Source organism: Gymnogyps californianus, chromosome 6 (genome assembly GCF_018139145.2).
Source record: "Gymnogyps californianus isolate 813 chromosome 6, ASM1813914v2, whole genome shotgun sequence".
Taxonomy (NCBI): Eukaryota; Metazoa; Chordata; class Aves; order Accipitriformes; family Cathartidae; genus Gymnogyps; species Gymnogyps californianus.
Window position 1 is genome coordinate 6,770,088 of NC_059476.1, and position 115,582 is coordinate 6,885,669.

At 39.4% G+C, this 115,582-nt stretch overlaps 3 protein-coding genes across 3 annotated transcripts; 1 reads left to right on the plus strand and 2 right to left on the minus strand.

Moving 5' to 3' along the window:
- Positions 1–10,399: 10,399 nt before the first annotated feature.
- Positions 10,400–37,525, minus strand: SEC23IP (SEC23 interacting protein). Its single transcript, XM_050899181.1, is given in 22 exon segments — positions 10,400–11,466; positions 14,787–14,887; positions 17,943–18,105; positions 20,110–20,295; positions 21,664–21,766; positions 22,533–22,688; positions 23,345–23,551; positions 23,730–23,825; positions 24,211–24,381; positions 24,981–25,099; positions 25,766–25,974; positions 27,310–27,451; positions 28,061–28,150; positions 28,475–28,595; positions 29,882–29,971; positions 30,317–30,510; positions 31,023–31,218; positions 32,657–33,186; positions 37,011–37,185; positions 37,187–37,306; positions 37,309–37,426; positions 37,428–37,525. Coding segments are annotated over 21 exon segments (3,366 nt in total). The 3' UTR covers positions 10,400–11,466; positions 14,787–14,805.
- A 3,135-nt stretch (positions 37,526–40,660) lies between these two features.
- Positions 40,661–54,944, plus strand: MCMBP (minichromosome maintenance complex binding protein). The gene is made up of 12 exons (XM_050899089.1): positions 40,661–40,677; positions 42,683–42,801; positions 44,234–44,385; positions 45,177–45,277; positions 47,141–47,310; positions 49,494–49,575; positions 49,949–50,066; positions 50,739–50,904; positions 53,057–53,190; positions 53,850–54,014; positions 54,423–54,511; positions 54,818–54,944. Exons 1-12 carry the CDS (start codon positions 40,661–40,663, stop codon positions 54,942–54,944), a joined length of 1,440 nt encoding a protein of 479 aa, XP_050755046.1.
- Positions 54,945–57,302: 2,358 nt separating this feature from the next.
- On the minus strand, positions 57,303–104,726 carry INPP5F (inositol polyphosphate-5-phosphatase F). Its single transcript, XM_050899281.1, has 20 exons — positions 104,549–104,726; positions 88,778–88,858; positions 81,452–81,588; positions 79,894–80,022; positions 79,028–79,195; positions 78,665–78,721; positions 76,872–77,070; positions 74,277–74,456; positions 72,324–72,391; positions 71,752–71,876; positions 70,320–70,397; positions 69,472–69,592; positions 67,255–67,383; positions 65,579–65,696; positions 64,829–65,027; positions 63,737–63,808; positions 63,568–63,641; positions 62,143–62,271; positions 61,292–61,379; positions 57,303–60,006 (listed from the first exon to the last, which is right to left on the minus strand). Exons 1-20 carry the CDS (start codon positions 104,643–104,645, stop codon positions 58,866–58,868), a joined length of 3,390 nt encoding a protein of 1,129 aa, XP_050755238.1. The 5' UTR covers positions 104,646–104,726; the 3' UTR covers positions 57,303–58,865.
- Positions 104,727–115,582: the final 10,856 nt, after the last annotated feature.

Below are 115,582 nucleotides of genomic sequence, written 5' to 3' on the forward strand. Positions count from 1 at the left end.
CTTCTGCCATTAAGGAAATCTGAACAGAATAGGCACACATTTTCCAAAACACACCCCCAAAACCCACCCCACTTTCTGTTGCAAAGCCAAAACAACGTGATTTGCACGTGGCTCTGAAAGCCACCGTGTCCCTTTGCCAGGTTCTCAGGAGAGAAGACACAGGAGCACCTGAAGGGAGACATGACAGGTCTGTAAACTGGATCCCAGTTAGGTTGTCCCCATTTTCATGTAGGAAAAAATATATCCCTGTCTGCTAAGATGGACTGAGACAATTGACCATTCCAAGCACTGCCTTCCCCTCCTTCCAAGCGGCCCAGGCTGACGCATGCTCACCCAGCACTTTTCTTTGCAAGGAGGCAGTAGCCACAAGCCACGTCCCATCTGGTCCATCCAGATGCGTGTCCCTCTGTCACAGTTACTCGGCAAGTAAGTCTGCTGAGCACAGCAGTGAGCCGTGGGAACGAATACCTACGAAACAGCTCTAACAGCATCTGCTGCAGAGTGAGACAGACATTTCAGCTGCACAGCAAAGTTCGCTGTATCTTGGGCAAGGATACAGCTTGTCCAGCCTGGGACTGGATATACCTGAAGCATTTAAAGTACGTGTTCGGGATAAAAGAGCTAGGAACGTACAGGGGGTGATTATTTGCTCCTGCTTAAGGGCAAACAGCCTCGTGGTGCTGCGGAGGCAGGCGTGGGGAGCTCTGCTGTGCCTTCAAACGGGACATGAGTCTGGAAGAGCCTGTCGTGCCCTGGCGAGGAGGGGTGCGAGGCGGTTCCCCCTCCTCACCATCAGTCTGGGGTTTTGGGGTGGGTGGTGCTGGAAAGCAGCAGCTGGTTCACAGCGCAGGGGGAGCAGCCTGCCATTTCACAGACGAAACGTTCAGTGATGGTTACCAGTGCCCCTACGCGCTATTCCCAGTCTGCCAATGCAGTTCCTGTATGTTTTCAGCGTTGAATGTACACGAACAGATATGGCTTGTTTTGATAAATACAGGAGGATAGAATGGATATTTTGCAAAGTGTGGACAAATTTATCCAGGGATTTAGGACTATCCATTGTTGCCAGATAAACCTCCCAAGGAACATCTTGGCAAGCACTTTCTTTTGGCAGTGTTGCTGGCGTAAGTACCCCATCGCCATGCTGTCTCCTGTTATGGCTGAGAAGTTGTTTGGTTCGCCAGAACCAGGAGCTGAACCAGATGAAAAAGGTTGTTTTTTTTTCTTCTGGGCTACATTGAACCCAAGTGCAGTTCACCAAGTGGCCTCACAAACAGCTACACAGGCACATCCAGGCAGGCAGCTGAGTGGTCAAAATAGGGGAAGAGGCTCATAAGGGTGATGTTACCACTTAAAATCTGTCAAAACACCATCTGAGTGGTTGCAGAATTAATTAATAGTCCACTGAGTTAAGTAGAATTCACACTAGAGTAAAACCAGCCCTGACACAAGCCCTTTGAACATAGCACAGATGTGTTTCCACCCCTACCTTGAATTATGCTGTGTAAGTGGTCTGCTGCAGCTGGCATTTTGAACTTAACGCCATTTAAAAGAAAGGCACCATGTCAAGGTTATATTAAAAATATTTGGGGGACATGTTAAAATAACTCAGTATATTTCAGTTCAATTTATCTTAAAGGGTTTATATCTTGTGTAAGTATAATTTCTCTTGGAGGAAAGGTTAGACTTGGGATCTATTATCAAAATAAAGGACAAAAGGCTGAAGAAGCAACCCACAGTCTGCACATGTATTTGGCACTTCATTTTTTCATCTTCCAGTTTTGAGTAATAAAACACCTGGGTGCACAGAGCAGTTTTGCACAGATGGTTGAGCTCAGGAGGACTTGAGAGCTAAAACAAACCAGTTTATTGCAGCTCCTACTTGGGCAGTCGCAGGTGCCTGGGCACTGAGGCTGCAGTGTGTTCCTGCTTCAAACGGTACGTGGCTTCCAGTGCAAAGAGAAGTTATCGGCAGTCAAAAATCAAGCATGGACGTTACAGGAGAGATGCCTCTTCTCTCCTCAAAACCCAGGACTTTTCAAACAGGTGCCTCAGTTTCATTCCATTCACCGCGCTCTTAGCTTAGAAACTGTTGAACAGGACATCACCTTAAAACTGTGAGACTCAGACCTGAGAAATCCGGGCAGGAAAGGTTTTACGTAGTCTCAAACTGGCAGTGAATACACGGTGTGTGTGCAAGCTAACACTGCTGTGGCAATGTCCGTTTACCTGACTCCTACTAGAGTCAACAGAGAAAATGCCTCTTGATTTCAGCGGCAGCTACTCTTAGTATGGAGGTAAAATTCGATGACCTTGAATTACCTGGTCGGTCCTGCGTTGTGCCAGCCAGGAGTTTCACAGAAGCTGCCTGTGATACCACTTTATAACCAGAAAGCTCTGCTCAGGTAGACGTTAGAACATAACCTCGTGTTGCTTGAGATTTAAAAAATAATGTTAAGCATTTGGAATTAGCAATAAGCACAACAGGTAAGGAATCGCACAGTTGTCTATGTCCACAGCTAAGGCTGCCAAGATCCAGTGTTAGTTTTTACCTCTGAAGAGTACCAGTTCACCTGACAGTGGCAATTTAACAGCCAGAAGGCAACAATATTTCAGCCTTTATTATCAGTAGCTAATAATACTTCAACCTTCATACAACTTCATTCTCCTTAGGAGCTTCAAGCCCCTTTTGCAGCCCAGGTGGCCCATAGGCTATCTTCGCACGTGCCTCTCATTTTTATAACCAGTCTTAGTTTTTGCCTCTTTGCTTGCGCAAGGTCTTCACCCTGAAATTTGCTTTTTCCCTGCTTGCTCCACTTTTAAGTGCTGCTGTGTTTTCCCATTCATCCCACTCCTTCCTCTGCAGGGACGCTTGTCCGACTGACCCCTGCCACCATACCCCTGTACAGCACACTCTGCTAAGAAAACAAGAGGGCTCTGCATCTGTAAAAGGAAACTGGCCGTTTCAGAGAGCTGTTTGCAGAGGCGGTGGGATGGCGGTGGGCGTTCAAGCCAGACGCACGCAGGCAGCCTTCCTCTCTCCTCCCATCCCTCTCCTCCTGCCACGGTGCACCTCATTCCCCGCACTTCACTCCCGCTTGGGGTGACAGGAGATGAGGTGAAGCTCTCACTCCAGTCATCAAGGAAGATGCTTCCCTAAGCTGTTCCATCAAGCAAGGGAGGGAGCTACGTGGGATCTATGTTCCTTCTGTAAGTGTTTTCCAGGAAATATGATTAAAACTTATCTGGCCTGATCTCACACTGTGAGCTGAATTTTCTTAAAGTTTTGATACCTGCAAAATCTGAATTGTTCTTCAATTTCATCCATGTTCTAAAAACAATATGATGAAGTGAGACTGGAAGCGATGAGAAACCATCCTGGAAGAGTTTAACACACAAAAATTTAGGTCAACTATAGCGATATAGGTAGAATATGTCTTTGAATTTTACAGTAGACTTCAGGTTGATTTTTTTATGAGTGGTTTACTTGTGCTTCTGTGCTTACCATCTAAGTACCACGAAGCTCTGCTGTATCTGGGGACTAGGTCTTTTGTGCATATAGTCTTCCAATCCACCAAAGCTCAATGAACACACGTTTAGGTAATTTCAAAGTAATTCAACGTTTTTCCACATCTTGGTTTATTAAGAAGATAGCAATAAAGAAAAAATATACTATGACTGCCTGATGTCTGCAGGAGCTAAAGCGCTATAGTATCTCTCATTCGCAATACCAAACACGTGGACCTAGGCTAATGAGTTTTTAGGGTTCAATTTGGAACTGTTTCCATTTTCTAAATTAATATATGCAGAATATATATATGTATGTGTGTGCATATATATATGTAATATGTACACGTACATCAATGTATATATGCATTTATACCTAACCATTAGTCCTATACAGTTACTATCTCAGTTCAGTTACTAGTTTCTGTTAATAGCTCTTTTTATACAATTGTCAGGCATCATTATTTTCTAAGTGGGTTATCTCCTGAGAGGATTTCACAAATCATCCAATACGAGATGTCATTACATTTCAATCAGCAAACTTGTACCGCGACCCTATTAGCGAAGGATCTTCCAGTGGCTAAAACCGCATATATTTGTACAAAGGATGGTCTGAAAAACAAACCTGATCTTGTTTATTGACAGAGCTCAGTCCTGAAATAATGGTCTCATCATTTTATCATAATCATTTAGCCAAGACATTTTGCAGAAACACTGCCACCTTCATGAAGGGGTTTTTGAGGTTATTTGTTTCTACTCCACGGCTGCGACTCCCATTTTTCACTCAGCAGCACTGTCATTGCTTTCTCCACACGTAGCTTCCACTGAGAAGCTAAGGGGAAAAAAACCAGAGAGAAAGTATTTGTCGTGACATAGCTGTGCTCCCCTTTCCCCGGGGCTGGCTACTTTATGTTGGCAGAAATCTGAGATCTGTTTCTCCCTCAGTTCCCTTCTATAGCTCCCCTCCCACGCCACTTAAGAGACCCTCCCTGGAGGCTGCGAGGGCTAGAGCTTATTATTTCAAAATTCAGAGCTGTATTTTCTTAGTCCTTCATGCAGATGGAAAAACTGGGGAAAGGACAATCATATCTGAACATCCTGCAACGCAGAGAACATCATGAATCCCCTGAGCTACAAACAGATGAATAACAATGTTTCACGATACCCATAACAAGCCTTGGCTTAGGAAAACTTTACTTCTGCCTACACTCAAGCGAGCTCCTTCTAGTTTCTGAATAAACCCTTTCCCTACCGATGCACTCAGAGCAGTCTCGAGCATAATTACTGCTTCGGTTGCATTCATGAGGCCATTTTAACAGGATTACATTAAAAGTTATTTGAACATTTTTTTGGCAGAAAGGGAGATACAAGGTCAACTGCTTGCCTTCTCCTCTCAGACCTTTGTTCTCTACTACCATCTCTTAAACGGACACACCTCACTTTTGATTGCCTGAATTTGTATGGATCTGAAGCTATTTTATTGACATACAAAAGATGTTTCTTCTTTTATAGCCTCCGTATGTAAAGGAAGCCTGGAGAGTCCTAGGTTTTGAAAGTCATCGGGCTGAAAGCACCATTCCTCATGCATATTGGAGAACTGCATTTTAACTTCATAGCAGGTGCATTATACAGGATTCTTGTACCCTCCAAGCAGCTCAGCTGAACGCTGCCGCCGTGAGCAAAACCTGTACTGATGATCACCTCTGTTCAGGTCACTGAAAATTTCCACTGCAGAAATAAGACAAATACTTAGGTCTCCAGGCTTTGCAACAAAGGAAATAGAAGTTTACGCTTTTCTGTCCATAGGTTGCTTTTGTAGTTAGGAATAAACTCTAAAAGGAAGCGCAGATGATGGGAGTACTGGTTGATGGTTGTGCTGCCAGTCAGAGGGACCTCAACAGGCTGGAGAAATGGGCAAAGAGGACTCTTGTGAAGTTCAGCAAAGGCAACTACAAAGCCCTGCACCTGAGGATGAACAACCCCGGGCACCTGCACAGGGTGGGGGCTGACCAGCAGGAAAGGTCCTGGGGTCCTGGTGACTGTGTGAATAACATCCACATTCTTGCTTTTTTTACCACTGGTTGCATCATGCAGCAAAAGAACGTAAGGTTCACGTACTGCCAGGGTCTCCAGTCAAAACCCCATGTGCAGGGTCAAGGATGCTCTAAATGACTCCCAGTTTTGACGCACCAGATCCCAGCTAACTGTAGCGATGCTCATCTTTTCCTCAGCCTCCTTCCCGACGCTGTCTGGGAGGCACCCAGGAGCTGTGTGGTACCCAGTGCTTCTGCTTTCCTTCACCTCCTTCCTATCACCACAGGAAAACGGTAATTCTTTAGAAGAGACCGCTAGTAATCTGCATCTAAAACAAATAAAAAACTCCTCCCTGACTCTGTGGAAATGCTGGGTCCCAGCAGGTCTGTTTGTAATAATATTTACACTGGAGTGGTTCCATTAGCCTCTGGGAAGCTAATCCTGATTTACAATTATGAAAATCAGATAGAAATCTAGAGCCAAGCTCATATTTTATTTTAAGAGTTGCTGTTACAAGAGTCTGAAAACAACCACCAGACTGCTCCTATTAAATCAAAGCAAGCTGTCAATGACTTACACCATTTCAGTTAAATACAGATACGCCAAGAGCACTGAAATGGGAACAGGCATTTGAAATAACATTTCCCATTATTAAGCAAGAATTCACGGGATTTTTTATTTCAGCATTGGGGAACACATCCTAATTCAAAGCGATGATTAAAAAAAAAGTCCAAGAATACTTAGCTCGGTCTGAGAAATGCAGCACTGCAAAGGGCTGCTCTCCAATGCCCACTCCTATTATATTTGAACATTTAGTCTCCACCAACTAGTAGCCTGGCACTGGCACCAACTGCTGATCATTTTTAAGGAAAAATGAAATGCTAGATTTTATTATTCATCACAAGAAAAAAACCCAACGTACAGGGAGGAATCAGGGAGAATATTATTACAGAAACAGCATTTTAGACAGTTTGTAACACATTTGTCATATTGCAGACACAAAGTTATGAATATTAATATAACATTCATTGGGAAAGGACCAGGTCAACTCTAGAAGCACAGTTACTGAAAATTTTCAATGTTATGCAAGACATCTCCTAGCACAAGGAAAAGTTATTTGACTATGCTTCTTTTACGAAGAGATGTGCGAGGAGGTATTCCCAGAGAATAGAAGCATTCGCTGCCGGCAAAGGCAATGGCTCCTGAAACAGTGGGAGAGGAGCAGTGGTCAGAAGGTTTTTCAAAATAAATAAGTTTTCAATGAAAGATTCAATTTCATTCAAATGAGAATCTTTTGGAGAGGTGCTAGATTTCTTAGACAGGCTCCAATTTTTTCCTTGGCATTAATTCATAAAAATTTCCACCTGAAAATTAATTTTCCACGAGGCCCCAATGCAAAACTGGACTGTGTCAGAGTCTGAATTAGTGTATGTAAGGAGTATCCAGAAAGGTGCGACCTTTCAGTGGAAAACGATTAGTTTTCCACTTTTCTGGGGTTTTTTTTCAATTTATTCTGCACACAGTGTACTTTTTCTGTCTGTGCCTTTCACTTCTTCTGTGGCTTTGGGGAACTCACCAACAACCTTTGGTTCCTGCACACGTTCTCTGTTGTAATGCTATGAGGATGAAGTGCTTGTGCAAAAGAAAAGTCAGTTCAGAGCACTTTCATCCTTCAATGAACTTATTTTCCAAAAAATGTGCAATTTAACAGACTTGTAGCTACAAGATCAACACAATGTTGCATATATGCTTATCTGGAAGCACTGCATGCCATTCAACACAGCAGTTTCCTCACAGAAGGAGAGTAAAGGCATTTGCTTTTCGACACTTTCACTAAACGAAGCGCCGTATCTTGTCAAAAGTCTTCAGATCTTCATAAATGTCTTCAGACACATATATTAGGGCACAGAGATAGCCTCCCATTATAAAAGTGAAAGTCAGGCTGCGTCAGAGCAGCGCAGGGAGCGAGCATGGAGTTCAGAAGATCCTCCGGAGAACGCTTAGCGTGAATGTGTTAACTGTAGGAAATATTGATCGAAGTAGCTCAGCCAGCCTCAGCTGCTGGAATGAGGGAGCCAGCCTCCCACCGGCAGGCTGGGACACAGGCTGCTTTAGTTACAGCATCTCATTCATGGCCCCAGGCGACCTGTTTTCTGCCACTGGAGCATTTCCTAGAGCAGCTTGTTGTTGCTTAAGACTCTGATGATGACTATCTGTTCTCAAATAATACTGCAGGTTTTCAGGAGTAGGAAGGGAGATAAAATGCCTTTAGGAAAGTCAGAGCTACACAGGGTGAGATGAATCTTCTACTCTGCACCCTATCGGGTGGCTCCTGTCAGCAAGAATTAGTCACAGATTTTCACCCTTCTGCTACGAGTGACTTGCAGCCTTTTGCCTTCGCATGAACTACTACGTGGTGATCTGCCTCAAGGATGTTTTAAGCACTGCAGAGTACAACTACCCCACAGGAGCTCTCTCTCCGGTTAGGCAGATGGTGCCAAGATCACTTTGCACCTCACACCACGCTCCTGCCAATATCTCTGAATACTCCCACGAGCCTACCAGCACAACTCCATTCAACAGAGGACTGCTCACGACTGCAGTCTGTATTTTCACATCAGGCCCATCGCCTGTGGCAGCTGTAGACACGTGATCAGGGCTGCAGCACACAACCAGTATTTACCCATCTCTCACGTGAAAATCTTGAATAAGTGAAAGCCCACAGCCAAATTGCTAAAAAGACACTAGGGGTAGGTGACAGAAGAGAATGGGTTATCTTTTTCTCCATTTACCCCAGCTTAAGGAAACTGTCTCAGCTTCCACTTTCACACTGAAGAGCTTACAGTTAACAGCAGAGGTGAACTACGTTTTCCAGGGGGATCCTAGAGCCCCCAGCCTAACAGTACTGATGTGAATACTGTAAGTACCAACACCACAGCAGAATCAAGAACTTCCCTCCCACCACCCGCCCCAGCTGTCTCTTCCCCACTTCTGCCTGCTCTTCAGCCTCCCTCTATTTTTCAATAAATTCATTTAGACAGTTTCACCTCAAACTTTCAATCCTATTTTCTCCTGTAGAGGCTCCAGGGCCAGGATGCAAGCCTGAAGCAGTACACTTTTTTTTTTTTTGGAGGACACTTTTGTATTGACATGGGCAGATGACAAGAAAAGCCAAGGCAGAATCAGAGTGGCAATGGGATGGTTATAATTCCCAGCACTATGGGGTAGGTGAACTAATATCCCCTCCTTTTCCTGTGCTATTATGCCCTGCTACATAGATATTTTGATTTAAAAAAAAAAAAATCTTTTTCTGGACTTTTTTTTTTTTTTTTTTTTTTAATGTTTATGATCACTTCAGCACAGATTAAACTATGGCAGGAAAAACTTGAAATTGTTGTATATGGATTACCTAATTAATGTTTAATTAGCATTGTCTATTTAATTATGGATTATAATACCTACTACTCCTATTTAGGAAAGTCAAAATAAATAAAAAACCAACAAACCTACAGCAGCATGTATCAGAAGCTGTGCTGTATATGGTCTGCCTAATAACCTGTTGCAGCATGCTAGGAAGATTTCTGCTGAGGAAGTAATACATACATCTGTAGCAGATGTAAATTCACTCTTTAAACTCCATTTGCTTTACAGTTTTTCTTTGTTTTATATAATCATTGGTTACGCTGCCATTTTTCCTTCCTTAATGTCTGAACTTCCGTTTGCTGTTAAGATGTAAGAATTGCTAGTTACTGTAGTTGCAGTCAAGTTTTTATTTATATAACTAGAAGTGATTTTAATGCTATGTTCCCAAAACAATTTCTCCGCTCCAGATGGTCCTTATTCACCTGCAATATCCTCCTGTGCATCCTTCCATTGCCAAGTTAGCTCCTTGCCAGCCAGGGTCCCCCATGCAACAACACTTCTCACACACTCATAAAAATGTTACTGTTCCTTGGTGCTGCTGTTCCCTCCCAGGGTGCTGTATCACAGCCCATCAGCTTTACAGTAAAAGAACAAAGTGAACAAGACACCGTCAGAGCTATTTAAGCACATTCATCAGATTATTCAGTGTTGCACAGAGTTGATAAATATAAGTGTATAACCCTCCACTCTATGATACTTTAGATGAAAATGAGGCCAGTGGTTGTGGTTTTTTGTTGGTTTGGTTTTTTTTTTTAATATATTATTTGTATTCTAGCTAACAAAGCAGATTGTAAAGCTTAGAAAACGTGGTCTTCAGAAGTTAATTTACAAAGATACAAATACGTTTGTTTTAGATAAAAAGTTTCCTGTGGCAAACTTGCTTCCCAGAACAAGATGGACTTTGATAAACTAAAGCAAGCCCAGTGGAAAGTCCCGAGATTACTACAGCAGCACATGGTCGCAGCACATGGCATGCAAGATGATGTCAAGGCAAGTGTTCAGTCTTGAGAAGCCAAACAGGAAAATCTTATTGTTGTCCTCAACTATCTAACGTGGGAGTACAAGAGAAGACAGAGACATTATTCTTGAAGATGCACAGAGAAAGAACAAGAGGCAATAGACTCAAGCTCCACCTGGGAAATTCCAATTGTATATTAGAAAAAAAATTTGCAATCATAGTCGTCAAACATTAGAATAGGCCCCAGAGAGGTAAAGAATCTCCATCCTTGAACAAAGCTCTAAGCCACTCCTGCCTTGAGCAGGGGAGTTATACTCAGTAACCTCTCCAGAGGTCCCTTCCAACCTATTTTCTGTGATGAAATACAAAACCTTGCTGTAAAGACCCACTGGAAGTAAGGTATTTTTAATTATAAAAACCAAAATATATACACAATAATGTGTACTTTATATATACCAAGGAAAAAAAAAACCATACTGCATTTCAAAATTCATTTACTGCAATAACAGAGGCAAATAGTAGTAAGGTTAAGTCACTAATATTAAGAAAAGCCACAATTTGCATGTAAGTTGAAGCCAGAGGAAAGCTACAGAAGCTCAGTATTCAGAGACATGAATTCAAAGGGTTTCATACTACCCAACTCATCTCAACTTCATTACATGAAAATGGAGTCTGGATTGCAGGTCTGGACCTAGATTATTATCTGGCACCCATAAGCTTCAGATTCCTCTATTTACATTAACTTTTGTTTTGAGATACTAAACTGCAAGGTCAAGGTAAATATTTTAGTTCTCACAACGGCAGCCTAGTTTCACTAAAATTACCTTAATTACCAGACCAAAATGTTATTTTAAATGGTTCTTCATTTCAGGAGATGTGAACACTGAACTAGCTGTAACAAACTTCTAACATTTTCAAAGTCAAAGGTTCATTTTTACTTAAAAAACCCCACAATAAAACTCTTAACAGAGGCTTAAAAAGGTCTTTATAAAATAATCTCCATCACACTTACAATAGTAAGAAAATGATTCTGGTTGCTAGTTTTTAGTAAATATGAACTGTTTTGTGTAATCTGTATTAGAGATGGTTATAACTACAGTTCACATTTTATTTTTAAAAGGTGGACCAACAAATATGTCAAGAAAAGCAGATTATTGCTGTTTCTCAACAAGTCCTTTTTAATAAGGACATGCTGCCTTGACAGGCAAAGCATGTTTGACAGCCAGCTGAGACAGGACAGCTGAAGGAGAGAAGTAACGATTTGCATGCCAAAAAAAACTTCTTCGGCGATCACTTTATACTTGGCAACTGTACAATTAAACTGATTTAAGATCAAAATTGTGTCATTCTATCCATCTCTTGAACGACAGTGCTGATCATCTCAAAATTTAAGTTTGCTTGAAGTGACACAAGAAGGTGGAATCTGAGCAAGTTCTGGACTGGCAGAAAAAAAGTCTGATGCTTATCCTGTCATCTGTAACTATGAAAATACTAGATGTTCTTCAAAGCGTTTTTCACCAGGTCTGTCGGAGCAACAGGTATGGCTGTGCAGAGAAAACAGAACATGTACATATGGGAAATGTGAAATATATCAAGTTTTCTATGCCTGTAGTAGTACCAATAAAATTAAATATGCCAACATTCAATTTCAAGAGGACTCAAAAAGATCTAAAAATCCATACACATTTTTTATCAATTTTTTAATACAATAAGCTCCTGAAATATACTTTTTGTGGACACAAATTGGCAATTACAATTACAAACAGAAAGAGTTCACAACAACTGCTCATACGATGTCATTCACTATACATTTTAATTAGCTACTAGATTCTTTAACTTATGGTAATAAATTATCCTACTCTAAATAGAGATAGAAATAAAGATGCAATAGTTTATACATCCAAGCTTTAATATGCTGGTGCATTCTCCTTCCTCACCAGGGCCCTCTAAAAAGAGCTGTAAAAATGAGAATAATATAGAGAGAGTGTATAGTGACTTAAACAAATCTTCTAACCAACACAGTGAAAGATACTCCCATGAATCTAATAAAAAGATTAAGATGCTAGTGGTGGCTGTGCTTTACTAAAGAAGGATGAAATTCTCATTTGCAAGAGTCGTTTAAAAACATTTTAGTGTTTTCAGTTTCCTTTCAACCAAGTTACCAAAATAGATACAGGAAATGAAATTTCCAATTTATGTGTTACAAGTTGTCCCAAGCACTTCTTTACATGAAACCCTGTATTGCTGTTTCACAAAGAACAGCTTCAAGATGATCTAGAAGAGCTAAATCAAGTCACTTATACAAAATAAAAGTAGAACTCAAGAGGTTTTAATACCATTTGTACTGTTTTAGCAGTGAGTAGAAGCAAACAGATATTGGTAGCTACTCAACAATTTTAAGTGCAACGAATTCTTCTCATATGTAATTTTGGCGAAGACAGTTAATGCTACTGACTTGACTCAGTTAAGAGTAAGTTACCAGAAGATGTCAAGAAAAACCTCCCAAGACAGAACACTACACAAACATGCTACGCAGGAGACGCTGTGCATCAATGACCCCCTTCTTTGCTTTCAAAATTCATCCTCCATATGATGAAGCACAGTGGCCACCTTAGTCCCTCTTCTGCTTTTAAGAACACTGTTTGGCCAACTCCCTCCATCTCTCCGAAAGAAAACAATCTGCTAATTCAGACCAGAGATAAAACTGAACATCCAGCTCCTCCCTTAGCTTGCCTCCGCTAAATTTTTATCTGCTCCAAAATTACCACAGTCCCCAATAAGTTAAAGGGATCTGCACTGGCCAACAGCACCATAAAGATCAACATTCCTGAGAAGAAGCAAGCGGGCTAGTAGATCCTGTCTCTTTCCCTCTGCTGACAGCAGACACCATGAAATTAAACTGGACAGCAAGAGGTAGCTCTGCGCATCAAAGCAGGGAAGTGGCCAGGTCTCAGCATTCAAACCAATTAAGATGAAAAGTATGAAGAGGGAGCCCAGAGCTACCTTTGGCATTTACTCTTTCCCTTGAGCGGCCCACAAATAGAGAGAGGCTGTTTCTTCAGATCATCCACTTCTAGATCGGTAAATGGATGTCACTGTCATAGGCACTGCTGGATAATCCATTACCTTCACACTGCCACCCTTCACATTTGAAGGTCTTAAAAGAAAAAAAGAAAAAAAAAACCCCACACGCCAACCCTACCTGACTACTGTCTGACACTGGGGGAGAATTTTCCTTTTCCCTACTGTGAGACTTAGGCGATAATATTTTACACAACGTATGTAGAGACATTTCTTCTCGTAAAAAAGATCCTGGTCTTGTAGTGTGCAGCCTTCCCAAGATACCACTTGTCATTAAGTGCATCCCAGTGGGTCCTAACTGCCCTCCCATTTAAGCCTCTGGGATCTGAATTCTAGTCTCAAATGCTGTTCAGTCAAGCAAGTGCTGAGAGAAGTTCTGAGCAATTCCTAATGATATTACAATCACACAGACTTCCTTGACTGTGCTTTGCTGCATGACATCCTGCTAAACCATCCTCCAACTGTGTAGTTCTCAATGAAAAATATAATTATCCCAGCGGCTGCTGAAGCTAAGCAACAAACCCACTTTTAGCTTTGTGGTGATAAATTATCACATCCCATTCCCCTCCCCAATGAGACTGATAGTTCCTTCTGTAGCAATAAGCTTCATATGATTTCACCCTAAGCGGTCATAAAGAAATAAAAGCAGAGAAAAAATTCTGCAACTATGACTTGAGACTCCGCATAAGCCATTGTGATAACTGATACACCACTGTCAGAGTTGTGCAGCCAAACGGTGCCTTTTCCCTATTATTTGGCCATGCTTTAAAAAAATGCATTTGATCAGCTATGACATTTCATTTTAAAAAAAGATGCTATCAACTGACCATCAGAAGCATTCTGTTACAAAAGACCACTAAAACTGTATGGTAGTAGTTAAAGATATCTGGAATATTCCTCTGCAATATCAAGTATTTCTCTTCATATTGGGTATTTATGTACTGACATTATCAGTTCTTCTGAAAAATGGAGAAATACATCAGAAACAATCTTGTACGATTCCAAAAAGGCAAGGTGTACATTTCTTCCTCCTTCCCTCTCAAAAGAGAATATAGTCATTTCTACAACATCCAGTGATGCAAACTGGCACAATACAGATCCTCAGCTAGGAAACACACATCTTAAAATAAAAATACCTGCAAGTATATTTCAAATCTAAGATAAATTATACTGTGTATTTAATTTCTTTTCAAAGTGAACCAACTTCCATGCTATATCGTTTCACTTGTTCTACTGAAATTCTTAAGCTACACAAAGATAATAAAATACTGGCATATATAGAGGTCTCATTCAGTAATTTATCAATATTTAACACCTTAGGAGACAAGCAACTTCTTCCCTGGCATACATGTGCACAATTGGTCAACCAATACAACAATATGGACATTACAACAGTGGAACACCGTTGGTGTTCTTCAATCTACTGCACTGTAAGTGAAGTTTCATCATATCCAATATCACCAAGTTTTCCTATACTTGAACATTCACTGAACAACTGAACTGGGGGAGAAACATGATAAAGAGAGATCACATTTTTTGACATATTTGTACTGGCAATTATTATCCCATACCAAAAACTGTAACATCAGATATCTTTTGGGAATGAAGGCGGGAAGAACTTGAAGACTTCCCCTGCATTTAAGTCTGGAAATTGTTTTTGCAGTCAAAATGACACTTTGTGGCTGCCCACTTCATAATTTAAACTTCAGAGGGAAAAGGGAAAGACATCTAAGTTGCAGCTGAATTTGATATGAGTACATAAGTTATGTTAAAACAAACTTACAAATTCATGTTTCTATACATCAATGCTGTGGCTGCTCAGGATTGATATTCATAGTCCTGTATATTTCTTTGAGAAACAGCAAGGCAGTGTCTTCAGATCCCCTATGAAGAACGTAACAAAGAAAAAAGGAAAAAAAAAAAAAAAAGCACTATTTTAGTATGGTCCATGTTCTAATTCTTATAAGCCACACTTCATCCCATTCCAGCTCTCTAAAAAGTTTGCACAACATATTGCCCTAGTACTTATCTTTCAGAAACGTGGCCTTACCTCTACCAACTTCCTTCAAGCTACAATTCTTCATCAGTTTTGCATTATTTCTGCTATCAGCCCTAGCCTATGTATTTACCTTTTTCTACTGCATTCTACCCCCACGCTGTCCTCCCTTACTATGCTGCGACTCAAAATCCCCTTCTCTATCCAATTCTGTGATGTTACTCATTTGGCTTAAGTCTCCTCAAATAATCTATCACTTTTTGTCTGTGATGGGGTCCTGAAAATATTCCACCAAGAATACATTCTGCTTGTCAAGACTTTCTTTCTTTACTTGCTCCACTGCATCTATTAGCCCAACGTCAAAACTCAGCCTTGCCAGTTCTATCAGCAATATTCTAATTCTTCTCTCCTAACTGGCTGGCACTTTCTTGCAAATAGGCTATATTAAATACCCATAGTCTTCCTCTCTTCCTTACCACTAAAATGTAAGGAAGTTCTCAAATAATTTAAAGATTAAAGTGCCATGTTTCCAAGTTGCCGTTTTCCCTCCTCTTCAAAATCAAAGCTTCAGGCTATCTGAATTTAAATTTAACATGGACAGACTTAATTTTCTTGTTCATCTATAAAATGTTATTTAAACACACATAAACAATACCAATACAAGAGAGTAACAACCACTGTAAAAAAACCAAAGTTAAACAGGCACATTTTAACAAAGTTCCAAAGCTGCACTTGTTGTTAGATAAGGGTAGCTTCCCGTGCTTTTTAAAAGAAATGACATGGGGAGACAGTAAAGGAGATTTAGACTGTCAGAACTGTGATCCTCCAAATGTGAGGAACATCATTTACAGAACACCAGTACGGAGTTAAACATGCAAGATAAGGGACTACAAATATTTTCCAAAATCGAGCATAGAGATAGTAACCACATGTCTTGATGGTCTCTGCTATTAAATGAGCGAGCAAACAAGGAAGCAGAAGGATTAACACAGAAGCTCCATTGTTGCTAACACACACAGCATTTCAATGAAGGCTTTCCCCACCACCCCCCTCCAAAAAAAACCCAAACCAAACAACAAACCACCCACACTCTCATATTTGGGTCATTAATCATCGTTCTTATCTTCCTTACTTGAATGACAAAAAAAAGCTACGGGTAGGAAGTTTTTGAAAACCTGGTAATGATCGGCTGCCGCCTTGTGGAAAAGAACTCCCCGTTCCTTCAACTCTACCTGCGAAACGGCACTGCCACCACTGGGTCACCGACTGCTCGGGCAGCCCTGCCAGAGCTCAGTGCTCAACAGTGCTGGCACACATCAGCACTGCAGCCTTGATAATCCCTTCTCTGGCAGCTACTGATCTTTAACAATGTAAGTGATACTGACTTTAATAAGATCCTTCAGGTAATGCTTTCAATTCCATATTTTAACCTCTGGAAAAATGCCTGCTTCTGAAAATTATTAGCTATTGACAATCAAAGCCTTCAAAAATAGTGTAGAGCACCGCTCATCCAGCACCTGCTAAACTCAGAAAAGAGACTCGTCACTCCTCCCTCACCAACAGCATTTTGCACAGCTCAGCAACTGACATCCAAGCTTGTCTATTACATACAAAGGTATGTTGTCATGTTGCCAGTTCACACATCCTTTGCTCTACCATTCCACATCTTGTGTATTTTCATGTGCGCTTAATTTTATGACAGTAATAAAATGTATACAATGACAACTCATAAGGGCAAATACAACAGGTCAAGTTACTGCTATTCCTATAAATGGAATCATATCTTTCTCCATTTGAAACATGTAAGCACTTAAAAAGTAAATCCAAATCCAGATAAGGCAATGGTGTACTGCAGCTCTGACTACGTGATGACACCAAACTCTGCTTCTTGTTCTATAAATTGTTCTGTGTACGAGCAACCACTGTACACAAGTGGTAAATCATAGCCATCCAAATTTACAGGAAGTTCCACTGTGCCTTTTTTCTTCCTTTTTTTTGTGAATCTTTGATAGCAGAGCATCAACATCCAGCAATTTCATTCCAACATGAAGAGGTAATAAAGTTTTACTACATACTGTAGTCTAATAAAATTCCTTCATGAATAGTTTTATTTGAAAAACTACAGTTGTCAAAATGCTCATAGAGCTCTCCTTGTTTTGAAAATGATCGTAGCTACAGGTGTGTCTTTTGAGTGTCAAAGTCCAAGAGAACAGTATGCAATGTCTTTATTGTAAACAGGATGATAGTTTTGTTTACTTTGTGCTAACACAGAATTTTATTTTGAAATGAGATTAGCTAATAGTGACATCTAGGTGCAACACCTCGAGACTGACATTCCTGGACAGTCATATACACTGTTTACCTTAATACTTGAATCATCTCAGTTATATAACACTTGAGCATCCAAAGTATAACAAATTTATCTTTACAGTATGCCTGTGTGGGAAGGCAACATCTTTCCACGAGAGGCCATTTCAGAATTAAGTGATGAGGACTTCGTATCCAACTCAGCAGTCACCTTTTCCAAATATTTCAAAGATTACAAAGACCCAGAAAACTCAGGTCTCCTAAGTCACATGCATACGCATCGACCGCTGGAGCAACTGCTATTCTGGTAGCTTTATAATTGGTTGGTGCTTTTGCAACGTTTAACTTCTCAAATCAGCAGTAGCCTGAAAAATAGATCTGTGTATATAAACCCAGTTATTTTTGTCAAAACGTACTTGAAGTGAAACACTAGGGCATGATTTTTGACAGAGATCACCCGAGTTTTCATTATGAGACAAGACAGGAAACATGCCTCTAGCTATTACCATATTGGTCACAGGTAAATAACAGACGATAGGAGTAAGATAAATGGTAGGCATGTCATTACCAGCATTTAAAGATATACAGTTATATCAGGAAAACAGTATTTATAGAATCGCAGATGTTTCCTCTTACCAGTAGCACAAATGACTCTGTAAAGCAAAAAGGTATTCGTTGAAGCTTTCTATTGGTTTTTCTTGTAGAACATAATCAATACGACGTCCTCCATTTAGCATTCCAACCTTCACTAAAAAATCTTCATCTTTTGGAGGGTCTGGACTTTCAGTGATCTTTTCAGCTATAATTAAAGAGTTTAAGATTTAAACTATTTTCGAGCACAGCCTGCTTGACTATAATCAAGAGATATCACTCATTTTCCCTGCTATAATTTCCAAGTACTTGCAATAAGACAGTAATAACAGCCTCAACTGACTAGCATGCCACTGCATAATTCAGAAAGGTTACTGGAACTATAGGCTTATTTCTTTCCTAACAGTTTAAACAGAGTTTGTTTCAAGAATAGCTCACATAAAGTAGTAGCTGAGCAATTTTAAAAACAAACCCCACTGTTTATACATAGACAGATCAGTCATTCCACAAGCGAGTAACCTGAAATAATATATTTTTTACATCCCCCTTGCATAGAGTCAATCACTATCCTCAATTTAAACTAGGAGGAATGTTTTGTCTTTGTAAGTATAGACAAAGCCAACATTACTAAACACTGACAGATAATTCACAGCTGGGAAGCCTGCCCTTGGTATCATTAGGCATAATATTTATATCTGACTTAAGTTCATTTTCTTCAACAGCATTTTTTTCTGTTAGAGCACATACTTAAATGCTTCTTAGCTCATCCCAAAACCTCAGCAGAACACTACTGAAGAGAGTAAATCTCACAAATACTTATTTGTATTAATTTGCCCTGAGAAGAAAGAAAACAACTGATTTAGAAACCTGCCCTTCCAACAGAAAGGTCAAAGGTTATACAAAATCAAGCCTAAAATATCCTTCAGTAAAAGCTGTTAACTTTTCCTTCCCGAGAAGACAAAAAAATACAGCAGTAGATGTTACATTTAACATTAATACTCCTGTATTGAGTTTGCGAGGCAAGGTTTTGGTAGCGAGGGGGCTACAGGGGTAGTTTCTGTGAGAAGCTGCCAGAAGCTTCCCCCATGTCTGACAGAGCCAATGCCAGCCGGCTCCAAGACGGACCCGCTGCTGGCCAAGGCCAAGCCCATCAGCGATGGTGGTAGTGCCTCTGGGATAACAGATTTAAGAAGGGGAAAAAGTTACTGCACAGCAGCAATTGCAGCTGGAGAGAGGAGTGAGAATATGTGAGAGGAACAGCTCTGCAGACACCAAGGTCAGTGGAGAAGGAGGGGGAGGAGGTGCTCCAGGCGCCGGAGCAGAGATTCCCCTGCAGCCCGTGGGGAAGACCATGGTGAGGCAGGCTGTCCCCCTGCAGCCCATGGAGGTCCACGGTGGAGCAGATATCCACCTGCAGCCCATGGAGGACCCCATGCCGGAGCAGGGGGATGCCCGAAGGACGCTGTGACCCCATGGGAAGCCCACGCTGGAGCAGGCTCCTGGCAGGACCTGCGGACCCGTGGAGAGAGGAGCCCAGGCTGGAGCAGGTTTGCTGGCAGGGCTTGTGACCCCGCGGGGGACCCACGCTGGAGCAGTCTGTTCCTGAAGGACTGCACCCCGTGGAAGGGACCCACGCTGGAGCAGTTTGTGAAGAACTGTCTCCCCGGGGACAGACCCCACGCTGGAGCAGGGGAAGAGTGTGAGGAGTCCTCCCCCTGAGGAGGAAGGAGCGGCAGAGACAACGTGTGATGAACTGACCCAAACCCCCATTCCCTGTCCCCCTGCGCCACTGGGGGGAGACGGTAGAGAAGGTAGAGAAAAATCGGGAGTAAACTTGAGCCCAGGAAGACTGGGGGGGTGGGGGGGAAGATGTTTTTAAGATTTGGTTTTTATTTCTCATTATCCTACTCTAGTTTGATTGGTAATAAATTAAACTAATTTTCCCAAGTTGAGTCTGTTTTGCCCGCGACGGTAATTGGCGAGTGATCTCTCCCTGTCCTTATCTTGACCCACAAGCCTTTCGTTATATTTTCTCTCCCCTGTCCAGCTGAGGAGGGGAGTGATAGAGCGGCTTTGGGGGCACCTGGCGTCTAGCACAGAGGTCTCCTTAATAGGGTCACGAAAATCAATGGCCAGCAATCACTAGGATACTCAAGTTTCTAGTAATTTGAGATCGATACGTTACAAGAAAAACAATAATGTGCCCACATACCTTCTACCACTTGCTTTTCTTCTTCCTCTTTAATTTGGTTAGCTACTTTCTCCAGTTCTGCTTGTAACTGCGTGGAAGATGTATGAGCACGTGCAAATTCATTAAGGGTCTGCCATGCACTCTTCAAAGAGCTAATAAAACCCTGTTTCAGATCAGATCCCATACGAGAGAGAGAGTCTTTCAACTCTAAGAAAAAGAAAAAAGAAAAAAAACAATAAAGAAAAAAAAAGACCACACTAGAAGGATTTAAAATTATAAACTGAAACCAGAATGATGAAACCCTGTTCAACAAAAATCTCGATTATTAGGAGAAATAGGCCTGCTATGTCATGAACGTGTGTTTCTTGCTTCTCTGTTCCATTCAAAAAGATTAGGTGAAATATAACTAATACACAATTGATTTTTCACTGAATGGGTCAATGAGTTAAAACCTACTAGCACAGGAAACAGTGCAACAGCCTCCAAATCCAGAAGGGTCCACAAAAATAGCTACACCAGCCAATTCCTCACCACCACCACCACCCACAATCACTCCTAACATCCTACGCTAAAGGAGAGGTATAGAGAGACTAGTTTCAAACTCCAGCCCAGCAGAAGAGACCAGAAGAGCTGCCAGTGTCTCTTGCAGTAGTAGTGAATTTGGAGAAGCACTCCCAGACAACTCTAGCCTGTAATTCTGCTACTGTCACCAGTAACCAAGCTGCCATTCAATACTGGTAGGAAACTCTGAATGAAAGAGCGCTCTTCACAATAACTGGTTAGAACCACATAGGTCTGTTAGATCCGGGCTCACGACTATTCCATGGAACGTTCACCCACATCAAAGAAAAACCAGTAAAGAACAACAGACCTTATTTTTCTCCTTTACTATAACACTTTGAGAGTTGTAACCTAAAACATTCCTTAACAAGTACCTTGTCTAGTCTAGGAAAGCAGACTCATTCTAATGTACCATTCTAAAGTATAGATGCTGCAGAATTTCTCCATCCAAGTGTCTGAAGACAGGCTTTCAGGAGGGCTCTGTGAACTTGTACAACAGTAATATTGTCAACTGTACAGCAAAACTGACTTTCCTTATTAGGTATGCAAAATTAAGTACAGCACCTTGATCTGATGTGTACTCGTGAGCAACAAAATCCAGTCCCTGCCCATCAATGGCTATGGAACCACCTTTTTCCTCAACACTTCCAATACTGAACAGACACTGGTTAAACACTTCATGGTGGTCATTAGGGACAAGGCAAAAGAAAGCAGTAAATTTAGTTTCTGTTTCACATCATCTTAGAAATTAAGGTGAACAAGCGATGTACAGCAATTTTGAAATGGAACTTCGGTAATTAGAAGCTCAAATCTGGAGGAATTATGATTATTACATCTGAATGCAATTGTGAATGCCCAACTTATGGGGCTGGGAGGAATCCCCTCTGATGCTTAGGAAAACATCGAGTCAGATATTCAGGAACATTGATTAGTCTCTTGACATTTTACAATATTCAAATGCATGAAATGAGCAAATTAGGAGTGAGATCCATATATGAAAAGTTTTCTTTTTACCCAGATGAAGTCTTTTTCTGCCTTTATGATGTGGAATGAGAACTGGTTTTAAATCCGTGTCTTCAATGATCATTGGTTCTAACCTGTAAGCTACGGGATCAAGCTGTTAAGAAACAACATATTGACATTTAGTTATCTTAGAAATTATTCTAATTATCACATTTCAGTGAAAAAAAAAAAATCCCTATTTATGATTAATAGAGAACCATTTTTGAATTCTGTTCTATTTCAGTTTACAGAAACTCAGTTCATGACCATTTAGTTTAATCGTAAGATTAAGCATGTTCATTAACTAATTAGGTCTTGTTCTACAGACAGAGATTCTAAAGAGGAAACACAACAGTGAAAAAGCAGAAAAATTTTCTTGCACTCTGATGATCTCTACCAACATGTCACTGTTTAATTGTTAAACAAGATGGGACAGAAGAGGACAAATGTACTGCATGCACTGCAAAGCCTCTAAGGATTTCTAAATTTCCCAGAATCTAAACTGGAAGCTCAGAAAAGTCCTGTAAACAGCTCACATACAAGCACTTTATAAAGATCTACAAGAGTGGCTTGAAATTAATGGGAGGGAAAAAAAAAAAAAAAGTTCTTCAAGTTCTGAAAATGAACAGGGCAAATATTATCAAGCCCACCCATACCTAGAATGCTAGGTATGGAACCTGTAGCCAGCTCAACTTCACTTTTGCAGTAAAGACTGCAAATATTTGGAATATATATTTCAGGTCATTTTTTTTTTTAAAAAGGTTGTTTTGGGAAATGTACGTAGGGGAACAGGAAGTGTAATGCTCAGAGGTTAAAACTTAGTATTCTGCATTGTCATCTGCATCAACTAAAATCAAATCTCAAAAGTACTGCTTACTCACTGGATGATAGATATTGAAGAATCCCTTGCAGGTAGGAAGCCTGTAGTTTTCATCAATCTTCTCCACACCTCTCACAGTAAGGAACACACCAATAGGAGAACCGAGAGCAAAGAAAATATCTGGTTCAAAGTCCAATGCATTGTAAACCACAGAAACCTACCAGACAGAAATCAGATATATAAGCTCTCGGAACTGCCAGCTAGTTAATATAATGCTTAGCTAGGAAGGAAAAACAAGTTGTGTATTAAATCAACCACATCCTCACAATACTTCCAGGAAGCTTCAGCTGCATTGCTCTCTTCCATACTAATACCACAGTACTAGTACCTATTAATACTATAATATTAAAATGGTTTTTTAAAGAAAAAATTCAAAAGTACAGAAAAAAATATATTTAAAGCAGGAAGTCTTCGAGGTTTGGGTTTTAAGTTGTTGGAGGTAAAACTTAAATATAACAGCACAAATGGATCAATTTAGGCTACCATGTTAACTGTAAAGCCACAGAACCATTCAATATTATGTCATTCACACAGTTCCGCTTCTGGAACAGAACCGTGTTTACAGCTCACTCACTGCTGAAAGGAAAAATGAATTGTAGTGGCATCCTTGTTATAATAAGTTTTGCTTTTCAGTAATCTAACCCATTGTCCCAGCCCTCCCTCCCACCAAGGGGTGAAGTTCTACGTAAACATACCTTTTGTACAACAATCAAGGGAAGTAGCACAAAGTCATCAACAGTAAAAAAAAAAACCAAAACCACGCAAAAGGACAGCATTGTTCCAAATGAATCATCTAAATCTATGTAGTCTCACCTGACCAGTTCCAACTTCAAAATACTCATAGTCAATGTTCACAGAAGAAACGGATGCACCAACTGCAAGCTTCCTCTTTGAGTGCAGCTGACCAGACTCTGAAGGGGAGACAGAAGTAATGGTCTCTTTTCCTTTCTGGGCATCTTCTTGAGTTTGGAGTGTGGCAGCCAGCACTGCTTTCTTTTCTGCTACTGTTTTCTTTTGTTCCTTTTGAGAAAAGTTTCAAAATCAGGAAAAAAAAAAGTTTATTTCACAGTTGTCAAAATTCCTTTAATCTATCCATGATGTTAACATGTGTGTTAAAGAACAGAAGTTACTCCACAGCAAGGAAGTCAGTTACATTTGCTTAACAACTTTTCATTTCATTCCTGAAAAATGTATTTACCTGCTTGGCTGCTCTGTCTTTTACAAAATTAGCTATTTTCTTTCTTGGTCCAAGAGGTATCCCCATTTCCTTCAGGTCATCAACTGTACACATGAGCTAAAAAAAAAAAAAACACCAAACCAACCACACACACACATCAAAGCATACTTTATAACTTTTCTAGTAACATATAATTTCTTATTGGCAATGACTTATTAATTAGATAAGACATTTTATAAAGCTACAGAAATTACAAAAAATTAAAAAGACATGATACAAAGTGCCTTAACATAACTGGGGGGGGAGACACCACACCAAGAAAAAGAGAGAGTCACATAACATTTAGTCTTCATGTCATGCATTAATTATCTTACCTTTGCAACTGCTTTCATGCCTCATGGTACCCTAAACTCATAAAAAAAGAAAAAAAAAACAAAACCAAAAAACCACCCAAACAAACTTCCATACCCTGGACAATCCCCATAAGTGAACATTATTGTACCAGAGACTCCATGTCAATTCGCTCCTTTTCAAATGTGCTTGCATACTCCGACAAACTAAGCATCTCCAGAGTCTTCTGCAAAGTAGGAACATCATCATCTACTTCAGGCTCACAAAGGTCATCACCAGAAGTAGTAATTGAGGAGCCCAAGGAACTAGTATCTTCAGTTGTCTTAATAAAACAGCACAGAAACAGAATCACATCATCTAACAGTGAAAAACCAAAATGCAGCAAGTAAAAACAAGTTTAATTACTTTCTCTTAAAAACATTATGTAAGCTTTGTAAATTTATGCCCATTTTTAGTAAAGCAGGATACAGATTTTCCACTAATAACAAACCAGCAAAATACATATTTAAAAATTGCTAAGAGAGGCAAAAGGTTTCTTGAGCTTTCTGACACTCAAAAATATTTCCTTTTAATCATCAAACAACTGGTCACTGTTTCTAGCCTGAACACAGATAGATTCTTTCCCTCTTATGCATCTCCCACACCATTCAGATACTGTTAAGACCAAGTTCTGTGTCCACAAGGGTCAAAGCTGATGTTCGTGATCAAATCCCATTACTGGCCTACTTGGAACTTGAGAGAGATGCAAACAGTTTGTGCTGAGAATTGATAATATTTACAAAACTGCACATTTCCATTAACATATTAAAACATACTATCAGAACCCACAACCGTGTTTCAGCTAATAAATTCTGAGAACTTAAGAAAAAGTTGCTGAAAATATGAGATCTATTTGCCTGGAAAGACTAGCATGCAAATTACCTGTTTATCGTGAACAGCCATGTCCTTTACAGTCCCATTAACACCAGAGAATGGTCCAGTACTTACTGATGAAGCCAACTCCTTCTGGTTAGACAATATGTCAAATAGAATTAAGGAACCTGGAAACAGGAATTAAAGTTGCCTTGGGAAAAATGTCAGATTTTCCTGTCCCTAAATCCCAAGCAAGATTTATATGCAACAGTAATAGCAATGTATAGATTGATCAAAAAAAGATGGCTGAATTAAAACTAAAATATCCACATATTAACTTGAACACAATCTTTCTCAGCAAAAAACCAACTTTTTTTCCTTCCCCGTTCATGCTTTATGCAGTTGCCATGATTAAATTATCTTTCCTTAACCATCTCAGACTGCTTGCCAAACTGGAGGAAAAGTTCCAGCCCAAACCAGTATGTCATATGTTGTTATAACAATTATTCTATGTTCCAAAAAATTATCTTACTAAGTGGGGGTTCTGAGACACAGAAGTTACCCACCTAACAAGACACCAGATAACCTGTCAACTTTTAAACACAAATTAGACACTAAGACACTAAGAAAACTAAAGCAGGGGCGGGGAGGGAAATGCGTGCATCCACAAAGTACTAACCTTCTCTCAAATCTTTATAAACTTAGCTATTGAGAGGCGTTTGACTTTTAGTCAGCCATATTCTAAAAGACAGCGATGCCCTATCAGCTAATTTAGCTTTATGCTTAATGAAGATTCCATTTCCCTTAGTGTAGGAATGCTGGTTTTATCCCATATCAGCTCCTTAGATAATTACCTAAACTGTGCCCAGCCACAGACACTCCTCCTTTGAAGTCTGGGTTGCGACTCATGAAAAGTGCATACAAACGATTCATTTCCATCCCCACTTTATCCACAATCGTCTGACAGTAGGTGGGGCTGTTGTAAAACAGTATGTCAAGGAGTGTTTCATTGGTGAAGTGGCGCAGGCGTCCAATGCTCGGCAAAGTGATTTTTTTTATGTTCCTAGTAACACAAAATCATTAGAAGAATGAATGCCTTTAAAGAAACACAGATAAGAACTTTGTTAAGTTTTGAAATGACAGGTAGTAGAACTGCAATGTAAATACTACACATACGGTCTCTACAGACATTAAAAAAACCATACAGCCTTCTGGCCTCGTTGCATATGCATACGTTAGTGCTATCTGCTGATTGTACATATTTGAGAAAGATACAGCTCCCTTTTTTCTCTCCAGGCTGAAGGGATGCCTGAAATAATCTCAACTCTGTCCCAACACTGCTTTCATATAGTAACAGGGAAGTTTTGTGAGCAGACTGGTTGAAGTGGAAGAGAAAAAGAACTTGCATATAAAAATTGAAGGTGAAATTGAAGTAACAGGCAACATAATAGTCTCTTTTTGAAGAAAAAGCCCGGCATCACCATCTGCCTGCCTGGAGTTAAGACAGCTGCAATGGAATTGCTAGAGAACTGAGACTGCCTTAGTTAGCATTGCCTGGTTTGATTAACAGAATAAGGATCCTTCCTCATGATGCAGTGTTCAAATGTGAATAAAAGACTAAGACTCTAGGAAAGCAATATGACTTGATGGAGCTAGAACAGTCTGGAGAACACCAGTGTGCGCTCCACGCGGTACAGGTTGCTACCCTCACAATTTCTACTTCCCCATCTTTGAGCAAGTGAAAACAGCTTGAAATGTCAAGCGACAGCAAAGGGATAGGCACCAAGAATGCTGTAACACTCCTACCTAAATATAGATACTTTGTTTCAAAAAAAAAAAAAAAAAAAAAGAAATCTTAGCTCAACTGCCTAATACTGCCTAATCATGATTCAGGTACTACTCTAGGACTGGACAGAGGGCTCAATGCCTTCCTCAGAAAGAGGACACTGACATCTCCTAGGGTCAGACTCAATCAGACTGCAGGAAGGTACAGGAGAGAAAACTCTCCACTCTAAATTGTACATACCTGTTGCTGGACAATACATCTCCATGCTCACCACCTCATACTTACCATCACTATCTCTACACACTCACTCATCATCATGTATCAATGCATTAGGCACTTTCATGAAAATGCAGTACTGAAAAAGTGTGTGTATGTGTATCTTGTCAGTGTCATGCAAATAAACAAGAGAAAACACTTCACATGCTTTTCCAGCTTTCCCTATACTCCTCATCAAAATGTTAATTAAAAAAAATTCACGATTCTCTTTTGTAACCCTGTCATACATTTATTCATCTAGCCTAAAGAGCATATTAACTTCTCTTTTTATCCACTTTACAAAAACCGTTAAGCTGCAGCTTGTATGAAGTTCTCAACATTAAACAACATACTCACCTGTCTACACCTGTTGCATCTCCGTGCAGAGAACTATGCCAGTGAACTGGGAGGAATTCCACCCTGCTCACTTTATGTTCCTCTAAAGATTTCTTAAAGTGAGTTTGCAACAACTTCAGAGAAACAGTCCTAAAATCATCAACTGTAGAGGAGAGGAGTAATGAAAATCTGATAGTAGCAGTACTCAAGTAACACACCATTACAAATATTTTGCCCCCCCCCCCATTTCAGACATAGTCAGAATACAAATGAAGCAAACTGCACAGTGGAAAAATCTTTTCAAGTATTACTCCGCTAACTATAAGAATTTTTTTTTTTTTTAAGTGAATTTTCCAGCAAGCTTCTATTTATCTCACATTTTTACTCCATGACCAGACATGGCCTTCCTAATTTATTCAGTTGCACTGGAGTGTATTTAAAAAAAAAAAAAAGAAAACAAAAAACCACCCCACACAAACACCACCACACACATACACCCACACCACAAAAAAAAAACACCCCCCACACACCCAAAACCCAAACCACTCTGCAAGTCTAATATTGAGGACTAATAATAACAGTTAAAGCCGTAAGTCTGACAAAAACAGATTCTACTTTTGGAAAATAATCAGGAAAAAATTCTACCAGAAATTGGACTTCTTAACATTAGAGACTTTTTTTCTTAAAAAGACATGCTTATCTGAATACAAGATAGAGACCCACATTTAAACAGTTAAGAATACAACTGCTTATTGAACAAGCAAAAACTTACCACATTCAACAATGCTTCTAAATCTCAAGTCACATACAGGACCTATGCCATGAACCATAAATACCAGATGGTCAATTTGGGACATTTCTCCTGGAGAAAAAGAAAAGAAAAAATTCAGAGTACCAATACGTACTGCAGCGGTAAAGTTTAGAGTCGAGCAACTTTAAGATGTACTGGCTTTATAAAGCCTATTACATAACATGGTTCAGGACATAACATAGCGCACAGGACTCCTTTGATTAAAAAAAACTGAAACCAGATAACGTTTTTCAAGCAGCTTAGATTAAGGAATAACTTTAATCCTTAGGCTCTAGGCACGAACAGTGCATTGCCACTCCACCCACTATTGTCCAGATTTTGCACAGAACCAAACTGACTGCTCAAGCTGCAAACCCACATACAGTAATCGCATACCATCAGGAATTTCATCGTGGTCATCATCAGTTCCACGTTTTACTACCCTTGGTCTTGCCTGACCATCTTGAGTGGTGCCCCATTCATCTGGTGTGGCAGAAGGTTGGAACTGAACTATGACCTGAAAAAAATAATATTGTCCAATTATAAACACAAAAAAACCTTATGATTCATATTGTTAGTCTGAAAGCATTGCATGGTTTAACACACTTTTTGATTGATTGCCTTACCTTGCATCTGAGACTCAACTGTTTTCTGCAAAAAAAAAAGCCTTAGAAAACCCTAGGGCTATTCCCTCTGGCAGCGACAGCTTCACTAAAACTAGACTCCAAAATAACACAGATAATTCTCATTAGTGTGAAAAGCAACCAGATGACTTAAATGAAAGTAACTACTAGTTGAAGAAGATGGCCTGCTCAGTGATTCTTAACAATTTTAACTCCTCAGACAAGCACTATTCAAGCTCCTCTTTTGCCGACCCCAGTATCCACTCTTCCTTAGCAGATTACTATTTATGTGAGGAAACTGAACGCTATCCCTATTTACAACTATTTACAATTACTTTATCGGGGAGGGGGTGGGAGGTGAGAAAAAAAAGTGCAGTGCTTTTCAGGGAAGGACAACAACATTCAAAGTAGCCCAGAAGCCCTAGAAAGTGAGGAATTCAGTAGTACGGCTGTTCATAAGACTTACACCGACTCATTATAGTCCGAACTCATATTTATGACACCAAGTGGTTTAAGCGCTCCTTCTCGAGGTTTTTACTGGACAGAGCTCCTTCTCCAGCATCAATAAGTGCTTAAAGTAGGAGGAACCTTGATCCCTTCTGGCCCTTGGATTATTTTATTTATTAATTACTGCATCTGTGATAAGTGAACGGTTAACAGCATTGGTCAATAAGGCCGAAGTCCACAGTTTAATCACATGAGAATGTTAGCAGAGTATTTAGAATAACTTTTAAAGCTTTTTTTGCTATACTTTTTCATGGTCTAAAAATAGTTGCAGTGGAAGACTTCTCATGGCTTAGATACACAAACTAATTCCCTTACAGTTAGATTAATGCTCTTTTCCACATGAAAGCTCTTAGTTTAAATTACCTTCCATTTGGTACAGACTGTCTGAGGTTAAAATAATTCGAATTGCCTCCCGTTTGCTGCCAGTTACGCTTAGTTGAAATATTTACTATGCAAACCCTTATTCTTCTTAGGTTTCAGAAAGCATTGTCTTTTAATCACAGAAGCAAGCAGGAGTGTTCTATAAACTTTACCACATTTAATGCACACATATCCAAAACAATCAACAAGTACGTTTCAAGCAAGACTAAGACTGCATTCAATTTATGCTTCCATCCATCTGCTCATTCACCCCCAATGAATTCTGTGAGAACCAACTGCCAAAATCTATTACCTTGGGATTATGCATAACAATTGTCTCCCCATTTGGGAATTCAAGTCGCCGATGCCATTGATTTGTAGTTACAGCCCTTTTATATTCTGCCTGAAACAGTAAACAAGTTACACAAAATCAGTGTGCCTCCTCAGACAAACTATTTTTTGGCCTTGTGCATCATCTGTAATGTTAAGGTTATAATTTACATAACTTTACTCATTCAAAAGTGTCACGTGAAGCACTACACAAGTCGATTTTAGGTCACAGCGGTGCAGGACCTATGCATGAGCAATGTGGCCTTCTAGCCACTCCCCTTTCCAGGATTTGCTTACTTATGTTCCAGAAAGTGCATTCTGGAAATCATTTTAATGAAACACAAAGAAGTATTTCTAAGGTCATAAATACAAAGAACTATCAAGTTCTTTGTGAGGTTTACGTAAAGGTAATACTAACCTCTAGCTTATCACTAAAATCCTCAGTGTAAGGAATAAAGCGGCTATCCTTGTCTCCCTTATAAAACCACATGCATCGTCTCACTTCAGAAGGCTCTTCTTCCCAGTAAACAGCCTTCCTCATTCTGTCATACAGGTATACATCATAGCGTCCCCCGTCAGTGCTCAGAACCACACTCTCAGGATCAGGCTGGACTATGACACAAAAGTCACACTCAGTTACAATACTAACACAGACAATCTTTCTTCTCTCTCATCCCAGCCCCAATCACTTCTGTGATGAATATTAGGCCATTAAGACAGATAGTTATACCATGGAAGAGAAGCTTCATAATATCAGGGAACCATTGTGTTGCTCCTAAAATGCTACTATATGCTCTGTACGCAACAAAAAAAGGTTTGAACAACTCCCAAATATGAATACTCATTCCAGAGCTGACAGAGTTTAACAAAAAGGCAAACCAAGACACAGATAACTAGGAGTGCTGTGTGAAAATGCGATATCCACTAGGGACGTACATCTTAACACTGACAGCATCAAGCAATAGATAATGTCAGTGAAATAAATTAAGTGGTACAAAATACATCTTCGAGATACGTATTAACATTACTTATGACTGCCATATCACACTCTCATACGTGACTGGCATTACTCTAGTATCTTCCTTCTAGTCCTTCTGTTCACCTCTGAGTAAGATACGACTTACCGGAATTATAGACTTCCTCTAGTTTTGCAGAATCCAGAATGCTGAATGGCATCCATATTTGCTTGTCCTCCACCTCCTTACAGTAGAACCAGTGCGGCTGAACTGGCTCATATTGGTTCTGCAGCAAAACAGGAGGCGCCTGGACCAGTGGACCTGCAGGCCTGGGAGCTCGGAGCTGTGACTGAGACTGTGGAAACTGAAAATACAGGCTCATAACCTCAATCTCACACAGTTTTTACAGAACCAATCTATACTTTGCTATAGAGAACACTCTGAGCCTTTATTTCTAACATTTTTTCCTCCCCAAGAACATTGTCTTTCATTCCAAAAATGTTATAGACAAGTTGTCCACTTTATCATGTTTTTGAAAACTTACACCTTTCCAAATTGAAAAAGGATGCGAATTTCATTCCCACAAATACTGTTAAAAACTGTTATGGTCTAGCACCTCGATTACCCAAAACGAGTAAGATTTAAAATACTCTCTTAAATTTTCAAAACTCAGGCTGAGCTTATTTCTTACGGCCAACAAATTTCACATGAAAATAAAAATGCATTCTTCTCATTATTCATTTATACATAATTACATTTTTGCATAAAGATTGTCAATTTTAACAAGTGGCCACTTCAGTAATAGCTCTCTTCCTGCAAAGTGATCAGGACAGGCAGATTTCAAACTCAAATGTAGCCTCAGTGATGCAAGACAAGTAACTGACTTTGAAAGGGACTATAGCCTACATAAAGCTGTTTTCATACAAATTGTACAAAGATCCCAGTTAGTACAACTAAAAGCAAGTGACGTCAGTAGTAGCAACTGCTTTGGTTGATACACTTAAAGAAAAAAAAAGCTAATATATTGTACAATATATAAAATCAAGCAAACAGAAGTTCTGAAATTCTTTGATCTAAAACTCCAGATTGTTTAGGTTCTACTGCTTTTGATATGTTTTTTGTCATTATATAATCTTTCTATTCTTTATTCACAATAGCAGCAATATAGCAATAGCTCAGGCAAAATAAAAACAATTTTGTTGTTTTCAAAGAAAACTTGTCAGGTTATTACTAACCTGTTCACATTATTTTAATAATGTTTTTGTGAAGGTAAAAAAGAATGGAGAGTAATGCTTTCTGTCACACAAAATCCTCAACCGATGTGTTTCAAAGGGTTTGCTGACAATTTATGTGACTTAGATTATAATTTCAAAAAGTGCTAGCTTCACCAGCAAAACCAGCTTGAAAAGAGATTTTTAGTCTGTACCTTGCAAATGGCTGAATGACCTGATTTACAGCAGAGGCACAAACAACGCAGCAGCACAGCTGAAATGGCAGCAAACTCAGTAACAGACAGAAAAGAGCAACAGAACTTCACAACCTGCCTTTGTTTCTGATGCCAGAGGCTCACGTAGCTACAGCCTCAGGGTACACTCACTTCAAAGATCAGGAAGTTTTCCTAAAGCAACAGTTCCAGGCTAGTTCTAGTGAAAAGATTTTGGTATCAGAAATGGTTCAAGACTTTTTCTGGTGTTTTTTGGGGGAAAAGAAAAATCTTCAGAAGATAAAATATGCAATTCAAAGAGGAAAGTGACTTAAATTGTTTTGTTCTGGTACCAGGACATCAGGAATGATTTATATACCTGCGTCAATGACCCTGGAGGTGTCTGATACATCTGGAGAGGTGGTACAGAGGACGGTGGGTGAGCAGGTGCATGACTTTGTTGCAGCTGCGGCGGAGTAAGGTATGGGTTAGCTCTGCTGCTCAGGGTGGTGTGCCGATAAGGGTTATACCCCTGCGGAGATGTTCCTTGGGGAAGGGTAGATGCATTTGCAGGCGGGGGACAGCTCTGCTGAGGAGTCTGATAAGTCGTGATTCCCACCTGTGAGGCAGGTGGTGCACTGTAAGAGGACTGTGACTTAGGAATATGCGGTGAAAAGGTATTTTGCCCATCCTGTGACCCAGACACAAGTGGAAGTGAAGTTGGAGGCCTGGAGAAGGCTGGTGCTCCAACAGCTGGTGCAACAGTTGTTAAGGGTGGCTGCCCAATACTTCCAAATGGGTCACCGCTACTAGGTACTTGAGAGAAATAGTTGAAAGTCTGTGGCGGATTGGGGCTGGCAGAAGTCTGACCCAAGAAGCTGTCCTCTTCACCAACGTCTGCAGAATCATCTGCAAAAACAAAAAGATCACTAGAGATACTCTGAGAGGTTCAAACCAGTTAGTGTATGTAGTCAAAACGTTCTGTAACGTTATCAGCTATTAGCAAAACTCTGTTGGCCCCCATAAAGCCAAAAAGATTACAAAGCTTACACATCCTTGCTGATTAAACACATCATAAAATGAAACAAAAGATACCAAATCTTCAAGAACATTTAAAATGGACCATAAAACTCACTCAGTGTACACAGATAAAGCAACAAAAAATAAAAATCTGAAATAAGAGACCAAAGTATGACTGAAGTCAGGACCTTCCCAAGCCAGCTTGGCAAAGATCCCTGCTTCCAGGGCACTAAAATCCCTTCCAATTTCCCTTATGCCTACCAAATGCAAGAGCAGCCTTGGTTCATTTCCTTTCACCATGAAAACAGTTACCAAGCATAGGACTTTATGATCTAATGTTTAGACTTCCAAGATCAAATTCAAAAGTAGAGCTTAAGGACATTCCCCAATAGGCCAAACCTATCGGTTAAACCAATCCATTCTTGCCTGCTCCTTCAGCAGAGCCCTCGCAAGGTTTCTCATTTGACTTGCAAGGTGGCCACAATTTATCACTCCAAGTCATTTGATGAGCAGCACTTACTCCAGTTCTCTCTAAAAATCCTACTCTATACTGCCACAAGAGCTAAATCTCTGGTGGAGAAAAATAAGTCCCCATTCTGCATAATTGCAGGAGAGGGCTTAAAAAGGTGCAAGGCCATGACTGCCCGTTTGCATTGAGAAAATACATAAACCACGTCCTGGTCAATCACAGTTTTCTGCTTTGCAGCCATCTAGCCAAACCATTTTTTCCCCACTTGTTATATTACCATAGGTCTCACAGTAAGCTCAGTTAAACCTGTGATGGTCTGAGCATCACTGCCTGCCTGCTGAGGGAACAGCACCTTGCAAGCAGCCAATGCAATTTGCAGAAGTCATAAGAGTGTTGTCATCTGCTCTGGCAATCAAATAATCCCCAGGCCGTGGGAAAGAAACCACAGAGTTATCATTGCCCCTCTGCTACTCAGTCCCCAGCCACAGAGAGAGACCAAGCATCTCTGTAGCTCCAAGCAGCCAATAACAAATGTCTTTATCCACAGCCAACATAACTGTAATATACAGTATCAAGGGAGCACAGGGGAATCCACAGAGAAGTCTCCCTAGGAAGCTCCTGTTCTAATTAATTAATCATAAAAGAAGCAGCTGCCATGACTAAAAAGGACTATTTTAACCATCTTTTATTTAGTAGCCTTTTCAGATGGTATCAATTTGAGGCATCACCTGCATTTACCAATTTCTCTTACTTTTACCTGGAGCGTTTTATCCCACTTTGAGGAACAAAACCCAAAATCTATGTGTGTGAACCATCGTGTGGAGAATACTAAAACCACTTATAAGCAATGACCACTATGAAGTCAGGCCTATGGATTATCTCCCTACTACAAGCAGAATAGCCATTTATACTAACTAAAAGGTCTCAACTTCTGAACAATAAAATTCTTCTTCCTTTCACATTTCATAAACATTGTGGAATAGAGAGAAGCATACTGCATACCACACTGTCAATTCTCAGCTTTCCAAAATAACTGGCAGCAGAGCAGGCAATTCACCTCACCACGTCAGATCACGATAAACACGGAGCAATGTGCTGAAGAGTTTTCAAGGCCTTTACCAAACGCCTGCTATTCTCCAATTTCAACTAGGTTTCAGAGGCTTAGTCTAACCGTATCTTTCCTTGCAAAATGAGGCTGATGAAAGTTCTGCCAAAACAAAAATTGTACTTATATGTGTGTATATATATACACACACACACATACAGGGTGTTCCAACACAATACATTGCTTTCTATTTTGCTTTTTTCTAATTTTGCAAAAACTACGTTGGAACATAAGCCCAGACTGGCAGAAAAACAAGCACTTCATAAAAATTTAAAAATTTCCTATGAGTGTACAGCTTTGACATACAAGGGCAGTATTCTTCCCATATACAAAACCGTCTTTCTTCAACAGTGACTGTGTGACAACCTCCTGTATATCCCCCCCATATAAGGTGGAACCTTGTCGTTCACAGATTGTCACCGACAATGACAAGTGACATCAGTCCACTTCCTCACTGGGAACAGTCCTCTCTATCTACAGTAAGTATATTGGTTACTTCACCCACACCTGAGCCAGAAAAATCTGTCTTCCAGCATCAAACTGCAAAGCATGAAACACTTATTACTCACTCTTGGAGATACAAGAAATTTATGACTGCACACAGCTTCCTAATGTTGGCTGTCAGATGTCAAACAATTCCCCAGATCAATTCTTATTACATTTTACACAATTTAAAATTCAAACTCAAGAGTTTGTTCCTTCCTGCTTCAAACTATGATTCAAGATGCAAACTGCTCTACACAGCCAGATCCCTGTGACACCTGGCTGGACAAATAGTGAGTGCAATGGACCACAGAAATAGAACATTTAACAGGACATGGGCCTTACTTGGACAGACAAGGAATGTGGCACAACCTCTGGCACTGAAATCCACTCCAGTTGCAAAACTATAAATCTTCATCCAATCAAATTATAAGTGAGATGAAGAGTATATGATTCACCACATTAATGAAGTCCCATCAGATTTTCTCCCTGGCTAGCTTCAAAGTCTTCAGGAAATTGCCACATGACAGTCACCTGTGCAAAGCTACTGGCCAGACTAGCACTTAAAAATTACTTTTTTTAAAAAATGAAAGACAATGTATATTTGCAAGAAAGAAAAACTATATGGATTGCACAATGGAAGTATATCAGTAAATATATCAGCTACCTAGATACCTCAAGTAAGTAGGCATAATATTCTAATGCTTTTATCCCTCCCACCCCAAAAAATGTAGTCGATCTAAAAAAATGTTTCAAAGCCATACTTGGCAAACATTTTATTAAATCTACAGAGATTTAACCTATTGATTTCCTGCTATATTAATACTTACTTTAGCTGAGATACAACAGTGTTGAAATCAAGTCTTGGATTTTGGACTCCACATGTACCAATGCAGTAAAATTTAAAATATCTGATTTCTAGATTACTTCTAATGTTCAGGGCTTTAATCTCAGACTGAATGCATTTCCAGAAAAATACATTCCTTTATCTGAAACTGTCTGAGCATCAGATTTTAAGTTGCACAGGAATGTGTTTGGAACACCATTAAGGCTTTAGAAGGAAAGGATATTAAAACCACAGTTAAATTAACAAGGAAATTTAAGGTGCCTGCTTAACGTGCTATTTTTACACAGAGAAAATAGAAGATAACATGAAAAAGGAGCATAAAAAAAGTGAAAACGCTAAGTACACCCCTGAATAGAAGTACTGACAACTTTTAATTGCTGAAACAAATATGCTAATCAATGAACTGAAAACATGATAATCATCCCCTCCCCTTCCATATAGAACTAAAAATCAAACACGTAAGCATTAAGCACACGCAAGAAAGCAGAACACCTCAAGCAGCTGCTCTTTCCTGAAGCATTAACGCCCGACGCTGGCAGCGCCAACCCGCTCAGCGAGCCCTACGGCGAGAAGATGAGGGTCTAACCGACACGTAGCGGGCCCAGACACCGACCAGGCCCGCAGCACCCCTTGCCAGGCCCCGGCTCGGCTCCTCCGGGCTCCCACCCACCCCACAGCCCGTCACCCACCGGCGCAGAGGGGCTGCGCGGGACCTCTGCTCTGCCCCGCCGGGCTCCCACGCAACCCCTCCGCGCCCTCCCGCTTCCCTCACAGCGGCCCCTCAGCACCCCCCGGCCGCCCATCCCTACCGGCTGCCAGGAGAGCGGGTCCCGGCGGTACAGCCGGAGCCTGGCTGACCGGGATGAAGGGCACGGTGAAGTTGAACTCGGTAGCGGAGGAAGAGAAAAGCAAGTTGGTGCCGCCGCCGCCGGTAGCCCCAGGCTTCGCCGCCGCCATGGCTGCACCCCGGCCACGTCCCTTCCCCCGCGGCAGCCCGGCTCTTTCCGCCCTCACCGCTTTGCCCGCTTCTAAGATGGCGGCGGCGGCGACGCGCCCTGACGGCCTCTCCACGTACGGGGTGAGGAGGAGAAGGCGGGCCCGGCCCTGGCAGCGCCGCCATTGCCAGGGGAAGAGGAAGAGGAGGAGGAGGAGGAGGAGGAGGGCGGAAGTGGGGAGCCTCCGTGCTAGGCTTGTGAGCGGGAGTTGGCGGCTGCAGGGCGCCGGCAGCCCCCTGCCTGCCCTCGTCCCCCGCGGCGAGGCTCGCCCCCGCCATGCCGTGCGTGGCCGACTGGCTCAACAACCCCTTCAGCATCGTGCAGGGCATCTTCGGTGAGCGCGGGCCGGGCGGGGCCGGGATCCTCTCAGCAGCCACCCGGCCGCCGTGAAGGCGCCCGTAACCGCGCGGCGGCCGGACGGGGCTTTCCCTCACGGGGCGGCGGCGGGAGAGCGGCGGGCCCGGCCGGGGCGGGCGAGGCCGGGGGAAGCGGGGACAGAGAAGGGCCCGGGAGCAGCAGCGAGGGCGGGTGGCCACTTCCTCCTTCCCCGCCGGGAGCGAGCGGGAGCCGCGTTCCCGAGGCCTCCGAGGGGGTGCGCGGCTGTCGCCGGCGGCTGGGGGTCCTGTCCTGGGGCTGTGCGGGTACCTCACGCCCGGGCAGCAAGGTCTACCTCGGCTTGGCAGGCCGGTTGGGGGGGGGGGGAAGAAAACAAAGCATATTTTGGGTTTCAGGAGCAACGTGTGCTGGCTACATGGATTACCGATCAGTAGTAATATTACTAGTGCTATCAGCTGAAGCTGTTTCTCTGCTAGGCTTGATCTTAACCAAAAGCATGTTGAAATAAAAATGTCTGCAGTGAACACAAAGCTGAAAGTGGTACCTCACCTCCTCCACTTTCTAGCTGGGTGTATTGCAGTGTTTCAGAGCTTTTCCTCGCTTCCAAGAGTGGCTATGTTCATCTTAGTTTGCCTGAAAGGGTATAAGATGGGAAGTCAGTGCAATTATAAGAGGCATAAAGTCGTCTAAAATGCAGTCATTTGCCCAGAATAGAAGTAAATGTATAAATTGTTTACTATGTTAGGAGAATGCTGAATGAAGTGTGTTATGTGATGCTGATACACACCTAAACGTGTTTTGTTTGTAGCCCAAAATGTACCAAATTCTGATTGGGAAAAGAAAGTAACCGAATACTTCAAGGAGAAATTAAAAGAAAATAATGCTACTAACTGGGTAAGATTGTTTTATTCTTTTAGAGTTACGCCTTTCTTAAGTTTCATTCTTTTTATCTCTTAATTATTGCAGTGACATGCTTTTGGGAAGTTCTTCCTTTTCATGATAAGGACACTTCCAAATTTTAGGCCTAGACTTTGTGATACGTTACTTACATCTCAGTTGCTTTAATCTGTGTGTAAAGCAAAGATGTAAAATCCTGACTGAAACCGGAGAAGCCAATCCACTTGACTTCAGTGTACTGGTTTGCCCTGGGCCATAACTGCTGAATGCTGCCTATTCGTAGTACAATCCAGTAGATGGCAGGAGCTGACAAATACTGTCATTTTTGAAAGTATTAATGCCTGCCCTGTCTCCTGTGAGTCTGCAGTAAGTGTTTGTACACAGCAAGTTTCTGAACTGCTGTTTATAAATCCCTTCTCTCATGACCTTTTATCGCGATGCTGCAAACTTTGTGTGGGTTGAATAAATAGCTGCTTAGGCTTTCAGGTTTTAGGAAGAAATACTTTCTGCTAAAACTGTGCCTTGTTGGGCTGGATCAGGCCTGGTTTTGGCAGTTTAGCAAGGAAGCTATGCTTTAGGTTTAAAAATAAAGCATGCATGCACACTTGAGTTCAAAAGCTGATATTTTTCTAAAAGGCTGTGGCGAAAACGGCATTGCGGAACACTGCTAAGTGGATTAGAAACTTTCATATCGAATCTGTTCTACTTATGGCTAAAAAAACAAGTGAAAATGATTGGGTTTGTTTTTTCCTCTGTCAGTGAGAGTATTCTGTAATTAATATTTCAATGACAGTTTAAATCAAAGTGTAGATGGCAAAATTGTGTTAAATTTACAACATTAGAAGGAACTGAAAACACATTTTCTTTCTTGAGAGAAACATGAGGGAATATATGTACGTTTGTTAAAATGCCATTTCCTGTAGGGCCACTTCTGGGTTTTGTTGCATTTTAACGTTGGATGTGGTTTTTTTCAACAAAGAGTTTATCTTCAAAATCAGAAAACTCTATTCTTATTGCAAGTCTCATTATTTCAAGTTATACCACATGCCTAGACATTGATTTTTTTTTTTTCCTTCTATTTTTCCATTGTCTTGTAAACATATGTGAAAAAGACTCCCCCAATGTGGACTTGAAAATTAACATACAGGTTTTCCACAGCCTTTTGTTATAAGAAATTGTGCATGCAATTGCTATGATACCGCTGGTACATAATACATGGTAAAAGTGCTGTTTAAGTGGGAATAAGATAAGTGATAAATTCTCTTTAATACTGCAGCTGCAATAATTCCCAGTTTAAGAGTTACTTTCAAATGTTGTACAGTTTTCTTATGGTTTCAATGACTGAAATGCATTTCTTTTATAGTCCAGTATCAGGACTGAGCAATGAATGGGACTGGTGGCCTTGGAACTGGAAGAATTTGGGAACTGTTATGTGTCTGATAATCGTAACTATTATCTGTAACAGCTATTGCAAAAACTTCTGGTGTTGAGATATACACACTTTGTTACTGCTTGGATTAGGGCAGGAGATGTACTCAGAAAATATTAAGTATGTTACCTGATGAGGCACTGAGTTGTCAGAGGCAATTGATCATATCAACAACAATACGGGGTTTGAGGCAAGTAACTGAGCAGTTGGATATACTGGATGATCAGAGAATAAGTTGGTGACAGCTTTTGTGCTGGTTTTGGCTTACTTCAGAGCATTTCTTAATATATACCAGTTGTTCAGAATAAGCTCTTTTTTATAGGTTCCATCGCTGAATGATGTTCCTGTACATTACCTAAAACCCAACAGTTTAGTGAAATTTCGCTGCATGGTTCAAGATATGTTTGATCCTGAATTTTACATGGGAGTATATGAAACAGTTGACCCAAACACAAATGCACGTGTAAGTGAAATACTGATTTATTATTTTAGTAGATGTTTATCATTTTATCTGTTTTAGTCTTCATATTTCTCTAGTTTCTGAGTTAAACCTGTGGAGTCTGGGTGCTATTTAATAGTAACTCTGTATGGCTCAAATGGCATCAGTGATGCATCACTTCTTACATTTCTGTTGAGGAATAAAAATTACTAAAATAATGAAAGCTTCAGCAGTATGTCTTTGAGGGACTTTCGACTGCAGTGATTTTGGTGTAAGTAATTCATATTCAGGATGCTGTCAGAAACAGAATGATTGCATTGCCTTTTCCTTCTTGACAGGTTTTGCATTTTGGTAAATATAGAGATGTGGCGGAATGTGGGGTAAGTTATACAAGTTATACGAATTTTGAGATGAAACATTAGACAGAAAGATGCAGTTTATAAGTGCAGTATAGCTTATTTGGTACTCGCCAGTGGATTCCTGCAGATACTGCTCTTAAAATGCAAAATTAATCTCAGGTTTGGAAAGCAGAGTATTCTTAACTGCTCATGGGCATTCTAAGTTCAGCAGGCTTCAAGCTGTTTCTGCTGTATTTAAAATTTGTTTTGCTTGGGGGGAGGGGGGAAGCGCTCTTGATCTTGAAACTTTCTGCTATGGAAAACAATTTACTTTTGGTAATGCACTGCAATTAGAATCAAAGCATTATAGATACAGACTGGATTCACTGTTTCATGAGTATGTAGTCTTGCATGTTTGTTTTAACTTCTGGCTGAGTAATTGAATCTGTGGGGTTATTTTAAAAAAAGAAAACAAATTCTAATCAGATTTTTAACAAAATTTCTATTGGTATTCTAGCCTCAGCAGGAAATTGATTTGAACTCCTCACAAACAGTCACCTCAGAGAGACAGACTTTCTACTGCGTTCCAGTGCCTGGCGAATCAGCATGGGTGAAAGAAATATCTTTTTTGACTGGGCTAGTGCTCTCTTATACAAACAGTGATCACCGACTGACTCATTAGCTTTAAGGAGATAAATTTATTTAAAGTTTCTTTTATTTTGAGTGAATCAGGAGAGGTGGTAGGTGTAGAAAAAGTAAAAAGGAAAAACTGGTGGTGTGCTATATGTACAAAGAGGATGCAAATGAATTTAGGAGCATTGCTTTTTGATTTAGTAGGGATTTAGACTAGATTTTCATGTTTGCTTGGGAGGGTCTTGAAAATTTCTGTTAATTTCTGTTTGCAAATGCTTAGAAAAAGAGAAACTTCAACTGAGCCATGGGCATTCCATTGGCATTTTCTGATTAAACTAGGACACTGTTACATAGTGAGAGTCTCTTACAAGAATCTGTAAAAACACCTGTAGCTGAGCATGTTAAGACAATAATTCCTGGAAAATTGAAGTATTGTGGTTTTAATAGTTTGACCACAGTATGTCATTTTCTCAATGAGTACAGGAAACATTTTGGGGAGAAACAAATCACCTTTAGTTTCTCCTAGTAAATGGAAGTTGAATTATCTGAGTGGAATGGATATAGGATGCTTATTAGGAATTTTATATTCTCTTCTCCTCCAAGAGAGTGGGGGAGAGGTCTAGAAAACTTAAGATACGTTGCATTTTGTAAAAAGATAAGAATTTGATGGTAAATCTATAATGATTTGATATTTCATATTTTGAGTTCAGAATTTAAGAAAACTGCTACTTGTCATTGGCACAGAATGCCAATGCAATTTTAAAATTGAGCTAACACAATTTTTGTAATAAAATGGTTGATAAGAGTCTTTGAAGCTTACAGTGAAGCACTGCAGCAACGGCAATTTGAAGTGAGCTGGACTATTATGAAAACAGTGAACACAATTTCAATGTTTGCCCATCATGCTAAGAAAAGGAAAAGTGTATTAGCTTTTTCAAAATTCATTTACAAGTGTAGTATTGATAGTATCTTACAAGTATGTGAACATCTTCTGTGTGTTTCTTTGTAAGGTAATGATAGTAATTGTATCAGCAAGTCTTTAAATATTATTATAATGTCTGTTCTTTAGAGGTGAGATGTGGGAGAGAAAAAATCCTTGACATTTTGAGTTGTACCTGACCACGAGCATTTTCTCTGGGTGTAAAAAAGCCCCCTTTTTTAGAGATTGATAGTGGAATAGCATTCAGTGGTTTTTAGTTTCTATTTTCAACGAAGCCAATGACTGCTGTACACTTCTTAAGCAGGGTATTTATGTATCTGAAGAGATGACGTCTAGATAACAACTTGAATCATTATTTTAATGTCTTGCTCAAAATAGGATAATATAATTTTGTTTAAAAAAAAATTACTTTGCTTGAATTTTCTCAACTGAGTCTGTGGTTGTCCTTAATCCGCAATTTTACGCATATATTAGTGCAAGCCAAGCTCGAGTTAGTCCTTCAACATCCTACACACCAAGTCGCCACAAGAGGAGCTATGAGGAAGACGAGGATATGGATCTACATCCATCTAAGCAGAAAGAGCAACATATGGGTAATAGTCGTTATTGAGGAATAGTTGTTATGATATCTTTCCAGAATCTGCAAAAATTTCATGTTCAAAAATTGAAGTATTTGCAATTTTTTGAATCGGTAGTGTTGTTGCAGCCTTCATAACTAATTTGGTGGCTTTGTTGAAGTCGTCAGTGGTTTAAATTGAAGTAGTGTGGGAGAGCCTACAGTGTTGCATGTATATTGTAGGACTTGTTGGTATTACTTTCTAGAGTTAATTCCTCAAATTAGTATTTTGTACAGCAGCAGTCATGTATTGCCTTTTGTATGTAACAGCACACAAACAATCTATAGCAGCAGGTTGAAATTTAGGAGTTCTTGTTTAATTTCCCACTCTATTGCAGATTTCATGGTAATCTGGGGAAAACCATGTAATCTTGTCTCTCACACTCTGTGTGTGGATCTCACTGTGTAAATTGAAGCCGAACTATGTGTCAATTAGGTGCCACTTTGCTACAAACAGTAGTATATGTCTGAAAAGTATCTTCCAGCCTTACCTTTTTTCTAATATTATTTACTAATCCAACTTCATAAAGGAACCAGATTCATACCAGACACTTGTAGCATCCTGAAGAAAGGTATCAAACCTTTTAAGAGGATGGTATTATCAAACACTAGCAGTGTTCAGATGGTGTGCAATTGTTACTTGTGTTGTAATCGGTCTGTAAACTATTTGTTTTGATGCTCACCTGTGGCATTTTGATGCTCACTTAAACTGGCATGGGCGTTTTCTTGGAGATTTTGGCAGGTTTTCTTTTGAACAAGAGAAAGTGGTTAGTTTAAAATTGTCAGTCCTGTTAAAGAAAAAAAAATTGTAGAAGCTATCGCTTTCTTTTGTTTGGTGTTTTATGTCAATCGGGTTCATTAGCTGAATTCAGGTTTTTCCTTTTGTATTCTTACCAGTTTGCAAGACCGTGTAGACTGTTTTGTCTTCATGCTCAGACTGATCAATTGCAGAATAGATTTTTATAGCTTTATTACTGCTGAAAATCTACAGAGATTTTTAATGTAAACTGTTTTGTTGATGCATACTCTCACCTTTAAGAACTATATAGTTTTTTAGACATGAGGTGCAGAAAATTATTACCTTTGCAGTCCTGTGGAATTCAGAAAAAAATCGTTCGCACGGTTTAAGCATTACATTTTGAAAATTAGATTTCTGGCCATGTTTGGGTTTCTAAGACACATAGATCTTTACCAGTACTCTCACTCACACTTAACTTGATAATATAAAATATGCACCTGTGAGACTTTTCTATTCTGATTAAGAGTATTTTCTGTCAAATATATTGCATTATTAAATATTTTTGTCTCAGACATCTTGTTAAATTAGTTTAATTCTGTGTTGCTCACTGAAGAAAGTTGTTCACTTTTGCATTTCTGTTTAAAGATCCTATGAATCCTGTATTTTTCAGGCAGTGGAGGTGATATCCATGGATGTGTGGAGCCAAAGAGATTAGAAACAGAAGCTTCTGCAGGTCATCATCTCATTTCTCCCAACTGCTCCCCTCCACTTGACTTAAATTTTCCATTGCCAGGAGAGAAGGGACCAGCATGTCTTGTAAAGGTAACAAAAGTGGAGAGATGATGAGCGTGGCTGTGGCCTCAGTGAGGCAGACAGAATCTGAAGTTAGAATGTAAGTAGTTAGTCTTGCATTGGGTTTATAGGCACAGGATTATCGCTCAAGTCTAGAATTTTGTTTCTACAGATAATTACATTGTTTCTCTTCACTATTACATGTTTCTCTTCACTGTTACATTGTTTCTCTTCATGAGTGCTGTGTTTGAATTGCTGAAATCCTTCAACAGCCTTTATTAGAGCTTGCACATTCTCACTACGCTTAGTTTTAAAAAAAAAAAAAAGTCCATTACTAGATGCTCAAGGGTGTAGCTGTTATTGACTCCTGCTATTTTGCTTTTAGGATTTGTCCTCTAAAGGAAAAAAAGTTGTGATAGAACACACCAAAAACCAATAAACTGCACATTTTTTTATTGTATTTGAAATAGTCTTTGATTCACTAGTATGCTATATTGACTATGAAACTTCCAACACAAAATTTCTATGCTGTTACTGTGTTGAATGCTCTCTTATTCAGCAAATCTTGATAAATCAGATTAGAATACAATTGTTTACATTTGTGTAGCAAAAAAATGCCGATAGGAAAAAGCATGCAGTCATAGAAACTCATTTTTCCAATGTAAGCTTACTGACCCTGAGGACTAGGAGAGACCTCTTTGCACAGACTGTTCTCAGTCTACAGTTGAGTCTTCTGAGATTTTTCCTTTTGTCTGTGTTTGTGTGCAGTCCTGCATCTGGCCCATCTGCCTCTGTGTTTTATTATTTTCTCTTTTTGGCAGGTCTATGAGAGCTGGGATAGCTTCAAAGTCAATGATGTTCTGGAGGTATATGGTATTTTGTCTGTGGATCCAGTGCTGAGCATAGTAAACAACGAAGAGAGGTAAGGCTGCTCTGATGCGTGATCCTGAAATGAAGGAAACTTTTATTTCAAGGAGCAAAATATTTTGGCTGTCCCCTTAATACAGACAGGGAAATGTGTAAATACATAACAATTATGCTTCAGAGGTGAATTTTGTTGCTTAAAAAAAGCTTGATGTGGAAAGTGTTAGATCCACCATCAAGTAAACTGAAGTCCATTGTACTCTGGTATGTCCATACCCTTGGATACACAATGTGTCTTTTTTTTTTTAGGTCGTTGTGCAGTCTATAAAGGAGAAAGTGCTTCTATAGCTAAATGTTTTGTACTCTTTCATGCCTATTAAACTTTCAATGAATGAGTGAATAGTGAATACAGCTTTCAAAGAAGCTTCAAAATTATAAAATGTCCTTTTGAAATAATTTCTAAGTCCATGAAAGTTGTTACCATAAACAGTTCTGAAGAATATGAAAAAAAATGTTTGTATGTCTGCATGGAGAGTGAAAGTGACCAAAATGAGTAAAAACTGGGCTGATTTTTTCATTAATTAAGATGTATCATCACGTTATACCGCTGATAGAAACTTCCCATTTCACCTGCTGTTCTGCAGTTACTTGCTTGACAAAATACAAACTAATCCAGAAGGACACAAGAAGACAATTTTTAGAATAAAACTGTTGACCGATCTAACATAGGTACTAGTGATGTCTTGAACTATTGCACTTTAAATTATTTCTGTTGGTGATTTTGTTTATCTTTCTGATAAGTACAACAACGAGAGTGCAGCGTGAATCCTTTATAGTGCCAACTTCTTAAAAGTTAGCTCAGCCTGGTCAGCTGCTTTTGGTTGTCATCTGTCTGACAGCTAATCCCAGACTGACAGCTCAGTTGGTCTGTCATAGGTTGTTGGGGTTTTTTCCTGCATGTCATTCTATCACAAATAGACAAAATGGTGGCATTTAGCAATGTTTTGAATGCAAAGAAAAGACATTTCTTTTAATGGAAAGAGTGGCTAGTCTGTTGGACTGCTGAAGAGGCTTTGAAGTTATAAAGCCTTTCAGCTTTTAAAACCGGTACAAGTTGATTACATTTGTACTAAACTTGACTATCATCTGATATAGTCACTTTAGGGATTTTAGTTTCTACATAACAAATGAAAACCACCTGGAAGGAATTTTGTAAGGCATCATCACAGAGAGCAAAGCTTGTGTATCTGAACTCTTAAATTAAGAGGTAGTACCTTCAAGTTTGAGCTGAGGCACATTAGGATTTATTTACTCTTTTTTTTTTACTCAGCCAGTGATATAGCTGTTATGTGACTGTCTAGAAGATCTTGTCAGGCTCTGGAACCCGGTGGATAATGAAAATCCCACATGTGCATACACAGACAAGTGTAATAAATCATTACCTTATTTTTTTAAAAGTTACTGTTTAGCCTTCATTCAGTAGATGCTGAACAGAACAGTGTGTAACATTTTATTTGAAGGTACCTCTTATTAAATGGTGCAGCAAATAATAAATGTGGTTTTGTTAGGGGTGTTTGGTTTTGGTTTGGGGGTTTTTGTTTGGTTGGGTTCTTGTTGGATTTTTTTTTTTCCAGAAAAGTAAGATTTGATTATTGTCTGAAAATAATAGAATCCAAATTTTTTTGGTCAAGCATGCTTTGGCATTTCTGTATCATTATATAATTGTGATTCAGTATTTATGGTGTTTATAAAAATCATAAAGAAGGTAGTTTGCATATGGGAGGAGTTACCAGGAGCTGGGAGAGGATGTTGTCTGTTCCGAAGTGCTCTGTTCTTGGCCTGGTTCCAGCTGCTCTTAGTCAGATGGAGAGAAATTTGTGTGGAATGTTTCTAAGTCCAGTTGTGCTGTGCCCTTTTCTAGGGACAGCTCAGCCCTCGATCCTATGGAGTGTATGGACACAGCAGAAGAACAGAGAGTACACAGTCCTCCAGCCTCATTAGTCCCCAGAATCCACGTGATTTTGGCACAGAAATTACAACACATTAACCCATTACTGCCTGCCTGCCTTAATGAAGAGGAGAGTAAAACCTGTGAGTATCTGAACTTGACCTCTCTCTGTGCACATGTAAATGTGCAGTTACCTAGTACGGGCGAACAAATACTTCTTTGCTCAGAGACAAATGCATCGGTGGCAGGGTTTGAATTTAAATCTTGTTAAATGGAGGAACCATTCAGCACTACAGAACTGGACAAGATGTTAACGTGATGCTTACGTGTTTATTTTTCTGGAATAAATGTGATTCATATGAAACTTGTTTTTGCATTCTACGTGCCCAGGGATTTTACCAAGTTGTTCAGCTGTAAGATTTTATTTGTTTTCAAATGGAGTAGTGAATTGCTGGAAAATTAGATTTCCAATTTAGTATAACAGTGAAAATAAGAAACACACTGACAACATAAAGAAACATAATACTGTGAAGAAAATAAGGCAATTCTGTTTTTAAGCAACTATGCTATTCCTTGTGGCCTATTTGACTGTTATTATTTTGTTACTGAATTATTGCATGCAAACCTCTAATTGATATTTATCATTTTCTTCCTTGCATGCCTTGTATTGGTTGTCCTGAGCTGTGCTACGTGTAAGGGGGTTTTTTTCTGCCTTCAATATAGTATGGATAGGCTATTGATTTTTAGCAATTTGGCTCCAAACTTTACAGCCTTCTGCAAATGCATTACACAATATCTAATTAAAAAAAAGAAAGCATTTCCAAGGAAATGTTGAGTGACTCAGGTTTTCCAAAGCCAGTAATTGCTCAGTTGGAAAACCAATGAATGTTTGTTTATTTTTCCTAGACTGCTTTGGAGTAATCATTTTTCTTCATCAAACTGTAATGGAAAGTAAGATTTATATAGAGGGAAGAGGGTGAGGAACAGCACATTTTCTGACATTTGTTGTCTTCTGCTCTTTTGTCAGTTGTTTCTAATTTCATGTCTGAGCTGTCACCAGTGAGAGCAGAGTTGCTTGGGTTCCTCACCCACGCCCTCTTGGGAGACAGTTTGGCTGCTGAATACCTTATATTACATCTCATCTCTACAGTGTAAGTATTTAGATGTTTGCTGAGAATTTATATATGCATCTTTTAAAAGAAATCTCCTTTTATGGGGCTCTTCACCACTCTGCAAATAAATGGCAGAAATAGCTTAAATAGTAATTATTCCAGTAGTACTTTGTCCAGCTGGAGTTGTCCTGTCATAATAGACACAGTAAACAGATTTCATTGTCTGAAATAACAGTAAGTTTTGTTAAAAGGCCAGTTTTGTGGCAGTATATCCTTTCAGTGTTCCTTTGAGAGTTGGACAAAATCTCCAAGATATGCTTTTAAACAGAGGTATGAAAATATCTTTTTATCTTTAGCGTCTTTTATTGAATAGGACATGCAACTGACTTCTCAAAGGTGGCATTTACTAACTGCAGTAATTGTTGTTTAGGTATTAATAGATACCGAAAAGTACATTCTGGGAATTTAATTAAATGTAGACATATGTTTAATGGTAAGTTAAGTGACCCCCATTTAGCATGTGATAGAAATTTACCACCTGAGCTGATGCTGTAGCTGAATGTGCATCCATTGTGATCTATCTTTGTGGCTGATTAAAGTGGATTTGCTTAACGTTCTCTTATGTTGGTTTAAACTGTCACTGGATGAAAGAGCAACATCCTTTGACTCATTAAAATTTCAGGTGTGAAACTTCAGACAATATGTTTTGATGAGACTATAGTTGTCAGGCTCAAATTTAATTTTAGTCTTTCTTCAAAATGAAAGTGGATTCCGTTTTCTAAAAAAAAAAAAAAGGTAATTTCTTGGTAAATAAACCACTTGTTTTATGGTTTTCAAAAATTCCATTCTGCTATGGAGTGAACAGTACAGCACATATTTGTTTAACAGAAGTTTACAGAGCTGTAATTGGACTCAGCATCTTACCTTTCTCATACCTGCAGCTGGCGTGTAAAAAGCCATAAGATATTTCTCAGCCTCAGCGAGACAGGTGGTATCAAGGTAGATCCAACCATAATGCCATGGCAGCATAATTATGAGCTAAGATTTATGGTGGGTTTGTGTTTACAGTCTGCCCTGAACCCTTGTCCCCACGTAAATATAAGTACTTCAATATCAGTATGCTTTTTTTTTTTTTAATTCTGTGCACACTTCATTCTTTCTAGTGGGACCGTGAATGCTCTGACACTTAGACTAGAATGTGTTTTCTCTCTTAGCTGGTATCACAAAAAGGTTGAAATTTGTCAAGAAAGGGGAGAAGATATACAGTAAGAAGAGGGAGAGGAAAGCTGAGGGCAGGTAAAGGAAATGAACAAGCATGATAAGCAGGGAAATTGAGATTGGGCAATGAGAAAGGAAAAGGATGAAGTATGTTTACTGAGTAACAATAGAGCACGAGGAGAACAGAACATCTGGAAGGCACATTGCAGGATCTCAAGCACTATAAATGTACTGCTTTTGTGCAATGCTGCAAAGCCTTCCAAAGCAGCCTTCAGCCTAACTTAGCTCCTTGGACACTGGAGAAGGAAGAAAAGGTGGCTATTATTTATGTATGTGTTAGTATTGAAATCCTCCTAGCTATCAGAGATACTGCACAACACTCAAGTTGATTGATATCTGTATTCACCATGTTAATCAGATGCTTGCCTAACCTGTGTTATTTTTGGTTTAGTTATGCAAGACGAGATGTGCTTCCTCTGGGAAAGTTCACAGTCAACTTGAGCGGATGTCCAAGAAATAGCATCTTCACAGAGCACATATACCGCATTATCCAGCAGCTTGTTCCAGCAGTAAGAATAATGGCATTATAGTGCTTTAGTAGTTCTGATGGTAGATGTTGGACTAATTGGACTAACCAAATAAACAATATTTTAGTTAAAAGCAGGCTTCTTAAACGAAGGCTCCTGCTATTCATGTAGAGGGCAGATAAAAATGGAGATATGGCTTGCCTGTCAGTTGAAGTCTCTATTTACCTCGTCATCTAGGATGAATATGGAATAAAATCATATCCTCATAGGTTTTAAACTGACAGACAGATGCTGCATACTTTATTTTGTCTTTCTGGATTGATATGTTTAGACATTTAGGCCATTTAATTATGGCGTCGTTACTGTTTATTCCCAAGTTTGTGGATACTGTTCTGCAGAAAATTCGTAGTAATTCAATTTGGGGTCATAATAACTGTATTGTTGCAATAAATCATTTGTTGTTGTTTTGTTCATACTAGATGTGCAGTACAGGTGATATGACTTCTTAACAGCATTATTTTCCTTCGGGAAGTTTTTTTTTTTAAGCATTTAGCATTTGGATATTTGGGATAAAGTGTATTCTATATTGTGGTAAGAAGTTTTGTTTTACTTACTACGGAGGTTCACGGTTATAGCTCTTGCTAAAGGAAGCAGTGTTTACTAGGGAAGCTGGAGGAGAGGAAATGTGCTGATTAGTTTCTTTTCTCGTTGCAGTCCTATCGCCTACAAATGACCATTGAAAACATGAACCATTCACGATTTATCCCACACAAAGACTACGCAGCTAATCGCTTAGTCAGTGGAGTATTGCAGCTTGCCAGCAACACTTCCCTTGTAGTAGATGAGACTCAGCTTGAGCAAGGACAGCTTGACACAACAGGTAGACTTTTTTTGTTTTTAAAAAAGAGAAAAAAAAAAAAAATCTCATCGGGAAGGTTAAACGTTGATATATTTTAAGGCAGTGATGCTAATTGTGTCCCAGTGATAATTTTCTATTACAAAGCTGTTTGTGGTTTCCCTATCCTATTTCATCGCTTGAACTAGCTCCCAGCTAGTCTGCAGCCTTCTCAGACAACTTAAGGCTTGATCTCTTGGGGGTTTTTTTCCCCTATTTTACTTTCTGGAAGTTTCTGGTATTTTGCTCAGAAATGCTTGTATTGAGTCAAAATCTTTATGCCACACCACAAATGACCGATAATGAAACAAGATGGTTCCTTGTTTACTATAGCTTTGTTTGCATTGTAGAGAACTCTGGACAGTGTCTTTGTCACTTGGTGGAAAAGGCCACTAATTTGAATAATTCTTTAGACCAAAATACCTCTGATTCATTAGAATGGCCTTTCAGTTTCCTGTGATAATGAATGAAGAAGTGGGGGAAGCATATGCTGCTGCCTTATGCTTTATACTTTTACTGTATATATGGAAACCATCCCTGAAAACCCAACTAAAACTGGAGATAAAAAAATAGCTATTACTGTGTGGAACAGAATGGTGATTCTATCTTGTAAGCTGATGTAGCACTGTGTAGTATGCTTTCTACAGAGCTTTGGACAATTAATTTAATTATAACCTACATAAAAGAGGTGAGTTGCAGTACCTATTAAAAGTTCAGTAACTGGAGAATGCACAGTACGGATATCTGTGGTGATTTCAAGGAAAGAAGAATAGGAAATCACTGGAAGTGACTTTATTTTAAAATAAAAATGCTATCTTGAGAAACCTGCTAGAGTGTGTGATGCTCTAAGCCTCTTGGGTCTGCCCAGTGAGTATCAGTGCTCTGTCCCATTCAAGCACTTGGTCTGGCAGAACTAGTGAGGGTCAGATTTCAGGCTGATTCTATTTAGAAACGTAATCTTTTTTTTTTTTTTTATTGATGCTATTAAAAGTTGTTCATTGAAATTATTCACTTGTTTTTGAGTCTTCAGGGTTTTTTTGTTACTCTGCTTTAGTAAAGTTACAAAATCTCACTAAAGAAAATAGTAAAATTAGTAGAAATCTTTGCATTGTCTGTTTCAAAAAAAAAAAAAAGTCAAAACATGAAAAACTCCCATTTACAGAAAAGTAATATTTTAAGTATTAAAAGGTACAGATAAAAAAGGCTTGTTAATTTTATTTCATTTCTGTTGGTGTGATGTTCTCTACTGAATTTAGAGTAAAAAAGTAAGAATTTTTAACTTCTTGTAACAATGTTGGGAACAAAATTTAATCCTAGAGAAGAATAAGTATCTTCAGATCTAGTAGTTAGTTTGGAATTCTTGGAAGTTACAGCTTAGAGATTTCAAATGGGAAAATGTCCCAGAAGTAAACCATAATATTAAATTTGCCTTTCTTTACTAACTTTGCCTTTATTTACAGTATAGTAAATTAATACTAATTCATTAAAGGCAAAAACGTAACAGTAGATGTGTGATTTGATGCAGTAACACTGCTGAAGAGAGATTCGAATTGTCAGGTCCATGTCAGTATTTCAAAGGGAGAATTCCAAGAGTTAACCAGTTAATTTGTCAATCTTAACTTTCTAGATTTTAAATAACTTAGTTCTAGGTAAGGCAAGTGACTTCTATAAAAGTTTGGCAAAAAGATAATGAGTATGTTTTTCAGCTTTTCTGGTCTTGCTAGCCTATCTAATGTGTTCTTTATCCAGCAAGACTTCCCCCCCCCCCCCCCCCCGCCTTAAACTGTTCAATTATACTTTCCGTCAGATAATTGGTAGTGTTTTGTCTTCTTTTGAGGAGAGATCTGTTTTTCTCTGTAAATAGTTATCTGGCTTTGTAGGACCGATGAAAACATTAGCTCTTAACACATATGCTAGGCCAGATAAAATTTAGGCTTGAAATCCTTCATGAATTCTTAATTTTGGTCTTAAGAAATGGTTGTCTCTATCTGGAAGACGCCACAGACACAAGAAGAAACGTGATGCTTGCAAGAATTTTTCTACCAGCTGCTCATTAAAAACAGATTGGGAAGAAAAAAAATCAGATCTGACATTTGTTTAGGTCCAGTTGTCAGAGAACTTGTTCTTGCTTTTCTAGGTGTACATAATGTGACAGCACTGGGTAATCTGATAACTTGGCAGAAGGTGGATTATGACTTCAATTACCACCAGATGGAATTCCCATGCAATATTAATGTTCTTATTACTTCAGAGGGCCGATCACTCCTACCGGTATGGCAAGGTCTTCCTGAATTTGGAGAATAACTACAGTTGGTAGCTACTTACTTAGAGCATGCCATTCCAGAGACAAGTGGAGACAGGAAAACTGTCTTGTGACCAGGGGTGGGTATGATACTAGCATTAGTTACTGCCTTCGCACTCGTGGCTGCAGCCAGGCCAAAAACCTGTTCCAAGGAAAACCAAGAGATTGACCTTCCCTCCTCCTTGGCTGAATAGTATAGTGATGGCAAGGCAGAGACTGAAGTTATTAATGGAGCTGCTAGTAATGGGTAAAGCCTGCAGATACGCTGCTACTCAAAGCCTTATTCTAGTACAGTAGTTTCCGAGGTGATGGGCACATGAATAAAGAGCAACGGATCTGGCATTGACCCTAGAAAAACTGAGTAGCCTACGCTTACAAATATCTGATCTCTTGCATTCCGGCTTTATGAACTGAGCGTTTGCGCTCTTGCCTCTAAGTGAAACTGGCTCCTGCTTCAGTAAGGACTTCACGCTGGTTTGCAAAAAGGGAACTGTTAAATATTTAAAGAATGAGTTGTCTTACCTTAATTCTGGAAAATAGTGACTTCTGTTGCTTTAAAGATTAAATTAGTCTTGGAATAGAAAAAAATAGGATGTGGAGAGAGATGATATGTAATTTTATTTTTCAGTCAGATTGCCAAGTCCACTTGCAACCACAGATAATTCCACCGAACATGGAAGAGTATATGAACAGCCTCCTAACAGCAGTGCTCCCTTCTGTGTTGAACAAATTTCGAATTTATCTAAGTTTATTGAGGCTGCTGGACTATAGTATATCTGATGAAGTGACCAAGGTATGGAAGACTTCACTAATATGTTTTCAACTGTATATTCAGCTGGAAGGCACCTTAGTAGAAAGTTACTGTACTTGGCCATTGCTCTCCCTGTCAGTGATTCTCCTTGAAGTTTTCTAAAAACCAGAGGTATTTTCTTGTCCTGAATGTGTCTTCAAGGATTTGTACTCTTGAGTATTTCAGTATATACTTTACACGTACCCTGCTTTCTAAAACTCATTTTGAAAACTAATTCTTTTCAAAGACGAGAAAAGTAGCCTATTTTTACTCAGGCTCACTTCCTGACAGCAATGAGTTGAAATGTTTCTCCTGTCATCTAAGGACAGTTACAGTGTTTAGCTCCTTAAAAGCTTACCTGGTAGGGAAGATTCTTTTTTGCCACTTAATGACACGCTGTATTGTGTATAGGCAGTAGAAGAAGACTTTGTAGAAATGCGCAAGAATGACCCTGAGAGCATAACAGCTGATGATCTGCACAGGACTCTGCTTGTAGCAAGGTGAGTAGCGCTGTTTGTCGTAACTGAAGACTTTCTAGCGAGCTGGTAACAAATTAAGTCGATGCTCGTAGTCTGCAGTTTGCTTGTAGTTGCCTGAGGCTGGCTGGCGATCAAAAGATGGGATCTCCTCTTCCGTTGTTCCTCTTGTCGCAGGTTCTTTCTTAGGCAGCGTATTTCCTCCCCCCTTTCTTCCCATGCTTTCTAAGTTGATAGGATACTGAAAGAAAACTGATTTTGTACTGTATTAGCTTATCAAACCTGACATGCGAAGGAGCTCTTATTTAATTGCTGTTTCTGCTCCTCCAGGTTCCTGTCTCTCAGCGCGGGGCAGACAACGCTGTCGAGAGAGAGGTGGCTGAGAGCAAAACAACTGGAGGGATTACGTAAAGCCAGACTTCAGCAGCAAAAATGTGTTAATGGGAATGAACTTTAATATTTTGTGGATGTCGCTATGAAAATTTGTCTAATCCTAGGTGGAACCCATACTAAGATTGGAATATTGTTTATACCAGTTTTTGTAGATAATTTATACCAAAAAGTTATGGATATTTACCCTTGCAGTCTGAACACTCTTAACTCTGTTCAGCCAGTTAAACATATTTTATGAAATTTTTTTGGAGCCTGTTTTGTAATTGAAAATTGGTAACAATGAGCAAATTGTTTGATATTAAACTTTAATACTGAAGTTGTGTAAACTTATTTCCTTTAATAAGAAGAAAATTTAACCCAGAGCCCTTCATACACAGCAGCGGTAGGCTCTACTCTGGAATAAGTTTGTGCTATAATTCTTGAACAGCGGAATTCTGTGGATCAGAGCTTTCAGCTAGCCAGCAGCTGCAGCTGAGAGAAACATTGACTTCAGTATCTAGAGCTGTGTACTGTTGTTCCCATGAGCTAAGGCACGTTGCACTCATAGCAGCAGCATCACAGGGATTACATTGTGGTATAAAGAAGTGATTTGATCTTATCTGTGACAAGGTTCCAGTATGAACTACATCTTTATTGTACTTAGAGAAGACCATGACTAACTTCTCAAACCTCTAATGAGCTTTATTTCTGGCACAATTTTTTTTTTTTAAAAAAAAAAAAAACATTGACTGGACAATTGGTGATACTCCTGTACTCATACAAAACATATCTTACTTTCTACATTACCAGTAATGCAGTGTGTTTAAATTGTTTGAATAATATCAATGAAGCATTAAGAATGGTCTCTACATATCTTATTCATACTGTACAGCTTGAACTGGTTTTCAGAGGACATACTGCCCCAATACAACTCGCACAACTAGTTTAACAAGGGTGGTTTAAGTAGTGAAACATTAAACCAATATGGAGTTGGAGTAATCCAGAAAGACTATGTAGTAGTAAGTGGAGACAGCCTGCAAGAGTCAGTGATGGAGCTAATCCTAGATTTTGCTTCAATTAATAATCCTTTTCTGAACAAGAAAAAAGGCTCCTGCCGAGCTTACATTAAGCCGATACCACCTTTACTTAGGGCTTGCTCATGATTGAGATTGTGTGAACAGGAGCCTCCTTTTTTTACTGCATTTTTCCTCTTCTAAACATGACATTCTTTTTTGCTGTCCAGCCAACCTGAAACTGTCCTTTTCATCTCTGCACACTAGTAATGATTTGAGTATTTATGATGATAAACAATGTTTGTGTATCTTAAACTTGAGCCAAGTTTGATGCCCTTTCAAATCACTTACAGCTTATTTCTTTTTTTGAACACTAAAATGAATATTCATGGTTTCATCTGACTTGCGCTACATTAATATGAAGTTAAACAACTGAATATAGGAAGGAAATGAAGTCTCTTTCAAAAGGCAGCCTGGCTGGAAAGCATAATTGGTTTGTAAGATTGTCTTTCAGTGCTGCTTAGAGGGTGGTTTTAGGCATATTGCCGTGGATTATTTGAGATCTATTGCCAATATTTCATAAGTATTGGACAATTCATAAGCTGGAAGGACATGATACTTCTGGATCACCAAGCAGAAAGCAATGAACCAATACAGCAGATCAGGAATTAGTTTCCAGGAAGATATGCCCCAGACTGTTGGCTAAGCCACATTTTTTTTTTTTAAAGAGTGACTTTATAGCTCTTAGTACCCTTGCCCTGCAGGACTCTGTACAGATCAGTTTCCAAAATAACGGCAAAGTATTTGGAATTTCCTCTCCCTCCTCCAGAACCTTTACAAGTACGAAGGCTTAGGCAGTTTTTAAGGAGTGTCCTCATAAACATGTCTATGACTTTTTTCCCCCTCCCCTGAGGCTCGGGTTGTAGCAGCGCAATGCTAGAAGAAAAGTGTAAAGGACTGAAGTCATGTATGTGTCCCTTGACTGACAGGGGATCTTACTAGTGTCTGTAACTGCCTGAAAGGAGGCTGCAAAGAGGAGAGCGCCAGGCTCTTTCCAGAGACACCCAGTGGTGGGACGAGAGGCCATGGGCACAAACTGAAACACAGGAGGTTCCCTCTGAACATCAGGAATCATGTTTTCCTGTAAGGGCAGCTGAGCACTAGAAGAGGTTGCCCAGAGGGGCGGTGGAGTCTCCATCCTCAGAGATATTCAAAAGCCATCTGGACACGGTCCAGCCAGTCCGGTGGCCCTGCTCACGCAGGGGCGTTGGACTAGATGACCTCCAGCAGTGCCTCCCAACTTCAACCGTCCTGTGATTCTGTGACTCTTAAGCCAGAGGAAGTCAAGACAAGCCACCCATCTTTGAAACTTAAAACCCCACAGCCCAGACCGCATCCCTTAACATCACGTACCAAAAGCCATCTTTCGATTCCACTTTTTTTATTAAAATATCTCATGTATATTGCTCACATTAAAATACAGCAGTAGTTTAATTTTAAATATAGCCACAAGTATAGACACTCAAAAAACCCAAACCCACATCACTTTAATAAAACAAATAAATAAATCAAATTTGTTTATCAAAGTTTCAGACCATCAGGGTTAGATGATAATCATTTCAGACACACTAGAAGCCCTAAGACACTGTACTACCCTACCCATATGACACTATTTTCTTGGAACACCACGTGCAGCCTATCTACAGTACATGGACTAGAACACAGAGGCACTGGGTCTCTAACGGTGGTTATAGTTACAAACCACAGCATAGTAAGATCCTGCTTTACAGTAGCTTTTGGATAATGTCCTACACTGGAATGGCATGGCAAGGCATTTCTGGGAAAGAGTAATTTAGATAGATTTAATCTTTTGACACACAGGGGTTTGGGGTTTTTTTTTATCCAATTCTCAGCATGAGTGGATGCTTAGCCTTATCCTGCAAGTATGCAAAGCTTGAGTTGGTAATGAATTTGGTTTTGATTAGATGCCGACAACTATGCTCTAATGCAACACTGATTTTATGAAACAGTACACTTGCCTTCTGTTTTAGAAGTTATTTGGACTTTTGCATCTGGACAGTTAGAATACAGTTTAAAAAAAATCATAGCACAGAGGGACACAAGGCCTGAAGGTCAGGTATCTGGCTTGTCTTGCTTTACACAGAGACAAAAAAAGTTAGAGCAAATTGCCAGTGTTTGGAGTTTGGAAAAAAGGAAATAGGTATAGCGTTAGCACGGGCAAGACAACTGGAGGACATTTGCTCCATTTCCCCTCACCTCAAAACAAGTGAGGGGGGGAAAAAAAACAATCTACAAAGTAAATTTGCACTGCAGGATCATGAATATTTCAGATTGGATCTATATGCTTTATCTTTACTGAAAGTGTCCCAGCATGTGTGGAAAGAAGAGGACAGCAAAAAAAAAAAAAAAACCAACAAAACAAACCACCTTAATTTCTGGTTAACATAATTAAATTCAACAAAACCGCATCAATTCCCATTGTAGAGGCACGATTCATAGAAAGCTGCATTTAAAACTTCAATGAAAACAAGTAAAAACACTAGTCCAAAAATAAATAAAATGTAATTTACTGGTAAGTTATTTTGCTGGTGCAGTGCAAGGTGAGTAAGGTCATAGAAGTGCAGTATCACCTTTTTAGTATAAATACTTTCTACATAAGTCAGAAGAGCTACAAAATTAGTCTCCAAAAATAACTGTGCAACACATTGAAGACAGACAGCATGCTTATGAAACCCCAGTGTCTAAGCTACCTGTTTAAATATGGTTTACCGTTCTTTTGTCTCAGCTGCCTGAGGGAATCCTGAAGCTTGGTCAGAACCAAATTCATTTGCATCTCTCACTTCCTGTAAACAAGTGATCTGTGTTATTGATCCCAGTATTCAGTAGCAGTTCACGCCACAATGAGCCCTGATGTAATCCTTTTAGTATTGTATTAAAAGCCACAACTAGAAGAACACTTCCTAAATTGGCAACTAGATTTGAATTATTCGTGTCTGGCATTGCGTAAACATTTCTTTCAGTTCTTTTTGTTTGATTTCATTTATAGCTTCTGGTTCTGCAGGGCTCTTCTGGACCTTTGCCACAGCAAAATTAATCCCTTGAGTCAATCCTGCTTGCGTGATGTTAGCAACCTGGACCATGGAACTGCGAATTTTAGCAAAAGGAGATACAGCTCTGCTGCTGCTGCCGCCGCCGTCAGCTGGAGAAGGAGTCGTGTGGAGTCCCGTCTCAAGGTTAGCAGATACAGATCCTGGGCTTTTATGATATTTAGTGAAGTCAGTCCCACCAACAGCTAAGAGCTGAGAATTCGGCTCAGAAGACTGTACATCCAGCTTCGACGGCCTGGAAAGAATGTCTTCAATAGCTTCAGCCTTGGTTTCTGCCTTCTTAGATGTATTATTGCTGGTTTGATTGATTATGTGATGGGGCTCTTGAGAACCAGCCTCAGCCTCCAAAACATCTGACATCTTATTTTGAGCATCATGCACAAACCTCTGGCAGTACACATCAATAGGTTTAGCAAATTCCATCTCCACGCTGTCAGCAGAAGGCATGGGTATGTCTTCACAGCCAGACCGGCTAGCCTGAGAGACACTGATCTCGGACGGAACGTGAATGCTAATGTTCATGTCAGTGCTGCTTACAGACTGGGACCGGCTGCCCAGCCGTGGAGCTGAGGCAATGATACCACAGCTAGGCAGCACGTAGTCTGCCTGCCCTATGTTCTCCAGAGAGTCAGTTAGCTGGTTGTCCTCATCGGATTTAGAATTAGTCAGGAAGTCATCAGAGTGGAATGAATCATTATCTGATACTTCTGTATCAGATTCAGTATGGACTTTAGTATCTACCGCTGGATTCTCTAAAGTTTCAAGGCTACTATCTGATTTCCAAAGATTCACTTTCAAATTTGGTTTTAAAAAGTTGACTTTCACTTCAGGTTTAGTAAAGCTGCCTAACTTCCGAAGATTGCTAATGTTTACATTGGATTTGGTCTGCTTCACTTTTTGATTGAGAGATGAGAACTTGCTCAGTAAATAATTCTTGCCTTGGGCCAGGGACCCTCTGTTCTGAGACCGAATACCAATGATGTCTTCATGAGGTTTACTGCTCTTCCTGGAAGAAAAAGAAAAAATCTCTAATGTACAATCAAAGCAGTCTCATTTATAAACACCAAGTATTTACCATCTTCTGGTCTATTTCCATAATAGCGATGGACATTTTTGTTGCTAAGTTATCCTTTCCTTACATAACTGTACCCATATAAGCTAATCAAATTCAAAACAACAAAAACAAAGGAGGGTTGATACAGAATGGTAGCCAAACAAGGGGAACAGCAAGCTTCTGCAGGCATTTTCAGTTTTAGGTGAAACTGGATTTGAATCCTCTGTATTTGTAACCCTGACTTTGTGTATGCTGTACTCAGTAGCCAGATTTAGCAAATATTCAGTCTTCACTACCTGTAAAAAAGAGCAAGATTTTCTTGCTATGCTTTCTACTCAGCTAGGAAGAGAAGCTGAAATAGTAGCCCAATAATCAAATGCAGAAGAAAGTTGTTGAAATACGTGCCCTAATAGTTTCCGCTTGACAATTTGCAATTGTGCTACACAACACATTTTCTAGTAGTTCATACAGTCTGAATTGGAAGGGTCCAAAATAATGCAACAGATCGCACTTGAACGGGTAAAACATGCTAAACTTCAGGTAGCCATCCTCTCTTATTTCTACTCCATTGTCCTTTGTAAATGATTTCCTCACTGTTAACACCTCATCAATATTTGTAGATAAAGGTTACTTCTGCTTAATTATAGGCAATTGACTTATTAGAGAAAAGTACCTAAAAAATTCTAGTAAGTACTTTTAATTATCAACTATGCTTTCATGTGCCCTCTTCTCTTAATGGGCTTGCAAGACAAAAAACTTCTGTGCCATTCTGACTAACACTTAGGAGTTCAGAAGTTTAACTTCAGCCATTTCTTCCCAGCAGACCTGTAACACTATCTGGATTTGTTAAACACTCAACTGCAGTGGAATCCAAACCAGATCTACACTTCACAGGTTGTCTTCTTACTACAGAAGCAGACATTGAGTTCAGATAGGAAAAATTAAATTTGACAAACTAATCACGAACCATCCGATTTGCGGTATGTTATTTACATTTGGTAGTGTATATTGTCTATAAAGCACACATGTATAAAATAGTATTCTTGCTTATACTTTTAGATAAGCGCCTGCACAGTTGTTATTGGAAGCAGCATACGGACAAATTAACTCCTGGCACAGTAGCTAGATACAGACGTTTCTTTTAGGCATTGCATATACAACTGTTACCACGCACTGTTAGCCGCTGAGAAGAGAGCAAAAGCGTGACGCAGAAGGTTCACATCATTTAAGTACTCACCTCTCCAGCTTTTTCTCAATAATGGGCACATCTAATCCCATTGCTTGCTTTGTGATTCTCAGCATTTCTGCAATGCACTGAAGCGTGTCTGAAATTCAAGTAGCAGCATGTCAGACTCTTAAAAAAAACCTTAAGATCCCCTATTCCAAAATCTACAAAGAAATAAGTCTAATTTTAACGTAATTAAGTTTGTTTTGTTGGCTGTTTTGTTTTTTTTTTCTTTCACACTACAAAATAGTTGCACCCTACAAGTTGCAATTCTGATTTAAAGCTTACAAAATAAACTTAAAGAATAGACTCTCCTTAAGCCCTAAATACTGGGTGTAAGTGAACCACTGCCACGATTCATCATTTGTGGAAGGAAGAGAAGCAATTACATTTATTCTAATCCTTGTTGACAAAACTCAGTGCTCCTGGTAAGAAGTGATATTTTTCCCTTATTAGCATTCATTTAATTTAGTTAAACAACAAGCAAGAACATAGAGACATTGATTTCACTGAATAAATCAATGTCTTCCACTCTTTAGGAGCTAATTTTAAGTTCATTTTATCAGTTTTTTGGAGCAGTAAAGATCTGGACATGGAAATGTCTCAATTCTAGAGAGACATGTTGCTTTAAAGCCATACCTGAAACTTATTTTTCTTTGTATTAAAACAATAACATTCTAGTGTTCACACAGGAAGCCACATACAGGGGGGTTTTGTTGGTTCCCCACCCTGCAAAACTGGATTATATTAAAATTTATCCTTCTTTAGAAGTTATTCTAAGAGCAATGGAAAAGCGTTTCTTAGAGACACACTGGTATACTGAATACACTTTTAAGTATAAAATTTTTACATATGAAACAAACCTTTTCCATCTTCTTCTGGGTTGCGTACCACAGCTCTAAGAGTGTGAAAATATCCACTCATTTCTTTGTATTTGTAATGCAGCCTCATGCAAGAGAACTTGGGTTTGCCAAAGAGAGTAGGCTCAGGCCCTAAGAAATAAACCAGGAGGTTAGAAATCTTCTTTAACCAAACACTGAAAGAGACATTGCAAAGACTGTACCTAAACATATGTGTTGACAGTCTTTTTTAGCATAAAAAGCTTCATGTTTTCTTTAGAGTAGGATAGACATTTTAAATGAAGGATTTTCACAATAACTAACCAATTGATTACTTACAAAAAGCAATCAGACTCTCTGTATATGTCTATTATAATCCAGCCTGATTGTTTATTACAGATCACCCTTTCAAATAGAAGAAAAAAAAATTCTACACCTATTACCTGTGTTTTAGGGTATGCTCCTGCAAGGATTAAAAGGGAAAGCTAATATACTTTTACCAAGTGGAAGCAATCTAAGTTTCAAGATTTAGACCAAGTACTTCAACTCTTCAATGCACTGCATCATATCTATATCATTAAATGGGGGGGGACGGGTGTTTTTATAAGGTATTTGGTCTAGATGTCTCAACTATATTCTGTACATCAGGATGTATTACCGATCTCCACAATACACAAGTGAGAGAGACCTTTCCACTGAACTCTTAGAAATTGCACAGACATAGTGAAAGTTACAGTAAGGAGATGATGAAATCACTATGCATTGTGTATGGAGGGTTACACTCTATCGGGGGGGGGTCACACAAATTTCCCTCCCTCCTCTCCAACTGGAACACCTTTTTCATCTGTAAAGTCAAAGATATCACATCTTTAATACTTTCAGTGGAAAATGCTGGATTTAGCCTGCAGATGTTACATTCTTTAGTCAATAAATAAGTTAAATCAGCATAACAAGGTGATTTCATAATAGCATGTTTCTTATCAGACCTTGAGAAAGAAGAGTTTTAAAAAGCTATGAAACAGACCTAAAGTACAATTCAGAACCAGCTGCTGTATTTGGATCAAAGAAAGAGTGCATTGAATGCACAAACCTGTGATTCATTATAGAAGTTGATCAAATTGTTACTACCATTTGATAAATAATGAAATTTGTTTTGATGAATCCATGGGGTTTTTTTTAAGACTTTGAAAGAGGGAAAATTTTAGAACCCTACCAGTGACCAAAGTTTCCATTTCAAGCAGTAGCAAAAGACAGGACTGCGAGAGAACACAGACTCAACCCTGGCATCCGTTATCAGCAAGAAAGCTTATTTCTAGCTATGGTGGACTACACAGGATATACGCAATACATTGAGGCTTGCTGTATCAATATATTTGTAGGATGCTTTGATAAGTGCTCAAGCTATTGTTAAGAGCATTCAAGAAAGATACATGGTGGCTACATTCTTACCTATTTCTATTTTTTCCAGAGCTTCCAGACTTAACCTTTGGTACTGATTCACCTTGTCGATTTCATCATCATAACTAGAAAAAAGAATCAGAATTTAATGCTTCCTACTATCGTAAAACAAAGCTACTAGAAATAAAACTACACATAGCAAGAGAAAGTGGTAACTTACTAGGCCACGTAGTAGGCAGAATTAGAAAGTAACAGCAGAACATCCACGTCCTTATGAGTGGCATCAATGAGACTAAGGAAAGGGAAGAAGAAGAATGAATACAGGGGAGAAGGTTTTCTTTGCACAGCTGTAACCCATCCCCAGTGTACTTTAGGGACAACTCTTTTACAATTGAAGGCACGTTACAACAAGAGGTTTCAATTATGGTATGTTATCTTGTGTGATGCTGCTACCTCTTCACAGTCACTGAAAAACCAAGTTAGGTGAGACTTCACAAGCCAAAACATGATGTGTCATTAGACTTACCATACAATAAGTGGATCCATGTAAGCAACGCTCTCTCTCAAACCTGGAGTTACCTAGCAGCTCAAATAGGTCAGCAGCAGGTCCAAAAATAAATAGAAGACCCACAAGCTATCAAAAATGCTAACAGAGAAATGGAAAAATATCTCAGACTCAGTTAAGGTGATGAGTCTGTGCTTTGAATAGCTATCATAACATCCTGCTTTGCTATTTTTAGATGCTGCAGTTTAACTTGCAGAACATCTAACCGCTATTTTTCTTTTCCAAGTTGGTGAACTCTGAACTTGATAAGGAGACTTATCAGTGAAGTTAGAGCTTATGCTCACTACTTTTCATGAAGAGAAATCTAAGCTTTCCTACTACTGACACACTACACAAGAATTTAATCTGATCAGATATGGCTTTGAAGTCGTTACACTTTCCCTACAAAGCAATAAGGAACAACAGCTCCTCAAACAGCCCCTTCTAGAACTAAGGGTGGGCAGAAGTTCTCTTCATGGTGCCTACCACGTTTTGGCAATATTAACTGAATGCATGCATTTCCAGGTGATGTCTCAAAGGCAATTCCAGCACGCACCATTTTTATGGCACTTTGGGAAAAGCACATGTTTAGAGGACCTTTTCTTTTACAATTACAAGTATTCAGTCCCTTCAAGGACTCTTGTCATTCTACAAAACTGTCCACTTGTATTCTGTTAATACATCAGCTATCAAAATCATTTAACATCAGTAGTAATTAACAGAGATGTCATAGTAGCAGCTGATCAATTATGACTTTATTCAACAAACCTTGGATCACAGTCAATAAGTGCCCATCCTCCATGGAATTTTTCATCATCTGGTAAGAGCAGTTTCATGTAGCTCTGCAACAGCTGGCTGATCAATTCCTGATGGCTCCTCAGGTTCTCCTTGTGCAAGGCTTCATGCTCTTTCTCTTTTGTAAATATGGAGTAAAGATCCTCTGTTACAGGGATACCCTGCATCAAATCTAAATAAAATCCACAAAATATCAAACAAGAAACCAACAGTTAAAAGTGATATACAGCAACAGTCTGTTGATTACTTTGTAAATTCCTTCCAAATGTTTCACATTTGAAGATACTCTTGAAAAATGGTTAGTTATTCTTTCTGAATAGAATGTTGCCTGAAACTGAAAACTCAGTAGGTACAACACTATTTTCTCTCAGTGAAAAGCAAGAGTTAATTCACCATTTTAAGAAACACTTGCTACATAAACTTAACTTTCTCTAAAAGAGAGATGTTACAAGACAGTTAATGCTAAAATGACATTAGGAGCAAATTCTACAATGAGTTACACTGCATGTAATCCCTCTGAATTGAGTGTTGTTTGATCTCCAAATGGAGAATGACGGTTCCATACGGTGTCCACTACATAGACATGAACTTTATATACACTCAAGATGCTTTTAAGCTTCAGAAAAAAAAAAAAAAAAAATCAGTCAGAAAGATAAAGCCAACATGATTTTAATAAACTTTTCTAAATACCATAGTTCAGCTTAGTTGAAATTGTATTCTTACCAATGACTGCTTGCCTATAAGCATCCCTGAAACGATTCAAGTAGTATCTGTTTGCAGAATTAACTCCATCCTTCATTACCCCTGCCAGCTTTCTTTCACCAGTCCTTGTGAAGTCACCCTGTTACACAGAACATGCCAATCATGCACATATGCAACTTTGAAGTAGCGGTCTCAGCTCAAAAGCTTTAGCATTCTGAAATTCAGAACTGAATAGATGACAACTCAGAAGTTATGTTCAAGTAACTATTTCTTATAGAAGTTGAAAATACTGATTTTCAAGGAGCACCTACTTCTCACGGCATTGTTTGATTCTGCAGAGAATCTTATGCTTTTGATAGACTTACGATTCTATATGGTGTCCTAATGGAAAACAGTAATCTGGACATATATGCCAGCTAACCTTAAAGCAGAACTTTCAAGACATCAGTCACTGGGATGCTTGAATTCCTAAAAAAAAACCCCTTATTTTTTGGTCTTTAATGTAAAAGGAACACTACTGGAACAATGGAGAAGACTGGAACTTACTGAAAAATGGTTTTCATCTTCTCTGCTTCTGCTACCAAACAAGACAAGCATAACATACTGAAGGAAAATAGTACATATCCTCACAAGCTCAGAAACAAAAGAAAGTTTCTAGGCGACAGAAGGCTTAGAATTTGAATAAAAAGCAGTTTTGGTAGTTACACTTCATTAGAGGATTCTATTTTCAGAGACACTCTGAACATTGGCACAGAACAGTTCTAAAAGCCACACCAACTACTATGAAGAACATTTCAAGTGTGTTTCACTCTCAAATAAAAGAAATATCACAATTAAACTGAAAATAAATTTAATCCATGAACCTCAATAGTGAGTAGAGCACTCTTCAAGCAGAATGGCTGAAAATTTAGATCTATAAATCAAGTTCTGTGCTTCAGATTTAAAGTTAAAATATTCACAATCAAGACAAGCGTGTCAGGCTGTTTTTTATTATTTTTTAAAAAAGATTAATGTAATAGACTAATCAAAGTTCAGTAGAGAGATTTAAAAAGAGATTTAAGTGTTAAGCATTTCCACTGTAAAGGTTTTTCCGGTGCCAAATACCAGCAATACTAAAAATTGTTCCACCAGTGACTATACACACAGAAAGTAGCTCAAATTCTATGACTTTTCAAAGCAGCAGGAGTGCAGAGTAAGGAGTTTCATGCTTGACTTCTGATCTTGGTAGACACACTGCATTACAACTAATTAAAAAAAGTCTTTAGAAAATATAACTAATTAATATCACTCTACTACTTACATATCCTGATCTTCAGTCCTTCAGAGTATTTTTTATTTTTAAGTACTGTAACTGCTTAAAAGTACTATAACAGTGCTTAAATTTAAATAAAAGTAATGCTTAATATAGATCTTAAACTCTTAGCTCAGCTGTGCTTTGTATCCAGACGTGAAACTAACAGAATGAAGTTAAAAGTACAGCCAGCACCGCCACAGGACACCTGGACACTGAAGTCTTCTCCAATTCACACTAAGTGTGATACAAAATATTCTTCTATTGAAAGACCTCACATCTCTTCAAGACAAAAACATGCAGAATATTTGGCTAACTGTTACATATACAAGAGTTCTCCATTGGACATAAACCCTGTAACATAACATACTAGTCATCAGAACAGATAACACTCTTCACCCTTTACCTTTAAGGCTGCTGTGCCAGCATACTGCCGGCTTATGGCATCTCCATTGTTCGCCCATATTATCTGGTAGATTCTATTGCATTTTACTGGCAAAGGCTGTTCTGGTGGCATCACACCCAGTTTTTTGAGCTGGAATTTGACATACACATTAATATAAGGTTCAAGATGAAAATCATTCCCAATATCAGAGCTTGATAAAAGAAAATGGGAACACTTGGCAAGCATTTAATTGTTAAATTTTATATGATCTGAAAAAGGAACCCATTCTGCTAATTTATCAGATTAAATTAACTGTTAGCAATGAATCACTAATTCATTGTTAAACATCATATCACTGGACACAGTAGTAAAATATTAATTATGGATGTAGGAGTCAATCTTCAAAAAAATTAGCTGAAGGAAAACAAGTTACTCTAGACTACTCAAGATATAGGAAATGTTTCTATTTTCTATAGAGAACTATCAAAAGAACAGACATCACAGAACTCTAACGTGGATAAACAAGTTAATGTCTTCTATTGCAAAGGCATTCGTGACCTCAAAGGTCTGAAAATAAAGAAATGGAATCTCTTTCCAGTTACAAGAAAAAGCACACCAGATTCTTAATCTTTTGCTTCTAGACACAAAAGCAAATGTAGTGGCTCCATCTTCAAACTTACTCCTCCCCCAAAATAAAACCTTAAAACAACTTCATATGTTGTGTTTATTATTAATCCTTGCGCATTTTGGACAGTTACTGTTTAACACTGATACTGAAAGCAAGATATCTTACTCTTCAGAACAACCAGTACTTAAGTTGTCCCAAGATAAGTCTCGGGTACAATACAAACTTCAGTCTTTTTATACACACTAAATGGGTAAAGCAGCACATACGTAACTGCAATGCAGTCACTAAACGTTAGGCCAACTGCAGGGATAACTTGGACTAAGTCATAGGCAAACCTCAATTTACAACCAATAAAAAACACGCTTAAGCACTCTTTGCAGGTTAGATGAAAATTGACACAAGTCTGTTCATTGACTTTGAAAGCCCTATCAAGTTTCCAGCTGAGAGAAAACAAGTCCTATGGTTCCAAGGAAGTGCAAAGGTAAGGTACATGTAACTCTCAGTCTTCCACTTTATGTCAGTCACCCTCCAATGCTTAGGGCATTTCTCAGTTATGAAGTGGTTCCGGAGTACTTCAGCTATAATACAAGAATGACGTAGCACATCACAAGCTAATACTACAGCAATGATTACTGAAGTCCTCTTCACAACAATCTGTGTAACTCTTGATTTTGAAAGACTGCCTCTGAACTCACAGTTAACATATATTGAAATCCTATTCTAAAATAACAGCTGTGGGATTGCTGGTCCCACCCCTCGTCCCCAATACCCTTTCTACATCAGGAGTTCATAAAAGCAGATGACAAACAGGAACTGCCAGATACAATGGTTAGAGCCATTCATTCTTCATCCTAATGGAGGACCCACTTCATCTTTCATCCTTCACTCTAAGCATAGTCAGGTTTGTTCATTTTGGGCTGGGCTGTAACTGAGGTTTCAAAGTTTCAGTTACAATAGTATTAAGTCCTCACAAGGGAAGACAATCATCACTGAGCTTCTATATCAAACAGCAAATGGGGGGCAGGGCAAAGAGGAGGAAGACTAAAGGAAGGACTCTCAGTCTGCTTGGAAATGCCTTCTCTATACAGGGAGAACTGTTCCAGAGCAGAGTAGTCACAGCCATCTGGGATATTTACATCATTCATTAATTATTCCTCTACACACAGAAGAGACCTAATCGCCCTACCTGCTGCACCACAGTATTTCACTTCAAAGTGGCTAAAATAACATCCAACTTCTAGCTAGATTTTAGTCCTTTAACATCTCATTTGGGGGAGGGATTTATTGGAGGGGGGGTGTTTTGTTTTTAAACTTTGTATGACTGCATAATTTAAATTAAAATGACTAAATCAAAACAAGAGAATCCTCTCCAAGATGTGGACAGTCATCTCCTCTCTGAAGAAGCACACTAGGCATCACTGTTTTGGAATGATTTCAAGTTGTTTCAGTTGTACACATTACTTTCAGCTTCATAGCTCTCCAAGTAGTTTGCAAAGATCCTTTTCAGTAGAGGTTAGTTTAGCATTTTTCAAAACACACAGATTCCCCTGTGAATAACAATTAAGTTCTGAGGTACTCAGTACTTGAAAAAGCACATTATTTATACATGCCTGCTGTTCCATGACCACTCTTGCAATAGCAGCCTGCACAACATTGGTACGATCCAGACAGTCCATGCAGTTAACTCGAAAAATTCCTTCCTGTTTACAAATCACACCAGCTTGGTCAACCCTTTCAACAGAAAAATAGAGCAAAAGCATACTGAGACACTTGAAATCCAGTGTAATTTATCAGCTTCTACAAACAGTAGAAAATTTTACACATGGAACACTATTTCTAGTTGCACTCACCACCCCAGCCACACCCCACTCAGAATTAACCACTCTTGTTCCCAACTACCCTCTTTAGTCTAGGCTAGATATTCAACATACATCCTATTGGGGCCATAAACTTGATGTGTAATCAGATGTTGAATTCAATTCATACATACGTAATATCAGCTTTCAAGACAAAAGGCATTTAATTTCAAAAACATAGAAGCCAACAATAATGACAGCAACATCTCACACAATACATTGAACAATATACAGTAATTGATTGAAGACTGCAGCCACACTCATTACCAAAATGCATGAGCTTTAATCAGTACAAACTAGAGGTCAAACATGCCTACTGTTTTCGATAGTAAGGTTGGCATTCTAGGGTTTGTGGGTCAAATACAAGTGTTTCACATTAAATGCAGTAAGCCTCATGCAGAAAACAAGCATCTGAGAATTTTTGCTGTTACGTGTGTAGAACACCAGTACTTCAGAACACAAAAACTCTGACACACAAGCTGAGCACCAGGAGAGGAATATAAAACATACTGGTTATGACAAAATCAAGGCCTCTGAATATGTACTGTTTTATTTTTTTCTACAAGTATTTCATACTAGTCTAAAACCAGTTAAGTACCTACCAGCACCACTTCATGTCAAGAATAATATCATGAATGGCATCAGTCAGTGTTTGAACATTTTCAAACTTCATTCCTCGGCTAAAATACAGAATTTCACAGAAGTTAGTTTGAACTAGAGTAGTGATTTTTCTTTACTTAATAATTTTATATTATTTGTAATGTTAACAAAGATAGTGTTTTGGCTAAGTGGGAGAGACAGACATTCTCTCCTGCAATTAAATTTAAATAGCAGCCAACATTCAGAACTATTTAAGTACAGTTCAATACCTAAATTCAAGGCAACAGATTCAGATCTTTAAATTCTCAAGAATTTGCATTCTTGAATGCTGCTTCCATAAGGAAGAACAAGTGTGCAGCTATTCAGACATGTGCAGCATTCTGTTCCCATTTTAGGCACAGTCTCAACAAAAGTAACCACTGATTTGAACTTGGGATGGCCTACCCTGCTTTACCAGTGATCCTACAAAAAAACCACCTACAGACATATCATCCCCTCCTCCCCCACCCCACCAGGTTGTTTTCAGCATTGTTCTCTATTCACTCATGCTCACAGTGCAAAAAGAAACAGTCCTGGTCACTACAGCAGTTCTTACGAGAAAAGCAAGCAAACAAAAATGAAAGCCCGTTTAAACAAAAGAGTGAGTATCAAATCAATCCAGGATGTCAACGCTCCTACAGAAAAGAAGTCTCAAAGGCCATTACTATTTTGAGGGGGTTTTACCTTTTTCCTCCCCCTCTCAGACAGTATCTACTAATGACACACTTAGTCAGTAAAGCTTTCCCAGGCCAGATGCAATCCCTAGATTAAGTTAGGAAATGAAGATTACAACAGTTTTTAGACCCCATATTTGTACACAAATACACTCTGCTTGAGGAAAGCATGAGAAATACATGCCTGTGTGACAGACCACATGCTTGGGCATGTGAACACTGCACTAGACCATGTCAGCATCAGAGCAGAGTCATGAAAACAACAACTATTTATACTGGATTAAAATAAAATCCAGTGTATTTTATAATGGAAAGACAGCATCAGGGCCTGAAAGAACCCATCGTATGTTTATAGAAACAAGAAGAATGGCTTGTAGTAAAGAATTAAGAGCAGAATGCTACACTTTGAAAAGCAGGTCAGCCACAGCTTTACATTCATAGCATGTTTAAGGAAACTCTCTTGCTTAAAATGCATAACAACTTCTAAGCTTTGCCTGATAAATAACTGCATATTTAACAGGTCAGGGACACAAGATCAACAAACAGCAGTGCTTGGTTACCCAAACTTGAACTTTTATAGTGCTTTAGTTTACAAAATTTATTCTTCCTATTTAAAAGTGTTTCATGCAGAAGTAGAAATAATGGCTTTTCTCCTCCCTTCTACTCTACTTTCATGCTAGTAAAAAAAGATGCAAAGTGACATTTTTAAAAGGTTTCTTACCAGTGCTCATGGAAGTCAAATGAAACGTAAGTGAGATTTGCATTGTTGTACAGAAGAACTTGTTTAAGGTAAGCATCTCCAATAATCTTCTCTCTGCCTGTCTGATCCACCAAATTAATAATAACCTGTTCAAAAGTTTAATTATTTAACACTTGTCATCTGCTACATGACTTGCTTAGATATATACCATGGAATAACAAATAGCTCAAGAGTTAAAAGACTTTTAGGTAACCTTGCTGAAGTTACAATCTTCGCTAGATTGTACACAAGATCAAATAAGCGCCAACAGTTACCTGCCTACCTGAATTTTAATACAGAAAAGCTATGAATTCACGGGACAGGTACGCAAAAGTGGGGCTTACACATTTCTGTAAATTATTGCTGTTTTTTAGAGGTTACTTACAAGGATACTTGAAAAATTTAGTAAAATTCATTTATTTACCACCCTTCCAATTGTCAATGAGCTTCTAAAAAACCACAACCCATATCATCAACAAGAAAAACAAACTAAAAACATTGACTTTCACCTGCTGCATTTTCATAAGATGACTATTTTATCATGTAGCACTCACCTGCTTTTTGTAATTTTTCAGCTGTTCTTCAAAATGTGCACGAAAACAGGACACCGTTTCATTTTCACCTACAAGGCAGAGCAGAGTTAGACAGAAACAGCCTGCTCAGCAACAAGTCCTGTTTGAAGCACTAAATCATGCCCAAATCTGTACTCTAAAAAACCAAGATGGCTTCGCTTAAAGTACTTAGACACACAACATAACACATTGTACAGAATTACTTTTAAAGGTCTTTCATCAATTTACTCAACTTCAACATAGTTGTTCTACTACTATAGTGTACAGGAAACAAATTTTTGTGCAGAGCAGATTGGACAAAAATTTAACTTTTAATAAGCCTGTTTAATCCTTCCACATGTGCACCACACGCCCACATAAACACCTCTTCCAAAAGAAGAGTGCTTATATTTGTTTTGCATCTTTTCAAAAAGCAAACTGAAGTACAAGAAAGGTTTGCAAATTGCAAAGGGGGACATGCAGGACAGGGGATAATACTGAAAGTGTTATCCAGTTCTCCTAGAGGACAAAACTACTTGTAACTAAAAACCAAAAATGCTATCCAGTTGATTCAAGGCACCACTGATTCCTCAAAGTCTCAATTCCTACCTGTAAATATATCAAATTAAATGCAATTCCTCAATATTTTTTTGAAACTAATCCTATTAGAAAAGAAAAAAAAGAAGAAAGACGAACAAAAAAGAACTACTCAGCGCTACAAACAGATGTCACAGCACAAGCTTTCAACTGGAACTAATCAATTATTGCTTCCAAATGTCCGGGGGTGGGGATTGGAAGGTTTTTATTTTTTATTTTCCTCACTTTATGAATTTATTTAAATTTCCATTTCCACGATGTGGCAACAAGTCATCCCTCTCCAGTAATCTCCAGGTTATTTGGTATAAAATCACAAGAAACTCAAATGTGATGCATCTTCCTTAAGTTTGCAATGATAGTAACTGCTTGTCAATTTAAAATTATATGCTTTGCCCAAGTTCCTAAGCAAGCTCAAAGGCCCATTTTACTAGGTCTTACTCAAAACACGGGGAAAAATAGTCCTTTAACTTTCCAACATCACAGCCCCCTCTGAAAGAGCAGATTTTTTTTTTCTTTTCAGCCCTAAACATAGTCTTCAACGGCAGAAGACCAGACCTGCTAATGCTAGAAGAGAATGTGAATCCAACACACAAGTTGGACTTGCAGAAGTACATACTTATGATCTAGGGTGCCAGTTAACCCAATCCGGTGGCAGTCTGATTATACAAGATCATGACCATACTAGCCTTCTTCTGAGAAAAGTTTCTCCTTTACAATGCTAAACCTAGAGAAGATTCTCTTGACCTCTATCTTTTAAGAAAGTTCAGGCTATGAATACCTAGTGCAGACAAGCATCCAGATTTGCTTGTCTCATCAACATTCTTACATGTTTTGGCTTTTGCATTATCTTTGAGTGGAAAAAGAAGCAATTTATATCTGACAAAGCCCACTAGATAGTACTTAATTTCAGAGAAGACAAAAGCATACTACAAAACCGGTGTTATATGAAACGCCTGTTTTTCCACATTGAAACAGCAGTTCTTAATGCAGAAGGAACCTCAGCATAAGTTAACTTTGTGGACAAAGATACTTGTAAGACATCAATGTCTAAGCAGATTCTCACAAGAGAAAGCCAAATTGTCTCCCTTCCCAACCCAGAAAACACTGCAACAAATAAGACTAGGCATAAGACAGGTACTTCTTTAAATACTGAAATTCAAGACCTGTTGGAATTTACAATGTACAAGAAGTCAGAGCTCTGCATATTTGCAATTAGAGTAGGAGTTAACTGGAGTCAAGTCATTACTGTTATCCCTGGCTTCTAGAAACTGCCACTGAAAGACTAGTGGTAAAGCAACACTCCAATGAACCTATTTCTAAGGGAACTCTGATCTTTAGGTATTCCACTCAAATACTTACTCTTGTCCAGTCGGGGCCGTGGGTTATATCTATATCCAACTTGGCTCCAGAAAACAGGCACAGAGCCTCTTGTTTGTATAAATGAAAGAGTATGATTATGAACATGAATCAGTTGCTCTGTCTCAACATAATTTGCCACATTTCCATTTTTATCAACACCTCTTCGCTTATACCGCATTCCTAGGAGGAATGAAAATGATCAATTCATATTCAAGTATTAGTCTTAAACACTGATAACATTTGTTACTGTTTTTGACAATGGTAACACAAGAAGAGAGTTCTAGCCAAAATCCATGATCAATGGTAAAAGTCACTCCTATCCTAGTCTAATCCCCGAGAGTTATGTGGACTATATGGATACAGTTTATTTACTGATATACTACGAGCAGCGGAAAGTTGACAGGGCAAGGCAGTCTACTGGCACTGTAAGTCACAGATCTATCCAGTCCTCCCCTAAAGGATACATTACTTCCTGTTCTGTTACATTTAGCAGAAAGTTTTACTTTAGTGCTTGGCATTTTCCATGAACCTAAAGGCCACTTTTACTGACAGATGCTCCGCTTCTCACAATAAGAGATCCCACAAGCAGCCCAAGAAGATTTGCGTGTTCCACAAAACAGAAGACTTCCCCTGCTTGTTTTAACTTGTATAACTAATTCTGCACATCAAGAATAGATACTGCTCTTCCGACTACACAGTTTTTTGCCTAGCCATCTCTGATCTGATCATTAAACAGAACAGATAAGTGTCTGCATATGGAGATTTGCCTATCCTTTACACAAAGGTGAGTACCTCACTATTTCAGAAAGCATGCAGGTGGTTGTAAGGGATGGGGAAGGAATAAGTAAAAAGGGTTGGAGAAAGATTCAAGGCCATGGTTTGTAGTATGGAAATTCAGTTCCACAGAATCGGAACAACTCTGTTCAAAGTCCTGAAGTAGCACAGGACCAAACTTTTGAACTGAAACTCAACAGCACTACCTAAGGACTATGGGAGAGAAGGGAAGAGGTTAGAAATAGGGCAGTGAAAGGAATTTAAAATACCTGTCATAGGGACCTTTATAGGGTCACAAAATGCCAAAGCAGTATGCCACAGCCTTTAATCAGACATGGGCTTTTAGACTAAAGCATCAGACACCCTTTACTTATGTCCTGCCATGAATAGTGGCTTTTACACCAAAACTCAAACTAAATCATTGCACAGGAAACTTCAGCTCCCTCACTTTTGATATCGACACTAGGCTCTTACTCTCTTAAAGGAAGACAGCTGCTCTTAAGCTTATCTCATGATACCTTTCCTTAAGGTCTTGGCCATATTGATAATTTAGTGCAGTGGTTTGTTTTGGTTTTTTTTTTTTTATCACAAACAAGCTGCCTCACAAATAAAGAATCAGTGTATTTAGCATAGAAGTATCTTAGGCTTTCAGATCAGTGTTTCCTCTGTTTTTCTGTGGGTTTTGTTTTTTTTTTTAACTACGTACTTCAGAAATGAAAACATTTTGAACTCTTGGCTAAAATTATGTGTTACAGAATGAATTAAATACACAATCCTATAATTATTCTTCAAAATATTGCATCAATTTACTAAAACAATCTTTTTGTGTCAAGGGAGAAAGCTCTATGCAGTTTATGCTGTGGACTAGCAATCAGGTGAGCATAGTGTCATTAATAGTAAGAGGGAATCAATAAGAAATTTGCCCTCTGTGATTCAGTTTCTGTATCTGTAAGAATTTAGTATAAATAAGGCATACTGCAAACTAGGTACTACCCTGAACCCTCAAGTATTTACTCTGAGTTGTTCTGACAAATAATTTTCCCTGGGAACTGAATTAAATGCATTGAAGTGAGCTGTGGTACAAAGAACAGTCCCATATCAGGGTAAGCTCACCAGGTTTTTTCTTGGTTTTTTGACATGTTAAAAACCTGACGGTATAGGAAAGGAGTGGGACACGGTGGAGAATATCTTAAATCTGATAGACTGAAAAGGCTTAGAGTTGAACAGGACCTACTAAAGTGTAAAGTGATTCAATCTTTCTGTCTGTGCTCCTAAGGACAGGGAATAATTTCTGTTTGCCTTGCTACTATTAGAATAAGTCAAATAAGGTGCAAGACCAAAGCACGGCTCTTATTTCACACTTTAGCCCTACATAAACATCTCCTGGGACGCAGGCACACACACACACATGTGCCTTTTCAAGCTTCTATTCACCTGCTGTCAAAGCCCTCAAAGGAAGCCCTTTGAAAATTTAACTCCCACCCACGTCTACTGAAATATATCAGGACAGAACCGCATGCAAGGTCCTAATCAAGGTGTTCTTTGCAAAGATGGAACTTTATCTCAGAACTGTGACCTCCAAAGATGCATTCAGTGCTCAGGAGGAGACCAGTGAAGCTCACTTAGTAACCACTCTAAGTAACAGCTATGTAGTACTGTATGCACTACAGCCTTTTCTTTTCCCCTGTGAGCAGGAAAGGCTGTAGCACATACTTTGACAAGAGCTGACCATCTGCTGAACAACACAGCACTCAAGTTTTATCTTCTGCATCCCTCTCCAGTGTTCAGGAACAGTCCCAATACCTTGAACTATTTGCCTACCAGCTCTGTGCCGACTCCGGCGTGAAATAAGTGCCACCAGAAATGTTGGATGAATGTCATCTACACAAGTTGATTCCTGAGGAGGAGTTTCAGGACTGCTCTTATCATCATCAGAAGATTCACTATAGTTTACTACAAGTTCTTCAATTTGCACAAATCCTTGTATGATGGGTATAATCCAGAAGTCCACTTCAGCATTCTGAAGGTTACAAAAAACATTTACATTCCTGTTGGTTCTACATTACCTACAATTATTTCTGCTATTTCTCACGTTTATAAACAGTTGCTTCACATGATTTTCATGTTTTAAGAAATTTTTGCCACATCCTTGTCTTACTTCTGTAAGAGGTACCAGCATTTTTCCTCCATTAGTCGTAGGGCTTTTAAATCAGGAGGAAGAAAGAGAAAGCAACTTAAGATTTTTCTGTGGAGATGAAGCAAGCTGAATCAAGGCAAGACAAGGCAAAGAGTCCTCCTCTATTCCCAGCTATCTAGGGACAGAAGAAAACCCTACAATATTTAAAAGCTTCTTTTCCAGTTTCCCCAAAGGGAGTTTTCAATACAACCTTACATCTGATGTTTAAGCACATTAAAAGCTTAAAGTAGTAACTCTCCTTGTCTTTGACATGAGTAGTCAGTTCAGATACAGCAGGAAACATAGGTAATTTATTACCTAGTTTCTGCTTTAAGGTAGTTTTACAACCTCTGCGTGGACATACAGTATATTACATTTATATAGGTAGATAGATAAAAACTTAAAAGTGTAATGTTGTTAGCCTGTTTTCAGCAAAACATATTAGCATAAGCTTTATATGGGCCAACTTTGTACCCAAGCCAACTGGTTCAGGACTCTGCACATTAGTGCTTTGTCACCCTAAAACCTCAATTTCTTAAAGAGAATTGAGATCTGAATTCCCTACTAATTCAAGGTTATCCATTTATATCTTACAACATGAAAAATACAACTAAACTCCTGCATTATACACAACTTTCCACAGAGCATCCAGGTTTACCCTGCTCTGACTCCATAACCATTAGAGTATGTAAAATTATTAATGAAAGAGAGATGCAGGGCATAAGGTAAGATGTCTGCTGTCATCTTTAAAAGAACCTAAGACTTAGTCTAAACTGGCATATAGTAGTTAGTAACTCAGTCCTTTATCTACAAGGTTAATTTAAAAAGAAGTGAGATCATATATTGAAGAGAAAGAGTGGTTGTTCTATGTTTCTTTATGTGCTTATTAGCCAGGAAAATGCTTTATCTACTCTGAACAGCTGTTCAGAACAACTTGTTCTACACTATTGTTACGTTGATCAGCTACTCTGTTCAAGGAGAAAAACAGTATTCTCCACTTAGGAAAACAAAAATCTTGTCTCAAGAAGACTTTGGAATTTAGAGTTTCTTTCTTTTCTGGCTCCTCCTCCTCCTCAAGTTCAGCTCTGTCCAGGGATAATCCATTTCACAGATGAATACATCTTAAGTTTACCTTCAGAAATCAGCACAAACATATCACACATCAAGTTATTCTGCATTGCTTTATTGTAATAAAATTTTAAATTCAGTTGATGTTCATTCATTAGCAATGATCACAGGCTAACTAGAAGGCTGCCGGAAGGCTGGCTGGAGAAAGAAGGTAATGCCAGCTGCTCAGCTTCAGAACGCACAGCCCTGATCTTGACCTGTTTGCCAAGCAGGTTTTTAAGTAAACTTGTATGAGGCCTTAAGTAAACATTTCAACTAAAACTAACGAATGGTTCTCATAATACACGTTATTGTTAGAAATAAGACTCACATCAATGCTGATGAGATCTTCAATCATGTGCTTGTTCCAAAAGAATCTGTCATCTACCTGTGTAAAACAAGAAGGGCAGTTTTTGCAATATTTTAATTAAGGTTTGGCAATATCTTTGGTAAAGACATTAATGTTATTCACTACAGCTGTGCACAGAAGTCTAGTGTTCACTGCTTTTGAATATAACAGTTCAGTTCAAGACATGCTGCTGGAGACCTTTGTTTCATTTCCTTGCACTGAAGCTGCTTACAGGGCAAGATCTCAGTTGCTGTAGATTATAGCAGCAGAGAATGCGACCAGTCAAGTTTGGACCACATACATTATTGAACAGCACATCTCCCAAAAGGAAAAAAAACAACTTACTTTTCGCCACAGTGGTAAGTTAGTTTTCTCACACGCACTCTGCCTCTGCACAGAATTTGTTAGGTCATAGGTCAGGCTATAGTAAAAGGAGTCTGAATCCATGAACATTTTGAACAACTCCTCCAATAATCTCTTCTCCAGCTTCTCTTTCTCTTTGCTTTCTTTAATCTGAAAAAAAAAGTAATGGCTTGCTTTTTCAATCAAAGAGAAAGACATAAGACTCCAGCCATATTTGCTAAATGCCATTTCTAACCTTGTAGGACACACATTTTCCCATTGAGGAGCAGGGTGTTAAAATTCCTAGCAGAGATAAACACAAGGGACAGCATCTTCAGAAATATCATACTATTACTTTTAGCAGTAAGACTCTGAAACTTTTGGAGCTTCCATTCAACTAGTATGTTTCAGTCTCAAGAGTTTCTACGAAATATTGCATCTACCTGTTCTAATTTTAAGAAATATTGTTTGGACTTTCTAATCCAAGCCATTATTGTGTTAAAAGCATTTTGATAAGATTGTATGATGTTCTCTGAGGAACTGTGCACCCAATTTTGTCTCCTATTCTAAGAGAGATGCTTACGCAGAGCAATTTGTAGAAGTTTAGAATCCCACTAGAAGCTAGTCCTGGTAAGAAGACACTCTACTAGTAATTATGCCAAAATTGTATAATTACAAAATGAGAAATCATAGAAGAGCCACAGTTAAATAATCAAAAATTAAACTGAACTTCAAGACAGAGTAGCTGCACATTCTGCAGTTTTGCACTAGTTTTTTAGGTCTTAGTACTCCATCTTATCATCCACCACAACCTTTGAATTATCAACTAAACATTTTGAAAAAAACAAGAAAACGGTAGAAAGCTTTACCTTCTTTTTATTTGGAGCAGAAACATTTGATTTAATTTGAGTAAGAGTCTTCAGCAGAAATTTCGTGTCATCTGGGGACTGTGTAATCTTCTCCGGCTTGTTTATCCCAAAATGGTGCTTTTTGCAAAGCTAAATAATGATATTGAATTAAATCCAATACTTAAATACTCTTTAAAAAGTTCAAGGAAATTTTAATTAAAGTCTACAAAAGCAAGACTGCAATGTTCACAGACCTAGGGGAGACACTCTGAAATACAGGGGGAACATGCAGGTTTCCATCTATAGCATAATTCTCTCTCTTTTTTTATAAAAGGCATTTTTTCCTGTGATTGTGAGAATGTCTGCCTCAATTTGACATGACTTGAGTATCCAGACCACCTCAACTTCCCACCCAAATTACAGCGTAAATTAGTATTACTCAATTCTATTGGCTTTCCTTTATCCATTCTCTTTTGGAGAAAATTCTGCAACATTTAAAGTAAGAGTTTCCCTTGAAGCCAAGTTATAGAATTAAGATTCCAAAACAGGATGGAAGCAAGAGCATCCATTAAAAAAAAAAAAAAAAATATATATATATATACTCTCTCCTGATTCAAAGGGCAAAGATATGACAGCTTCTTCCCCAAAAAACACACACATAAAGCCCTATCTTCGAGATATTCGGAGATGACCTCATGAATAAGAGAGCTGAAGTACTTGGGAGAGGGCACTGCAAATCGGAGTTCTTGTACAGGTTTCTAGGCACAGAAGCACCTAGTGGATGCGGTACGTTCTTGCCTACACAACTAAGAACAGGAAAGTGTTGTATCTAGATTTCAAGTCACATTCTTGTATCCCAGACCCTGGGAGGTTCTAATGCCCAAACTCTGAAGCAGTACTTCAGCAGCTCTTCATGCTCCTAGAGTTCCACCAAAGCTTTGGAGATTCCATGTTACTCTTTCGCTCTTCAGGGAAGGATTCTCATGCTGTCATACAGGCATGATAGAGACTATCACAAGTCATCCTGTCCCCCTGTCATCATCCCCCCCGGCCACACACACTCAAAAAAGAAGCCTGAAGACAGAATTGTTCTCCCAACAGTCTACTAACCACAGTGTACATCATCTTAGAGTACTAGGATTTACTGAACGTCCTACCATCCTAGTTATTAAGAGGTAATCAGGAAAGCTTTCTTTTTTAAGCAAAAAACCAAAAGGTTCCTGTCCTAGTCTACAGCTTTGTCCCTTTAGATGATTCCAGTGGATTGAGTTCTATCCTCAAATGATCTGTTGCTCAATTACACTAATAAAATCTTGTTCTTGTGTGGTATTTTCAAGGGTCTTTATGAAATTTGGGTATAATTTTATTGTAATTTCCCTCCCTAGCAGAACTTGTGATTTCTATTTAAAAAATAAAAACTTTTAATCAAAAAACAGTATTTAAAGAGCTCAAAATGTTTAATATGTCTGCATATACCAGGAAAAAGAGATAAGAGGCATCTATTTAACTATTATATTTCACATTTAAATTTCACTGCAACAGAAGAGGGAAAGTCAGAATTCATTGAAGATAGTCATACCTCTAATTCCAGATCCTGAGGTTCTGTTTCAGAAAGTGGAATCACTGCGATCTTTGTTATTTTGCAAACATCATGGTCTCCTGGAAGTTTGCCAATCAATGCTTTCTGACGAATTAAAAGTAGCCACCACGGTAAATCTGGAAAAAGATTAGTAGATGCTTTGATTTGTCTGTCAGGCATTTACTTTGATTAGTCTGCCAGAAGCTTCTCCCCAGTGTAAAACCCCTGCCAGGAACCATTTGGCTAGAAGATTCCAGTGAATGATGATTCACTATTGCTATATTTTGTTATTATGCATTGCAATAAAAAAACCACTCTAAAAACGAATACTTATTCCATCTCTAATATAATAAGGATATTAACTATTTCATAGACTTACCCATTAGAAGTTACCACTGCTTCATCTATAGCAATTAGGCAATCTCTAGGATGATGCACATTCCCACCAACGTCACTAATGACAGTACAATTTGAAAAGAATAACTGGAGCTCAACAGACAGCAAGATAAGATTTTCCCTTTGTACCTTCTGTTGTGTATAAAACAGCAAACAAGACAGACATGGGTAACATCTGATTACAAGATTCATGAGTTAAGACATCTGGTGAGCAAACACAGACTGCATCATAAAGCAACTCATGTATGTTTAAAGCTTCACAATATCATTCCTGAAGTATATGCACCTAAGTGGTGTAGAAATTAATGAGCCAAAGATTAATGAAGATATCAGTAACAGGTGCATTCCATACACATACTCAATCTACAACATTTGCAATTATAGCTTCAACACTTTAAAGAGACAAGGAAACAGAACAAAAGTTCCCACTGACTGCTGAATAATGCCTGGACATTAACTTCCTAGATTTTAGTCCCTTGGTTAGATCAGTAGCATGCTAGTAGTATGCTGGGCTTTTATCAGTCAACAGTGAAAGTTCTGTTAACAGAGATGGAAAAGGCACAGAAAATCTTAGACACACAGACATACACTCACTATTTCTCCCAACTGAGAAGCAACCGACTGAGTTTAACTGAAGAGGTCATACACAGACACTAAAAGTCTGCTATGGTAGACTTAAATATGCTTACACAGTTGTGACAGTAGATTGTGTCATGTATTATGCCTTTGAATACAATATATAGCTTTTGAAAAAAATCTATTTACAGGTTTTATAGCAAATACAAAGTCTGTTTTCCTTGCTCAGTAAATTCTAAACAGTATTTTATCCTCTGAGTGCTTAAGAAAAACCCAGGATAATGTGTTTTAAGGCATAGGACACCAAGAATTGTTCTCTTTCCCAGATTTTCCGATATCCTCTCAGCATAGAATTAAAGCTCTATCAAAGTTGTAAGCATCTTTCCAATAACTGCAATAAAAAACCTTGAACACTTCAACCCAAATCTGAGAAGTTAGGCATAAGCAGCAGTTTCTTCTATCTAAAGAAAAGGAATAATCATTGTAATAGACTACCGTGCATTATGACACTCCACTCCTTATTTTGATTCCATATTACTATCTTTAGAAAAGAGATGTGCTTATGTTGGGTACTAAGAAGCCTTTAAAAATTACAGATCCTCATAATTACAAAGGCGCTATGAGAACCAGAGGCTGCCCCCCAAAAAGGGAGGAGGGGAAGGGGAATGAAGACATGTACCACTTCTTTAATGCATGTGATCTTCTAAAGGGAGTCCTGCACTACTTCCCGAACACAGCATCGGAATCATAATCTCTATAGGATCAGAGACAAGTCAGGTCGGAAGGGATCTCAGGATGTCACCCTGCTCAAGCAGGGTGAGCTCTGAGGTTGGACCAGGTTACTCAAAGCCGTGACATAAGCATAGTCTCCTAAAAACTGGTCAAAGGATAACAAATAAGGGCAAGAGAGTGACAGCAAATGCCAGCAAGACAGTTATCCTCACTGACAGCAGGTGCTGAAACAGCTTTTCTGTACAGGTACAGGCAACATGACTTGAGGAATACCTGCCTTTGCCTCCAGCATTCCACCTAGCAACCACGGGGGTAAGGTGGAAATAAGAAAAGGGAAGTGGAGGAAAACAGGACAGATTCTATGCAACAGTGAGAAGACCAATGAATAGGTAAGAAAATCCTTTTAAGAAGGGGAAATTGAAATGCTGCCAAAAACACCAGCAACAGATGAAGATGTCTACCGCTTCATCTAAAAAGAAGGTCTACCGTTTTCTATATTGCTTTCCAGTAGGCGAAAACAATACAGTCTCTGGAAATCCAGGGCAATCCAAGCTTACAGAAGGGTTGTACAATAGGGCATCCAGACAGATATTCCTGTTGGGCAGTCCTATAATCTCATCCGTTCCCACCTACAGAAGGTTAGCCACACAATTTACTCCTATGAGGAGATCACTAGCGTATGTCAACAAACAAAACAGATACTCTTAAGAAAGGATACCATCTAGAGCTCCAGTGAAATAATCAATATGATTCCATTGGGAAAAAAGTATAACGTAAAGGCATTTCTAAGCAGATACACCTTAGTGAAAACTGGAAAAGAAAAAAATCTCTGGCTACTCTTCAGTTTACCTCATATTAACAAACCCTGGTAGCAGTAAACAACAACTTAAGAGCTTAATACAGCCAAGTGAGTTCTGTATCCTTTTATCACTTTTAAATGCACTCAAAGTCATCTTGGTGTAAATTTCAAAACTATTTGTACTATAGCCAGAGCCACAGAACATTGAAAGAAAACAGGAATTCCCTAGCAGATAAAAAGAAAACAGTCAGGAAGTAATTATGCAGATAAAGTATGCCCTACAATAAAAGCTTCAACAATAGCCATAGGAGCAGCATATTATAATTGCCAGCAATATCTAAATAACTGAATCCCCAAATAGAGTATGTGCTTCTGCAGATAAAAAAAGTAGTTCCATAGAATAGCTTTTAAAAAAATTGTTATTGTCTACTCAATGTGGGAGGTGTGCTGTGTACAGGAGAACACTACAGCAACATGTCATTCCAGAAGAGTGCATGTTTTAAATCAACCATCTCTTAAGATCTAATATTATTTTTTAGTGTTTTATGAACTATAGCAGAGTAGATGGCAACAACTAAAGTACTATATCTAAAGTAAGCTCACTAAAACAGGAATTTAGCTCCTCTTTTGCTTCAACACTGTCAGTACACCTCTGCTGTTTATTCTCTAAGACTTCCCAAGCAATCTATTATTTAGTTTCCCCCAAATGCTTTTGCAGTAACTTTTCTTAAACTGCACATAGGTTTACTATAAATGCTGCTTTTTGCAAGTATTTTGATTTTAGCCAAGAAATTCCACACTACCATTTTCTTATTTTTTGTTACTTGAATAACTTAGAAATTAGTTGCATGCAAAAAGAATGTTTTAAGTTGTTGATTGGATGAAGTTAGAAACGGCAGCAGTTACATCTCATTGAAGAGATTTCAGATGCTGAACCACTCATTGTTTCTATCAAGATCCAGAGGCATGCTAACAACAAAAGCTTTCCTTTCCTGGGGACAGGGAAGGAGGAACTCCACTTCCCTTCTGTTTACTGAGTCTATGGAGCTTTGCCAGCAGTGTTTAATTTGGGTCTTAATTAACCAGCACTGAAAGAGCACACCAAATTGATGCAAGAACAGACATTAAACTGCATAGGAGTGTGCTTTGACCAAGAAACAGAAAAAAGTGTGGTGGCAATGAATGAGTTAAGTGGAAGTTGCTGGAACTGGTTAAGAAATCCAGCTTTGGTTATAGTTAGATATACAGTATTAACTCTGAGCATATTCTAGCACTACAATGTTTGATCAACTCGCTAAGTAGCCTCTGATCAAAAGTGATTCAATTTCAGGCCACCATTACCATTTCAGTGGATTAAAGTATCTACTTTCTATTCTAACAAAAAATAACACAACCTCTTTCTACTTCTGTATTGGGATTTTGATGAAAGGAAATTGAGTGGCTACACTTATATTTTGTATGTATGCACACTAACTGGACCACAAAACAAAATTAATATTCTATAAAGGAGACCCTGTTTATGCAAGAGATGTGCTTGCCTCTATATGGGAAGATCATGCAGAGACAATTTTAATTGTACATCTGTACAAAGAAAGTGGGCAGTGATCTGTTTCAGTAACTTATCTCTACAACACATCCTAAAATTCTTCTCCTTCTATTCCCATTTTTACTCAACATTTTCTTACAAGTCATCTTGGGATGGGCCAGAAAAAGGTAAGAGACCACATCCTTGCATTCTGCTATTCAATTAAGGTTTTGTTGTTTGGGTTTTTTTTCTCCCCCCAAAAAGCATCTTAATGTTTAAGAACATTCAGTATTGGGGAAGAACCAAATGATACTTTAAGTAGACTTTCATCTCCAATGTGAGTGTACAGTTACGTCCAGATGTACAACTGACCCTCTCATGGCAAAAATTCTTTAAAGAATTAAAAAATAAACCATGTAATATTGGCTAGCTGGTTTCTATGAGACTGCTTCCCTGCCACAGAAGCTTTCCTACAAATTCTCCTGTACTAGGGCAGCAATAAAACCAGCAAGATTAAGAGTAAATTAAATCCCATCCCTAGTTACAGCAAGTTGGCAAGGGTATTTCAATGCTAAATTAAGAACTGCCCAAGACTGACTACAGGGACATTTCAAGGTCATCTTAGGACTACTCCAGTATTCTTGCATTAAGCAAATCTTTCAAGAACATATAAGGATCTATGCCCAAGATATTAAAGTGCATACAGGCTTAGTGACAGCTTTAGAGTGCACTGGTAGCAACTTCAATACTTAAAAAGGTATTTAAAGTTTCCAGTATTAGTCAGAATGTGCTAAGCATTTTTAAAACACACCAGTATTTCTTTCCAACAATAGCTAATAACAAGGTCCTGAGCAGGACAAGCCTATACAGGACTCTAGTTAGCCAAAAGAGCTTCAGATTAAGTTTTCTGATCCTTACAGTCTCAGGGCAGGGGAGAAGAAATCAGAGCAAGTCCTCCTGTTCCAGATGAGCTCTGGGAGAAAAGCATTTCGCCCAGCTTCCGCAGCACAGTACTCTTACTATGTCTGGAGATAATGGTCCAGCAATGTTAAATATTTATACAAATTCTGCTGATAAAGTTTCCAGGTGACAAAGATTGATACAAGAATAAGTAATGAAGACAGGTTACTGTTACAGAGCGCTAGATGATTCAAGCTAGAGGATTACATAAAACCGCACTTGAATACGATCAAGTGAGAGTTCATTGACAATAACGGGTTTCAAGAGTCCTATGTAAGACATCTCAGTCCTCTTGTTTTGACTGCAGCCCGATGGAGGACACCCATCAGCAACTGTCAGCAGATTCAAGGGAGCAGTAGTTCTGAGCAGAAGATTAAGGATAAATAGCTGGAGATGGTATCTTTCTTCAACATTTAAAGGTAGAAAATAAATGTCTGTTTACAGGACAGTTGCATCACTAAATACCAGAATATCGGCAACAAGAAGGATAGTCTATGAACAATTTGTGATGGTGTCATCTGAACAAGGCAGAGGAAACAAAATGCTTCCACTGGCCTAAGCAGCAACTGAATGGAGTGCCTGGATGAGCATAATTGAGTCAGTAGCTCTATAGGACACATGGAAAGAAGACCAGATATCAGGCTTATTACCTGATAATCTTAATTTGCTTGACAACAGCAAGCTGGCACCTGTTGAAGTGTCACATGCTAGGGAAAGTTTCAACTCAGCGTTCATAAGCAGAGGAAGTGCCTCACAATAAGCACACGTGCAAGGATATTGGGTTGCCATAACATACTAGACCTTCCAGAAAGGATTTGACAAGGTCTCCCCCTTCAAAGGCTTTTATATTAGACTCCCTAGAGAGAGGTGGGAGGCCTTTGTGTGCCTAAGTGCTGGGTTAAAAAAAAAAAACCACAACAAAAAACCCATGCTGAAAACAATCATTGAGCATTTTCCCACAGCAGAAAGAGGTCGTTACTGGAGTTTAGCCATCACCCATCATGAACAGCACATGCTGAACAGCAGACACAACCTGGATGAGAGGAGAAAGTGAGATGGCAGAGTCTGAACCACTTCATATCATCAGATCTGAAAAGGGATAGCTGAATAGATCTGTAGAATGAGCACAGACAAAAATATCAGGTGAAACTCAAAGACGAAGCGATGCAATTGGAAAGAGGACGTGATCATAAGTTTCATGGAGATATGGGCTCTGAACTATCACTCTCAGAAACAAGACCTAGGGGTTACAGTAACTATGGAGCCAAGCATTTCCTAGAACAAGATCTGTCATACGCTTATGCAGTGGTGTACCAGTCCCTGTTTTCCTTCCTCCCCTACTGCTAGTATGCCACTGCCATCTTGACTAATCTGTTTCTATTCAACGGACCACAAACATCTGATCCATTTCAGCACTTAATCCATCCCGCTATCCTGGAACACACTTGAAACTTTACCTGTATTGATCATATTGCCAGGCACTACTTTAAATGCAGGGTCTAAGCATTCACAAAAAGAACAGCACACAGTAAGTGAAGCAGAGTCAGTAAACAGATATCCAGAGCTCTACTGGCAGAAGAATCTTTCTAGACAAATCTGGTATATATCAAAATAAATATTTATTATGGCTACAGGAATTTGCAGCTGACCGAAGCTAAAAGAGCTTTGACCTTATTTTACAGGAAAAAGGTACTAGAATCAGTTAAAGACAGGCTTAACATTAAACCACAATGCATTCTACACCTGATTTCATTTTATAGCTATGTCTTACATTTAACTACAAATAAGTTTGTGTTCCTTTTATTCTCAAATAGCCATCTACCAAGGTAGTAATTATTCTTCAGGTTTTCATATAGCATTGAGAATTCAAGCCTTATACTTTTGTGAAAACTTCCATCATTAGTTTTTGCACTGTACCATAGGAGAACAACAAAAACTGCTTGAAAGGATTATTCAAAAAGGTGCAAGAATTTTATACGTCTCACATGGAGCCTCAGATAGAACGTCAAACACAAATTTCTACTCTTTGTGAATGCAGTTCTCCATTTTTACAAGACTGTGACAAACCAAAATACATACACTGGAAAGTATAGGGAATTTGCATCTGCAGCTATAATATAATCACTTTGACAAGTTCACATAGTTGGGGAGTACTCCTCTGTTGCAAAGAACACTACATCATTCCATTTGAGCTACACAGTATTATTTGTAGTATCACTGACTTTAAAACAAAGTGCATTGGGGGGGGGGGACAGGGGGGACGAGGGGCGGGCAGGGACAGGACATGACACACAACACGGACACAGGACATGGGGACAACAACCAAGCAACCACATACCTGTATGAAGCTGAACTTTACCAATGACTCCCTCTACCAGGCCCAGACAAATGGGATTCCAAGCCAACAGAAGATCAGTGGCTGCAAAAAAGAACAAAGTTCCTGTTTTTTTTAAAGTAAATTCAACAGGACAATTAATCCAGCGATGGTCATTCTTTCCACTTTCCCCACGTTAGAGGGTAGAAAATACACCACGATTCCTGCAATAAGAATAGATACATACCCTGTTCAATTTTTGCTTGTTACCAAGTAGCTATGACCAAATTACTAAGTTTCCAGTTTAAAGCCCTACCCCACCTATTTCCAAAAAAAATACATAATTGTTTTGGGCTATGGTAATTCAGTTTAATGGCGGCTTAATTCTTCTAATATCCATCAGAATTTGTAACTTAACTGAAATTTTACATGGCTATAGTGAAATTGAATACGGGTCATTAAGTTAATAATGTAGCTTCAAAAACCTAGCAGATGTTAACTTTCAGCCCCAGCTCTCTCCCATACCTATCCAATTACTATTAGTTTCACATCCTCTTTCTATATACATGCACACACATACACACACTTCCTCTTTTGTTAAAACTCTCAACAACTACATGGAATACCGAAGTACAAAGTTAAGTTTTAGGTTTCTAGTTCTCCTACTGTTCAAAAATTCCAGTGACCCACACAGGAAGTAGAAGAGAAAGCAGGAAGGCAACACTATCAACTTTCTAATCTGTGAAGGGTACTCCTCTCAACACGCATTCAAGCCATCACTTGATGCAAGTCAGTAAGATAGCATAAACATGAAAAGTATCCTGTGGTCACACAGGCACACATTGTTGATACTCAGTAAGAGTTTCTAATTGTGGTGTAGTACCTGTTCAAGAGTTCAAGACTGTGGGAAAGAATAAAATATTTGACTTACGAAATTTAACTGAAGACAAATCCTTAAAAGCAATTAATATCTGTGTAGGAGAGAACAAACTCGCAAAGGCAAAGGAGACTACAAGGTTTTTCTATACCAAGAAGGACAAGAAGCTTGTTATTATCTACCAAAACTCACTTGTTCCAAGGTGGACGAGTTTCTCCAGTTTTAACATCCAGACAAATTAAATATCTTAGCTCCCGGTGTAAGTAGATGAACATTTGAAAGAACAAACTCACACAGTATCTTAAGATACAGAAGAGTACAAATCATCCACCTACACATACTTTATTTACAAGACCTTAGTTTCTTCTTGGAAGTCTGAGATCTGTAGGTGACAACTCATAGTCAGTCTGATACTTTCTACGTACCTATTTTCAAACACTGTATCCTCCTTGAAACATTTGTAATTGAGACTTTGCTATTCCAAGAACACACATTTATTCCTAGCTTTCAGCATAACATTTAATAGTAAACTAGACTCCGCAAATTTCATCATTAAATACAAGCATTTACATGAGATACAATAGAAATAATTTAAGTCAGGATAGATTAAATTGAACTCATTTAAATGGGATATATCACATGTGCTTGTATGCAGACAAGAACTAAGAGCACATGGTAGCAGAATTTAAAGCTATGTTTGCAGGAGGCAGTACAGAGCTACAATTAACGTGTGTAACCAGGCTGTACCATTTAATGGACTGTATCTGCAGAGAAACTCCTGGTTCTTCCTGTTTCAACATAAGAGTGCTACAGACAGTTACCTGGCCTGTACAGAACCTAGCATGAATCATGCCATAATTAAATGAAGTTCTTAAGGAGACTAATACAGATAGATGAGCACCAGGAAATAAGCGACAGTGGCTATGACAGTGTGAACAGTTTGATTTACCCTCAAACCTCGCTGAAGTACCTAAACTCATCTTGTATCCGTATGCCAAAGACTTGTGCTCATACAAAACCAGTTCTAGGACAGCCTGAGCTCAGAGTTTCAGTCCAAATAACGTGCGAGAGCATCTGTATGCTGAGTGGAAAATCTGCACTACCAAACTTAGAGGAAAGAGGAACACAGGCAGCTTTCCTCACTCCCAAGTCTTCCACCTTCTTTCCCAGTTCACCCACACAATCCCAGAGTCTTGTCTTCACCCTGGGAATTTTCTAGACCTGTACTGTCTCAGACTTCATTTACTTTTTGCTATCTTTGCAACTCATATTCCATTGTGAGAGCTAGAAACCAGCTAGATACATCAAGCAGCCAAAAAAAGCTAGGCACAGGAGGACTTTAAAGAACCAAACTACTGAAGGTTTACCATAGCTACTACAAACCTAGTAATCTAGAATACCATCTAAGTCTTTTTAAACCACTGATTTCTTGCTATGACAAGAGATACTAGTAGGAAAGCTTGGATAGTAAGTGAAGTCTTCTTCCAGTAACTTACAATAGATTAAAAAAATGAGAAAACAAGATTATTTTTTTTTTTAGCTACAGATATAAGGAAACGATAGTTTAGACTTGCCTGCAAAACGACATAAGGAAACTGGTATCAGGGACTGTAGGACAAGTGGGTCTTCTGTAGCTGTTCTATTAGTTTTGTGGGTTACCCTGACATATGTAGCCCTAGACATAATCATATGCAAAGTCCAAGACTTCTACAGGAATACTTCTCCCTAGTAGTGCAGAGGCACAATGAGAACCGGCTCTAAACTCTGATTCCTATGTTCACTTAAAGTATGGACAGGCTTTGGGGGGGGTGGGGGAAGGAATGCATTTGGAGTTAAATGCACATTACACTTTAAGAGTTTAAAGACAGCAAATATGGATCCACCAGCTGAGTGGCACTGACTCTTGAGATAAGTGTGATTATCAAGCTACTAATAGTGAAGGCTGACTGTTTCAAGAAAATTTTCCATGGGGAGGGCAGGGCATAGGAAAAAAGTGACACATATTTAGCAACATTTGAGGAGATTAACATGTTTTTTTCAGTGTACAAGAAAACCTAGATGCAAAGAAGTCTTACAGGAGAAATGCATGTAGGCTGTGAAAAAATACCAATTGTGGAATCACACTGACTTTCTTTGGTGACAGTATCACAAGTTTTTTTTTGTTCTTACAGTATTTCTAGAGAATTTTCTATAGGAAAGTATATGTGACAGCATAGAAGTAAGCAAGTTGTTTTAACTAAATAAAACACATCTGGTTCTGACCTTCTGGTTAGAACTTTGTTACTGGTTATAGCTCAATTTCCTGCGTGACAGCCATATCTCGACTCAGAGCCAACACCCAATCATGCTGAATAAATATCACTACAGTAAATACCGACATGAACCTCTTGCTCTTGAAGAGTACATTCTGGAAATGTAAGATGGATGAACCAAATTAAAAGGTTTAACTATCATTCCCCCACCCACCCCCAAAGAATACAGGCTTTCGTGTTGAGTGCAGTCCTATTTACCCTGTTTCGGAAGAAGCAGTCTCCAACTTTTGTTTAATACTGTAAAATTGCTTAAGATTGTTCACTTGCAGTCATTTGGTCTGTCTGGCAATTCTGGCAGCAGCAATCTTCAGCCACCATCTTGTATCTTTGAAAATTATAACCACTTAATCTTTGCTTATGTAACAATTTTAAATATACAGATATCCAAGAAAGCCTGTAGGAGATTAGTCTTTAACTGTAAAATACAGCAGAATTTAAGAGGCAGCATAAGTTGGTAGACAGTGATACATGTTACAGAAAGTATTTACATCTTTTTAAAGCCAAGGGGGAAAGTAACCATATAAAACAAAACTGAAAATCCTCAGTTAAAAGTTTTCAGATAGCATACCTAAGAGACATGTGGCCACATTTCTGACTGCTGAATACTGAAACAACGCATGGCAAGTTTGAATTTTTTTTTTTTTTTTTAAAGAAATGCCTTATCAATAAGAATTAACTACCACAAGGCTCTAACAAAGGAAACCCTGGACTTTCCTCTACACCCAAAACAGACTGAATGCTTTGAGATATAATGTAAAATACAATTTATCAATACAGTTACTCTTGTTTCCTCACACAAACTTATCTTCCTATGGATGTCATACTAGTCATCTAGTGATCTCTTGAAACTCAGCCAGCCAGGAATAAAGACTTACCAGCCTGAAAAACTGCAACACAGTGTTGTTGAAACAGACTTCTTACAGTATTGCGCTGGTGATAATGAGCGCTGTCAAAACAGTCACTGTCCTTCAAAGCAGAAAGTAGGAAGCTGTGCACAGAAAGAGTCACTATGAGCAGCAAGCGGAGCCCCATGGAAGATCTTCCCTGGCTCAGGGAGTTCTCTGGTGTCCTCAGTATGTTTTAATTTGAGATAATTGCCAGGGTTTGATAGGCCTTAACACATGCCCTTAATACTCTGAGGTATGTACTTGCTTACCAAGTTTCCATCCCAAAGTACAAAATTGCTCATTCCTTCCCTTATCCCGCTAACTAAATTCAAGCTATTGAAATAAACACTGCCTCTTTTTGCTGATTCTTGTCAGAGATTAACGATCACTGACAATACGTTTACCATTCACAGTGATTGTATCAGCACTGTAGTTGCAGCACAATAGAACTTCCGTCACAAATTCAGAACAAAACCAGCTTTGATGTGATTACTTCCACCGCCACCCCTCAGAGCTTACTGACAGTGATGCAGGGCCATGCAATGCCAGATAAAGTTTCTTTAATTCTTTGTGTTTACACAAACGTAACCCTGAAAGAGGTGATACAAAAGCAACTTGGAAGAGCATCAAAAGCCAAAACTGCTTTCTAGCTCTTTCTCCACTCTACCACCAGCAGAGTTGATCCTAGGTCAGGCACAAATTCTGATAAGAAAACAAACCGCTGCTTTGGGATAAGCCACTTGCTCAACACTGAATGACTCTAGACAAGTCTGGAGAGTTTGAGGAGGCAGGCTGCCAGCTTCCTTTGGGGAGAAGGCAGGAAGAAAAAAAAGATTTCATTTGTAATCACTTGAATCCAGCCCTCACTACTGAGCCGCTGCCTGGTTCAATCCATCGAATAGCAATAACTATTTATCTTCCAATCTTGCTATAGTTCAGGGAGCACACTCCTCTTATCTTCCTCAAACTTTCTTGGCTTTCAGGAACGGACCTCGGCTAGAAAGTGTTTCCTGTCAGTGTACTCAGCATAAAAACATACAAAGTGTCACTGAACTTCAAGCTCAGTTTATACGTAAGTGTATAAACACAGGCATAAGTGCATGCTATTTCTCAAAATTTCTTTCCGTAGCCTGACAGAGTAGCAATTCTCACAATCCTTCTCACCATTCAACACAAGCAATAGACATTTATATATAAAAAGTAAAAGCTGAGTAACTCACTGTAAATAGCCAAAGTAAATCTTTCAGCTCTGCTAATGTAACTTTTGACTCCCGAAGTGTTAACTTTCAGGAAAAAACTTCAATACTATTTTTAAATAGATTGGAGATTTTTTTCTTTAAATTGTGTCTGCTTTGGATCAAAGACAACTACAGGACTTTATTATTAGCACTATTTGACCCTTATGACCTCTTGTGGCTTTTAAAAAAAAAAAAAAGTCTGCTTCCAAGTTCCAGCTCATCTTTGAATAGTGTTCTGAAATATTAGCCAGGATTAAGAGATTACAAATTAACTGGGAAGACTTAAAGAGTATAAACTTGAACTTCTTTCTCTTGTAGGAAATAAAGTACTACTAATGCAAACAAAACTTAGGCTAATTAAGTTTTCCTTTCCACACAGACTTCTAAATTTATATTTAAGCTACTATAATTGCAGAAAGATGGAAGAGTATTAAGACATTTAGTATTACAAGTACAAGCTCTTAATAGTCATGAAGTGTTAACTTCATTTATTTGCATATTCTCCGCCAAACTTTAAACAAGTGATCCCTTCAGCTAATCACCTGTTTTAATTATCTTTAGTTTGTCACTTACACAGCTTGCGCTGTCTGTGTTATAGTCTTGAGAGCCCTCAATCACTTAGAATTGAAATGCTTTGCTTTATAAGAGAGAAATTAAATCACCACTACTCCCCAATCTGCCACCCACACACACCCACCTTAAGAAGCCTACAGCTAGGCCACACTAGGAGGATTTCAAAAAAATCCCAGTTAGTCTTCTCATTGCTACTACACCTTGCAGCCTTGCTAGAAAGCCTGCTTATCCTCCAGTAACGAGAAGCATGTTTTCCAAACAGTAATTCAATGCAAGTTTCTTACAGAGTGCCTGTCTCAACCGTAGAAGCACAGCACACTACACAGTACACATCTACCCACTTGTGTCTAGGAAAATGAAACAGTGACTTAGTTTGTTTGGACACTTTCCTTCAGAATCTCAAAGTTAGACTAGATGAACACGAACACTTGAAGTACAAGTCAGGTTGTATAGTGACAGATTTAAAGCAGTGGGGATGGGAGTATACAACATAAGTTTGTATTATTGCTGCAAAAGCAGGATGCAAGTCCCAGAGAAAGTACCTAACAAAAATGAATCCTTACTACTCATTTTGATAAAGAAAAACTTCTTTGTATTCTGTTGCAGTTATACAATCCCCTGAAGCTATCAGGCATTGCTCAGGAAACTTAAAAACATACAGAAAATGTGCAGTTGTCTGGAGAGTATCCAGTATTACAAGTAATTGCTCAAGGAACTCCTGTACTAGAAGTGGTAACAAACTGCTGTTACTAGTTGCTGTTACGAGGTGAAGCATCTTCCCTCCAGACAGAATTTGACCCTGTAGATCAGTGGTCTCCAAATTTTTTTATCACATACCACATCAGTAAAAGAACATTTTAGCATGCACCCCAAATATATGTATATAATTTATTAACAAATATACATGTTCTACTGTACTAATATTACAGACATTATGAAACATACACAAAAATGGAAGTTTTAAATGGATGAGATAAAATAATTTAAAAATAATGTTTATTTTAACTTTATTAATGGTACAAAATATTTTCTTCCCATACTCCAATGGATTGTCTTGTGCACCCCCGAGGTATGTGCACCCCACTTTAGAGACCATTGTTGTAGGTGGCTAGATGTGTGCAACAAGCTGTTAGATGCACTTCAACCACTTGAAATTAGAATCACCTCCTCACCTCTTCCACAAACCTGTAAATACCGTTCAGATAAGTGACCAGCGTGACCCTCTTAAAACACGAATAGGCGCTAAGTCACTGAAGCTCAGTGGGGTGTTTTTTTTTTTTACTTTACAGTTTCCCTTCTACACTGCAGAACTATGCTAGCAAACACATACTTTCTCAGAAGTGATACAGGCAAGGAAATAATATCTTTTATCCTTCCAAAACTAACAACACTGTATTAATTAATATTATTACAGACCAACACACATTCCCACTTTCAGCTAGGATTTCAACAAAGCTCAAGTTATTTGTGGGTATACCCTTAAAGCTAGGAAAGCAGCACGTTGTCTGCATTTTTTTTTTAATTTCCCTATTACAAAGTAAATAGGATTATCAGAAAGGCAGGAGAAAGATTTTATTCAAACCTACTTACAAAACTGACAGTTTAAACACTATGTTCACTCTTGCTGAAGATACACTGGTTTTGCTCAACAGTTACAGCTATACTCAAAAGAGAATGCAAGAAAGCTATCTCATCCTCAAAAGATCGAAATATAAACATTAATTGAACAGAAGGATTTCACGATTACGAAAAATAGTTTTATTTATCACTGAACTGACCTATGTTAATGCTTCTTAACAGCCATGAGAGAAATACTGGTATAGCTGTGGTGAGCCAATTCTAAGCAAGGTAAGGTTTTCCCTCACTGTCACCTTTTCTTCTCGCTCCATAATTCACTTTCCTCTCTGACTGCCCAACTAATCAAACTCAAAGCGGAAAAAGAATTATGGATTGGGAACAACCATTTCAAACACTAAATAAGGAAGTTATACTCAAAAATTTGGCACGTGTGTTTCAGGAACAGAAAGCAAAGGATTTCATGCCACACACACCACGTATCCCCCTCTTTTTTTTAACTGTTGCAGACAAATTGACTATTTAATCAAGTGACAATGAGCAATACATTATTTGAGCATTACTGGAAGACATGTCAGTATAGGGAAAAACTTAAGCATCTGCCATATGTGGGAAAGTTGCTTTTTTTCCTAAACTGAGAAACAGACAAGGAGAAAACAAACTGAAAGTTAACAATTAATGACAGACCAGCACATTTGCCATTTACATTTTGCAACTACCTCTTGGGAAAGGTCATATACTTTTAAATTTGGCTCAGAATTCTGTTTTGCACAATGCTGGCATCTCTATGTAATTTACTTCAGCATCTCAGTATGATCTTGCCTACTACCCCAAACATTTTATCAGAGATAAAGACTTCCTACATTACCCAAAATACAGCATAAGTTTTCGAGCTCAAAGTATGTTCAAGTGGCTTGTTTTCAGTTTTTCAAAGAGACAATGCACACTGTTTCAGGGCTTCTATTCAACTACGATTTCTTCCTTAAAAGGAAAACCTAAGTGTTCAAGTAGAATTCCATTCATTTCAGTTCAGCTTTTCAGGGAAAAAAAAAAAATCCTCTCCCAGTTTTTATTGGGGGAGGAATTAGAGATGTTTGGAACAAGAATATACAACTGATCATTGAGTATTAGTATTCCTATTTACTAAAGCAGAGCTTTCATAAAAAAAGGTTTTTGCACTATTTCCAACAATTTCTTCTCTTCTTGATACTCTCTTCCTATTACTTTGTTTCCTATGAAGACACATGAAATGCAATGATTTTAACAAATAAGGATATAATTAGAACATGACCAGCTGATACAACTGATGACCATCAGCTGGAAGTGTTAACTCCACAGACAGGAATTTGAGCATTTCACAAAAGGTTTAAACAGATGGAGGGAGAAGAAAAACCCACACATACCCATAGGCACACCCCTCCTCAGTGGGCTCTGTTTTCATATTCTATCTTACAACAAGTGTTATTTCCTGGGTAAGATTTTTGCAAATGATTCTTGAAGGAGTGATATGGCTAAATCACAACTGAAAATAAACTGGGAAAAGTTTATTTAAACAACAACAACAAAAAAAAAAAAAAAGAGAAGAGTTAAATGATCCTAGATCAAGTTTGATTACCATACCAGGATAGTGGGTTTTCATGCGAATTTCTCAATTAGATGTCCTGGTTTCAGCTGGGACAGAGTTAACTCTCTTCTTAGGAGCTGGTACAGTGCTGTGGTTTGGATTTAGTGTGAGAATGATGTTGATAACACTCCGATGTTTTAGTTGTTGCTAAATAGCACTTATCTTAAGCCAAGGACTTTTCAGTTTCCCATGCTCTGCCAGCAAGCAGGTGTGCAAGGAGCTGGGAGGGAGCACGGCCGGGGCAGCTGACCTGAACTAGCCAAAGGGGTATTCCATACCATGGAACATCATGCCCAGTATATAAACTGGGGGGAGTTGGCCGGGAGGGGTGGATCACGGCTTGGGAACTAACTGGGCATCGGTCAGCGGGTGGTGAGCAATTGCATTGTGCATCACTGGTTTTTTTCTCCCCCCCCCCCCCTTCCTTTTTTGTTATATTCCTTTTCATTACTATTATTATTATATTTCATTATTACTATTGTTAGTATTATATTTTACTTCAGTTATTAAACTGTTCTTATCTCAACCCACGAGTTTTACTTTTTTTTTTCCCCCTTTCCTCCTCCTCACCCCACTGGGAGGGGGAAGCGGCTGCGTGGTGCTTAGCTGCTGACTGGGGTTAAACCACGACGTTAGAATAACCATTTGCATTTTTATAACAAATCCAGAACATTCAATGAACAGAACTACTTATTTTAAATCACAAGTTTATAGCAAGTTTAACACTTAATGAGAAGCAAATTTTGAGTTACCAAATTTGTACCTTATTCTCTAAAAACCTCTATCTATATTAAAAATTCATGTTCTTTATAACATTAAACATGAATCATTAAACCTCTAAACACTGAAAAAAGCTTTTGTCAGTAGTCTCAAATCTTTGAGACATTTGAGGGAAAAAAAGTACAGTCTGCCAAACTCTGGGCCCTGAATCTCAATACACAACCCTAACAGAATGAGTTTCTGAAACACACATTCAACATTTAATTAAGCTATGTTTGAGACCTGTTTGATATTGCACTGAAGAATTTGCTCCTAAAAGAAAAATCTAAACCACCATCTGAGAAGTCTCACAGTTTGAGGGAAGTATTGAGTGGAAGTTATTGCAGAGTCCCTTGACATCTCATGGCTCCTGTTGCAGCTGCCATGCAGCACAGCAGTTTGGAAGAGAAGCAAGAGAAAGTGTTTTCTTGTTGTCAGTCTCACTCTTTCATTACCAGCAAATGCCCCACTGCCCACCAAATCGCCTCCTGAAGTCACCCAAAACCTTCAGGTAAGTGTCTTAAAAAACCTCTCATCTTAAGAAGCTACAGCATTAACCATTCTTTCTGGGGCATAACTTCAGCAACATAAGGTCTCTCCTGTATGCTTAATAGTATCAATTAAAGACCATCAAAAAAAAAAAAAATCACATTCCAATCTACAATAGTTGTTTTGAAAGTGGCATATCAAACAAATGGTCGCTTTTTACTACAGTTCAGACAGTTTAAAACTTAAGTCACTTAAAGTTTTAATGTTTCCTTACACATACAGCTGAAGTATCAACCACGCTGTTAAACTGGGAAAGAACCTAATAAGAACAACAGTATTCACAGATTGAAAAACCACAAGCCTTTGAGACAGATGCAGACCTTTCTTAATTGAAAGGTTGCTACCTGTGAGCGCCTTCTGTTCTAAATATTTTAGTTGCAGTTCGTCTGCAATTTCCTATTCACTATTTAGTTAATACTAACCCATGAGATCAAAGATGAGTCTAACCTCTGCTAGCAAAATACAAGCCACAAAAATCTGCCTGAATTACAGATTCATTTTAATTCGGGGGGGGGGGGGGGGAGGTTTTTTTCTTCACAAAGCAAGCAACTTTCAGATCACAAAAAAAAAAAGCAACAGCATATCAAGCTTAAGATGTTTTTCGTGTATTTATTTAAAACCTAAAGTCATTCTGGTGTTGGCAGGAATTCCAAGACACCTATGCATCTGAGTTGGGACAAGTTTGTCATTTCCAGACCTCTTCATATAAGGAAAAGGTGAAGGGGGGAAAAAAAAAAAAAAAAAGACAGGAACACTCTTGTTATATTCAGCTTGTTGTCTGCTACTAAGACTCAACAGGAAACTAAACAAGAAATATCTCACCTCAAGATTTATTTAATTCTCACCAGGTTAGGATGTAGCATACTATCAACCATTTAAGTTTCAGTTTTAGGTTTACTATGCTCTGTAAAAAGAACCATGGATGGAAATACAAAGTAGATCTTACTTAATGAAAGCAGAAAATAATTTATCTCTGGTGAATACATTTGAAGATCTTGCTTCACAGTCAGAAGCTACAAAATTGACTAATGTATGTCATATTCAGTCAGATGAAGGATATACAGCAGCCCACCCCTCTCCCCTAGTCCTCTCTGTTCTCTTGTGCAAGAAGGATTAAGCAGCAACAGGGAACTAACTGCTCAAGATTTTTTAAGCATACATTCTTGCTGGGTTGCAGCTAACACAGATCAGTTCTGACATCTGGTTTGTCATACGCGCCACAAGTATGTTGTGCTGAGAACTAAGAAAGGGTATGGAAAAGAGGGAACAGAATGAGCAGGCAAGGGTGAGAAACAGTTCAGTAACCACTGCAGCTAAAAAAGTGTCAAAAACCAGCTTGAGGTTCCTTATGAAGCAACTTGAAATATGGAGAGAATTTTTCTAAAGCTACAACTACCTCCTCTGGAATTCATTTTCCAGAATAGATAGGCAGTTTCCAAGACATACTACTGAAATTCAGGAAGTCAGTTTTGTATGAAATACTTAATTCAGCAGCATGAGTTAACACTCGGGCCATCATCCCTCAGAGCCACGCTTAGGACTAATCTGTAGCCTTAAACCTACTGATACATCTATTGATATCAGCGGCATTGCTCCTCACACCGTTCATTAGGTCAAGGCCTTCACTTGAGCATTTACAGGCATCAGACTTCAAACAAAGGAACTACTCTTCTCCTCCGGTCTACAATCATGAAGAACAGCTCAGGAATTCTGACAAGTAATTTCTACATGACTCCTGTAATGTCTTTGAGGAGTAAGGCAAGCACACATAGCTAGAATATTAGAGGGCCTTATGATTTGTGATTCAGAAGATTTCACCCTATCGGACTAAGACATCTAACCTGAAATCTGTCCCCTGATACTCTGAAAATACTGTTTGGTACCATGTCTCATTAAAAGAAAAATATTTAAGAGGCATTGCTTCAGTTGCTCATTCACAACCATTTTCAACAGACAAAATCAGTACTGTAACACAAACTTCCTAAAGTGTTTAAAACAAACAAATGCACATTTGCCTCTAGTTACAGCTCCAGAGGTAAGACACATCTTAACGCCACCTTACTCTTACAGGCAGAGGCGATGGAGTCCTTGAGCGTGAAGTCCCCAAAAGTTGTGTTAGAATAAATCCACTCTGTATCACTCAAAATGTCTCACAGTTTTTTTTTCTCTGGGGTGGTGGGAACCAGCATTACTACCCGTAATAGTTTTAGTAGCAACTATTCCCAATCTTATTTAGTTTGGCATTACTGCCCAGAGTATTATCAAGTCCAACACAACGATAATAGAAGTTTTCACCCCATAAAATAGTCTCACTCCTTTTTCTGCTGATAAGAAAATGCTGAGAAGAATTCAGTGTCTTCAATACTTTTGCTCTTTTCTATATGTGTATACACATGCATATATAAATGCATAATTTATACCATCAACATTAATAAAACGATGTTTGTAATCTGTGTAGAACTACCAGTCAGGAGCAGCCAAGCAGAGAGTAAACAGAGTAAACCAAGAGTGAAATCCCGATCAAGACCTGATGTAAGGTATTTAAAGCATGGTTGAACAACACGTTTTTTCACTACACTGGAAAAAAGTACACTGTAGACAGCTAAATTCCTAACAAAATCTATGATGCCAGAGTGATTCATGGATTTCCTGCAGGTGACTCATTAGTGCTTTCACTTCAGAGAAAAAAAATGCCAGAAACACCTTGTAAACAGACAGACATCCTTCAAACTAAGGCCAACCTCAGACTTTGCTCATAGCAAATATTTACCAAGTTTTTTTGCCTTTAATTCAAGCTGTTCTCTCCATGATTCAAAGAGGTCAGAAATACAGCTTTCAAGACTAGCAAATTTCTGAACATGCCTTTATAGTTGAGGGCGGAGAGTATTATAAAGCTTAGCGTCAGCTCCTTAGATTCAGACCTATCATATAGAGCAGTACTTTGCAAGGTTTGTCAGTATCATCTATTTCAATCCATGAATGTATAAAGATTAATTCAGAGCAGCCTCTGCGGGACAGAATAAAACCAAGGCCTCCAAAACCAAGTAAAGATACATAGTTAGATTACAGCCTTTTGACGGACTATTAAACATGTCAATGAACACAAGTTATGACTTTGTTTTTTTTTAATATGGCAGTGACTCATCACACAGTAATCCATTTACTCATTTCCGGTCAGCGGCCTTGATTATAAATGGTCGAATTTAATAAAAATCATACACTTGAGGATATCTAGCTTTGTCTTAATACAAGCAAGAGCTATTGATGCAAGAAATACTCCTTGTGAGAGAACTGTTTCTTTCTTGGGTTTACTTTCAACCTGCTAAGGTATTTCATTTCACAGCCCTAGAGCCCACTTTCAATAAGATGATCCACAGACAGGGTTGGAAAAACAAAACGACAAACACATTGAAATGGGAAAGCGTGACTAACAATCAAGAGTTTCAAGCAGACTAAGAGACTTCAATATCATATTACCTTTCATTAATCTGTAGGTCACACACAATAGGGATCACATGTATACTGGCTGAAAATTTAAAGGTAGGCTAAGGACAAAATCCTGCTGAAGAGCATGCAGACAACTGCTGGGCACTGGCAAAGCCTCCATGAAGTTAACAGACTTCAAGGAAAAAAAAAAAAAAAAATCACAGCAATGGCTGCATGAAAACAAGTCATTGATGCTTTTAAAATTAAAGCTTTCAAACACCAGCCTCCAGAACTACAGCTCACCAGTTTGTGCTTTTATTACTCTGGGTCAAGTAAAAGCTTTTATGCCTATGCAGATGATTATAACTACTGCCAATCTAAAACTGAGGGGGTTTTTCTTCCCCCCATGAAAACATGCATTTCATTGACTAGCAGTATTGTTTGCTAGCTTAACATCAAGTATTTTGTAAGGTGATTTATAAATCAAAGTATTACTGGCCTTTCAACCGTAAGTGAAGCTGCTGGACAAGAATAAATCATGTTAACTTGAGACAGACTGTAATTTTATCTAAGAGATGCAAACAAATTGCACTGACAAGACATGACTCAAGTACAAAAACATAACACAAGAAAGACCAGTATGAAAAACAGTTCTTTGGCTAAACACAGATAACAATGGTATTTGATGTTTACGTATAAAGTTTTTCCAGCCTTTTAAAAAAAGCTCATTGAGTGTACTGTACTCAGACAGCCAACCTGGTCATAGGCATGCTTAACTGGCTTTTTCAGCATAACATGGATCCCAGTTTTAGAAAGCTGTAAGTAACATCTGTCTAACCTGCCACATGTTTGGTGAAACATCCAGCTATTTAGAGTGTTTTTAACTTATAAGCAGGTACACTATGGTCCTTTACATCTAAGCTACATATATTACTCAAAGCAAGCTAATTTTTAAGGATGGTATTTCATTTTCTAGACGCCTTTACTGACTAACCTCCCAGATAGGATATTATCATTATTTCAAAATTTCTGTTAACACAACTCATTCTATCTACAATTTTTGTTCCCACTACTTTCTCTGCAGCCTGATATTAATGCTCATAGTCCCCCTCTAATTGTCACTTATACTGCCTAGAGTCACGAAAAAAACTTGAGAGCAATTTACAAGTGCAGACACCTGTCCAATTTCTCCTAAGAGGAGACCATGGAGTACATTTGTTCAGAGACGCGATCACCATTTATCAGAAACACTGGCAAGCATCACTTATATAAGGCCGACACCGACACAAGATGGCCCTTTCTTATTTCGTGATGCTCCCGTAAGGGTGACCAGATGCATTTCAACATTGTAAACTATTCAGGTTCCGCGCGGGGAGCTGGCAGGGGCAGCCCGACTTTATTTTGCAGAGGAACAAACACGCCGCGCGAGAAAAAACAACTCCTCAGCCCGCAGAAGGTACGTGTCTCGCTGGGCCACCCGTGCCAGGACACGCGTGACCCTTCTGCACCGCGGCTCGCCCCGCGTACAGCGCGCCGGGCAGCCGCCTCCCACAGCGCGGAGCCACCAACCGCGGGGACGGCGGCGGCAGCAGCAGCCTGGGCTTGCCCTCCGGGAACCGGGGCGATGGAGAGAGGGCGGTCACCCCCCCGCCCGCGCAGGGCTGAGCCCCGCAGGACCTCCAAGGAGACCCTTGGCGTACAAGCCCTGCCGCCCCCCGCCCGCACCCGGGGCTCGGCACCGCGACCGGGCTCCCTCGGCGGCTTTCGCGGTGGTCCCCCCCACCGCCGCCGGCCCTCGGAAGGCAGCTCCGCCACCGGCCCTTCCCCTCAGCGACCCTCTCCCCGGCCATTGTCAGCCGCCGCCCCCCGGCGAGGGCACCCCGGGCGGGTGGGTCCCGGCCCGCCCTTCCCCACACAGGAAGCGGGCACGGAGGCGCGCCCCGGCCCCAGCCCCGCCGCCGCGGCGGGGGCTCACCGGCTCTCAGCTGCAGGCTGCCGTCCCTCCGGCTGCACCACAGCGCCCGCTCCCCGCTCTGCAGGATGTAGTGGTCCTTGGCTTGGAACAGCTCCATCCTCGCACGCCGCTGCTGCCGCCCTCCTTGCCGCCGCCGGGAGGGAGGGAGGGCGGGCGAGCGGGAGGGCAGGCGGGCGAGCGGGGCGCTCCCGCCGCTCCGCAGCCGCGCGGCTCCCGCGCGCGCACGCCGGGCGGAAGGGGGAGGGCCGGGACGCGGCGCGCTCCCGAGCCGAACGCGGGTGCGCGCGCGCGCGCTGCCGCAGGGAGCCCGGCGAGTCCCGAGCGCCGCCGCCTCACAGCGAGGGGCGCTTCCTCAGCCAGGCCGGGCACGAGCTCGGGTTCCGGCCCCGCCGCCGCACGTGACACTGCCCGTCAGAGCCTCGCCGCGCCCTTAAAGGTGCAAGCGCGGCGCTGGGCGGGGCTTGCGGAGCGCGAAGGGCGGGGCTCTGGCTCCCGCTCCCGCCCTCCAGTCTGTCGCGGTCCCCTCAGCCCGGTCCCCTCAGCCACCCGCCGGGGCGGGAGACAGCCCGAGGCAGCAGAGACAGTGAGGAGCGGGGAGGGGACCGGGCTGAGGCGGGGAGGGCTGGCGGGCAGCGTTGCCCTCCGCGGCGGGGATATAACCGGCGATAACCCCCGGGGCTGGGGGCGGCTGGGTTTGAGGTAGGGGCGCGCGCCCTGCCCTCAGCGCCGGCGCTGCCCAGCCTCGACGCTCTCCCGCCGGGGGCGAGGGCAGCCCAGCCTGGCTCCCGGGTGGCCCCGGCTCTCCCCGGCCCGCGTTCGCCGACCCTTGGTGCCTGGAGGAGTGCCGGTCCCCCGCAGGGCTTGGAAGCCTTCAGCAGCACAAGCTGCAAAGCCGCAGGAGGCTGTAGCCAGCCACCACAGACGAAGTGGTAACAACCAAGCCTGTATCCCCCAAGCTTTTTCAGCTTTTACCGAGAGGGAGCAACTTTAATAATTGGTGGAAACAGACAGGAGTTGATAGAGTATATCAGCTAGTGGTGAAAGGAGATAGCACAGGACTCATTATGATTTTAAATATTTATACAGAAAGGAGCACCTCCTGGTACAAGGGTAACTACGCCCTCTCTCTCCTCTCCAGGCGACACTGCAAAAGGTACCAGCAAACTCGTCACTGCTAGAGACCCTTCCCAGCCTTACCGGCCACAGGTTTCCAGAGCTTTTGTTTGTTTACAGAAGCTGAAGTCCCTATAAAATTGAAGTAGAAATGGACACAGACAAAGAGCATGCCATCGTGCGTACAGCCATTTGGGAGCAGCTAGGTTTGTTGAAAGAACATCTTCAGTATATCTTGAAAATTAATGGTGCATGCAAGTAAGTAGCTTTACATAGTACTGGAAAACCAATTTTCTCATCTTTTTATTTATTTCTATCTACCCTTCTTTCTTAAAAAAATTATCATTTTTTTTATATGTCTCTAGACAGGCTTTATATTATTTTTAATGCAGTTTAAGATTTTTCTTTCAAATATAAGGTCTGACCTCTGATGTTGTTGCTTTTTTTCTTTTAAGTACACCTAAATAGTATAGGAACGATATGAATGGAACTGAACTGTATTTGATTTGATAATAGATGCTAGTATCTCTTAAGATTTTCCCCAGGGCAGGTATGCAAAAGGACGCACTATTCTTTCTTGGCTACAGATCCCGATTTTGAAAATGCTATGCTTTGTGAATGCCCTACAGCTTCCAGTGCAGCACTGTCCTGCCTAACTCTTGTATGTAGCAGTCAATGCCATTGGCAGAATGCTAGTAATGCTAGTAATTCAGATCACTCCTGCAGGTATTGGGCAAGAGAAGGGTTTAAATGGCTTCTCAGGATTTTAATAAATGTATCTCTTTTGAATTACTTTCTTCTTGATTTTCCCATAAGCACAATGTCACGTATTTTCAAAGGCACATCAAACATACACAAAAATGCAGTATAGGGATGGATTGGTCCATAGCTTGTTTCCTGGCAGAACAACGTAGTGCTGGACAGTGCAAATAAACACCTTATTCAGTGGTACCATTCCTTCATTTCATTGTGTAAATGTAAGCATTTGACTTTTACATACACATTGAATTAATTATCTGAGAAATCCATAAAGACTTTAACTAAGATGATTAATATTGTCTTGTAAGAACAAATGATAATCAATATGAAAATGACAGTGAGAAAGATGCCCTGCCCCCTGCTATGGACTCCACCCACTCAGATCGATTCCTTGAACAGTTGACTTGGCATTTGTCACACAACAGGAGAGTGGGAATCTCTAGCTGGGCCATGGGAACTAGCAGCTGAGGGCAGAGATTTCCAGAATGAGTCTGTCCTGTCAGTGGCAGATCCATTTTAGGAATTTCCCTCCCCTGCCAGAGGTTTCTGCTTCCCTTTGTCATGCCAAATCAAGAGTTCCTTTGGACACGCTTTAGCTGGGAGTACTGAAGCCTCTGCTGCCAGAGGGGGATGGACTACTGGGGAGGTTAGCCTCTTCAACTCGCAGATAAAAAGATTTACCAATTGTTATTAAACTACCTATCATTGAACAGCACTACTTTTGTGTTGGGCTTGTGTGGCAAGGTTTTGGTAGCAGGGGGCTACAGGGGTGGCTTCTGTGAGAAGCTGCCAGAAGCTTCCCCTATGTCCGACAGAGCCAATGCCAGCCGGCTCCAAGACGGACCCGCTGCTGGCCAAGGCCGAGCCCATCAGCGACGGTGGTAGCGCCTCTGGGATAACAGATTTAAGAAGGGGGAAAAAGTTACTGCACAGCAGCAATTGCAGCCAGAGAGCGGAGTGAGAAGATGCGAGAGAAACAACTCTGCAGACACCAAGGTCAGTGAAGGAGGGGGAGGAGGTGCTCCAGGCGCCGGAGCAGAGATTCCCCTGCAGCCCGTGGGGAAGACCATGGTGAGGCAGGCTGTCCCCCTGCAGCCCATGGAGGTCCACGGTGGAGCAGATATCCACCTGCAGCCCATGGAGGACCCCACACCGGAGCAGGGGGATGCCCGAAGAAGGCTGTGACCCCGTGGGAAGCCCACGCTGGAGCAGGCTCCTGGCAGGACCTGTGGCCCCGTGGAGAGAGGAGCCCAGGCTGGAGCAGGTTTGCTGGCAGGGCTTGTGACCCCGCGGGGGACCCACGCTGGAGCAGTCTGTTCCTGAAGGACTGCACCCCGTGGAAGGGACCCACGCTGGAGCAGTTCGTGCAGAACTGCAGCCTGTGGGAAGGACTCAATGTTGGAGAAGTTCGTGGAGGACTGTCTCCCGTGGGAGGGACCCCACGCTGGAGCAGGGGAAGAGTGTGAGGAGTCCTCCCCCTGAGGAGGAAGGAGCAGCAGAAACGTGTGATGAACTGACCCAAACCCCCATTCCCCATCCCCTTGCACTGCTCAGGGTGGGGGGAGGAGGTAGAAAGTTCGGGGGTAAACTTGAGCCCAGGAAGAAGGAGGGAGTGGGGGGAAGATGTTTTTAAGATTTGGTTTTTATTTCTCATTATCCTACTCTGATTTGATTGGTAATAAATTAAACTAATTTCCCCAAGCTGAGTCTATTTTGCCCGTGATGGTAATTGGTGAGTGATCTCTCCCTGTCCTTATCTTGACCCACAAGCCTTTCGTTATATTTTTTCTCCCCTGTCCAGCTGAGGAGGGGGAGTGATGGAGCAGCTTTGGTGGGCACCTGGAGTCCCAGGGATGGACCACTGGGGAGGTTAGCCTCTTCAACTCGCAAATAAAAGGATTTACCAATTATTATTAAACTACCTACCATTGAACAGCACTACTTTCAAACCATTCTTTGAAAAGATTGGTTTCTCTCTCATACAACGTTTCTCCATTAGTGTATGACTCATATATATTAGTTGTGCTACAACACATGTGACTAAAGGACATTAAGAAATGAGAAATCTCCTTATTAATGTTAACATTCAAGACCCAGGCAAGAGCTTGATTTTGGAAGGTACTGAGCATCCAGCCTAGAAAAGCATTTAAGGTATGCATGACTTTAGATGTATAAATTAAATATGTTTGATCAGACATTAACATCTTTTAAGATGAGGATGTGCTTCAGAACTTTTCTGGTTTAAGATTAGGAACTGAACAGTTCAATGGGTCAAAACATAACCCTTTATTTTTGCTCCCATCTCTTTCCTCTATTTCTGGGAAGTCTGCACTATCATTTGCTAAATATTTATCGCTGCCACTTTCAGTATCGTCTCTATTCTGCATGCATTTCCCAAATAGTTCAGTGTTGTAGTGCAATGCATAGGGTTGCCATCAAACTAATATAGAGCTCCTTGCAGGGATTTCAAGGACAGACTTTGTTTCACCCTTGTTCACCCTTTGATCAGGGTTTTTTTCCCCTTGGGTAGTTTTCCGTTTACATTCAGTGTGTTTTCCATAGATTCACAGCTGGGCAGTGTTTTTATGAGCCTGCCAGCTTTAGTTAGCATAGGAAAAAACACTGGAAAAGGAATTTTGCATTTTTGCAATTCATTGTCAATAGCTAATGGTAAGGAAATGCATAGGCTGACAATTAGTCATGCACTCTCACTCTCAGTGTTACCTGATTGCCCACAACTTGATTTCAAGTTTAAATGTTGATTAGTGGGAATTGATATAATTTAGGAACACTCCGTACTTGGAAGTACAATTGACTGGATAGATTGGACAAATACACAACTCTTCCTGGGACGAATGATACCAGTTTTGGAAATGACACTGCAAGAGAGTGTGAGGATCTTTATTTCTAAATGTCTGTGATGAAGAAGTTCTGGAACATTTTTTTGGTTTTTGGCTTTCATGGTCCTGGTAGCTTCCAGATGAACATCAGAAAAATCTTCTTTGGCAGTGAGTACACCTATAACATATTTGAAGCACTCCTATTTGCCTGCATAATATCGTTACGGTCAGCTCATTCCTCTTTTGCTGTTAGAGATACCAGTTCATAGGTGCAGTTGGTGGCAATTTTATAGTATGGACATTTGCTGCTTTGCTTTCGACTGACAGGTTGAGCCATCACTTATTTAGCTATCCGACAACGAGTGGAAATAGTTTTTGCTGCCTTATTGTTTATTCAAGGTATATTCAGTCTAGTTGTTTATGGGATTGTCAAGTGCTATGATAAAGATGATAAAAAGCAGTCTTGCAGTGACGTCAGCCAGCTCCCTCAGCACTTCTGGATGCATTCCATCAGGTCCCATGGACTTTTTGTATGTCCGCTTATTTAAGTAGTCCCTACCTCGGTCGTCTTCTACCACTGGTAGGACTTCTGTACCCCAACTTTGCTATTAGACACAGAGGCATGGGAGGCCTGAAAGCAGATCCTCCAGTAAAATCTGAGGTAAAACAGGCCCCAGCCTTCTCTATGTCCTTCATCGCAGGGTTGCCCACCCCACTCAGCAGTGGGCTTAAGTCTTCTTTGGTCATCTTTTTGATGCCAAAGTAACTATCGAAGCCTTTCTTTAATTTACCTAATCCTTCATCACATATTTACTAACCTGATAGCTCCCCAACTGTGTGAGATGGTTAATAAACTATGATGCAAGAAAGGCTTTTGCGTTACTTTCCTCTTCTGGAATATTTTTTTGAAAAGGCTTTTGTGTGCTTTTTAGAGAGGTTACATTATGCATTAAACAGACACTCTGAAAAGCCTGCTTTGAAAAGGAACCTCCTCAGAACAAAAGTAACACAACAGGCTCTTCTGATTGGCAATATAGCAGATAAAAAGAGATTTGTTTGTGACAGCCAACAGTTGTCACCAGAACACTTCTGAAGTACCTGTAAATGCACTTTCAATATTAAATACTCTGAAAAATACTTGTATGTTGTGTTTTGTAGCAGAAAAATACAAAACCACTGGCATGAATATTAGCTTTTGGCAAGAAAATGAAAACTTTCTCAAAAACAGGGAAAGCAGTTCAGCATAAGAATTTTTGCCTGAATTTATTTTTAGCTTTCTTTCCACTGAAATAACTTTTTCATATGGCAGCTGTAGTTGTTATCTCTAAAGGAAGAGAGACTCTGGTATTTCCTCCTTCTCCATGAAAACCTCTTACTTGCCAATGGGAATATTTCCATTGACTTCACCAAGCTTCACTGAGCACACAGGAAAACAATAATGTTTTCCCTTCAAAGCAATGTGTATGCGGTTAACATCTGCAATATACTATATGGCTTATGGGTAATGTATTGATTTCCCTCTGTTGCACTTACTGTTAAAATCAAATCAATGAGACCATTTGCAAAAATAAATGAGAATGTTTTGACTGCCTACAATTCTTTTATTCTACAATTACAAATTTCACTTTGCAGACTACCAGGCTAGTGCAATCACACATGAAAAGATTCCTTACTGTGTTGTTGGTCTGCCTTCATCAGTTAAAATACCATTTATAGTATACCAAGGCCACATTTAATTCGTAATTTCTCCCAGGTAAATGACAGGCTGCTCTTCATGGCTATTGAAATAAAATTCACAGCTAATTTAAAACAAATTCTACTTGCTTTTCCTCATCTGATCACCTAAGCATGCTGCTGATCACCATTTTCCAGTGGTTTTGTAAGTGTACAGAGTAGACCAGTTCAGACACAGAAAGTTCTTCACCATGTAGATTATATTTTTTGCTCCACAGCCCCATTTCAGTCTTTTCATTGATTAAGGGCTGATTAAGCATTAATCCCATTTGCCAGAAAGCATCAAGGAATTCTACACCACAGACTCACTTTTCCCAAGTGTGGGTTTTTGCACATTTGCCTTACAAGAGACTTTCCTTTCTAGACCCATGATTGATCAAAGAAAGTTTCAGTGTAGGTATTCTAAAACAGGCTTCCTCACAACCATACGTGTCTTTATTAGGGTGGCATGGAATTTGGGCTTCTATGGAAATGTTTCAACGACAACTTTGTCTTGTTGGTGGTTCTAGCTACAAAACAGTATTTAACTCTGTGTCTTGGGAGAGGAGCAGAATAAATTTAATAAAAAATGGGATGGAAATCCATTAGCAACTCATTGAAGATATATTCAGCAAAATAAGATTTAAAAACAGTCTGAGCAAGTTAATCGTTTTATTACCCTTTGGAAGAGCTTACCTCTCTTTCTTTACTTTTAATTTAGGGGTTTTTTTTAAAAGCAAAATAGTTCACATTTCAAAAAAAAACCCAAGACTTTTGCTTTTAGAAAGGATGAAAAGTAAAATTTTAGGTTCACTGGAATTTAGTATGTCTTTTAGAAAAATATTTTTTTTAAAGTCTGTTTTTTTCTGATACCATTTAGCCAATTTGAATCAATTTTGTAAGTAGCTTTCTTGGAAGTTGCTTTGTTTTCCCTGATGTTTTTTCTATTTTAATATTATAGAAACAAAAAACATCCCATTATCTTTGTAATGTTATTAGGATTCACTGAATCTAGCTTTTTCCTCAAGATTTATCATACTTTCTGTCTCTATTTATGAATATGACTACTCAGTTTCTTAGTATTGTGGCAATTTGATAGTAAAATAGCAAAATATATGTATTCCATTCTTGGCATAACTAACTTTATGTGCTGTGAATACTGTTGAGGCTGAGCATCAAGTAACGCCTGAAGAATAGCAACAGTTGCCAAGTACTGAAGTGTTATACATTTCTTTTTGTCACTTTTCACCCTGGTTTTCACTGTCCTACGAAAAAGAAATTTATTAGTTACTCAGTGCAAAAATCTCTGTCAGTTGAATATGATGGAAATGAATGCAGGAAAAGTCTAACCTTCCCTGGGATTTTTTTACATCACTTTCCTCTTGCTCCGCTTTCTCATGGCACTTATTATTTTATACAATATTAATTAATTATTATGCATTGTTTACATTACTGTCGTGCCTGGGAACTCTAGTTATGGATAAGGACCCCCACTGTGCTAGGTACTGTACAAAGCCAGAGCATAACGTCTATTCAGATTCCAGAGGTTTAGAACCATTACAAAAGACAAGGAACAATAACAGAGTGAGATGTTTAAGGGATGGAACATAAGATAATGAGACATTATTGATCAGCCTGGAAGCCAGTGGTCTCAGCACTCCAGGATTTAAGCATTACCAAGTTGTGATGGAAAACATACTTCAGTACTCCATTCAATTATTACATTTTTAATACAAAATATTTATATTCTATCGCTCTAGTTGACTTCATTTTCTCTATTGTGACTAACATGCTTTTAAAGTAGCATATGTACCTGTATAGTTGCAGCAAAAGCCTATGCAATAAATTAATTTGGGGTCAAATTCTCCTTTCCTTACCCCAGATGTTCCAGAGGGAACTTTTCAGAGAAAGGTTTGACATGCTGTGACATTCAGCAACAATACTGCTAAAGCCAGCTTAAATAATCATTTCCTCCTTCCCAGCTGTGTGTTTCTATTCCTGTACCATGCCTGCACTGTATAGTCACAAGGCTTTGTGCAGCATATTGTGAACTGAATTCAGGGAACTAATGCAGATGCAGAATAACTACTAAAATACTGTTTATGAAACTGGACTCCAAATAACAGTAACCAGAGTAACAGCAAACCTACCTGGCCTTTATTGAACAGAAGCAGCCTAATTTCTTAGGGTCAGGATTTACCTTAGTGTCACTGACTTGGCAATTCATTCTGAGTTGCCAAGCAATGCAGAATCAGATCACGTCTATATTACGAATGCGCTAATGCCAACCATGCCTACATTAGCAAGCAGTGCAGTACAATAGGAAAAGGATTTGGAGAACAAAACAGCTGGCGCTGAGGATCCAGCTTCTGCACTACGCGCATTCCAGGAGCTTTATTTAAGATTAGGTCTAGTTTTGTCCTACAGACCCCTTAGCAACTGGAGCACATCAGATGCAGTCCTGGAGTGCATCTTCTGGCCTTCTTTCAACTGTAAGGAATCCAATTCATGTGCTCATCCATACTTAGAGCAGCAGAGCCCTGTGATGAGACACAGAGGGTGCCATCCAAAGGAGCTTTCCCAGTGACCTTTACATCACCTTCCCAAATGCCATGAGCTGGAACAGTAAGAGTGGTCTTCTGTAAGCCTTGCTGTATCTCAACCAGATTCGCCAGCACAGATAGGCTGGCTGAAGAGGTGGTTATTTTTAACACTGCTAGTGAAGTTATTCTAGCAGACATACAGAGCCATAATAAAACCTTATTGACATACATACCCACTGCTCTCTAATGGAACTCATGTTTACAGAACCTCAACCTCTATGTAAAGCCACATTTATACTGCAGATAAACACATCAGTATTTAAGAGAAGAGTAGGGATGTATGAAGTTCTAAGAGTGACACTGAATCCTTTTCTCCCGAGAGCAGAATCTCTAGCTGCTAGGCGATAATTTAGGTCAAAAAACACTATCAGCTTTTCCTTCATCTGTGGCATGTGGATAAAAAAGTCCTGTATAGCATTTGCAGTCCGCAAGCTCTTGATGCTCAGTTAAGTACTGTACCGGTAATTAGGATTCTTATGACTCTCAAAGGGCTAAACCAGAAGATTAAAAGAACTTTATTTTCCTGTGAGATTATATGTTCTATACTTGAATAACTAGGATAGATGATCATGGCTATATACAGGCTAAAAGTGTTTATTGCTGGCTTTGCATTTCTTGTGCAATGATATGTAGGTCATTGTAAAACCTAGGGGAAGAAGATAGACATGAGACTGAAAAAGAGGGCTGAAAATCAGAAAATCTGAATCCTGTCCTATCCACCTGGCCTTGGATAAATAACTTAAGCTCTCTATACCTCGCTTTTACATATATGACTAAAGGTAGTATTTCCCTACTGTGCAGAGATATTATAGCCTGACTATATTGATACATGTAAAATGTTTTAAACTGCTATGGTGAAAGAGTTTACGCTCATATTTATATGCAGATAAATGAAAGCAAGCTCTCTATTTTATGGAAATAATACGAAAAAAATTATGTAAGACTATACCTCAGACAAATCAGGGAAGTTCTATATTGTTGTTGGAGTCAGTCAGGTTTTGCATTTATGAAGGGGAATGCCAGTGAGAAGCTGAGGTGGAATCAGAGCCATGTGTAACACTTGGCAATTACTAACATGCTTTTCACTTTGTTTGACATTTTAATTATGTTACTATATATATATATTTGAACAATATATATACTGCATATCTAGAATAGCTTTATACCCTAGATCTATGACTATGTGTGTGTCGTGGTTTAACCCCAGCCAGCAACTCAGCACCACGCAGCCGCTTCCCCATCCCCCCTCCCAGTGGGGTGGGGAGGAGGAAAGGAAAAAAAGTAAAACTCATGGGTTGAGATAAGAAGAGTTTAATAACTAAAGTAAAAATAAAATACACTACTAACTAAGAATAATAATAATTGTAATGAAAAAGAATATAACAAAAAAAAAGGAAACAGCACCCAAGAAAAGAAAAGTGATGCATAATGCAATTGCTCACCACCCACTGACCGATGCCCGAGCAGCGATCCATGCCTCCTGGCCAACTCCCCCCAGTTTATATACTGGGCATGACGTTCCATGGTATGGAATACCCCTTTGGCTAGTTCAGGTCAGCTGCCCCGGCCGTGCTCCCTCCCAGCTCCTTGCACACCTGCTTGCTGGCAGAGCATGGGAAACTGAAAAGTCCTTGGCTTAACATAAACACTACTTAGCAACAACTAAAACCTCAGAGTGTTATCAACATCATTCTCACACTAAATCCAAAACACAGCCCTGTACCAGCTACTAAGAAGAGAGTTACCTCTGTTCCAGCCGAAACCAGGACAGTGTGATAAATCAGAGAGCTATAACACTATGACTGATATGTAGCTACACAGGTGACTCAGCTTTACCAGAAGAATTGCAAGGCACCGTTTCATTTATTAAGGCATCATAAGCCTGCCGTATACACCATTACACCATATAGAACGTAGGAGGAAATAGATCTATCTCTGAGTAATTATCGAAGGGAAAAATTACAAGCATGTGTTGTTGTTGCAGGAGCCTATACTATGTCATCGAT

Excerpts from the sequence above, each read along its gene's own strand:
- INPP5F (XM_050899281.1), bottom strand. The coding sequence starts at position 104,645 with ATGGAGCTGTTCCAAGCCAAGGACCACTACATCCTGCAGAGCGGGGAG. Across the intron at positions 72,392-74,276 it reads ACGGCCCCGACTGGACAAGA|GTGAAAATGAAACGGTGTCC; the intron begins GTAAGTATTTGA and ends TCTGCCTTGTAG. Across the intron at positions 71,877-72,323 it reads TGAAAAATTACAAAAAGCAG|GTTATTATTAATTTGGTGGA; the intron begins GTGAGTGCTACA and ends ACTTTTGAACAG.
- MCMBP (XM_050899089.1), top strand. Across the intron at positions 47,311-49,493 it reads TGAAGAGGAGAGTAAAACCT|CTGGTATCACAAAAAGGTTG; the intron begins GTGAGTATCTGA and ends TTTCTCTCTTAG. Across the intron at positions 53,191-53,849 it reads AGGGCCGATCACTCCTACCG|TCAGATTGCCAAGTCCACTT; the intron begins GTATGGCAAGGT and ends TTTATTTTTCAG.